At 35.1% G+C, this 142,714-nt stretch overlaps 12 protein-coding genes, 1 long non-coding RNA gene, 3 other non-coding genes and 2 pseudogenes across 25 annotated transcripts; 8 read left to right on the top strand and 10 right to left on the bottom strand.

Annotated features, from left to right (window-relative positions):
* Positions 1–12,258: 12,258 nt before the first annotated feature.
* Positions 12,259–17,472, bottom strand: LOC121255005 (urease-like). The gene is made up of 6 exons (XM_041155303.1): positions 17,072–17,472; positions 14,462–14,702; positions 14,225–14,383; positions 13,471–13,638; positions 12,951–13,085; positions 12,259–12,397 (listed from the first exon to the last, which is right to left on the bottom strand). The coding sequence occupies exons 1-6, from the start codon at positions 17,470–17,472 to the stop codon at positions 12,320–12,322; spliced, it is 1,182 nt and encodes a 393-aa protein (XP_041011237.1). The 3' UTR covers positions 12,259–12,319.
* Positions 17,473–18,323: 851 nt separating this feature from the next.
* Positions 18,324–21,662, top strand: LOC121254868. Its single transcript, XR_005938734.1, has 2 exons — positions 18,324–18,694; positions 21,435–21,662. It is a non-coding gene; the product is annotated as an uncharacterized LOC121254868 (long non-coding RNA).
* Positions 21,663–28,879: 7,217 nt separating this feature from the next.
* LOC121255004 lies at positions 28,880–31,117 on the bottom strand. Its single transcript, XM_041155302.1, has 2 exons — positions 30,694–31,117; positions 28,880–30,553 (listed from the first exon to the last, which is right to left on the bottom strand). Exon 2 carries the CDS (start codon positions 30,515–30,517, stop codon positions 28,880–28,882), a length of 1,638 nt encoding a protein of 545 aa, XP_041011236.1. The 5' UTR covers positions 30,518–30,553; positions 30,694–31,117.
* A 1,423-nt stretch (positions 31,118–32,540) lies between these two features.
* LOC121254864 (urease-like) lies at positions 32,541–42,045 on the bottom strand. Of its 2 annotated transcripts, none has more exons than XM_041155051.1 (19): positions 41,931–42,045; positions 41,568–41,761; positions 41,314–41,387; positions 40,984–41,029; positions 40,506–40,611; positions 39,860–40,002; positions 38,768–38,878; positions 38,295–38,458; positions 37,779–38,154; positions 37,581–37,689; positions 36,930–37,069; positions 36,569–36,706; positions 36,380–36,471; positions 35,097–35,226; positions 34,860–35,018; positions 34,110–34,277; positions 33,589–33,723; positions 32,987–33,058; positions 32,541–32,872 (listed from the first exon to the last, which is right to left on the bottom strand). In XM_041155051.1, exons 2-19 carry the CDS (start codon positions 41,691–41,693, stop codon positions 32,651–32,653), a joined length of 2,511 nt encoding a protein of 836 aa, XP_041010985.1. In that variant the 5' UTR covers positions 41,694–41,761; positions 41,931–42,045; the 3' UTR covers positions 32,541–32,650. The 2 variants fall into 2 exon arrangements, with proteins under 2 accessions (XP_041010985.1, XP_041010984.1); XM_041155050.1 differs by having other exon boundaries at positions 41,835–41,989.
* Positions 42,046–47,017: 4,972 nt separating this feature from the next.
* On the bottom strand, positions 47,018–53,918 carry LOC121254866 (adenylate kinase 4-like). 2 transcript variants are annotated; one of them, XM_041155054.1, is made up of 7 exons: positions 53,627–53,918; positions 50,333–50,546; positions 49,755–49,900; positions 49,553–49,672; positions 49,296–49,463; positions 48,799–48,888; positions 47,018–47,289 (listed from the first exon to the last, which is right to left on the bottom strand). In XM_041155054.1, exons 2-7 carry the CDS (start codon positions 50,442–50,444, stop codon positions 47,188–47,190), a joined length of 738 nt encoding a protein of 245 aa, XP_041010988.1. In that variant the 5' UTR covers positions 50,445–50,546; positions 53,627–53,918; the 3' UTR covers positions 47,018–47,187. The 2 variants fall into 2 exon arrangements, with proteins under 2 accessions (XP_041010988.1, XP_041010989.1); XM_041155055.1 differs by lacking the exon at positions 50,333–50,546.
* A 292-nt stretch (positions 53,919–54,210) lies between these two features.
* On the bottom strand, positions 54,211–70,848 carry LOC121254865 (probable pre-mRNA-splicing factor ATP-dependent RNA helicase DEAH4). 4 transcript variants are annotated; one of them, XR_005938732.1, is made up of 18 exons: positions 70,496–70,847; positions 69,792–69,884; positions 69,580–69,684; positions 69,193–69,410; positions 67,026–67,078; positions 66,774–66,890; positions 64,995–65,086; positions 64,420–64,506; positions 64,083–64,297; positions 63,903–63,995; positions 63,032–63,155; positions 61,814–61,961; positions 61,196–61,265; positions 59,269–59,429; positions 58,437–58,612; positions 58,017–58,327; positions 57,751–57,905; positions 54,211–54,234 (listed from the first exon to the last, which is right to left on the bottom strand). XR_005938732.1 is itself a non-coding variant. In XM_041155053.1 (16 exons), exons 1-16 carry the CDS (start codon positions 70,693–70,695, stop codon positions 58,177–58,179), a joined length of 2,103 nt encoding a protein of 700 aa, XP_041010987.1. In that variant the 5' UTR covers positions 70,696–70,847; the 3' UTR covers positions 58,016–58,176. The 4 variants fall into 4 exon arrangements, 1 of the variants encoding a protein (XP_041010987.1); XR_005938731.1 differs by lacking the exon at positions 54,211–54,234 and having other exon boundaries at positions 57,680–57,905; XR_005938733.1 differs by lacking the exons at positions 54,211–54,234; positions 64,420–64,506 and having other exon boundaries at positions 57,680–57,905; positions 70,496–70,848.
* Positions 70,849–72,282: 1,434 nt separating this feature from the next.
* LOC121254867 lies at positions 72,283–81,001 on the bottom strand (annotated as a pseudogene).
* Positions 81,002–85,470: 4,469 nt separating this feature from the next.
* Positions 85,471–88,195, top strand: LOC121255003 (NADH dehydrogenase [ubiquinone] flavoprotein 1, mitochondrial-like). Its single transcript, XM_041155301.1, is given in 4 exon segments — positions 85,471–85,503; positions 85,624–85,690; positions 85,693–87,093; positions 87,915–88,195. Coding segments are annotated over 3 exon segments (1,488 nt in total). The 3' UTR covers positions 87,081–87,093; positions 87,915–88,195.
* Positions 88,196–89,595: 1,400 nt separating this feature from the next.
* Positions 89,596–97,796, top strand: LOC121255593. Of its 3 annotated transcripts, none has more exons than XM_041155979.1 (9): positions 89,596–89,910; positions 90,679–91,428; positions 92,812–93,668; positions 93,962–94,247; positions 94,349–94,555; positions 95,392–95,565; positions 96,450–96,647; positions 96,738–96,851; positions 97,200–97,385. In XM_041155979.1, the coding sequence occupies exons 2-9, from the start codon at positions 90,733–90,735 to the stop codon at positions 97,236–97,238; spliced, it is 2,571 nt and encodes an 856-aa protein (XP_041011913.1). In that variant the 5' UTR covers positions 89,596–89,910; positions 90,679–90,732; the 3' UTR covers positions 97,239–97,385. The 3 variants fall into 3 exon arrangements, with proteins under 3 accessions (XP_041011913.1, XP_041011911.1, XP_041011912.1); XM_041155977.1 differs by having other exon boundaries at positions 89,597–89,910; positions 97,148–97,796; XM_041155978.1 differs by having other exon boundaries at positions 89,597–89,955; positions 97,148–97,796.
* A 3,210-nt stretch (positions 97,797–101,006) lies between these two features.
* On the top strand, positions 101,007–103,234 carry LOC121256171 (annotated as a pseudogene).
* A 152-nt stretch (positions 103,235–103,386) lies between these two features.
* Positions 103,387–106,390, bottom strand: LOC121256172 (OVARIAN TUMOR DOMAIN-containing deubiquitinating enzyme 4-like). 3 transcript variants are annotated; one of them, XM_041156841.1, is made up of 7 exons: positions 106,243–106,374; positions 105,939–106,004; positions 105,150–105,271; positions 104,740–104,780; positions 104,362–104,460; positions 103,996–104,159; positions 103,387–103,614 (listed from the first exon to the last, which is right to left on the bottom strand). In XM_041156841.1, the coding sequence occupies exons 2-7, from the start codon at positions 105,952–105,954 to the stop codon at positions 103,583–103,585; spliced, it is 474 nt and encodes a 157-aa protein (XP_041012775.1). In that variant the 5' UTR covers positions 105,955–106,004; positions 106,243–106,374; the 3' UTR covers positions 103,387–103,582. The 3 variants fall into 3 exon arrangements, with proteins under 3 accessions (XP_041012775.1, XP_041012776.1, XP_041012774.1); XM_041156842.1 differs by having other exon boundaries at positions 106,154–106,288; XM_041156840.1 differs by lacking the exon at positions 105,939–106,004 and having other exon boundaries at positions 106,243–106,390.
* A 1,103-nt stretch (positions 106,391–107,493) lies between these two features.
* On the bottom strand, positions 107,494–107,655 carry LOC121256818. The gene has a single exon (XR_005939108.1). It is a non-coding gene; the product is annotated as a U1 spliceosomal RNA (small nuclear RNA).
* A 1,406-nt stretch (positions 107,656–109,061) lies between these two features.
* Positions 109,062–110,849, top strand: LOC121254971 (AAA-ATPase At3g50940-like). Its single transcript, XM_041155230.1, has 2 exons — positions 109,062–110,135; positions 110,244–110,849. The coding sequence occupies exons 1-2, from the start codon at positions 109,125–109,127 to the stop codon at positions 110,721–110,723; spliced, it is 1,491 nt and encodes a 496-aa protein (XP_041011164.1). The 5' UTR covers positions 109,062–109,124; the 3' UTR covers positions 110,724–110,849.
* A 259-nt stretch (positions 110,850–111,108) lies between these two features.
* On the bottom strand, positions 111,109–111,271 carry LOC121256831. Its single transcript, XR_005939119.1, has one exon. It is a non-coding gene; the product is annotated as a U1 spliceosomal RNA (small nuclear RNA).
* A 1,332-nt stretch (positions 111,272–112,603) lies between these two features.
* On the bottom strand, positions 112,604–119,488 carry LOC121254970 (U-box domain-containing protein 6-like). Its single transcript, XM_041155229.1, has 6 exons — positions 119,144–119,488; positions 118,013–118,106; positions 117,180–117,365; positions 116,875–116,982; positions 115,420–116,588; positions 112,604–113,512 (listed from the first exon to the last, which is right to left on the bottom strand). Exons 2-6 carry the CDS (start codon positions 118,061–118,063, stop codon positions 112,726–112,728), a joined length of 2,301 nt encoding a protein of 766 aa, XP_041011163.1. The 5' UTR covers positions 118,064–118,106; positions 119,144–119,488; the 3' UTR covers positions 112,604–112,725.
* Positions 119,489–128,449: 8,961 nt separating this feature from the next.
* TRNAL-UAA lies at positions 128,450–128,532 on the top strand. The gene has a single exon. It is a non-coding gene; the product is annotated as a tRNA-Leu (tRNA).
* A 2,892-nt stretch (positions 128,533–131,424) lies between these two features.
* Positions 131,425–135,679, top strand: LOC121255742 (proteasome subunit beta type-5-like). Its single transcript, XM_041156233.1, has 8 exons — positions 131,425–131,580; positions 132,435–132,561; positions 132,671–132,800; positions 133,119–133,225; positions 133,807–133,941; positions 134,027–134,130; positions 135,044–135,144; positions 135,226–135,679. The coding sequence occupies exons 2-8, from the start codon at positions 132,448–132,450 to the stop codon at positions 135,351–135,353; spliced, it is 819 nt and encodes a 272-aa protein (XP_041012167.1). The 5' UTR covers positions 131,425–131,580; positions 132,435–132,447; the 3' UTR covers positions 135,354–135,679.
* A 2,747-nt stretch (positions 135,680–138,426) lies between these two features.
* LOC121255741 (receptor protein kinase-like protein ZAR1) lies at positions 138,427–142,491 on the top strand. Its single transcript, XM_041156232.1, has 2 exons — positions 138,427–140,207; positions 141,500–142,491. Exons 1-2 carry the CDS (start codon positions 138,671–138,673, stop codon positions 142,135–142,137), a joined length of 2,175 nt encoding a protein of 724 aa, XP_041012166.1. The 5' UTR covers positions 138,427–138,670; the 3' UTR covers positions 142,138–142,491.
* Positions 142,492–142,714: the final 223 nt, after the last annotated feature.

The raw sequence follows: 142,714 nt of genomic DNA, 5'->3' as shown, positions 1-142,714 counted from the left end.
TGGACAGAACAAAAGGGATTCACTTAAGAAATATTGAATCAACTCTCCTAGTATTCTTCATTGGAGGGTTAGTGATTTGCTATATTTTCTTTTTTTGCATCTCATATCTTGTGGTACACTCATTTAATTCTCTTTTTAAACTTGCTAATGATTTTAGGGATGAATTAGAAGAAGTTAACGTACAACAGAAGCATGATCGATTGTTGCGGAATGAAAGCTCCTCACAAGGTCAATAACTTAATTGAATATATATATATATATATATATATATATATATATATATATATCTCTATTTCTCTCTTTGCCTGAACTCTCTTGGTTATCGTATTCGAAGATAAAATTGTGCACTGGAGGTGAAGAAAAGTCCTGAAATGACTAAACGTGTGTATGTGAGTGAGGTCAAGATGAAAGTAAGTAAGAAATAATTATAAAGGTTAAAGACACAATTTGACAAATTCATTCATCTAATTTTGACAGATAGGTAAAAACTTTAATATTTCTTAAGCGAGATGATTTGAGGTGCTTCTTCAGATTTTTGTAAGGTATACATACGTATATACGTACATACAATGCATAATTACATACATACATAAACACATCCATGCATGCAAACATACAAACATACATGCATGCAAACTAACATACATACATCCATACATGCATGCATGCATGCAAACTAACAGACATACATACGTACATGCATACATACATAAATACATACATGGTTGAGGCAAAAGGTTGAGGCTTTTTGGTTCCTCAGTTTTCTTTATTTTGGTTCTTTTGGCTATCTCATGTCATCCTCTGTTATGGACTACTACTTCTGTAGGTATGTTTTTCATCCAAATCGAATTATTTACCATTTTCTTTTGATCTATTTTATTTAAAAGTTATCAGCATAGTTAAAAAAATGGAGTGTTTTATCTTTTTATTCGTTTACAATAACTAAAATATTTGTAACTATAATAAAATTTATAGTACTACCCTTGCTGTTAAAAATAAAAATATTTTAGTTATTTCACTTACAATAGAAATTATTTTTATATTTTATCTTATTACAAATATTTAGAATTTATTGATACTATCTTATACTGAACATTTTATATTAATAGATGCTATCAATTTCAAAGTGCTAGGAAATTCTTTTGCAGCAATCTTGGATGGACAAAAGTTAGAACAAAATGGGGTATGTATTTGTTTGGTTAAATATTGTAATATATATATATATATATATATATATCTATAAGAATCAACTCTCCTAGTCATATTCATTGTAGGGTTAGTGATTTGCTATATTTTCTTTTTTTCTTTTTTTGCATCTCATATCATGTGGTCTTCTCATTTAATTATTTTTTTAAACTTGTTAAAGATTTTAGGGATGAATTAGAAGAAATTAATGTACAACAGAAGCATGATTGATTGCTGCGGAATGGAAGCTCCACGCAAGGTCAATAATTTAATTGAATATCTCTCTCTCTCTCTCTCTCTCTCTCTCTCTCTCTCTCTCTCTATTTCTCTCTCTGTTTGAACTCTCTTGGTTGATAGTATTCTAGGGTAAAATTGTACACTAGAGGCGAATAAAAGTCATGAAATGACTAAAAGTATGTGTACGTGGATGAAGTTGAGATGAAAGTAAGTAAGAAATAATGATAAAGGTTAAACACACAATTTGACAAGTTCATTCCTCTAATTTTGACATATAGGTAAAAACTTCAATATTTCTTAAGCAAGATGATTTGAGGTGCTTGTTTGGATTTTTGTAAGGTACACATTTGTATATACGTACATACAATGGATAAATACATACATATATACATATACACATGCATGCTTGCAAACATACATACATACATCCATCTATCCATCTATGCATGCATGCAAACTAGCATACATACATCCATACATGCATGCACGCACGCATTCATACGTACATACGTACATTCATACATACATGCATGCAAACTACATACATTTGTAAATGCGTACATACATACATACATACATACATACATACATACGTGTATGTATGTATGTTGCATGCATGCTAACTAGCAGACACATACATAAATAAATACAAACATTTATGCATGCATGCTAACATACATGCATACAAACATAAATACAAACATGGTCGAGGCAAAAAGTCGAGGCTTTTTGGTTCTTTATTTTTGGTTATTTGGCCGTCTCATGTCATCATCTGCATTTACAATCTCCCCTATGGTGGATTGATGATAAAACTCTGTTTGATGAATGAAGTATGTACCTGAAACATAAACAACCAGTAGACCAAGATCTCGTGAAGCGTCATTAACTATTATTAAAAGTTCAGTTCAAAACATTCACTTGAAACCTTACATTGTTTGATTACAAGTTACTCCAAATATAAGAAAACATTGAAATTATACTTATCTTTGAATTAAACCAAATTTAACAAAATATGAAAATTAATCATTGGCCGCACAAAAAAAAAAAAAAAAAAAAAAATCAGCTGCAATACTTTACTGGTGATGCTCCCCTCTGTCTTCTACTATTGTTGTTGCTCTCCCCTTACTTCCTCCCCCTTTTTGTCAGCAATGTGTCAAAAAGCTGGTACTCAGCATCAGAATCCATAATGCACCCCATGACCTGCTACACATCTAGGGATAACTGCACTAATCTGTCACTAATCTGCATCCCATCCATGCGCAAAGCTATTATCTGCTGCTCCATCTTGGTCTGTCGGACTTTCCATTTCTCAGTAAACGAATCAATCTTTTGAGAGAGAAGATTGAGTTGTTCTAGCACACTAGAGAGAGGTATAATAGGCTCGGGTGGAAAAGAGGCTAACTTAGTATGTGGTCTTTTCTTATTCAGAATAGCTTCTGACTTGATCACAATGAGAGTTGAAATGGACTCATGCACTTTCATGGTGGGTTCATTTGGTCTCAATCGGACTTTGGCTATCATAGCCAGCTTGGTAATTAGACCACCAAAAGGGAGACTCAACTCTTTTTCCACATGTGAACGATGGATGATATCAATCACATGTTATGGGAAGTCCATGGATACACCCGTAGCCAAAGCAAACATAAATTGGGCCCTCTCTAAAGGAAGTTCAGTGTGACTGATTGGCCATAAGTTTGTCAGCACTATCTTGGCCAATACTCTATAGGGTGGGAGCATTACATGTAGGGGCAGCCTATGAACCCGAGGATTCCACTTTGGCCCTTGAGGCCCAGCAAATAGGTTACGCATGGCAACCTTTGTTGGGGCCCCCCTTGTAGGGATATATGGGCTCCACTACTTCAGGCAGTTCATACAAGTCTCTTACTATGACAGGAGTGATATCAATACTAACTCTCCTCACAGTGGAGGAGATGCTATGATCATCAATGTTAAAGTGTGCAAGGTTGGAGTAAAACTCACGCACTACCTCAACCCACGGCATGGGTAAGGGAAGTGTGTGTTTTTCCCAATGTCACTCAATAAACACGCGAATGATGATATCAAAAGATGGATCAGGGAAGTCGTGGATGCGTACCTCTCTCTCACCTAACACAAGTCAGTGAGAAAATATGTTTCTATATGACGCTTCTGCTTCAGTTGAAGCAAAGCGCTCGAAAGCACCAGGTGTGGAGGGTTCTGTTTGGGGTTTAACTGGTTCTGTCGTGTGCCCCAGGGTTTCCTCAGTATGAGGGGTCTCTGGAGGAGATTCCCTCTCACTCGTTGCACTAGCAGGTGAGCTGGGCTTAACTATCTTCTTTCTTTTAGCTTTTACTTTGAACCTCATCTGAAACACACAAGCACACATAATACTTCAGTAGAATCATGCAAATACACCCGTAAAGAGTACAAGTTACTTACTGGGCTCTCATGGAAACCTGTGTACTTGATGAAGATTAAGCACGTAATATAAATAATAAAATGACGTGCTTGATATGTGTTCCATGGAACTGAGAGACCCACAATTCATGTTTGATGTATAGAGAATGCAAGGCAATGAACTTAACATGAACAAAGTAAGAGTGACCGAATGTGGAAATATTGATGAACACAAGGAAGTAAATGGTTGAGGTAAAAACGCAAACACTTGGTCGGCACTACTAAAACATAGAGATGAGTAATGGCGTAACCCACCCAACAACCATCATTGGTACACACAAATCAGAGTATAGTCACTACTAGAGCAAAAGTACACAACTCAACTACTATCAAAACCCAATCCAAAACCTCAACAACACCAATCCACAATCCAAATCCAAATCTCCCATTTTCATGTGCGCCGAACCCTAGGACTAAAAGAAATAGGTAAGAGGAGGGAGATGAAGGAGTTACTGTGATAGAGAAGTGTCAATTAGGATGAATTGAGCTTGGTTGTTATCATTAGAAAACCGATTGTGATATGAGTGAGGTGAGATGCGGCTAGGGCTCCAAGAAACAATGCCGTGAGTGAGTGGGTACTGGAAAGTATCGGGGAGGGACAGTGACTTAAGTCACCTAAGTGGCCAATGTGCTAAGCACAGGCCTCCCTTTTATTTATTTTTATTTCTTTTAAAAAAACACAAAAAAAAAACAAAAAAATTGAAACACTAAATACTGTATTTGTTCTTTTTTTAAAAATTATTATTAACTTTATTTTTATAGATTTTTTGTTTTTTGTTTTTTTGTTTCAAAACAAAGCTTAACACACAAAGCCAAGTTTAGGCCTCAAATGTATAGCACAAGACCAAGCATCATTCTACTCACGCTATCCACTCATACAGGAGATGCACTTCCTCAGTTGTAGCCATCACCATGGTGTCTTATACCTCATTAGTTGAACAGACAAAGGTCATGTGAGTGTGTGAGTGAGGTTTTTATTTCTTCTCCCCTATATGTTTATTATTATTTTTTTCTCTTGAGATACTCCTCGAGGATGATCTTTTTCCTTAAAAATCAAATTTTATGCTAGGGCCTAAATACTTGAAAAAGTATCTTCTCCAAGCATAAGGTGTTTTGGGCTCTCGTCATGTCCATGGTTGGATTGCTCATCTTTTTCCACAATGATTAGCGCAATGATTTTTTTCTATAAGAACTTCATAAATCAAATCCGTTTTTAGTGTTTGTCTTTTTTCGCAATGATGAAACACTTGACATTTTCTATATGGATCCACCTTTATGCTTGGCAAAAGAATGATCTTTTTCTTTTAGTACAAGGTTTAACTAGTATTAGTTAATTCAACTAGTATTGAGCATCATAAACAATTTGGAGGTAGGGTTAGGTTCCTCACAGTGCATAGTCAGGTGCCTTTGAATGCTCTACCATGAGATTAACACCCCCACGATGAGATGCTTAACAGAGAAAAAATGCTTCACTCCAAACAAAGCTGATTTGGTGAGGTTTAGAATACTCAACCACTTGGCATATACCTTAAGCTTACACCTTGCTCAATGTTGATTCCATTAAATCTGTTGAAACAAAAACATGCTAAAAGAAATTTACTAAAAAACAAAATGTAAAAAAATATATAGTAATGCAGAAATTTAAATGCAAGAAAGTGGTGAAACTTTTAATGCATATCACACACACCAATGGTTTTCCTTAAATAATCAAACCTTAACCCATCTAAGGGTTTTGTAAATAAATTAGTCAATTGATGTTCAGTAGCCACATGCTCCAAGGACACGATTTTTACCAAGTCTCAAATAAAATTATGTCTAATGTCTATATGTTTGGTTCTAGAGTGTTGAACAAGATTTTTTGAGATACTAATTGCACTAGAATGATCATAATAGATTCTCATAGTATCTTGAGAGAAACCATAGTCCTCAAGCATCTTTTTCATCCAAAGAAGTTGTATACAACTTCCTGCTGCAATGTACTCAGCTTCAGGAGTAAATAAGGAGATGAGATTTTGCTTTTTCCATGCAACTAGATTTCCACTTATATAAAAGCAACCTCCAGATGTGCTTTTTCTGTCATTTGCATTCCCAGCCCAATCAACATCCGAATATCCAACTAGAGTCAAGTTAGAATCTTTAGAATACCAAATCCCATAATCTACAGTAGCACTTAGATATTTAAGAATTCTTTTTACTGCAGTGAGATGTGATTCCTTATTATTAGCTTGAAATCTAGCACATACACCAACACTAAAAGCAATATCTGGTCTACTTGTGTTAATATGCAGTAAACTCCTTATCATATTTCTATAAAATGTAGGATCAATGTTCTTACCTGTGAGATTTGTGCTGATTTTTACTGAAATGCTCATAGGAGTACGAGCATGAGTCTTCCTTCCATTCCAAACTTCTTAACAAGATCTTTAGCATAGAGAAATGAAAATCCCCTTTCTTGTTTGTTTAACTTGAATGCCCAAGAAGAAATTCAGTTCACCAATCATACTCATTTCAAATTCAAATTTCACTTCATTAGCAAACTCATAAGAAAGTGAGTCAAGAGTTGCTCCAAACACAATGTCATCAACATAGATTTGAGCAATAAGAAGTTGGTTACCAGATTTTCTTAAGAAAAGAGTTCTATCAACTTGTTCTCTAGTGAAACCATGCTTAAGTAGATAAGTTGTCAACTATTCATACCAAGCTCGTGGTGCTTGCTTTAACCCATAGAATGCCTTCTTCAACCTGTACACATATTAGGATAAAGATGATTAATGAATCCTTTAGGTTGCTCAACATATACTTCTTCTTGTAATAGTTCACTTAAAAATGCACTTCTTAACATCCATTTGATATAATTTAAACTTTAAATGACAAGTTATAGCAAGCAATATGCGGACAGATTCCAAACGTGCAACGGGAGCAAAAGTTTCATCAAAATCAATCCCTGCTACTTGTGTGTATCCTTGTGCAACAAGTCTTGCTTTATTTCTGACTATGGTGCCATGGTCATCGAACTTGTTCTTGAAGATCCACTTGGTTCCAATGATATTGTAATTTTCAGGTCTAGGAACCAACTCTCATACTTCATTTCTTGTGAATTGATGAAGTTCTCCATGCATGGCATTCACCCAACTTTTATCACTTAAGGCTTCTTCAACTTTCTTGGGTTCTATCTGCAACAAATAACACAAAAGAAACTTAATTTAGAACTCTTTTTCTAAATCTCATTCCTTCATCTAGCTGACCAAGAATGTTTTCTTTTGGATGATTATGACTAATTCTTGATGATGACTCTTTGTCATGTGAATGAGGAGAATTTGGAGGAGTTTCCTCTACACGGCCTACATCACTTTGTTTTTAAGACTTTTCTTATGTGCCTTGAGTTGACTCACTCATGCTCTTAAGTTCTCTTATTGTGGTCTCGGTTGAGTCATCATCTATAACCACATTGGTTGATTCCATCACAGTTTTTGTACGAAAGTTATAGACTCTATATGCTTTGCTATTTGAACAATAGCCAAGAAATATCCCTTCATCACTCTTGCTGTCAAATTTATGTGAATTTTCTCGATCATGCAAGATGAAGCATCGACTCCCGTAGACTCTAAAATGCATGACAGTGGGCTTTTCCAATTACAGTTGTTAACCTCATCTCTTGTCCATGCATCAATAACAGTCTCGGGCTTAGTCCATCCTTGCTCTACTGCATGCCAAACCCATTCATCCACTGATTTGAGGAAAGCCCTCATCCGAACTTTCCAATATGCATAGTTTTTCCAATCAAAGTGTGGTGAAGCTAATAATGAAGACATGATCAACAGAAGAACAAATCATACTCAAATGAGTGAACCACACTCTGATGCGAAATTACCCAAGTACCCCCGTAGTTAGATCTCACGCTTCACCACACAATTAATCAAATTGATTAGTCACTTGTTATATGATAATCTGATAAATAATCAAATACTAAAAATAATAAAAGTGCTTAAGATCAATTTTGGTTACAAAATAATCTGCCTAGTATTTGATCTGTAGTAAGACTCTGCTGATGGACTGTGTTTGTTAAGAATATCAGGTGCACTAGAATTAATAGATACTATTTTATACCAAACATTTTATATAGATGCTTTCTTTTTCAAGTTGTTGGGTCATTCATTTGCAGCAACACTGGATGGCAAAACAAAAGGGAGTATGTATTTTGTTTCGTTAACTATTGCAAAGTATCTGTAAGAATCAACTGCTTGTATTCTACATTGGAAGGTTAGTGACTTGGTATTTTTTCTTTTTTTCTTTTTTTGCACCTCATATCTTGGTACCCACATCTAATTCTTCTTTTAAGCTTTATGCTAACGTACAACAAAATGAGGATTGTTGCGGAAAGGCACGCAAGATTAATCTTTAATTGAAGATTTCTATCTCTCTATGGAGGGGATATTTTGGTCCTCTTGCTATCAGGCCCATGACTGATAAGCAGGCCCAACTTGTTATTTTGACCTACAAGGCCTGTGTTCCAAAGGCCCACGAGCATGATATCAACAAGGGGGCAACATTATTCGCAAGGTGATAACGCCCCAAGATGAAGGCAGTTATCCTGAGATAGATAACCCCTATAAATCAAAGCAGTTATCCCCTCCTCCTTTGCTAAGAGATAATTAGAGATAAATGCAGGGAATGGATGATTATGACTCCCTGGATGCCCTTGCATCTCTATAAATGATACATGAAGGTAACAAATGTTTTCCTGAGTATTATTAAGATATTAGATCTTAAGACCACTTCTCGAACTTAGGCATCAAAGTTTATCCTTAGACAACCAGTGTCGTCGGGTTTTTTTTGCAGGTCGTTCGAGTGGTTGGTAGTGTGAAACACGTCCTTTACACTGTAACACTCCGTATTTTAGTGTATTTCTATTGAAAGATTATTTTTATTAATTCAAAAATAATTCTCTTGTTTTAAGATTGTTAGATTTTTTTTTTTAGTGGATTTAATTTTATGATTTTTAATTTGTGAAAAATTAATTTGTTATGTTTTCCTAATATTTATTATTATTATGCATTTAAATTGTTCTTTATTTTAAATTAATTGATGGCTGGATTTAATTATTGTATTTTCATTTTATCATTACGTTTAAATTATTTTAATTGACTTGTTGTTTTAAAATATTTTTCGTTGGATCATTTTTGTGACCCAAGATGTGAGGATTGGACCTCATTTCTTTCCCTCCATTTTTCTTTTTCCCTTTTTCTTTTCTTTTTCTTCTTTTTTTTTTCTTTTCTTTCTTCCCTCCATCTCTCCTCTTCCCCGCGCGCTCACCCCTCCCCTCCGCCCGTTTTCTTCTCTTCCCGAGCACACCGCCGCCGCGCCGCCGTGGCCGGCACCACCCTTCCCGTTCGCTTCCCCTCCCTCCGGCGACCACCTCCTTCCAGTTGCAGCCTCCCTCGCGCCGCCATTAGCCACCACGAGCTCCTCAAAGCCGCCACACTCTTTGAGTCCTAGAGCTGTCATCGCACGACCTCCGGCCACCACCTCTTCATCACTTCATCATCGACCTCCTAGCAACCCAATGCACCCATCCTTAGCTCCAATCCGCCACCGGTGAAGCACATCCAACTCCATTTCCGTTTTGGACATTTTTTGCCTAAAACCGCCTCCTACGCTGCCACCCACAGCAAACCACCACCACCACTAACTTCATCAACATCCCTAAGCTATACCTTATCAATTTCGGGTCTTGGTTTGTCTCCATTCAAAAGTGGGTTTTAGAGACCCACGGCCACAGTGTATTTTACACTATTACGTTGCTGTGCCGCCACTTCTGCAGCTCCGTGATCCTTCGGAAATTATTATATAGCATTGTAAGTATTTTTTCAAAGAACTATCGTGATTTAAATATATTTTTGCACTAACCCATATTGTTGTGATCTGATTGGTTATATGTCGGACTGAGTCCGAGGAGTACGGGGGTCGGATGGATTGTGGACGGAGTTGTTGTGTGTTTGGTTTGCATTGTGAGTTGTTGGTTGTTGGTTATGGCTTTGTTCATATACATGACATATTTACACGCATGATCATGTTTGTAAAGGAAACTGGATTTTCGTGTAAATGCATTCATGTTCATGTGTTGATTGAAAACAGAGTTTTCATGTGTTAAAAGATTTTTGGGTGTGTATGTATCACGACCCCAAGCCGAGATGGGGTAATATCTCAGTGGAGCTCCTCTGGTCATTTGGGAGTAGAATATACTGAGTGACATCCCCTGGGTTGTCGCCAGGCGACAATGGGATCGGACGAGATGGTCTCGTGCTGACTCTGTGGCCCTCTGCTGGGGGGGCTAAAAGATGCTTGGCCACGAACGCACTGGGCATCGCTCGTTGCGTAGTGGGTGCTTGGCCACGAACGCGCTGGACGCGGAACTGGGCATCGCTATGAAGCCAGGACGTGCGGATGGTCCCTAGGGGAGATCATGGTGCATATGGTTAATGGATTGATGGGCTATTTTTCAGAAAATAACATGTGTTGAATAAAAGGATTTTATGTGATTTTGGTCATTTTCTGGAAAAATGACAGATTATTATTTTTGGGTCAAAATGAGATTTTGGCGTGTGTTGGAAAATATCCATTTTCGAAAAAAATGATATTTTGGATTTGATGCATATTTCATCATATACATGCATGTTGGTTGCATTAATATGTTTTTATCTCGTAGCTATTTGGTTATAATTACATGCGGTATCATTCTATAGTAACGCAGATTTGATGCAGAGGAAGATGAGGGTGAGCCTGAGGATTCGGCTCCGCCCGATGAGTGATTGAGATCACTCGTATTTGGTTTGAGACTTATATATATTTTATTTTGGATGACTGTATAACTTTTTAAAAATGCTTTGTTTTGAATATTTGTATTTAAAATTCTGGTACTTAGTTGACTTATTTATATCTATCCGCTGCGTTGTTTATTGTACACTGTTGCATGTACACACACGCTTGGCACTTTCGTTGAGATGCATGACCATATTGTCATCATTCCGACGTCACGATTTCTGTATTTTTTTTGTACGTGAGAGTCGGGGCGTCACATACGCTCTCTATTTATCTGTCTTTGCCTAAACTTCTGGGATGGACATCATATCCCTGCCTAAGTAGTATACGTGGAAGAGTTGCGCATCTAACACGCAAGTCGAATTTGCATTCAGTGCATACAAACAAGGGAAGGCCACGGTCGGGATTATAACAAGCATTGCCTGTTCCGTGACTATTTAAAGCAAGGAAGAGGGAGTGTTCGTGACCGTTATTGGTAAGGATTTCCGAAAGTGAAGAACATAGAACTTTAACATTGTACTCACATGTATGTACCGCACTGTAGCAGAAGCCATGTTGGAGATGGTAACAAGCATTACATCAAAATAGGCCGGCCACTTGGGGAAGTGCCTGCGGGAGGAGGATGAGTGGGTCTTTGTGAAGAAGGTTATCGCTTCTTGAGGGTAGATTAGTGCAGGTACGGCGCAGAAAAGAGTTGCATGGCTCACAACTGTACAATGGAGGCAAGATTAATTGCATACATCCATCACAAAACTTATCATCCTCAAGCTCATCATCTTCATTGATGTTTTAGGAGGAGTGATTGCCGAAGATGTATTGGATTGAAGAATTTAATGTATTTGATCTCACACAAGCAATAGTTATATTCGCTTGCACTTGTTGTGGCATGCGAGGGGCACGTAGAGTGATAGTTATCCCCACTTATATAGACTTTGCACAAAAGGGAAAGGCCATCCCTTGTAGTCTGTAGGGTGGGGCCTGGGCGGCACAGGGGAGAGGGAGATTGCCCCTCTGCATGGCCCACCGTGAAAATATATCCTCTTCCCCTCTTTCGGCATGCATAGGTACCTCCTATGGGGGGTTTGGGATTTGGGGGGAGCCTTCTCCCGCCTGCAACGCATCGAATGATGGTGTTGCGATAACCCTTTTTTTTTTTTTTTTTTTTGTCTTTTTGGTTCTTTAATTATAGAATAGGTAAAGGATTGAAGTTAAAAGTTAGAAAACGCTCTTACATACTATTTTATATTGGGATCTTATTAAATCCCGAAACAGGCTAGCCGTTAGGAGTTCGGGACATTTTTTAATTTCCTTCCAAGTTTTTACGTTAGTTTTAGCAAAATATTTAAAACCAAAATCATTTGTGGACCGTGGTTATCCACGTAAGCCCATTCAAGGAGAGATTTTGTATTCATTGATTTGTTACGCGGAAAAAAAAAGGAGAGTTACAAAATAAAAAGGACAAGAATTAAAATTAAAAGTCAAGGGAAGAGCGAGGAGTAGTTCAGGTGGAGTAGGGTAGGAGAGAAGCTTGGCAAAGGTAAAAAATAAAAAGGAGAGTTAAAAAATAAAAAGGGTAAACTTACTTACAAGAAAGAAAGAGAGGGAAAAAAGAGAGAGAGAGGGGAGAGGGCAAAGTAGAGATTCATGCCTTGCTGACAAAAGTAATGGAGTGAGCACTTCCAACCTTGCCAAATGCTCCAAACATGGGCCTCATCATTACCTGAAAACGTTATTACAGTAAGAAAGGAGCTTGATGCCATTTATCTTGAATTCTCTGTACTAATCTCAGCAGAACCACTGAGATTATTGTCAGAATCTGACAAGATTTTTCTTCATACAATCTATAACTTTCTTTTGAGCCCCCCCCCCCCCCCCCCCCCCCACACACACATCGAATGCAATTTTTCTAACCATCCAAAAGTATTTGAGACCTTTTAATGGTTGGAAGTTCTCTAAGTAGGTTCACTTATGTCTTAAGTTTTTTTTTTTTTTTTTTTCATGTATAACTTGTGTTTAATTAGTTCATGCATCAAAGTTGGGCACAACCGGCACCTCCAAGTCAGATTTATTATCAAGTTGCAGGTCAATGTTCCAACCCAACAATGAGACGATTTCAAACTGTGGGATGTAATTTCCATTGATGTAGTCAACATTTTGTAATATCATAAATTCAAAACAATTGCTCGATGTGGATAAACCATGCTCATCAATCTGTCGTATAACATTCTCCAGTATAACATTCTCCAGAATATAGAAGTCAAAAGAAACTTCACCGGTTCAGGTGTGGGAATGCTTGCGTTTGGATCGCCCATATTAGCCCACGCAACTACACCACCTTTTACTATCATTTCTGGTTTTGCACTAAAGAAGGATGGCTTCCAAAGAACAAGATCGGCCAACTTTCCCATCTGGAGAAACAAATGTTACTAAGAAAAGGGGAAAAATTGATACACTTCATATTAATATAAGAACAATGTTAGAACTTTTGATAGATCATCCAGAACCCACTGGATCCCATCTTCAAGTCAACTGCAATGTCACGATTTGACAGAATTACTGACCGCAGTCAACTATATCCATATTTTGTGATTAGGGTATTGGTATCAACTTACTGTGAATGGATTGGCTTCCTATATTGGATACATTTAGTGGGGGACCAACCAACCACTGATGAACTAATCAAAAACCGAACGAGACTGAATCCAAGTGAATGAGTGAACAAGATAAATGTGATACATATACTTTTATTTGGCCCGCATTTTATTGAGCTCTTAGATGTTAGAACTAGCATACCTCAACTGAGCCAACATATTCAAAAAGCCCATTAGCTATGGCAGGATTTATTGTGTATTTAGCAATGTAACGCTTGATACGAAGATTGTCATTGTCTGGTCCACTAGGGTCAATCGACCCTCTTTGTAACTTCATCTTGTGGGCAGTTTGCCAAGTTCTGCTAATCACCTGGTAACAAAAGATTTTGCAAGACCTCTTCAGATACGAAGACTATTAATGTTGTCATATATAAACATCTGGATAAACAAGACAAATGACCCACAATAATTATGGGAAGATTGACAGGACAAACGTTATGCAGAATTCATATGTTGGCGTGCACTCAAGAGAATGCTAACATCTCATTGTTAAGTTAAAAATTTAATATAAGATCATAACTTGTCAACATTAGAGTTTGGCAACAAGCACTTCATTTTATCATTAGGTGACCCTGTCCTACATCCTCAGTAGGATTTGTGTTGTACGTTTGCCAGAATCATGTTGAGTGGCTGTATCAGCAACACCCAGAGCCTGTCTCCATACAATGGAAGATGATTTTTCTTAGTTACCTTTAAAAATAGTGAATGTATCTTATCAATCAGAATAACTTGAAATCCACAGTATCAACTAAGCTACCAGGTCTCACGATGTTCTAATGTTTGGTTGACTGTTTTATCAGACAAGTTCTGAACATCATTGCAAATACTAACAGAATTATTCCAATAAAAACCGTTGCGAGGGAATGAAAAGAGTAAAAAGATAAGGAATTATTAACCTCTCCAATGCGACCCATAGTTTGTGCATCGGAAGCAATGATGCTAATTGCCCCCATATCATGCAAAATATCCTCTGCATCAATTGTTTCGGCCCTTATCCTTGATTCAGCAAATGCAACGTCTTCTGGAATATCTTTATCGAGGTGATGGCAAACCATCTGTATGTATTCAAACCCAATTGATAACTGGACATTCAGGCTGCACATTGTATCAATATTTCCATTATTTTTGCATACCTGCATGTCAAGATGCTCATCTATAGTGTTGAAAGTAAAAGGTCGTGTGGGGTTCGTAGATGATGGCAGGATATGTTTTGCACCACATACTTTAATGATATCTGGAGCATGACCACCACCAGCACCTTCACTGTCCCAAAGAAGGAAAATGCTAGGTTCACAGACATTTTTTACCGAAAACCTCCACCAAATGACTTGGTTGCTGCCAAGTGGATTTAAAAAAAAAAGAAAAGAAAAGAAACTAACTCATCTCCAGACTCTTCCTCCGAGCCCCCATCTCCCCCATCCCCCTCATCCCCAGCTACGAGCCCTCATCTCTCTCTGTCTCCCTCATCTCTATGAGCCCTCATCTCTCTTGTCTCCCTCATCTCCACCTACAAAGCCTCTCTCCCTGAAAATCTCCCTGAACCACACATATCTCCCTGAACCACACAATCCCTCATCTCCTGGAACCACACGAACCCATCTCAGCCTGTGGCCTCCATCTCCCCAAGCCATCTCATCTCCCTCTCGGCATCCTTGACGTACAGATTACATAATATATAGTAAGAGATAAAATGACGAGGTCGTGGATTCAAGACTGCAAACTTTCAAATTGAACCTTTGATATTGATACATATATATATATATATGGGTAGAAACCTTCTACAATTTTTTATTTTTTGTTCTCTCTAGGACCTGGCTGGAGTTTAATGCAGCAAATAGCTAACTCTGTAGGATCTAGATTTATCGCGAATAGTCAGAGAGGACAAGCGCTGCTTTGCATTTAGAAAATGTTTGGTCCTCAAGTTTCTAGAGTTTGCTTTTTCTCTAAACTGAGAGGAAAAACTACCGCTCTAAAAAAGGGGAAAGCAAGGCTAGCGGAAGGTGGACTTGGACTGGAACCAGAGGTTGGTGCTGAAAATAAAGGAAAAAGCTGCGAGTCGCACCTGTAAGTTTTAGCAATGCAGTGAGAGTGAGAGGAGAGGGACGATGGCAGGTACGATTAATTGGGTCTATTTTATTTTTGCTTTTGTTTTTTTTTCTTTTTTTTTTAAAATCACGTTACATGCCAGTCAAGAGGACATGTCATTCGATAAAAAGTTTTTGTAGCCAGCTTTAGTGACTATAGCAGCTTCCCCCAAAGAATCAAGGAAGTAGGACAACCATCAAAAGCTGGAAAGGTTGAAAATAAGGCAAAAAGCAAAAAGTTGATGAACTTCTCGACCCCTATCAACAAGAGAAAGAATTAAAATCACCTAAAATGATGCATGGTTGTACGAATTTTACACTCAACATGTTCGGTAAAATGTGTAGGCGCATTTTTTGTTCGGGGAGGGCAACGTGGAAGGGACTTATAAAAATTGGGGTTTTGTTTACCTTAAGAAAATTCGTGAATGATGCTGGTGTAATCCTAACTGCAATTAATTATTCAACCATACCTATCGTGATGTTTGTTGTATTTTGTTTTGTTGGGATTTAGACTTTAATGTCATCCATTGTTCTAGTTAAAAATTCGAATTTGATTTATCAGGAGGCCGTAAATCCAACGGTGACTGAAAATAGTTATAGGCAATTGAAGGACAGTTCTGGTTCTTTTCCAGAGGATTCTACAAATGGAGATGGCAATACCATAAATAATTAACACATAGTTGAAATGGAGTCTGGGAATATTCCCAAGATTAATCAGCACAAAGTGGTTATAATAGAGAACTTTGACGGTGAGCAGACAGAGTCAGAGGAGGGACTGGATGAGAATGAATCAGATTGGGTTAAGGGTGACAAGAAGCCGAAGATAGTGGAGAGTCAGGATGGAATAAGATAAAGTACTTAGTGAGACTATCAGGGATATGATTGATAAAAATCATGATAAGCATTTGGAAAATAATGCTTTTGAGAATAATATTGAAATCAAGGAAAAAGATCGAGGTTCAGAGCTTCTGCATGCTGGTGCTCGGTCGGAACTTTTGAATGATACTACCCCTCAAAATGGGGCTTGGTCGACCCAAGCAATAGAGTCAGAGAATGAGAAGGAATCACAACAATCTTCAATAACTATGGACCTCAGCTGCTACAATTGGAAACTTTGTAATGCAACCACTGGGCCAGACTACATCCCTTGCCTTGACAATTGGCAAGTTATTAGAATACGTGTCTATAATTGATGTGGTGGCAAGCCCACAAGGGAGGATGTCAAAGATGCTTTATGTTGGACTTTCACAAATTTGAATAACAACATAGGCGGGAATGTGAGGAACCCATACCACAGAATTGCTTCAATATCATAACTTTGAGAACAAGGTTCTTTAAAGAGGAGAATTTGTTATGAATTCAACTAAGATTGGGTCGGACTTGATGGGCCTCAAACTTAGTTGTTTAGTGGCCTATGGGCTTAGTTCATCTTGGTTAGCATTGGCCCATGGCCTTAGTTGGCTATTGCCAAATGAGTTCATCATCTTCCAATATATGAAGAGGAAAAATGGTACTTATTTGGGCATCTGGAAAATTTTACAGAAACAATTTGTATTTTCTTTGTGAAAAATTGGATACCTCGACTACTCCAAGGCGTAGTTTTATCATCATCTTTTTTGTTCTTAATTCTTCTTTTATTGTCAATATTACTGTTCTTACCACTGACCGATGTCAAGCTCTTCGCTTATAAGCTGAATGACGATGCCCTGGCCAAATCCGTTGACAAAGAACTCCCACTGGTCCTCTATTTTCTCTGTGATCGTCTCCTTCATTTTCTTCCTCACAGTCACCATCGCCCTTACTTCGATCCCTCCTCCCGAAGTCAACAAAGACCCATTACTCTCTTTGCTTTCCAGGGTACTAGCAGCCTCCAAAGTCTTGTCGTCACTGCTGATCACTGCCCGGATTAGCCCGTTCCTATTGACCTGAGAATCGAATACCAATAACTGAGTCCTCCGAATAAGGATTATGCTGCTTTCACCGAAGAAAGCCAGAGATGTCCTGAGTACCCCGCCGGAGATGTCAGACTGGGGAGGACCGGCCGGGTTGAGCATAAACATTTTGGTCTATGTATACGAAAAAAAAAAAAGCTCCTTGGTTCACTGTTGCTTAGGTCCAATATGAAAGAGAGGACATTGATTGATATTGCAGAGGATGTAACAAACGGCGTCGTGCGATTCTGTGGCATCGCTTATTGTTTGCCGTGAGTCTTGAAGGAGGTGGGCGGTTGCCTGTTGATTGAGATTCCCCGAGAATGGAACGCAAAACGATGGACAGAGGACAAGCTAAGTGGTGGTTTGATTTTGATATATTTATATTTATATCTTATATGTAATAAGCGTCAATAAGCAGTTGTCGTCCATTATTTCTTTCGAATTTGCCCCTGCATTTCAGTTCATTTCGCCCCTACATCTCTGCTTTTCGTCTATTATTTTTTCCAATTTTGTCCCTGAATTTCAGTTCATTTCAGTGATGTCTGCCGTCCTATGTTAGTTTTGTTTCTTCCTTTTTTGTCCTTCGCTTTCTATCTATTTTCCACATCCGTCCTTGGATTCTGCAGTGATGTATTTTAATTTTTATCTTGCTTTGGCATTTGACTTCTTTGACTTTTATATTTTACAATTGGGCCCTTGAATTAGTGGAGCCTATTTGTCAATTTTGGTGCTGCTGTTCTTATTAAATTACTGTTTAGTTCGGCTCCCCTTTGACAACCGTCTGCACCAAATAGGCTTTTATGTAAAATCACCTTTTCTTTAAATAACCCTGTAAAGTGGTGTCGGTTTTACAATATATTTTAATCTTATTTTCTTTTTCACTTCTTACAGACTTCTCGTAAGTTTTACTATTTTTCTCTAATTAATTTTTTAATCTGTTTTCTTTATTTACTGGATATACTTTCTTTTAATTTTGGATATACTTTTTTCGCATCCCTGACAAAGCGGTGACCGCTTGGATCATTTGGCATTTGTTAATCTCGGATTTGTAGAAATTGGATAGTCCTTCACGTCCTCTCCACGTCTACCACCGCTTCGACCATTTGCAGTATGGTATTATCAAAATAGTAAAAATTGTATAATTTGTACTTTTGTTCTTATCCTTTTATTCTGCCGGTTTCACCCCTTCTCGATTCATATAAAAGCAAAACTCATTCTTACTTTCTACTCCATTTCCTCTTAAGTTCAGCACTTTTAAAATCAAAATCCTCTCACTCACATCGTACAAACTTTCAGTGGCTCAGTGTTGATAGATTAGTTTCTCGTTTGAAGTTTCAAAAATAACTAGGTATGTAATTCTTTTTCTTCTCCAGTTAATTTTCCCTCTATTTTTAAGTATAATTATATGGGTCTGTTTGTTTTTCTTTCAATTATGCCATATACCATATCTGCTCTTATGGCATGTTTATTGACGTAAATTAGAAAAAAAATTCCAGACTGTAGACCATTTATCACATAGTTGGTACACACAAGTTCACAAACTGAAGACTAAATTGAGAACAAAATTACCATCTGAACAGATATGATATATAGTTTTTACTTTCAAAAAATACTGTATGTAATTGTTTGGCTTTTCTTATCAGCTAAATAAAAGGTGCAAAATAAAATTTTGATATAAACAAATGTGCTAAAATGCAAACTACAAACTACATATCAAATGGTTGTTACATATGCAAGTTAAAAAATTAGAAACTATAAACTGAAAAATTAAAACTATATATGCACATCGTTAAAAGCTGTAAAATAAGATTCTGACTTACACAAATTACACAAATACGCTTGATATTTTACAACTCCACACTTTCAGGCTTAATAATCACATACAGAAAAAAAAATAAACAAAATCACAAACATGTCATCTGCAAACATTTCTTACCTCCTCTGGAAAAGACAAATTGGAGAAGGAGAACTGCTCCACCAATAAGGAAAAAAATCAAATAAGAAGATAGACAAACTAAAAAAAAAAAAGAACTGTGTTACCCAACAAATTTGCATTAGAAATCAGATTTAGAGTTACAAGTACAAATCTGTTGAGAATTATAAAGATAAAAAAAGAAAATTATTAGAGGGAATCTGAGTTTAGACTTCTCGGATCTGGATTTTAATGTCAACATAAGTCCAGATTCTAAAAATAAGAACAAGATTATAGATTCTAAAAAAATATATTTGAAAAAGATCAAAGTTTGTAGAATAATATATCTTGGTCAGAGTTTACGAGATGTACAACAAATGTCTACATTCGATGAGTTCAGGATATAAACAAAAGAGGCCATGTGAAAAATAAAAGCAAATATTTAGTGCAATAAAACTTAAAACTTTTAAAATAAAGTTCTCATCTAAACATGTGTTAAAATCCAAACCACAAACTTCTAAATTAAAAAGTTACAAGCTGCAAACTACATAAAATACAAACCGTAAAATAAGCTTATCATCTAAACATATATGCTAAAATACAAACCATGAAACGTTTATCAGACAGTTGCTATGCGTGCAAGTTAAAAAATTATAGCCTAGAAACTAGAAGAATAAAACTACATATGGTGATCCCTAAAGGTTGTACAAGGAACAAATCCAATAAAGAGTTTCAACTCGACAAATAAATAAAAAATCAAAAAAATCAAAAGATTTGTTATATGTGTATTTACAGATTTGTTAAACTCAGAATGAAACTCATAGTAACAAAAAAGAGGAACAATATAGATCGAAAAGAAATAAACTTTTCAAAACCTACAAATTATAAATGTGTTAAGATCACATCCAAACAAATGTTATCCATACCGACTAAGAAAAAGGGTAGAAGAAAAGACATTTCCAAACAAGAAAAAGAAAAAAATTATTGCACAAATAGCAAAACATTTCCTCAAGATCTGAGAAATAAACTTTCAGATTTTTTAGAAAAAAATGATAATAGTAAAAAAAAAAAAAAAAAAAAAGATAGAAAATGAAAAAAAAAAAAGGAAACAAAAATTCAGATCTGAGAAAAAATCTCAGATCTGTGTGAGTTCAGAATAGAAAATGCTAAGAAATAAAGAAACCGATATAAAAAAAATATATGGAAACAAAATAAGGAAATATTAACATTTCCAAAGCAGCAGAACAGATCTACAGATATGTAGGAATACGAAATAAAAAGTTCCTTCAACGAAACAAATCGCCACTGCAACCCAAAAAAAAAACAAAATTGCAAAAAAAAAATGAAATGAAATCAATAAATTCTTATATCTATTGAGAAGAGAAATACCTGCCAGGGAAAAAAACAATAGCAAGAGAAGATCTAAAGAAAAGATCTAGAGATCTATATGCATTTGAGGAGAAATAAACATGCAACCAAAATTAAAAACAAAAAAAAACAAAAAACAAAATTTGAGAAAAAAAAATCTCATATATGAGTTCACAAAAAATTATTTATGCGAAATAAACAAGTGAGCAGAGAAAAAAGTAAAACACAGATCAATAAGAACAAACCAACAGATATCAGCCGAAGGAACGAAAAAAATAAAAAAAAAAACTTAGATCTGAAACATGAAGCTTCAGATTCGTAACATTTGGAAAAAAAAAACTTGTAAAATATCGTAAAACACAAATAAAGATAGAGCTATTGTTTTTTATTTCTCTGTTGAGAGAAGAGGCAGTGAGCGGCAAGAACAAGAAAGGATTTGTAAGAGAAAGATGGGACGCAAATGGAAGAGACGAGGGAAGGAGAAGAAGAAAGCTCAGAAAAAGAAGGAAAAAGAGAGAGGGTAAGACGGGAAGCTCAATGTCGAGTAGACGAAATGGAGGCGCATGCGGATAATGATGTATTTATAGTAGTGGGTGTAAAATTAGGTTTCTCTCTTGATGGGAACGGCGCCGTTTCTCCATTGGGTGTAATAGTTTGCGTCTTTTATGATGGTCTGCAACGCTGGCGTTTTAAATGACTGTGGGTTTAACAATAATAGTTTTATTAATATAATTACAAACTTTCATAACGTAAAAATATATATTTTATTAATATAGATCTAATATTTTTTAATGTATTTTTTTTACAGGTTTGTTGCTTTGGTTCTTACTTTACTGTTCCTTGTTGCGGTTGTTGTCAATTTCTTCTATTTCCATTGTACTTTCTGGTATGTTCCCTTCTACATCATTTAATCAAATGTTATTCAAATTTTTTTTTAAAATTTATATAAATGTACCTTTAGTCAAAATAAACTGTTCACATTGTATTTTTGTTGTATGAATATTTGTTTTTGTGATCATATTAATATCTTCTAATATATTTGTTCTATTTTAAAATATACTATGTCATTTGATTCATTTAATATAATCTGTATAAAATTATTTGTATATAATTAAATTAGTTAACGGTAGCCAATGTGGATGATTATTTGTATAAAATTATTCGTACATAGAGAATATTACAAATAGGATTCAAGATAAAAAGTGGATGATTGTTTTGAGTGTATCTATGAATGAATTTGAAAAACTGCGCCAAAACAAACTTAACGTATTATCTATCAATGACATACCTAGGACAGCAGAATAGCCATTTCAAAAATTTTCTTCTAGACTTCCAGTTATTATAATGTATAGCTATAAGAAATTCATATGTAATTATGAGATAACTCTTGCTTTTTATTTGTAATTATGATGATAACGCATTTGTTTCAATAGTTACTTTTTTATCTACAATAGAACATTGTATAATTATAAATATGTTCGTGTAAATTCCTATGTTATAATCATAAATATTCTACAAATTATATATATGATTATTTTTATAATCAATGAGAATCTTAAAATATAAACAAAACTATTACATTTTATAATTATATATATTAACTTTTATTTTATTATTACATATTTTTAGATTTCATAAATATTATTTTTTTAAATATTTTTTATATTTTTACAATTGGGCACACGTGCAATGCATGTGTTTGCCCTTTACTAGTGTGTGTATATATATATATATATATATATATATATATATATATATATATATATTATGACTAATCCATTATCCGTGCCGTCTGGATATTCATTAACGAGACTCTCAAACATGAGCGCTTGAAAGCACGGTCCAATGGTTCGTTAGAAAGGGACTCAAAAGATGATCCGAGAAAGAAAAATCAAATTTATGACCGTTTTAAGAGTTGTTTATATATAAGACTCCCATCTCATTTTAATATTTTAAATTTTATATATAAAATATAATAAATAATTTAATTTTTAAAATTTTAAAATAAAAATAATATTTTATTTAACTTTAATTTAATTTTTAAAATTTTAAAATAAAAATAATATTTTATTTAACTTTCAATTTTTATCTCATTTTATCTCAACTCTCAATCCAAACCTTCTCTTAATTATTATTTTTTAATTAAATCTAACCACGTTGCTTTCATTTTATTTTGTAAAGTCCCTTTGTGAATCTAACATTTATTTATTTTGTTGTTTGAAGTAATAATAAGTGATGAACCATTGAACAAGAATCTTGCAGAACTTTCTTGTCATAACTTCATAATAATATATCGACCATATAATATTTAGTTATGCCCATTAATCCTATTCATATGAATCTTTCAAACAATACCATTATTAGCTAAAAATTATAATTTTCATTTGTTTTTGTATATATTGATCTCAATATTTTAATTTTAAATGTATTACTCCTCATACTTATGATTTTAATCATTTTGATTTTTTGTTGGTATTGAGTCAGAAACCCTTTTAACTTTGCTACTCATCATCCTTACATACTACACATCATATTTATTTTAATTTTTTTACTTTATTCTTCTTAAACTAATTGAATTATTCTACTCATCATACATACACCACATATTTAGTAAGAGAAAAAAATAAAAATAAAAAATTATGAGTAGTATGTGGTGTGAAGATGATGAGTATAATTTTTCTGGATTGTTTGGATTGAGAGAGACTCTCAACTCATCTCATATAATCATTACAACTTTTCTAAATTTTCACGCAAAATACAATAAATAATTCAAAATTTTAAAATCTAAAAAAAATATTCTAACAATATTTTATTCAACTTTCTTCTTATCTAATCTCAACTCACTATCCAAATCTCCCTACTCCACCTAGACTTGTGCCTAGGTGAGGAGTCGGTGTAACCGGTCCGATCCAATCCGATTTGGTTTTAGACAAAATTTAGGATTGAACCGGTATGTACCGGTTTTGCATTTTTCAAAATCGATTACGCACCGGTTATCCTCTTAAATCAGTATCTCCAGTTTTACCGGTTTCTAATCTGGTCTGGTCCGATCCGATTTTTTAAATGTAAGTTTGTCATTAAAAATCTATCTGTTAATTTTTAAAAAAAAAAATGATTCAAAAAATATGCTATGATTAATAAAAATAATGTCTACTGCACTACAATTACAGATTACAAATTACACAGATTACAATTACACAAACACAATCACAAAAATCCTAATAAAACAAATACCACCTAACACACCTCTGATCTATGTGATCATTAGTCAAGTTGGCCCAAATCAAACACACATCTAATCTATATGCCATAATTCATCAATCAGCTCACGTACATGTCTCCCAGATACTTTCACTAACAGTCTAACATTGCAATTTCAGGTAATTTCAGTCACAATCACAAAACCCTAATAACACAAACACAATCACAACCACAATCACAAAATCCTGATGATTCATATTAGGTTTCAAACACAATCACAAACACCATCTACCAGATTTCAAAGTAATTTCACAAACACAATTATAAAATCCTAATAACACAGACACAATCACAAAATCCTAATGATTCATATCAGGTTTCAAATTAATTTCAAATAACTTAAATAAGTGAAATGAAAAAAAAATGGAGAAACATTACTATGAGGAATCGAAGGCAAAGAGACGTGAGGGGAGGTTCGACGATGAGAGTGAGGTGAGGCCATAAGTCCGTGAGGGGAGGTTTGACAACGAGAGTGAAGTGAGGCTGAGGGTTTGTGCGTAGCAGGCTGCGGGCTGCTGCTAAGAGGCAAGGCAAAGAGATAGCGACGAGAGGCAGAGACGAGAGTGAGGTTCGACAAGAGTGAGGTCGACAATGAGAGTGAGGTCAACGACAAGTGAGATTCGACGACGAGAGTGAGGTTCAGAGAGGCAGAGAGGCGTAGACGAGAGTGAGGAAGAGAGCCTTTAGTGTTTATGAGTCATGATTTTATTCAAATTTCGTATGTGTAAAGTTATAAACTAGAGACTTGGAAAGGAAACAACGCCGTTTCCTATAAGTATTAGTAATGGTTTATTTCATTTTTTTTATATTTTTTCAAATGATCATTAAAAAAAAAAATTCTGATAGTTTGGAAAAATTTATATATATTTTTAATCCATTTAATACATAGTTATAGACTATAGTGATTTAGTTATAGTGATTATTAGACTATATAATAGTATTAATATTAAACTATTAATATTAGTTATAATGATTTAGTATAACTATATTAGTATAAGTATAATCATAGTCTATATTAGACTATTAGTATTAGTTAAGACTATATAATAATATTAACATTAGACCATTAGTATAGCTATATATTAGTATAGCTATATAATATAATTATAGTCTATATTAGACTATAAGTATAACTATAGCTATAGTGAGTTTGTTAATTGTTATATTAGTATTTGTCAATTGTTATAATGAGTTTAATTTATTATAACTATATTATTGATAGTATTACAGTGATAGTATTAGTATAGTAATTTATTTTAGTGATAATATTAATATAGTAATTTAGTAGTAGTAATTAGTAATACTATATCATTAATTTATATGTAATTATTTAGTATAGTGATTATTTAGCTATATATAATATATCAGTATTAGTTATATATTAGTATAGTTATAAATAAAATGTTATTAATAATTTAAATATATATTTTATGTTTAAAGCATATGATAAATTAAATTTTTATTTTATAAATTATAATAATATTATCTTATATATAATTATATTAATAACATATAATCAAACAAATTACAAATATTCATATTTAGATTAACATTTTGTGTCATAATTTATAAATTATAATATGAAATTATTTCATATATAATTATAAATCATATATAAAACTTATATATATAAAATTATATAATTATATAAATATATATTATATATAACACTTATATATATAAATTATATATAAAAAATATTTTGTATAAAACTTATATATATATATAAAATATTAATTTTTAAATTTTTTTTCTCAACCGGTCCAGTTCCGGTTCCTGAAACCTCGGAATCGGGACCGGACCGGGTCCAGCCGGTTTTACGGTTACAAGAACTGGTCCGGTCTGGTTTTCCGGTTCAAATTTACACCCCTAGGTGAGGTGATCTTACCTTGTTCTATTTGACAACAAAACCATTTTCAAGTATTTTTAGGTATTCTCATATATTTCATTCCTAAACATCACTCAAATACAATACATTTTTCAATTTTTAATTTTTAATTTTTTCATCTAATCATTACTTAATCAATATAATTTCTCAAACTCTAAAACAAAACATAAAAAACAATACTACTTTTTCAAGTTTTAAAACAAAAATTATATTAAAAAAATTATATTCACTTTATAATATTTTTTTTCTTACACTTCCTAAAACTTAATAAAATATCTTAACTTCAATAATTTCATTATTATTTACAGATATATTGAAATATTCTAAATATATAAATGGACCCTTAAGGCTTCTTTATCATTTTAATTTTTATTTATTGTTTGATTATTAGTTTCTAAAATGATGTTATTATTTTTTTCACACGTGTTATTTTATCAATGAAGCTACGTGATATATTTAATGGAAGTTTAACGGTATGATATAGTTTGATATAATATAATTTGTAAAATTTAAAATTTAGAATTTACTTTTTAAAATTAAATTATGTCACATAAATAAATAATATGTAGTATAAAAATTTTTAAATAAAATTATTATTGACCTTTCACATCACTGGAATGTTAGGAAGTGATTTATTTTTTTTACAAAAATCAACTTTTAATTTTTTTATAAATTAAAATCTTATATTCTAAATAAATAAATAAATAAATAAAGGCGTGTGAGATGTGAAAATAGTAATAGCTTTTGTTGCAAGTTGGAAGAAGGTGAAAGTCAACTACCATATATAAAAGAGAAAAAGAAATATATAACGAAGGACCCTCTACAGCCCTGCTCCCACTCCCGCTTCCCAGTCCCGTTTATGTAAAATTTTGTATTTTTGTATTTTATTTTTTTATATATGTATTTTTTTAATACTGTAAAATATTTTTTTAAAAAATAAAAAAATTATAATATTATTAAAAAACACTTACTTAATTACTAAATAAAAAGAAAAAAATTAAAAAAATATATAGAGGAACTGGGAGCGGAAAACTTTATCCTATAATGAAATGAAATGAAAACCAATTGGATGGCGAAACCTGTGCAAATGACAAAAATCCATCACGTGGGATATCTGACATCCACACATTATCCTATTCCTACCACCTACGACTCTGCTACTGATTTCTCTTGTCTGGCGAGAGCAGTGATTTCAGGCTTTGTTAAAGATTCATTATTTAACGAGAAAACATATTTATAATTTTATCTGAATTTAATTAAATTTCTCTGAATTTAGTTTAATTGCAATGTCCAAAAAATGGAATCAACATGGTTTATTTAATGTAAAAAATTAATCTTTCAATCCAAATGCAAATAGGCTGTACATTTTCTGAACTTAGAGATGTTTTACACTTTACAATTGGAATATAAAGTTTAAAATATCTATTAATTAATTAAAGGGTAACAAATTACAATTGTTTTTATTTGTATTTTGTCGTTTTCTCCCTGTTTTTGTTACCAAACTTCATCTTTTTCAAAAATTCTACTATTTCATTACCTCACAACTCAAATTCTATAAAAAAAAACACTTTATGACAAATTCTAGTATTCATTACCCAAATTAGAAAAGAAAAAAAGAAAATAATTATCAACCATCTTATATAATTAAATTTTGCTAGGTACAAGCGAGTTCATGCATCATATCGCGTATCGATAATTTTTTTAATTTAAAAAAAAATGAAAAAAAAAATTTTGAGAGAAAAAAAAAATCTCCTATATCATAAAAATTATTTTTATTTTTAATTCACATCATTTTATTAAATATATATATTATATATCAATATTAATATATAAATTAGTATACGAACTTATTTGCAATAAAATTTTTCCTATATAATTAGATGATGATGCAAGATGGTAAATCTAGCGGTACGTGCGCATGGGTACTATACGTAGTGGCAGATGGAATAATATGGCACTTTTCTTTGTAGTCAACGTTTATTTATTGCGTTCTTCCGGTGATGATCAGCTGATAAGCTAATTTTAGTATTTGCAATTATTATTGTAATTTTTTAATCTTATTCTTATCATTTTCACGTTGAAAAAAAACCTATCTTTCATTCTGGAAAATCCAAAATCCGAAAAAAATATGTCACTACGATCATCTCTTATCGATCCATGCATTCTCTCACTAGAGTAAAAAAGTACCTTATATACTGTAGGCGATTCATTCATCCACACAACACGTGTATATAAATATATAGCAAAACTCTATTCAAATATATAGGTTCAGAGCTTATAACTTATACTTTAAGTAAAAAGTATTAATATTAAAAATCTATTTACTTATTAGTAACCATGTCTTTCAAACACGATACATTTGTTTGTAAACAAATTAAAAAAAGTATCTTTTAATATTGAAAAGACAATTATTTAATTTTTTAAAGATTATGATCATATTGTTGAAAGTTTAAAAATTATAATTTCTTAAAATTATATGAGTATTTTTACAGCCTATTGACTGTCTTTTTAAAACTCCAATTACGTTCCGTATTATTCGGAAAAATACGTTAAAAAAAAATACAAAAATGATGTTTTTCTTCCAATGTATTTTTTAACTTATTTGAGATTAAAAAGCATTTTAATATATAAAATTCAAATAATCTAATTTCTCACTCTAAAGTTTTTAAGGTTATTTAAATATTTTTTAAACTCCTAACGCAATTCCAAACAGGCCTTAAGTATTTCACATCAACTAATAACTATTCTAAAAAATTATTGATATTTGGACTTTTTTTTTAAAACAACTGAGTCCCATAATAATAAGTAGCGTGTTAATATAAATAGGCCAAAACTCAAATATATATAAAATACAACTTATACAATGAAACTCTTCCAATTACAGATTGTCCCTACAAGTACAGCCACCTAGTGCAACCTCAATTTTCTGCCTCTCCTTGACCATTATATAATTTCCTTTTTTAGTTGGGTAGTGTTTCCAATCGCAGTTCTCATCAACTATATATTTATTTTCACGTTTAACTAAATGCTTCAATTCAAAGAGATATAAACAGCGATAAATGCTCATGTGCAGTCTACAATACATAAAAATACCGTCTATTTCTTTATAATGTTATAATCTTGCGGGGGGCACAAATACCCTCTGGGAGCCACCATTGGACAAATAAGTGGGAATTGAATTTGCATTGAGTACATGCTACAGCCAAGCCATGAAAAGTGGTGCCACAAGTATCACACGGAGCAGAGTACTCGTTCTTCTGGACAATAGTGACAGGATGTTCATGTTGACGACATGTGAAGGTTCTTCCAAACTTTATGCGCGAATACTTGCCAATAACACAATCGGGATGTGCAGCAAAGTCGCATTCCTTACAATAGTAGAACCACTTCCTTGAGTCTCTACTTTCCTCGCAAATAAAACAATAGTATTCTCCAGAATCGTCTTCAACACTATACGTGAGTGTCAAGTAATCATGTAAATCATATTCATACCTAACTCTATATGGAAGAGTTGCACATCTAAAACACAAGCCGAACGTCTCGCATTTTTTGCATACAAATAAGTGAGAAGGACGATACTCATCATAACAGCCATTGCATACTATTCGATCACGATTCAAACCTATGAAGAGGGAGTGTTGGTGACCTTCATGCTTTAGAGTTTCCGGAAGAGAAGCGCATTGAATATCGACTTTGTACTTGCATAAGTCACATTTATAACAGAAGCCATGTTGAAAACGGCTACAAGCAAAACATCTGAATATGCCACTTGGGGAAGGTGCCTGTGAGAGGAGGGTGAGTGGGTGTCCGTGAAAAAGGGACTGTTGCTTCTTGGGAAGAAGTTTGGTACAGCTACGGTGTAGAAAGAAGTTACATTGCTCACAGCTGTAAAACGGGGGGGAGATTGAAAGCATACATCCCTCGCAAATCTTATCATCCTCGAGCTCCTTTTTACTGATGATTAATTTGTGTTCATGACTAAAATGTTTGATCTCCGAGACCAAATCAGATTCGCAAGGTACCGACTCTGTGGTTGGGTCCATCCACTCACCTTCATACTTTTGTGCGCATTGCAAGTGGGCAGCATAACTGCAATCTTGACAGTAATAAACTCCGTACTTTGTTTTTACCTTTCTATGGCAAAGTTTACAGAATATGTCGTCCTTCTCCTCTACCATTTGATGAAGAGAACATGTGAGAGTGAGAGAGTGATTATGTACAGTTGTACTGATGGTGCGTGGATATCGAGTACATTTTCCGTGAACCAAGAATCGACAGAGGCTACAGAGGTAAGCAACGTCTTTGGTTTCCTCACCACACGCATCGCAAGTGAATTGGATCTGCTTCAAGATGGGGACGAAGTCATGTCGGTGACATTCATCGATGCTATTTCGCCAGCGGGAAACGCATCTAATGTCGATGTCAAATTTGCATTGCTTACAACTGTAAAATAAGCGTATGCTGCAATTCTCGTAGCAACCATCACAAGCAACATATGTTGATGGCGCACAGAGAATAAGGGTGTGGTTTTGGTGCAAAGGGTGGTGTATTTCGAGGGGCGGTTCATTGCATGATTTATGAAGTAGGAAGTTGCATTCGGAGAATTTGTAGCCGGAACCCAACACTGGTTCCTGGCACCTCGAGCAAACAGCTTCCTTGTTCCCATCATTTTCCAGATCTTCTTTGAAGACCAACGGATGCTCATGGATGAAATCAATATAATTTACTCTTGTCTCCTCCATCTCCTCTCTCTCTCACACGCACACATGCAAGAACATCTGCATTCGTGATGGTTGGACAAAGGCATAAAGCCACGGTCAAATCCAAGACATAGCCCCAGTGACAATAAGCAATTAAATTTAAAATTAGCAATTGATATAATCTTACATCGAAAGCTTTTTTGGAGTAAGAGCCTGACCTGGAGGAATTGCGGATGTTTAGGACGCTGATTGCCGATGACGTTAAGGATTGGAGTCCAAATGGGGCAAATGAAGATCGATCTCAAGGTGTAGGCTAGAGAAGAAGAGTTCAATACACGTCTGACCAAAAAATCAGAGTTTAACGTTGAGAAAAATATACTGTTCACACCAAGCTTCTTCTGGTGTCGTCAGTATATCAAACCATCACAAAACAGGTCTATCCTCGATTTTACTGTCACTATGTATATAGAGTAACCCGCTTTAGCCTTTTGATGATGAAAAGTTTGAAAAAAGCAATAGACATCAGATCTAAGATCGGGAAGTTACAATAGATGGGGAAAAACTGGCAAAGAGATAACAGGTCTAAGGAAAGAGAAAATACAACTATTGTAGATGGATTGCAACAAAACTACTTAGAACTAGAACTGCAAGCAAGTTATGTGAACTGAAGCTGGGAAAATACTTGATAAAAAAAGTACCTGCTCGTTGTGCTTTGAGAGAGATACTAAAGGTAGTGAAAATATTACTTCATCCTTGTCATCGTGTTTAAATGGATCACAGATCCAGTATCTTGCTGAAAAAAAAAAACAAAAAAGGTCAGTACTTTAGTGCTTTTCCTTTTTTGGTTTTTTTGCATGATTCATTGACTTCAACTCATCCTTTTGTCGTTTCATCCTCAAAAGATAAGCACCGGTTTAATATATAAAATTATTTTATTTCATTTCAATTTATTATTATAATTTTTTTAAATTTTTATATAAAATATAATAAATTTTTTAATTTTTTAATTTTTTAAATTTTAAAATAAAAATTATATTTTAATAATAAAATATTTCATCTCATTTTATCTCATTTTAAAATATTAAAAATTATATTTTAATAATAAAATATTTCAAGATCACTATTGAAATTACCTGTACAGCCTCTAATTACAGAAATAGTAATGGTTGGAAAAATAATCAGGTACCTAGATTATTAAATTGGGATGTTAAATCTTTGAACTGTCAAACTAAACGGAGTACTTGATTACATATTCTTCCTATGCAAGTTTTTACACAAGCTTAAGGACGTCTGTCATGTCTCTTAAGTTGATGGCAATCCATTCCTCCCAATTTTTGAGTGATGAAAAATATAGATTCCGAGGGTAATGGAGGGATAGAGAGTTTACTTTCTTCCGTTTCACATTTCACACCAATATTGTCCGTAAGATTTATTTTGCACAATTCACACCAATAATCTGTTTGGTCACCGAGAAACTGCAGGAAAAGAAGTTTTCCTCTTCTACTTGCTCATGTATATTTCTTCAGTTTTGAAGAACTTTAATCCTCTACTTTTTATGCATATTTTTTGGGTTTAGAGCAGCGTAACGCTCTAACTTTTTCAGTACCCGAGAGAAAGAGAGGTGTTGCCATAGGTTACCTCCTATGGGTGGGTTTGGGATTTGGGGGAGCCTTCTCCCGCCTGCAACGCATCGAATAATGGTTGTTTCGATAACTTTTTCTTTGTCTTTTTGATTTTTTAATTATAGAATAGGTAAAGATTGAAGTTAAAAGTTAGAAAACGATGTTCTTACATACTATTTTATATTGGGATCTTATTAAATCCCGAAGCAGTCTAGCCATAAGAAGTTCATGACATTTTTTAACTTGGCAAAACTTTTAAACCCAAAATCATTTGTATCCACGTAAGTCCATTCAAGGAGAGATTTTGTGTTAATTGATTTGTTACGAGGAAAAAAAAAAAAAAACAAAGAGTTACAAAATAAAAAGGGTAAGAATTAAAATTAAAGGTCAAGGGAAGAGCGAGGAGTAGTTCAGGTGGAGTAGACATCCAGTCAAAGAGTCCATTAGGAAAGTGCTATTTCGGTTCATTTTGGCAGCATCGTCATTTATTTCAGTTTGGAAAGTCTACTTCAAAACATGAACTGGTAGAGGCTCTGACATATTACCAATATGCCTAAAAGAGGAAGTAATTCCGAGAAAGAGGAACGGTGGTGGCTGCAGCACAGGTAAGAACCTCACCATCGGCTGTGACCGTGTATGTCTCTGGGTCCACCGTGATGTTTGGAAGAGCATTGTTGAGTTTCATGTCAGCTTTGGTTAGCTGCCTAACCTTGCTCACAGCTTCTACTCTCTTGTTGAGTCCGTATGCGGCTTTAACTCCAATATTCAAAGCTGCCTGTTTGTAGGGGAGATAAAAGAAAGGAAAACAAACACAAACTTAATTACAAGAAAGAAAGCGAGGGAAAAAAAAAGAGAGAGGGAGGGGAGAGGGCAAAGTAGAGATTCATGCCTTGCTGACAAAAGCAATGGAGTGAGCACTTCCAGCCTTCCCAAATGCTCCAAACATGGGCCTCATCATTACCTGAAAACGTTATCGCAGTAAGAAATGAGCTTGATGCCATTTATCCTGAATTCTCTGTTCTAATCTCAGCAGAACCACTGAGATTACTGTCAGAATCTGAACAAGATTTTTCTTCATTCATGCAATCTATAACTTTCTTTTGAGTCACCGCCCCCCCCCCCCCCCCCCCCCCCCCCCCCCCCCCCCAAAAAAAAATCGAATGCAATTTTTCTAACCATCCAAAAGTATGTGAGACCTTTTAATGGTTGGAAGTTCTCTAAGTAGGTTCACTTATGTCTTTAAGTTTTAATTAGTTCATGCATCAAAGTTGGGCACAACCGGCACCTCTGAGTCAGATTTATTATCAAGTTGCAGGTCAATGTTCCAACCCAACAATGAGACGATTTCAAACTGTGGGATGTAATTTCCATTGATGTAGTCAACATTTTATAATATCATAAATTCAAAACAATTGCTCGATGTGGATAAACCATGCTCATCAATCTGTCGTATAACATGCTCCAGAATATAGAAGTCAAAGGAAACTTTACCGGTTCAGGTGTGGGAATGCTTGCGTTTGGATCGCCCATATTAGCCCACGCAACTGCACCACCTTTTACTATCATTTCTGGTTTTGCACCAAAGAAGGATGGCTTCCACAGAACAAGATCGGCCAACTTTCCCACCTGGAGAAACAAATGTTACTAGGAAAAGGGGAAAAATTGATACACTTCATATTAATATAAGAACAATGTTAGAACTTTTGATAGATCATCCAGAACCCACTGGATCCCATCTTCAAGTCAACTGCAATGTCACGATTTGACAGAATTACTGACTGCAGTCAACTATATCCAGATTTTGTGATTAGGGTATTGGTATCAACTTACTGCGAATGGGTTGGCTTCCTATATTGGATACGTTTAGGGGGGGAACCAACCAACCACTGATGAATTAATCAAAAACCGAACGAGACTGAATCCAAGTGTATGAGTGAACAAGATAAATGTGATACATATACTTTTATTTGGCCCACATTGTATTGAGCTCTTAGATACTAGAACTAGCATACCTCAACTGAGCCAACATATTCAGAAAGCCCATTAGCTATGGCAGGATTTATTGTGTATTTAGCAATGTAACGCTTGATACGAAGATTGTCATTGTCTGGTCCACTAGGGTCAATCGACCCTCTTTGTAACTTCATCTTGTGGGCAGTTTGCCAAGTTCTGCTTATCACCTGGTAACAAAAGATTTTGCAAGACCTCTTCAGATACGAAGACTATTAATGCTGTCATATATAAACATCTGGATAAAAAAGACAATATGAGCCACAATAATTAAGGGAAGATTGATAGGACAAACGTTAAGCAGAATTCATCTGTTGGAGTGCACTCAAGAGAATGCTAACATCCCATTGTTAAGTTGCAAACTTAATATAAGATCATAACTTGTCAACACTAGAGCTTAGCAACAAGCACTTCATTTTATCATGAGGTAACCCTGTCCTACATCCTCAGTAGGATTTGTGTTGTACGTTTGCCAGTCATGTTGAGTGGCTGTATCAGCACCCAGAGCCTGTCTCCATACATTGGAAGATGATTTTTCTTAGTTACCTTTAAAAACAGTGAATGTATCTTATCAATCAGAATAACTTGAAATCCACAGTATCAACTAAGCTACCAGGTCTCACGATGTTCTAATGTTTGGTTGACTGTTTTATCAGACAAGTTCAGACCATCATTGCAAATACTAACAGAATTATTCCAACAAAAACCTCTGCGAGGGAACGAAAAGAGTAAAAAGAAAAGGAATTATTAACCTCTCCAATGCGACCCATAGCTTGTGCATCGGAAGCAATGATGCTAATTGCCCCCATATCATGCAAAATATCCTCTGCAGCAATTGTTTCAGCCCTTATCCTTGATTCAGCAAAAGCCACGTCTTCTGGAATATCTTTATCGAGGTGATGGCAGACCATCTGTATGTATTAAAACCCAATTGATAACTGGAGATTCAGGTTGCACACTGTATCATTATTTCCATTATTTTTGCATACCAGCATGTCAAGATGCTCATCTATAGTGTTGAAAGTAAAAGGCCGTGTGGGGTTCGTAGATGATGGCAGGACATGTTTTACACCACATACTTTAATGATATCTGGAGCATGACCACCACCAGCACCTTCACTGTCCCAAAGAATCAAGGAAGTAGGACAACCATCAAAAGCTGGAAAGGTTGAAAATAAGGCAAAAAGTAAAAAGTAGATGAACTTCTTGACTCCTATCAACAAGAGAAAGAATTAAAATCACCTAAAATGCTGCAATCAGTCATAGTTATCAGTCATGACAACCTGAAGCTTAGGAAGGATAGGCAGCAATATGTGAAAATCTGAACTATGGAAAGGGTGAGAAAGTACTCCCCGTATGACCAAAAATGGCAAGACGTCAAAGCCACTTTTAAGTAAAATTCCCATCAAGGGGTATCACGGAACATAATTCCTCAATAAACAAATACAAAACATTGATGGCTTTGATATCACTGTGTTATGCAAAAGTAACATTTTAGTTGGCTAACAATAAAGAAGAGGGAGGACGAAAAAAGTCAATAACATATAAGGACATAGAGTAAGTCCACATTGAAGACAGTCAGGAAACCATTTTTCTTACAAAGACAGAGTATAAAAGGCAGTGGCAAACACCAAATCCAAGACCCAATACACAACAACTCAGTCACTCATAAAGAGAGCTATCTGTTAACACTAATTAACTTAGTCCAGCTATTTTCTTCTCTCTATGTTTAGAAAGTGCCGACACGTATATATAGACCAGGCGAAACTTTACCCATGGTGTGAAGAAAAGGAGCCTCAGTCATGTTGCTCCTGTAGAACTAAATTACTGTATGCAACAGCCAAAAAAAAAGACGAGATTGACCGAAAAATGCATTTAATGCCTTGCATAAAGAGCTATAATGCTATAACACCGTGGTGGTAAACTAGCCCACTAATGTCAAGAAACCAACAATGTCTTCTAAGGCAAAAGATTGTCATGAGGCAAAAAGGTGGCAAAGAAAATTCCACAAATCCAGCTAGCTTGAACTCCAAGAACGACTTGGAGAGGCTGCAGAACCATCTGAGTAGCGGCTTCTTAGCCCAAATAAATGGTCGGCTATGTTGCTGTGGCTTTCGGGCATAATAATTTTATAAACCTATTCTTATTCTTATTTATCATCATTTTTTACACGAAATCTAACTTAGAAGACTGAAAACAAATGCCACAAGTATGCACATGCAGTTTTTTTTTTTTTTTCTGGTTGATATTGCAAGCAGCATGCAAATTGTACCTGTGATAGGTATGAATAGTTCTTCCTTTAAATGCAGCAATAGAATGTTCAACAAATCCCGATTCATTCAAGGTGTCCGTGTGGATATTAACCTGTCCAAAAAACAGATGAAAAAAATTTGGGGAGTGATGTTGAAACTCAAAATGGTTTACATAAATGCAAAAGAAATATTCAAAACATAAAAAGTGCCTGGATGTCATAATGTTCTGCAACATTCAAAGCATTGTCTATTGCGGCAGGAGTAGTTCCCCAGTCCTCATGCAGCTTCAGTCCCATTGCCCCGGCTCTAATTATTTCATGCAGTTCATCAGGTTTTGCACTGTTCCCCTGAAAAACAAAGATAATAACAGAAGAAAAGTAGAAGAAATCGATAGGGATAGAAGAAAAAAGAAGAAACCCCGGGGGAAGCACTAAGCAGGAAAAGATTTTAGAATTCAATGTTTGCGCTGCCCATTCATATACATAATGACTAGTAAAAGGTCTTCCTTAAATGTGTAAAGGGGGAAAAAGCAGAGACAAATTTATGAAACCTATAACAAATTGAGCATACTTTTCCCGTAAAACCAAAATTTAGAGGCATCTCGTCAGTTGATTGCAGCATTAACTTCATTTGTGATATTGCTGGAGTACAAGTTGTCGCACGCGTTCCATCAGCAGGTCCCGTTCCTCCTCCAACTAATGTTGTGGTTCCTACATATAATTATGTTTCAGAAAAATGAAGTAAAAATTACGGAGAGATGATTGTTTCAGTAATTTTCGTTTACATCCAGAGGTTACTCAGATTGCTAAGGGACAGACACCTGAACTCTAGGCACCAAAAAAAATGTACTTCATACAAGCATGTCAAGCAGTAATGAATGATAACGTGCAACCGGCCCAAAAATATTTGAGTCTGATTCGCTTCAAGTTATTAATTAAGTTTGATACTATGGAATCGAAAAAGCATCTATGCTGTCCAGATATAACATAAGCATAACAAGATGATTGAGCTTCAATACTTTTGTCATCTATATTTAACATGCCACCAATTTTATGAAAGTACAGACACATACCAGTAGTTAAATATTGATGTTTGCAAGTTTCCAGTATAGACACATATCATCTATATTTAACATGCCACCAATTTTATGAAAGTATAGACACATATCAGTAGTTAAATATTGATGTTTCACAAAAAAGTATTTCCAGTTGGGTAGCTCACCACTTGATATAGCTTCATATGCCAATTGAGGGCATATGAAGTGGACATGACAGTCTATGGCTCCCGCAGTTACAATCATTCCTTCTCCCGCAATAACCTCAGTGTTAACCTTATTATTGAAAAGGGATGAGTATGTGCAATTAAAATGGTGGGTAATTGAACCATCAATACTATCTGCACTGTGAGTATGGCATTTACCCCTATAATATTTGAAAATACACCATCCATGATGTCTGGATTGCCTGCTTTCCCAAGGGAAACAATAAGACCATCCTTGATCCCAATATCGGCCTTAAAAATTCCACTATAATCAATTATCACAGCATTTGTAATAACTGTATCCAAAGAAACAGCAGGTGGATGCCCACATGACTGGCCCATTCCATCTCTTATAACCTTCCCACCTCCAAAGACACATTCATCACCATAAATGGCAACATCTCTTTCAATTTCAGCATACAGGTTTGTATCACCAAGCTTAATTTTGTCACCAGTGGTAGGGCCATACTTGTTGACATATTCCTCATGAGAGATTATTTTGCTGAAAGCGGAATGTTCTCCAGTAAAGCCTTCACTGCAAATTCAGTTTGAGGTAAGGCTTTTGCATTTATCCTTATCATTAAATGGAACAATTTACTTATTCAACCAATCCAATTGATATCACAAAATAAAGTGAAACAAGCAGGCACACAATTGGCCAACAGAACGCCTAACCTAGCATTATTTTCTTCCAGATTCCCAAAGTCTCTCAAGTTTACAGCTCCCATGACTTCTCTAAATTTAGCATGATCAACTGGACCATCAGCAATGCCATGTCCCCCTCTGATCACTTTCTTACCTCCAATGCTTACAAGTATGACACTTTTAGTTTCCCCAGGCTGGCCAAACAAAACATTTGTAGTACTAAGAATGCATAGAGTCAAATAGTCAAATAGCAGAACATGTCTGAACACGTTGATGTAATAAGGGAAAAATAAAACAGTATTCAATTACAATATGATTTAAAAAAACAAGAAATATTTTGCTAGGGAAAAAATTTATTACATATGAAAGTCATAAAAAGCCAAAAATATAGGCAGAATATTAATGTACAGAAGATAAACCACCCCAGAAGTTTTTGCTGTATTTTCTTGGATAATAGCAAATACTTAAAAAACAAAAATATCAATGAAGGCTGCAAGTTCAACCTCGAATCGTGTAGCTGTCCCTGCTGGTATGTTTAGGCGCATGCCATATGCTTTCTGTCGATCAAAAATCAAGTAGGGATTCACCTCAATAAAGTGATAGTGGCTGCCAACCTGAAACATCGTGGATTCGGTTTTCCATATATTTACTCAGATAAAGAAAATATATATGAGATGTTTACATGCTCAACCTGTCATATAAATTGGATGATTCAATATTTTGACACAAATCACTATGCAAAACAAAGTATGTCCATACAACAAGAATCTTAAATTTTTCATTCCTGACTGATGCTGTGTGAAATCACCACTTGTCTCAAAAACTTAAACTGATGGAAAGAGGTAGATTTTATTATTTTATATCTTAGCACTCCCCCTCACTTGTGAGCCAGACTTTCCCTCAATGAGTAGGCCCAACAAGTGGAATATTTAATTAAATAGGGTAAAGTGTAGGGTCAAGGTTCGAACTCAGACCTCTGCTCTAATACCATGTAAAATCATCACTTGTCACAAAAACTTAAGCTGATGGGAAGAGGTAGATTTTATTATTTTATATCTTAACATGCTGCAAGTAAGAACTACCCAAGAAAAACAATTATGTATGGTATTTGGCGTCTAATTGGTGAGAGGTCTTTGCTATGGTGTGTACCCAATCTCATTGACACCCGCTGTATGCCAGCAACGCCCTATCCTAGACCCATGTTTGATGTGAGGATCTCCAAAACTGTCTACGCCCCAACATAAAATAGACTCGCAACTGACTGTCAACCACGTAAGCTATACAAACCAATTCAGACTACAGAAAGGGTTTCAACTCTCCAAATAACATAGAAAGCTGAAAAAGTAGCAGCCTGCCAGTCAAAATATCTTCGAATGATTTTTTGCTTCAAATAAATATCACAATGCAGTATTATAACTCAGAAAACATTCCGAGTTCCATCACCAAATTCTGAAGCTGCAACGGAATATAATAGGAAGATGATTGCAGTTAAGTAGATAATTTCCAACTAAATAACCATGGATAAATGCAAATGAGGGAAAAAGGAAAAGACGAGGATCCCGCAAATATAAGGATTAATAGGTTAAATGAAACACCTGAACTGGCCTGTCTCCAGTGTTGACAACTCTGAGGATTACTGCTTTTTTTCCATGATTAAGTGTAATATTTCCACCTCCAAAGATAATCTCACCAGGAATTTTATTATCTTCTACCCAAGGAAACTTTTCTAGAGAAGGAACTGCAGAAACAAAATGCTATTTCAGCCATGCAGATTCAACTCTAAACGTGGTGCATACTCTAAAAAGTTTCTCACAATTAATTGAAAAATGAGAACACGACGAATTTTATTTTATACATGCACGTAAAGGAAGGGAACAACACCTAGAAAGTGTTTATCAATCACCACAAAAAGCTCATGGATTACTAGAAAATTTAACTTCCCAATTGAGGATCTTCATGTATGGAAAATATTGGTTTAATTCTGATTATGTCCTCAAGCTTTTTTTAAGTTAAATCCCAAGGATGCAAAGTGCCACATCCAGAGACAACAGATGGAGAGTAAGATTTAAATTCTCCATAGGATGCTTCTGCTGACAATAACCTTTTTCCTTCCAAAAACCATATTATTACTAGGCATGATGCTGATGCTGTATTATAGTACTATTACCGCTACACAATCAAGGATAAATTGCTTGTGAAAGAAAGTAGTTCCAAACTTTAAAATACAGGGCATGCCCTTACCTGGAAGAAAAGAACCATGTAGAGCTAGCTCCAGATTTCCATGTTCACTAGCAATTGCATCATGAACGGTGATTAACTTAGTGCCATCAGGAAAGGTCCCTTCAACCTACAATTAAATTAACTTGATAATGCAGTTCAAAGCAAGTTTCTTCCTTTTTTTCTCTTTTGATGTTCTCTCTTTTTTGCAGGGGAAGAGGAGGGCAGAGTTTCAGGGTATAACAAGGTGGAAGTTTGATACATGTTTATCATCACGTAATATGTTTTAAGCTTTTCAAGCCTCAAATCAACAAGTAAACAGAACAAAATCCAATCAACTTTCATACCCTAAAGGAAAATGTACCAGTAAATATTAACTTTCTCAGGTAAATCGCTAGCTCGAATTATTGAAAAAATAAAAAGGAAACTAAAAACTCAGCATCCCTAATTGATGAGTTCACAGGAAGGTTCAATAGTAATTTGGAACATAATCACTTTATACCTGTACAGAATCCAAAAGATATGGTACAGCAGGAAGAACTTGTCTCCTGTTAACACACAAGGCAACATTTAGTTTCTATACGTCGGAACCTCTGATGATTCACAATGGAATCAATACTTAAAACAAGCTACTATGAACCAACTCTGTGCCTTGTACAACCAACATTAGAGAAAACCAAATTATACATACAATTGACAATACTACCTGGAAAATTATTCGTATATATGTATGTATGGATTTGTTTGTGTATCTAAGTCTGTACCAAAGCTGTGTACAAACAAGTGAACAACGTCATAACAAACATGTAACATACAGAATTCACAATAATACCTTCCTAAAAGTTGTTTCCCAACGTCCATCAACTCCGCCACCGATTTATCACCATCGCGTACGAACTCCAGAATCTTCAAAAATAAAAATAAATAAAAGAAATGAAATTAGTGGTAAATCACCAAATTCTTATTCTCCATGTTCCAAAATACACAGCAAAGATGCAGCTCACTCAGTATCTACACAAGGTTTATACAGCGCATATATTTATTTCTACTTCACGTTTGGTACAGTGCCTCAGAATTATACAGCACCTGCGTAGCAATGAGAGCCACAGCTTCAGTGTAATTGAGTCTTAGACCACGAGCGAGACGCTTCTGTGCTAGGTACCCGGCATTGTGAAGACACAGTTTCTCCACCTCTCTCGGTGTGAGTTTCATATTCCAGCACTCACTCTCGAGTCAATGCCTTCACTATCGCGTTTCTTCCTACGGGAAGCAAAGAATTCCTGATCGACCAAGCAACTAAATCAGCAATTTATCTCATCTTAATCGAAAATCTAAAAGAAGACGTAATCGTACGAGGAAATCGAAGATATAGATATAAGTCCAGGTAAATGACAGGAGAATTTGGACCAAGATTCCTGTGGGAAAATTGGGGAAGATATGGGAGTGTACAGTTGAACTTTGAAGTTTGAAATAGTGCGGTCCGATGTTGCACATGGAGAGAGAAGAAACGTGAGTGCTTCGAACTTGTACGGTCCGACGTTGGCCTGACAGGAGAAAAAAACAGAAAAACTTTACTGCAAGCAACTTGTATCAATATCGATATATAATATATACGTTTAATAAAATGATGTGAATTAAAGATAAAAATAATTTTTATAATATAAAAGATTTTTTTCTTCTTTTAATTTTTTTTTATTTTTTTTAAATTAAAAAAATTATCGGTGTGATATGATATACGAACTAGCTTGTATCTAACAAAATTCGAAGAAAAAAAGCAGGATGCTTTCTACCGATGTCAATGGTTATGAGGTAATTTTGCAGTTACATTATTTTATTAATGGAAAATGTTAATTATATTTTAAAAAATTCTTATAAAAAAATTTACTTCACGCTAATAATTATGAAATTTAAATTTTAAATTAAAAAAAAAAATGATAAAATAAATCTATTTTATACATAAATTATAAGTACACTTAGCATTATTTTTATTTAATTCTCTTGAACTTAAGATTATCAAAATTTAAAATTTGAGTTAAAAATGTGATGTAATATTCTTCAAAAATGGTAAACAAAGTGAAGTTTTCGAGTCTTGAATGATTATCTTTTTCGTTTTTGAATTTTAGACATTACCTTTTTTCTTTTTAATGTTTACAATCTTTCAAAATATGTCATTTAGTTAAAATAAGATAAAAATAAAAGAATTCTTATAAAAACCTCAGAAGTTCGTTCAAAATTTTGCAAAATCTGTTGGTCACTCAGCAAAAATAAGAGTCAAATTTATTTCTTATAAGTAACTTATATTTTCTAGACAAGTAATAATTTAAAATATATCAAGATTTTGAAAAAAGTGATAATGTAATGAGTCGTGCTACACAGAAATTCTACATTTTGTATATTATTTAAAAATATGTAATTTTATTTTTTTATCTTCATATTTCATATTTTTATAAAAATAAAATTATAAACTTTTAAGTGGTATACATGTAAAACTTATGTTCAAAATTTTTCTAATTTAATATTTCTATACGAAAATGAAATGAAATAATCAGTAGATATGTTTGTAAAGAGTCACGCTGTTCAAGGTACCGACCCATTAAAGAAATAGAAAGTCTATTTTATCTTTTCAAGTTGACATTTCTATTTAATCGTTAGTCAAAATTTTTTTTATTTAATGATTAAAGAAATAATTTTAAATATATTAATATATTTTTTTATTTTTTAAATATATTTAAATATATTAAAAAAATATGAAAAAAAAAAATTTACACTAGACATACCATCCAACAGTTAAAATAGAGCAGCATAGTAGCCGCACTAAATGCCAGTTTTACTTTAAAGAAAGCAAAACGACAAGGAGAATCTAATCAAATCTACATTGTATATATAGGATCTATATTGCATATCTTGATTCAAGACATCGTGCTGTCGTCTAACTCGTATATTTTTACAAATGAGATAAAATTAAAATTAAAAATTAAATAAAATATTATTAAAATATATTATTTTAATATTATTTTATTTTAAAATTTAAAATAATTAATAATTATATGAGATAAAATAAAATAAATTAAAATGAATTGTTAAAACCAACGAGGGCAGACGGGCACGCGCATGCTCTGCCCTCAACTGCCGTTTCCAAGAGTCTTTATTATTAATTTTTTAAGGGTCATGATCTGAGATCTCTTCTTTTTTTAATAATTTTTTTGTTTCATTGGTTTTAATTTTGTAATATTTTTTGACGAATATTTCTTCAGATATTCATCAAATGATTTAAGGAAAATTTCAACTTGTTAAAAACTAATCTCAAAAGCTAAGAAATTCATTTAAAAAAAAAAAAGTAAACAGAAACCAAGACCTAAAGAATGAAAAATTTAAAAACTATGAAAATATATTTAAAAAGGAAAAATCAGAGAAAACAAACAATTACAAAATCCTTAAACGAGATTTGTAGCGATCGAGAATGGTTGTGCTATCATCTGACCGAACCCAAAATTACTTAGGAAAAAATCTATTTATTATCTATTTTTTTATCATTCTCTCGTCATCTTATAATGTAGTATTAGATGATAAGTTCACAAGTAAAATATGATAAATAATTTTTAATTATTTAATAATACGTTATGGAATGATGAAAATTTAAATGATGAGTAACATTATTCAATTACTTAGATAACCAAGACAGTGTTTGAATTATGTGCAGTCTAGTAGTAATTAATTATTAGATGATTTCAAAATACAGACCTGTTATATTATAAACTTATCATAAAATGTCGTGTTAAATAAATAAATATTTATATAAATAATTGTTAACATCATAATATGTTGTAATAGTTGAGAGTACCACGTCATCTATACTCTAAACACATCTTAAACATCTACCAACAATATAATTATAATAGAGAAAATATATTTGTAATCGTGAATTGTGCAACCACCACGTAATCGTTTTGAAAAAAGTGAATAAAATATGAGATCTATATAGGAAAAAATTAATTTTTTAATAGTAAACTTCATTTTTTTTTAAATTAATTACGCGATATTTACATACTTCACGGTTATATATAGAATTACTTATTACAATATAATTACAATCCAAATAATATGTTTGGGATATAGGCAAGGGTAAGATAAGATTTGAATAGTTAGATGAGATAAGATGATTTTAGATAAAAATTAAAAATTAAATAAAATACTGTTAGAATATTATTTTTTTAATATTATTATTGTTTTGAAATTAAAAAAAATTGAATTGTTTATTATATTTAAAATAAAAATTTAAAAAAATTATAATAATGAGATAAATTAAAATAAATTTGAGTGATTCTTGAATCCAATCCCCGCGGATGATGCTTGAGTTGCGCCATGCATCAAGATTAGTACAATTTTATAATTATTTCGCATTTATTCTCCACCCAATTTTATGAATATCCCAAGAATCGATTTCACTTTTTTCTTTTAATTCTTATGAGAAATATTTCCGCTATTTTTCGATGAATAAATCTTTACAACTTTTTTATACTCTATATTTCATATTTTTTTAATTTTTTTTCTTTTATCAAATATTTATTATATGAATAATGAGTAGAAAATTTGAAATAATTTTAAAAAAATAAACTCAAAAAAAATTTAAAAAAATATTAAAAATTTAAAAAATTTAAAAAAATATGAAGTATGAAATATGGTGGAGATTGTGTAGTAAAATTTTTTCTCAATTGGATAATAATACCTTGAAAAGCGTGACACATTAAAATACTATTGATTATTTTATAAAATACTAGTTATGCTTTGAACTCTCTTGTTGTGAGTGACCCATAAATTTTGGTGTATCTACCATTCAATAGTATGTGACAGTGGACAATACCAAACACTTCCCGTTTATATTCTTAGGTCGTACGATGTGCTCCTATACATCGTGATCAGTGACGATTGTTAATCTCAAATCAATAAAAATATAATAATGATATTATGTGGTCTCATTTTATTTATATATTTTGATCATTTATGTATTAAATTTGTTAAAAATTTTTTTATTTATTGATTAAAGAAGTGACTATTAAGATATTGATGTGTTTTTTTTTAAATATTTAAATATGTTAAAAAAATGTAAAAAAATAAAAAGTAAAATTTGTATTAGTAAACACGGCCAGCAGTCAAAGTGGGCACTACCCATAAAAATATGTTACCTTCTCTTATATTTACATGAGAAAAGTGTTGCGTTCATAAAAATAATTATACAATTTTTTTTTTACAAATTGCGTATAAATTATATTTACTTTTGTTGTAAAATATCATATTAAAATACATCATTTTCTAAAATAGTCTTTTTTATAATTCATTTTATTTATGATTAAAGGACTTTCCTTTGCACCAAATTGTAAGCCAATAATTAAGAATGAACTTGATTGTGCATGATCAATATCGGTCATGCTTGATTTTGTTTTTGTTTTTGAAAATTTTAAATGATCTTTTTTTTTTTTCTTTTTGCTTTTTCATGCTTAATTATTGGCTTACAGGTGACCTATCAATGACACGACAAAATTCTAATAGATAGAACAATTTGATATTAAAAAATTTCTGTATTGTCACTTTTGTATACTTTTTGTACAATCTTGTAATTGGCTGTGTCATTTTTTTTTAATATAAAATAATTATTTTGATCAATCATATCAATAGAGTGTACAAAGAATACGTAAAAATAACTTGATTTAATATTTCGTTAAACCACTTGTAATTTGAGTTCAAGGCAAACCACAACCACCATTTTGTGTTTAAACTTTAAAACATTAAAACCCTTTTAAAAGAGACAGAATGTTGTCCATCTTTGCAGTATATGAAAATGTAATAACAAATAGCCTGAAACATTGGACTCTGTTTCTTTAGCGGTCTTATCGGATCAGACAAATAACATGGGCTTACCTTTCAAAAAAAATAATTAAAACATGGGCTTAGGTCTAATTTATTGGAAACAGTGCCACTTTACTTGTTTTGTATTGTTGCTCAGCACCTTTTATAATTGTGATTTTTATTGGGTCCCTCCCTCTGAATCTGTCTTTAATTTAATGAAATTTTGCTTTAAAAAAAATAAAATAAAAAAGGCAACCTCAGTCTAATTTTCTATGCTTCTGCAAACACCAATTTTCAAAGGACTCTACTACATGACTAGCTGGGTCTGCTATGTGAAGAGTGCACTAAATTTTTTTGATGGGTATATCAAGAGTGCACTAAATAAACAGGATAACAATCTCTGTTATAGAGTATATAGAAAACAACATGGTAAAGGAGGAAAGATGGTGTCCAGATTACCAAATGTTGTGCATGAACAATAATAAATATCATCCAGACTACTCGCAGTTTTAGCATCATTTTTCCCTTCTGGGCGGGCATGCAACTGAATATGAAAGCTGCAAAGCATTTTGCCCAGTGATAAACTACCTGGAAATGTGAGTTGGACGGCGTGTTGCCCTGCTATAGCCATTGCCTTGATGGACGGTTTTTGAAGAGTTCTCATTTCCAAATAGTGTCACAAATTTCAGAAATTTCACTGTCAACTTTTTTTATTATGCAGCCAAGTCAAATGCATCTATGAAAACTCTTAAAAACAACTGCAACTGCCTCGAAGTCAAGGCACATAAAACTTGAAAGAAAGGGGAAAATCAGCCGATCTGAGAATGTCTCAGGTTACAATAGAGTAGATGACAAAAAAAGTTTACTGCGAGAGAACCTTCTGAACCTCAGTAGTGACCACATTTGGGGGTTTCTCCGCATGCAGCTGTGCAAGAACACCCTTCTTGCCATAATAATCGATAACCTGCAGATTAAACATATTTAACTTGTTCAGAATGTAGACAAGTACAAGAAAAAAAAAAAAAAAAAACAATACACATAATAAATCAAGAGCAAAGAGTAAACAGGTGGACTTTCAAGGATATGAGAATTTTGGTCATGAACTGCTCTAGTTTAAAAGATTGGCAGCCTCTTGAATTAAGATACCTGAGGTACTGGATTTTAAAATCACCATGGAATCCTAAGTGTAGCAAGAGCCATAAAAAATACAAATGTGGTTTATGCCTAAAAAAGAGGACACCTCTTTGTGAAAGACAGCCCCTATTCGTCTATTGTGGTGTAATTAGAGGGAAAGGAGTAATAAAATTTTTAAGGACGATGGGAGAGTTTAAAACCACCTTCTGCAATACTCTGTTCCTTCAGGCAGCTGTTATAAATTTTAGTATCTGAGTTTTCATGACTTCCTTGTATCTATTTCTACTCTTAATTAGATGTTTCTCTTGTATGCCTTCTATGTACATGGGCTATGCTTTTTGTGCTATTCAATAAAGTTTTCGGTTACTTAATAAAAAATACAAATGTCTAACAATATAGACAGAAGATCATGTTATGAGAGGCATGTTGACACAACATAAATTAGGTAAGAAAAGACCACAACTGACTCTCCTAAATGAATGATGTGATACATAAAATTCAAATGGACATCCCTTGAGAATTCCGACAAACAAGGGCAAGAATTTCTTCATGGTGCTCACAAAGTAATCCAATATTGTGTCATTGCCTCGTTGCATGTCTCAGAATTGTTCTTGGCCCCTATGCATTATAATGGGAACCAAAATTACTGAAATAGATGAACAGTTGCACATACTTTCATGCCAAATTCTGACACACCATAGTCTCTACTCGCTACACCCCCTTGCTTCCACTTGGGAGAAAGGCGGATTCATCAATCCAAAAAACCACCATTGAGTAATGTTTGATACAGGTTTAAGGCGTGCAAGTCTTTTGAAACAAAATTATGACTCACCATAAAAGTGGGTTTTTTTCAGGTGGGTCCCATCTTTTTTCCAGACTTTGCACAGAACTTGCACATCCTAGGCTTGCACAAATCATTTTCCAAAAGGTAAATTTATCCTTTCGGAGTTGGGCCAAAATGTGCTTTCATTTCCATATCTATGGCAAAATAAAATGTCTCCCCCTTCCAAATACAACGAGTTCCTTCAAACTACATTACTAGAATAGCTGCAAATAAGAGTAGTATTTCTCAACATTGACTCTGCAATATACATGCAAAGAAAATTGCAATGCTGTATTTTGATGTCAATTGCATAAACTTAAAAAATAACTCCACAATTCAGCAGATTCAAGTACACAAAAATAACTGAATGCAAACTATTTGATCTTAAAGAGATGCAACATATAAATAAGAAGAAAAGAGTTCAGACTTCACCAGGGCAACAATATCAATACATCATTCATATCAACCAACAAGACACTTTTAAAGAAATTTTCATTATAGATTGTAAAAGTGTACCGGTTTGGTTTGTGTATGGAAGGCTGCTAGCCTTGACTTGAGAACTTCCGGATTATCATCTTTCCGTTGCATCAAAGGTTCTCCTGTGACCTTCAGTGAGAAAAGTAGAAGATCAAAACTTATCATTCAGAGAAGTAAGAAACACCCCAAATTCAGAAGGTTGGCTGCACCTCATAAAAATTTGGAAAATGAAATTGTTAAGCTGATCGATCCATTCAAATTCCAACCTCAACACAATATGAAAATGCATTTAAATATGCATACAAAACTCAGAACATGAAGTCCAGATTTCTTTATCGTGTATATACAAAGTATTGCTTGGGTTATCAAGCATCTGTTTAGACTATCATGACAGGATGTACCAAACACAGAAAAACAAAAAACAAAACAATAACCCAAATCATAGCATCTCAAATTAATGTAGCAAGTTGACACTGGCAAATATGTCAATTGTCATCAATACAGAAGTTGTCAGAAAACAAATGGCATCAACTTACATCATCAACACCAGGAACCTTGGGAGGTGCAAATTTTGTGTGGTAGGTTCGACCACTCGAAGGGTGTATCCAACGACCAGTGATCCTCTCCTCCAATATGGAATCATCAATTGCAAAGTCGAGAACCTTGTCAATTTTAACCCCCTGCTTCTGAAGCATCTCATCAAGCTGCATTAATTAATGAGATCAATATATCAGAAATCTACAACAAGAAGAACATTAGATAAAAATAAATAAAAAGGAAATCTGAACGCAACCTTTTGTGCTTGAACCACGGTCCTCGGAAAACCATCCAGGATGAAACCTTTTTGACATGACGGCTTCTTCATAGCTTCGTCAATGATCCCAACCACCAAATCATCAGATACAAGTTCTCCCTATGAAACAAAACCAGATTCAACGACTGAACCAATCACAAACAAGAATGCCCACAAAAAATCAAAAGGCATATTATATTACCTTTTCCATGGCTTCTTTAGCCTTGATTCCAAGAGGAGTTTTAGCAGACACTGCAGCTCTCAGCATATCACCGGTTGCCAAATGACACAAGCAGTACTCATCCTTGATAATTGGCGACTGTGTGCCTTTTCCACATCCCGGTGGTCCTGCCATGTTCATACAAATTAACCGAGATGATTATTCACAATCACACATCAGCCACATACCGAAAAATTATCATGCACAATGCTATAGATAAGCCTCCAACTTACATCAATCTCGAATAACAAGGCTAAGTGCAATACAAGAAAACTTTCCCATTCAAAATCGCACGTGAATAAAAAGGTCTGCCATGTGTGCGACAATTAAAGTCAAACGCATCAAGCACTTCAAACGAAAGTCTAAATAACTAGGCAATTTGAACAGATCCAGACCAACCGAACAAATTGTTATGTCATCGAAGCAAAATCCCTAGGGAAAAAAAAGGTCTCCGTTTAACAAATATGAGAATTGATGATAAAAACAACCGTTCAGAAAAATAAAAAACTAAAAAGACAACAAACTACATGTGTGAAAAGATGTGTGTGTGTGTGTATTACCGACGAGAATTAGACGCTTGTCAGGCTTGGAGGAGCACTTGAAGCGGCGGAGGAGTTCGGTCATGATATCAACAGAAGGTATGTCGTCCAATGCTACTCCAGAACTCGCCATTCTTGGTCTCGCTCTGTGTCTGTGCGGCTCTTTCACGGTCCAAACTGGTTGGTTGGTTGGTTGGATATATGAGTACTTGTGTTTGTGTTGGTGTCGTTATTGCTGTTGCAAATATTACAAAAGGAAGTCTTTAAAAGGAAGAGGGCGTATCGTGACGGAGTTTTCAGAGCTTTTCAAATATGGTGGGAGGTAGGTGTTCTCATCTTTGTCATTTGGGTAAAAGTGGTGGTTGCATGTCGTACCTTTTGTGGTTGGTGATCCTTTTTTTCTTAATCTTTTTTTTTTTCCTGGCTCGTGGGTTGGTGATTTGCTTCTTGACTATGTTACTTCTGGATACTGAGCTTTGAATCTTCCCTACTTTTTTTTTGAAATTTTGAATCTTCCCTACTAGATTAGTATATAAAGGCTGTGCTCTTCATACTTCTAGTTCAAAGCTGCGACTTCAAGCCAGCCTACACTCTCCTTTTTATTTTAAATAACACTGGCACAAAAGAATGTGGTTGGTGATTTTCTCTTCATTTTTTTAATTTTTATCTTATGTATAAATGCATGTAAAGTTTTTAATCATGTTAGAAATGATATTTACAGTTACAGAATGTACAAGTATCATGTATCTTTTTTGAAAAATATATATATATATTAGACTTACATAAAAAAATTAATTTTTTAAGAGTGAACTCCACTCTTTTTCAAAAGAAGTGTGCATCACTTACACAACTCATGAATCTATAATTGTATCCAACATTACCATGACTTTCTCATCCTCACCACTTTCATTAAAAAAGTAGAACATAAGAAAAGAAAAAAATTGTGAAAAGCCACTAGATATATAAATTTTTTGTGAATACATAACATTTTCTTTAAATTTTTGGTGGAACAACCTAAAACTCTAACCATACTGTGGTAATATTGAGAGAACTAAGTGGCATTGTCCTTTTGTATAATCCATTCGTGGCTAAAGTTGTTTAATTCTTTAATAATCTTTTTGTATAATTCATTTGTGAGAAAAAAAATTGTGATAAGCCTATGAATATATATATTGTTTACAATTATGCTATATTTAGTCATTTTTGTGTATTTATTACGCACTCTACCAATATGATTGGTCAAAGTAATTATTTTATATTAAAAAAAGTGATGCAATCAATCACATTAGTAGAGTACACAAAGAGTACACAAAACTGACTGCACATAAAATTTTTGCTAAAATAAATTCATTTAATTTTCACATAACACTAACACAAGATAAGAGTGAATTGATGTGACTTTAGAACACTACTTACCGATGGGCATACTGCTGGCACAAATTTATTTATTTATTTTATCATTTTATTTTAAATATTTTTTTAACATTTTTAATTATTAAGAAAAAAAGTATATACAACTCCACTAATAGTCATTTTCTTAACCATCAAGTACAAAGAAAATTAAAAAAAATAAAATACTCAAACAATAACTTTGAGTAGTAACATTGAAAGGATAAGTAACATTTTTCTTTAATAATAATATAGTAAATGTATCGATAGATAAGGTTTTTTTTAAGCAGTGGTTCAGTATCATTTAATAATTATATACTAATTACAATCTTGCTGCTTTTATTTTTTTGGCCATCCATTTTTCCATTCCAGACTCCACTTTCTTTACATATATTCACGCACACGCATATTGGTCGGTAGGCCATAATATTCGTTGCTACTAATACGAAAGATGATTTCATCACCAATTCAAATACTCTTCGCCGTGCGCTTCCCAAGTAAACGATCTCATTAGTGATGAAATCATTTCATGCCCATTAGAGCATAGAAATCCGAGATGCCCAAGAAAATTTAAAAATAGATTTGAAATTCGAGAGGATTGAGAAAACTTCAATCCTGATTCCTCTATATCCAATCTTTAGGGTGTGTTTGGATGTTGAAGTGAGTTAAGTTGAATTGAGTTGTGATGATAAAATATTGTTAGAATATTATTTTTTAATATTATTATTATTTTAAAATTTAAAAAAGTTGAATTGTTTATTATATTTTGTATTGAGATTTGAAAAAATTATAATAATAAATTAAGATGAGTTGAGATGAATTTGATAACCAAACGCACCCTTAATCAAGGCTCTTACGGCTCCTTTGGTAGGTGGGATATAAATTTGAGAGTAATGACAAACAAAATGAAATAAAAGTAATATTTTTTTCTAGGGAATAATACATTTTTGTGCCATCCAGCTACCCTTATTTTACACTTTCCCTTCATCAACTACAAATTCTTGCTACACCTTTAGAATATTAATAGTGGACTCAACAAAATTTAGCCAAAATTTAACTAGAAAATTTATTTTTATAAATTTAAATAGTCACTTTTCAACAATATCAAATAACAAACTCTCCAAATCTATCAATACTCTATTAAAATATTGATTTTGACATTTTTATTTAACAAGATTTTTATGCCCTTGTGCGGGACGAAAAGCAAGCAGGAGAGTAATTTTTATGCTCAAAATAATATTTGACTAGCAACTTGGGCTGACCAAATTTGGCCAATGAAGAAATCTTTGGCTAAAAGTACTGTAGTTACATGTAGTCACTTTTTATGCAATCTAACTAAAAATATCGTTTGTAGAAAAATTGGAAAGGAACGAAAATAACCATTATTTTTCTGTTTGGTAGTTTTTTTTTTTTTTTTAAATAATAATAAATTTGGCGATTTCAATTATTTTTCCATACAAAATAATATACCCATACGAACATGACTTCATCTTTTATCTATTTTATATGAAAACTGAAAATTTAAATAACGAGGTTTGGCTGAAATTAATTTATGTTTTTTTAAAAAAATACTAATCCCACTTTCATTCTCCTCTCAATTCTACCAGAGGAAAACATCAACCGACTCCCTCTTTTCTATTCTTCCTAATTTCCCTCCTACCATATGAATTGTAGGGATTAGTCAAAAATTTGTTTTGTACCAATAAAAAATAAATATGCATTGCCACAGCGATGTACAGATCATGGACAAACTTTTTTCTTCCGGGGTGAAATCTAAGAATGGTTCGGAAATAATTTTATGTTTAATACTCCGATTCAAGTCATCTATGGCAAGAGATTTTTCTTCTCACCAGAGAACTGGATCTTGTATTTTCCAATGAGCATCACAACTTTGGTACCGCAAATTCAGGTTGTTGGAGTGCGTACCTGTATCTCTGCTTCTCATCGTCGATATCTGAAACTGCTTTAACGCACCCTATCGGCCTATCCACGTCTGCAAACCAGAGACGTAGTGTGACACTTCTTCCACATCCTCTTGTAAACAGATCAGGCAACTCTACCAAAGGGCAAGAAACCCCTCATCTTGTAGTATCTCCTTTTAGTTCCAGACCAGTTTTTGTAATAATATCACTGAGGCACAGCCACGTCATTCAAATTATTTTGCTTTATTTCTCTTCCGTATGAAGGATAACATTCTCAATATGTGATTTTTGTAATAATGTACCGCAGGTACATTCCTCACGAAGTGTGGTTTTCACGGTTTATACATGCTTTAAACATGTTTTAAACAAACATCTACCAAACCAACAGTAGTTCAATTTTTGGAAAAATCTCGTCTTGTTTCCGAATTCCAAAAACGACAAATGGATGTAGTTGAAAAACGAAGTGTGGTTTTCAACAACAAAAAGGGATCTTACTTCTTACTTGCTAAAAAAAAAAAACATACCTTTCTGAAGAGAGTTACATTTAAAGAACGGGTGGTTGCCAAATGGATGTAATTTAATGTGCTTTTCAACAACCGAAAAGACATACACCTTACCAGGAAAAGAAAACGCCAAGTTTAAAGGACAGGTGGTTCACACGGAACAATGTAGTTCACACGGACAGATTTTTAATCTCACCGGAGTGGGAGGTGCACTATCCGGAGGTGTCCCAAAAACGACTGCCACGTCTTTGCTCGGATCATTTTCCTATCTTGTTGGATTGTGATGGCATTCGATGTGGCCGCCGTTATTTCAAGTTTGAAAACATGTGGCTGAAAAGTGAAGGTTTTGTGGATAAGGTTAGGCAATGGTGGTCTTCTTACCAGTTTTTCGGCAACCCCTCATACATCCTAGCCTGTAAGTTAAAAGCTTTGAAAAATGACCTTAAGCTTTAGAATTCACAATCCTTTGGAGATATAGGGGAGAGAAAGAAGCTTATGGTGGAGGAGTTGCATCAGTTTGAGCGGATTCTTGAGGCTAGATCCCTGTTACCAGAAGAATTATTACACAAGATAGAGTTGGTTACAGAACTAGAAAAAATACTATCCTTAGAGGAGATTTCTTAGAGCCAAAAGTCGAGAGCATTGTGGCTAAAAGAAGGCGATCGGAGCACAAAGTTCTTTGACAGAATTGCTAACTCTCATAAAAGAACTAATACTATTGAAATGTTGAATATTAATGGTATAGAGTGCACGGAGGCCCTTGTCATTAGTGATCATGTGGTGGATTTCTATGAAAAATTGCTTACAGAATATGAGGAATGGAGACCAAAGTTGGATGGTCTCGTCTTTGACACTATTAAGCCTCAAGAAGCCTCTTGGTTGGAAAGGCCTTTTGAAGACGAGGAAGTGTATGAGGTAGTGAGACGTATGGATAATGATAAAGCCCCAGGTCCAAATGGTTTCTCGATGGGCTTCTTCCAAGCTTGTTGGGAGATGGTGAAAGTGGACATAATGAATGTGTTTAGGGAAGTATCCTCAATTGGAAAGTTTGAGAAATGCTTAAATGCTACTTTTATTGCGTTGATCCCGAAGAAGATTGGAGCGTTGGAGGTTAAGGATTTTCGATCCATTAGCCTTGTGAATGGGGTGTATAAAATTATTTCAAAGGTTCTTGCTAACAGATTGGGGGTGGTTTTGGGCAAGATCATCACGAAGCCACAAAATGCATTTGTTAAGGGGCGACAAATTTTGGACTCAGTCCTCATAGCGAACGAGGGTTTGGATAGCAGATTAAAGGTTGGCTCCACAAGGATTATTTGCAAACTAGATATGGAGAAGGCATATGATCATGTAAATTGGAATTTCCTCTTGTACTTGTTGGGGAGGTGCGGTTTTGCTAGGTGGCGCTCCTGGATGAGTTGGTGCATTTACTACAGCTAGATTTTCAATATTGATAAATGGCTATCCTACAGGTTTTTTCAGTAGCTCTTGCGGCTTAAGGCAAGGAGATCCTTTGTCCCCACTTCTCTTTGTTATCATTATGGAGGCCTTGAGTAGGATGATATCGGCGGCTGTTACGCATGGGCTTATGGCTGGATTTCCGATTGGTGATCCCAACAGGGGCATTATTACTTTATCTCATTTACTTTTTGCAGATGATACGCTCCTATTCTGTGAGGCAGATCGTGACCAGTTGAGGGCATTGAAGGCTTTGTTATTATGTTTTGAACCAGCATCCGACCTTAAAGTTAACTTTGACAAGTCAAAGTTAGTGCCAATGGAGAATGTGAGCAATACAAGGCAGCTAGCTAGTATTCTTCAGTGCAAGGTAGCTTCTCTTCCCAAGACCTACTTAGGATTGCTGTTGGGGGCTGCTGCAAGGGTCTCATCCATATGGAATTCAGTCATAGAGAAGATAGAACGGAAACTGGCAGGATAGAAAATATTGTACTTGTCAAAAGGTGGCCGGTTGACTCTCATCAAGAGTACCCTTTCTAACTTATCTACATACTTCTTATCTTTGTTTCAATTGCCAGCAAGGGTAGCTGCTCGGATTGATAAACTGTATCGTGATTTCTAATTCATTTGGCTAGTTGGGATAAGGTGTGTAGACCAATCTCATTAGGTGGTTTGGGTATAAAAAATCTAAGAAAATTCAATCGGACCCTACTTGGGAAGTGGCTATAGAGGTATAATACGGAGATAGAAACCTTATGAAAACTTGTAATTGATTGTAAATATGTAAGCTTATGGGGGGCTAGTGCACTGAAGAGGTAAATGGGGCCAGCAGTGTTGGAGTTTGGAAACACATTAGGCGTGGGTGGGGGGATTTCAGTAGATATGCTAAATTGGTGTTGAGAAAGGGTTCTCGTATTAAGTTTTGGAGGGATATATGGTGTGGGGATGAGGCTCTAAAGGATGCATTTCCAGCAGTTTTCAAAGTGGCATGCAACCGGGAAGCCTCAATAGAGGATCTTATGCTTCTATTAGGGGACCAAGTGTAGTGGAACGTCAATTTAGTAGAGCGGCACAAGACTGGGAAGTGGACATCTTTGAGGCTTTTTTCAATCTGGTTTATTCTGTGAAGACAGATAGACAACAAGCTGATAAGATGTGGTGAACTCCTGCGGGTAAGGGCATTTTCTCAGTTCAATCATACTATAAGTCCCTTTCCCAAGCTGTTAATATTTCGTTCCCATGAAGGAGACTTTGGCGAAATAAGGCACCCCCGAAAGCAATTTTCTTTAATGGACAGCAGCGTTGGGGAAGATTCTGACTACCGACAATTTGAGGAAGCGCCAGATAGTTATAGTAGACTGGTGTTGCATGTGCAAAAAATCTGGCGAGTCAATGGAACACCTCTTGCTACATTGCAAGACAGATAGAGCCTTGTGGATGGAAGTCTTTAGCCAAATAGAGTTATCTTTTGTTATGCCTGCAACTGTGGTAGATCTACTGGCCAGCTGGACACTTCCAAGAGGAGTTCAACAAATCAAGATGGTGTGGAAAATGATCCCGATCTGTATTATGTGGTGTATATGGCAAGAGCACAATGATCGGACTTTTGAAACAAGGAGCGGTCTTTAGAGGAACTTAGAACCCTATTTTTCTGTACTTTATGCTTATGAGCCATTGCTCTAGATTTTAATGACCTGAATTTTCATGACTTTCTAGTTTCTCTTACTTCGACCTAGATGGGTCTTTTCTCTTGTATATCATCTTGTGTACTTGGGTTTTGCCTATCTCCATTATAATATCGATTACTTATAAAAAAAAGAATATGCAGTTAAAACCCAAAAATTGGCATGAAGAACAAGAGAATGCTAGAGCATCTTGTTTGTCCGAGAGGTATGCAGTTAAAAAAATGTCAAAGCAGTTTGATAAATGTCGTGCAATTTTATAATCAACGTGAGAATTGTTTGTAGTTCAAGTTAGATTAAAAAATATGTAGCATCAAATGGTACAGAAATATAGCATGACATTTGATTCAATTGATACATAGCTAAACATCATTTTTTGGAGAGAGATTTCATTCGAATGGAATTCGTTAAATGTGAAGTGTGCAAGTCAGGAACCTGCCCTTCCAGCCAAATAGGGGAAAGAAAACGGGGAACTGCTAGCATACCTTAACAGTTGTACAGAATAGGCCAAGCCTGCAAGGACACCAAAGTAAATATGCTCCTTGGAGTAAAAGACAACTTTATTTCAGCACAAAACTAGTGAAAACTGTAGCTGTGCTGGATCACACCCTTCAAGGCATACACGTCACAAATGCATATCCTGGGTAAGATTAAAACAATATTGACTTGAATAAAAAGGTATCAACAGGGTTAACAATCATAGTTTGCACTTTGCAGGACTTCTGTTAGTATCAAAGTCGGCAGTACTTACCAGGATATCCCTCCTTTTTAGAAGTCTTTACCGCCAAACTTGTCCCCTATAAAGGAATCCTTAATTCAGAAGCCATGGCCCCTGATCCCATCGTTCTATCATCATACCAACTACTAACTAGGCTCACTTACTTTCAGATCATCAAGAGCAAAAATGAAGCTCATTTATTTGCCTTACGAGAAAGAAAACGTTCTCTAGCTGCCTGAATTCTATTTTCATGGTCACCAGGGACCCCATCAATGTTAATCTCTTTCTTCGGCAAGTCTGAGAGTTTTTCGTCAGTTTCTTCTCTAATAGGACCAGTCCCGCCACTGTTCCACAAGCAAAAAGCCTCAAGGTCAACAATGTTCATGTGCGGCCTTAAATTAGATACAAAACCAGTTTTCACCTGTAATATGCTTTAGGACAAAACTGACTTACCTCAGTTTGTTTATATTTATTTTCTTAACCTTGTTTAGAATGGGCATGACCCAATTCATCTCTACAGCACATACATTGCGTAAGTATGGGCGTGAGGTTGCAATGAGTTCATGGTACACAACATACTCTGGGAACTTTCCCTCTGCATCTGGTTTCAGCACTGAAGACGGATGCACCTAAAATGAAACACATTTTACCGTCAGGTTTCTTGAATCCATGGGTAACGAAGACCACAAAAATGAGCCACTGGTTCTAGACTTCAATAATCTCATTGCTAACTGCTTTCATTAACTTAAACAAACTAGACCTCACCACAATCTCTTTCCTAGTTAAATCAAGCTTTTCAAATATGAAACTGAAGTAAAGTTCAACAATCCAAAAGTTGAGTAAAATCAACAAATTTGTAGATCGTTTCTTTGTAACTATGTTTGAAGAAGATAAAGGGGATGCTTGGGGAATGAGATAAGATGAGAATTGTGAATTGTAGTAAGATGGTTTGTGAATAGTAGTGAGATAGTTTGAGTTAAGTATTTATTGGGTTTTGGAAAATGAGAGAGAAAAGGTTGAATAAAAAATATTATAAAGTTAAAATATTGTTAGAATATAATTTTTTAATATAATTTTTGTTTTGGGATTTGAAAAAAGTTGAATTGTTTTTTGTTTAGAAGTTTGGGAAAGTTGTAATAATTAGTTTCAAAAAATTGTAATGATTAGTTTGAAAGTGTTTGTGTTTTAATAATGTTTGAAAATGAAATAAGATGGGATAAGATGAAAATTGTTTCCAAACATCCCCTTAGTATAAGCAACATGGAGTAGATTCCAAACTAATTACCTGAACTACTTGGGGCTTAAAACCTAGAGTTCGATAGCCATTGTGATGAATCATTCTCTCAGCCAGCTGATTTGCAAAACCTATGCACAAAGCTTTCCTCAAATTCCGGTAATCAAGCTCACTCTCTTTCCACCTTCCATTTCCCTGTACATCTAGGGATCCTGTTTTCCAGATACCAAATACCACATAAACCATAAAGAGAGTGAAGAAGAATAACATCCATAAAAGGTACTAAGTGGAAAGAAAACCAGAACCAGATCAATCACAGAATACTGCAATAAGTAAACTGAAAAACACCAAATAATGGGAAATTTGTTACATCTTCCTCTTCCATACTGGCAGTTTCATCTTTAGTCCAATTCCCATAACAAATGCAACCATGTTTATCCTGCTAATGTTAAAACAGGGTGATCCCAAAGGTTCTCTGAATGGAGTGAGGGGTAACCCTAAATATTATTTCTAAACCATATAACTGGCTCTCATTGCATTCTAATTGCTCAAACTCTTCTTAACCCGCTGAAACAAGAGCTTTGCTTCCAAGCATTACACGCTCATACTAATGGTGACTTCTTTTTTTTTTTTTTTTTTTTTGTCTTTGAATGTGAAGGGTTTCTGTTATAGATCATCAAAATTGTAGTTTACCAGTTCATTAACTGCTGGTGTTTCATGTTCTACATAATTAGCATCTTTATATGTACAATCTCTAGATCCTAACAAGGTGTTCTCTTGTATACATCATGTGTACTTGGGATACTCCTATTTCTAGTATTATAAAAAATCTGTTTTATGTATCATATTAAAAAGCATCCTTATATGTACTGCTCCCTTGCCCTTTTTTCAAATTAACGACCTTTAGCCTTTCAAGAATTATTTTTCATTACCATTTCTAAGTTTCATAAGAGATGGTAAAATCAGAGCTCCTTCACAAGAAACAACTATCAGTTTGTACAGAGAGACAAAGAACACCATGAGCTCGATGGGGGAGCCTAGAAGCCAGCCAGCAAATTCAGGATCCCAATCTCATCGACCCAATCTTGCATTCGAGAGAAGCAAGAAGAAGAAACACAAAGACAGATTTCAAACCAAACTAATATTTGTTTCTTCCGTACAACTGAAAGTTGCCAATGACACTTTCACCCAAAATAAGTATGCACTGGTGTAGGTCTGAAGGGCCCTGCCTTGGAGAGGTTCCCCAACATAAAAAAAATAAATAAATAAAGTATGCGCTGGTGGATGGGTCTCAGGTTCAAATCCTATGGAATGCGCAATTTAATTAACAATAAGTGTCCAACTACAAATAGATCTTCACACTTTGACGAGCGATAGAATATGGATAGGAAAGTGTCAAAGTCCATAGATTTTGACCAGCAGGAAAAGATTGTTTAAATGATCTTTTTACCAAATCAACGGATTTGTAACATCAACAGTGTTCATCTCAGTGAATCAATAATCATATAAATCATAGCTTATAGTCATTATAATATTGGAATCTATTATGAGAGCTTCACATATTGTACACACAGAATAAGTCATTGTTCTGTTAAAGAATATGGTTTTACCATGTTAACAAAAAGTAAGCTCAAAATTGAGCATGCCAATGATCTTTGGACCAAATGTATCAACTAATAAAAGCTTATATTGAAACGTAATGTACGTTTAAACCATCTCGTTAGATAAAGACCATGGATGGGCAAATGACAGAGCAAAAGAAAGATCAACAAATTTATGCCTCAAAGAGATTAATAATTTCACACTTGTCAGCACTCTGCAGGTGACCAGAACATGAGATTCCAATATGTGGAGTAACACCAAGTGGAAAATCTCAAGATGACCTTCTCTTTTTTGTAAGTAAAATCTTAATACTACAACGATAATATATGATCAATCTGCTTCAAATATATTCTCTTCAATAATGTAGAATACTAACCCTTTGTTATTTTCTGCATTATCTGAGATAATTGTTTCCGAACATCTTTGACAAACAACATCCCCCGCACCTACAATCAGAAAGTTTGAAAAGCATCATATATCGGGCCAATTGCAGATACCCTATGGCCCCGTTTGGATACTCATCTCATCACTATAACTTTTCCAAATTCTCACACAAAATATAATAAACAATTCAACTTTTTCAAATCCCAAAACAATAATAATTAAAAAAAATAATATTCTAACAATATTTTATTCAACTTTCAACTTTTATCTATAATCATCTCATCGCATCTCACTATCCGGGCCTAAGTCTAATTCAGCTATACAATTTGGTGGCACTCCCTTCTCACAACAAAAGGCCCAAATGCATGCTGGAAAAAGAATGACAAACTAGTGTACTCATCAAGTACCCATAGCAGACTTCTTTGCCCCATGGCTCAAGAAAAGTAACAATCTGAGCAATGCATGTCATACTGGGCCCTACTTCATAGATTTGCAGTATTGTTACTTGCATGACTTTATCCAAAGACCTTGGCATTAAATAATTGACATGGAAATGTCTTACAGCAGGTTTGTAAATACAGCATGCCTTCTGAACAGAATAATATATTACCTGCAAGTCATTGTCTTTACACCAACCAATATTATAATTAGTTCTATCCCAATGCTCATAGATCTGAAGCAGTTGGATGTGATCACCCCAGCCAGACCCATCAGGAAGGTTCGAGGAAGTGTGTTTCCTCTTTTTTTCAGTATTCTTGCTGCAAATGGAGCCATGGAGGTAAAGCTATTATCAAACAGAGCTTTACCGGACCACCTAAAAATTAGCAGAGAAATGAAAACTTGTTTACACAGTCACTGTGATGCACTCATAAAACTGCTTCTTAATCCATGACGACTAAGGGCTGTTTGGTGGGGCTTTTTGTAGCTTTACAACTTCTCCATGGATGATTTAACTTTTAAAAGCAAATTCAGCATGCAGCCTATTTTGATAAGGGGCATTTGGTCGTTTCTAGATGGCTTTTGCAAAGCAGTCCAAGGGTTGTTTCTCAAAACCTACAGCAGCTTTTTATCTATAACATATAAAATTTCTTTTTTTTTTATCTACAACATATACAATTTCTAAAGTAAGAGCTCTGCTTTTATTTTTCCATGTCATCTGATTTATCCAATAAATTTTGATATTAAGATTTTTTAAAAGAAGAATTTGAAGATAAAAGGTTTCATACCATTTATGATTACTTATTCGATAGAGACGAAAAAAAAAGATTTTTCATCTTATTGTAGTTATTGATTTCCCATTACTTGCCACTTTGCCTTCCCCACCACTTACTCTTCTACCAAATTATTATTACTTCTCAAATAAAGAAAAAAAGACTTCCTATTGCAGTGATTGAGTCTTCGTTAATTACCCATTTGGTTTCCTCACCTCCTAACTAATCTATTTTGAACTCTTTGAATTCTCACTGGTTAATTTTAATGTTTATTGATATCTAAAAATTGCCCTCCCTCAAGATTATAGTAATGTTCCCGAATTTTAAAATCTTTGAAAAAGATTTCAAAGATTTTAGACAATTAATGCATAACAGTCATGTAATTATTCACATATAACGAAGCGATCAGTTTTCTGAAAAGCCGCACCTCAACCAAACTAGCCCCAAGTATCCTTTTTTTTTTGGGGGGGGGGGGGGGGGGGGGGGGGGGGGGGGGGGGGGGGGGGGGGGGGGGGGCAACACAGTATTGACCAACCACAGTAAAATCTTGAATATAGCAAAACAAAACTTTTATTGCATCCACAAGAAGAAGACCTATAATAATTCCATAAGTTCACCTTCGACCGGGAAGCAATGAGGTTTCCGCTGATAACATGGCAGCAACACTCAAAGCCTGGAATAAGCAACCACACTTATTTGCCTCCATTAAGGTTCTGGAGAGTGAAGGTTCTAGTGGGAGCTCTGGATAAAATCAGATGAAAATACTAAGTGAACACAAAGTTCTAATCCGCAAATAGAAATAAAGGAAACATACACTATCCACCCAAATTACCAAAACTAGCATATTACACACTTTTTTTGATAAGTAGCAAATTACATACAAACTTCCAAAAGCTGACAAATAGCTCCCTTGTCTAATTTCCACAAGTAAAATAGATGAAAAATAGGGAATGTGTCATGCTGTCAAATCTTAATAGATGATTCACATTGCAGCTTTTTAGTAGTCTGAGGATACAATGTATAGTGTTGGCAGTTTGAGTGCTAAGTGTAAAATGCCTGGTAGTGCAAAGTGTATTTTTCCATAGAAATAATGTCCAATATAGAGAATTATCAAATAAAAAAGATTGCTTATGAAACAATGCTAAGCAAAGAAGTCACAATCATATGATACTAGTAAGGGCATAAGTGATACATAAAAGATAATGTATTGAAGCAAAATAAAAATTATGATGTTCAAATGTAAGTGCGTAAAAGAAATATAAATAAGACTTGGTTTCGTCATCTATCAACCATTTGTAACCTATTCATCAATAAGAAACTCAGCTAAAGTACTATTAACAAATCCCAAACAACCACATTAGGACTTTACGAAAATGATGTTGAAAATTCCAAGTTACTAGAAAACACGCATGGCACAAGATGATGGCTACACATTAGTATTATTCACCATCATCAAAACACTTCATACTTAGGATGAGAATCTTGTACCAGCCATTGTTCGTCCAACACTTGTGATAGAGCCATTTTCATCAATAGCATCAATGAGATATAACTGCTTCAAAGCATCTTCTAAAGACTCAACTGCAGCAAAGCCAACAAGATCTAAAGAGTAAAATCATAATTTTATGCATGAACAGTGAAGAAAACAAAGAAACTATGCCTTCTTACATGAAGGCGGATCAAGAAAATCAAAGTTGAGAATATCCATATCAGAGAGGTCCAGTGATTTCAAATAGAGAACACTCCCAGTGAGGGAAGATCGCTGTATTTCAGGAACTGTTACATCCAGAAATTCATCATGATAAACTGTGGAAGGGTATAACCGATAGCACTTCCCAGGGCGAGTTCTTCCCGCTCGGCCTGCCCGTTGATTAGCTTGCACTCTGCAAAATGCAATAAATGCAACTGGATTGCTCATCAGCCAGCACAGAAAATCATTCAGGCTACCAAAATCATTTACATATGCTGCAAGCGACATTAAAACATGATATCATCAGCTGCATACTTGCTAATTTGAACAACATCGAGGGAATACATGCCAGTTGATGGGTTGTACTGCCGTTGCTTGACATAACCAGAGTCAATAACATACCTATCATTATATTATTCAAAATATAAGTGAACTGTTTAACATGAACCTACTATAACAATATCAATGTTCAAGATCACAATAAGTAACCCCTAATTATAAGAAGGAAAAAATCAATTCAATTACACAAAAAATAAAAAATAGATGGGAAACATAAAGAGCAGTGTATCTAGCCGCAGCAGCCTGCACAGGGGGAGGGTTACACAAGAGAGGGTTTGGGTGTCTTCCAACTGTTTTTTTTTTTATAGGTAATCAAGAATTTTTATTCATAAGAAGAGAAGGCATAACCCAAGTATACAAGAAGTATACATGAGAAGTACCTAACTCGGGTTTACAGCCGAAAGTAGAAAATCATGGACATTAAGTCCATTAAAATCAAGAGTTTCCAACTCTTAAACAGATGGAATGCACATTAAATAAATATAGACTAAAATACAACAGATGAACATAAGGCAATTGATAAATTCGACACCAAGTATCAAGTCTCTTACACAACACCATCGACCGTCAACGAAGTTTCAGCAATATTTGTGGCAACTATAAATCGTCGGCAATTCGGAGGTGGAGGGCTAAATACACGCACCTGCAGGATCATAGAAAATCCAATAACTTTATCATTTTATATAATTTTACTGAATCAGCTCAAGGCAGTTAACAATTTTATTTGAAATAGGATGCAATGAAGTAAAAGATTACAAGCTATATTTCCAATCAAACCCAAAGACAGCTCATTTAAAAATAAAAAATCAACCAGACTCGTGTGCTTTATGAAGTTGTGGCACCAAATATGTTAGATCAGGATTTCAATTAGTCAAGGCAAAAAGTGATTTGTTACAAACAAAAAACCAAAAACTCTTTTGACTGCTCATACAAAATACTTTAGCCATATCTGATGACCTAACTAAATGGTTTGCTCAATACACAATTACCACATTATTTATTTATTTATTTATTTATTTATTTGATAAGTAAGAAGTTTTATTAATCCACGTAAAAAGGCAATGCCCAAGTACACAGGAAGTATACAAGAAAAAGCCTAGTTACGAACTACACGCTACGGAAAGTAGCATAAAAGTAATTAAAACTCACTCCATTCAATACAATAGAAGAAGCCCAAAGCAACAAAGTGTGATAGAAAAAGGCCCTAAAACTATCCGGAGAGTGTTCCCTATTTTCAAAACATCAACCATTTCATTCAATCCATGTGCACCACATTAAGCATAGAGGCACCATCTTCCAAACAGCTGCAATGTGACGGTTGCCCTTAGTCTCTCTCCAGCACGACAATAAATCCAATACCCTCCTGGGCATAACCCATGCAATACCAAGCCAAGTGAAGATGTTGTCCCATAAAGCCTTGACTACTTCGCAGTGGAGAAGTAGATGGTTTGCTAATTCGCTGCTGTGTTTACACATGAAGCACTAATCGGTTAAGTAGAGGCCTCGCTTTTTCAGCTTATCAATAGTCAATATCTTCACATGGGATGCCAACCAGCCAAAAAAGGCAACTTTGAGGGGAGCATTGCTCCTCCAAATGCTCTTCCAAGGAAGGGCATTGGAGGGATGAACCATTAAAAACTTGTAATAAGAGTGGACTGAAAAATTTCTTGTTTACCGGTGTGTGTCCATAGTAATCTGTCTTCCCTATCTGCTTACACTTTCAGTGAGTATAAAACATTGTAGAAATCAACAATGTCGTTCACCTCCCAATCCTGTACAGCTCTAGAAAAACTCAAGGACCAATGAAGAGAATTAGTGGAAATGCTCATATTATCAGCCACAGAAGCATCCTTGTCTGACGCAATCCTATAAAGAGAGGGGAAAGCATTTTTCAAGGTCACATCGCCACACCAAATATCATGCCAAAACCTGATTCGCATGCCCCTTCCCACCTCAAGTCTGAAATTACCGAGTATATGTCTTCCCATCCATTCCGAATGAATTTCCAAAGACCCACCCCGATATACCAATAACTAAGATAAACCATTGCACATAAAGAAAAAAGGTTCTTATACACATGATTTTGTAGGAATAAAATGGGACCAAATGTTCTTTTGGAAGAACTAGAGTGTTTAGTATCATGCTACAGACTCTAAAACCTAACAGGTAGCCAGTAGGAATAACATTAAAGAATCGAACACCTTAAGAGAAAGAAATATTTAAATCTTCTTCAAGTTCCATCCAGAAATTCATTTCAATAATATTATCTCTTACTTATCAAAAAAAAGTTCCATCCAGAAATTCAAAATATATAAGATGAAAAAACCAACCTGCATTTCAGGTGGCAAAGAACCATGAAGGGGAAGGATGATGGCATCCATACAGGAACCCTCATCTAGACTTTGAACTCGATCCTCCAACTTTGATACCAACTTCTCTATGTCATCCTACATAAGATGTAACTTCTTCAATCAATAGAACCATTGCACAAGAAGCATTAAAAAAATAATTATACTTCAGAAGCATAAATCACACGTATAACATGCACCCCCAGAAAATAAAATATACAAATAAAAGCCCACCTGTCCAGTCATGAATATTAGGACGTCACCCTCTGGTTGCCGAACGTGTATGTCTACAAGAAAAAATTGGTCAGCAAGACTCATACACGAGTGAAAACTTCAGTCCATAGCATACAGGAATAAGAACCTAGAGAACAAACATAAAACTTCAAACATGAAATGCAGTGGACCATGTTCTAAGAGTAGAACATAATCAAGCTAACCAATATCTGATTAACATGGCTACTACTAGGGAAGGGTGTGCTGCCCGATTGTGAATGGAGGCCTGGGGATGCAAAACTTGAGTAATTTTAATAAGGCATGTTAGGGAAGTGGCTATGGAGGTATCAAATGGAAGGGGACTCATTGTGGAGAGAGGTTATTGATCGAAAGTACGAAAGTGATTGGGGGAGATAGTGCTCTAAGGAGGGTAAGGGATCTTATGGTGTGTGTTTATGGAAATTTATTCGAACGGGGTGGGACAATTTCGTAAAACATACTAAATTTGAGGTTGGAGAGGGTGCAGGAATTCATTTTTGGTTCGATGAATGGTGTGGCGAGAGAGCCCTTCATTCTATTTCCCGGTTGTTTTCAGCTTGGCTAGAAATCAGCAGGCTGCTGTTTCAGAGATGTTGAGTCGTGCTAATGGGACTATGCATTGGAATGTTACTTTCATCAGAAATGTACAGGATTGGGAACTTAATGAGATTGCAATATTTTCAATTTCTTGTATTCTTTGAATATAGGAGGAAATGAGAGGGATCGAATGTTGTGGAAACACATGGGGAGTAAAAAAATTTCTGTTAGATCTTATTCCAAAGCTGTTGTCTGGTCAGCAGCAATTCTCTTTTCCATGGAAGAGTATTCGGAGGGCGTTTGTGCTGTCTAAAGTTGCTTTTTTCACTTGGACAGCTAAGAAGATTTTGAAGAATGACAATTTGAGGAAACGTGGCATGGTTATTATTAGGGGTGAAAACTGACCCATTCGGCGCGGTTTTTGGGCAAAACCGAAGCCGACCGATGCTTAATTTTTGGGTGAGAAAACTAGCCGAAACCGGTCAATAGGGAGGAGAAACACCAGCCAAAACCGATGCGTCATTTCTCTGGCAGTTCACAGTCGGTTCTCAGACCGAGCTTTGTCTAAGAGAGTAGAGAGAGAGTGTGTTGCAGAAGAGGGAGAGAGAGAGAGAGAGAGGATGAGAACTGAGAATCTAAGATCGGGGAAGAAGACGCGAGGAAGAAGACAACTTTATTTCGAAACCAAACGTCATCGTTCTACTTCAATTTTTTTTAATACGTTATGAATTAAATGACACCACCAAACGACATCGTTTCAGTTGTGTTTAAAACACAACTACATACTTAAAACAATGTCGTTCCACTTAAACTTAAGTAGAACGGCATCGTTTTGAGTATAGAATATATAAAAAATAATAATTTCTTTAGTCGGCCAGTTCAACAGTTTGAACTAGGTTTGAACCAACGCCGAACTGGCCGATATTGGTTTATGGAATGGTGTTTCGTGTGTAAGAACAATGGTAAATCGATTGATCATTTACTCTTACATTGTGAGGTGGCTAGGGAGTTATGGGTTGCAGTTCTTAGTAGAGCTGGGTTAAGTTGGGTTATGCCAATGAGAGTGGTGGATCTACAAGCATGTTGGAATAGGCAGCACAGAAGCTCTCAGTTGACAGCGGAGTGGAGAATGATTCATTCGTGTATTATGTGGTGTTTGTAGATAGAAATGAATGAGTGGTGCTTCAACAACAAGGAGCGAACTGTTGAGGATATCTGGAAATTGTTTGTCTTCTTTGTTGCAGTGGTTCTCGGCTATTGTCCTTAAGGGAGGAAATGCTCGTGAGTTTTTGTTTTCTTTTCAAGTTTCTAGAATGTAATTAGGTGCTTCTTTTGTATACTTCCTGTGTACATGGGGTTTTGCCTAGTTTCATTAAATAAAGTTTTTCTTACTTATAAAAAAAAAAAACGTGGCTACTGCTACCTATATATCCTAAAAACTAGGGATCTTGGTCACCCTATAAAAAGCATATATACCCTCTACATTACCATTGCATAAATATTCCATAAGTGCATGACAACAAAACAAAAAAATCTACAAAACAACAAAAACAAGCTATGGTATAGAATCTATTATCGTGGCATTAGGAATAGACTAATAGCTTAATCATACCAAGAGCTGTTTTTAAAGACGACTCAAGATAGCTTTTAGGGCGCTCGTTGCTGTACAATATCTCAACAGGGTATAACTTCCCTGGGACAGTTAGTATGGGGCAATTTGAAAAGAATTTTGATACTTTTTCACCATCAAGAGTTGCTGAAGTGATAAGAACCTTTAAATTGGAGGCACGCACTCCAACCAAGCGTTTCATTAGTCCCAGCAATATATCCCTGACAAAATAATGTGTCCATAGTTAAAGTGCATACTCAAAATGCACATAGAGTTGCAAGAATAGAAAATCTACATCTTTAAAAAAACAGGGAACAACACATGATGTAGACTAATAACCTCAATCCAAACCGAAACTGACATAGAATAGGCACACAGAGTAAATCTTACGTGTTCAGACTCCTCTCATGAGCTTCATCCAATATGATTACCGAATACTGATTAAGCTCAGGGTTAGATAGGCTCTCGCGAAGTAGGACTCCATCAGTAAGATATCTGAGCAGTTCACCGGATCAAAATTAATGACATTGGCTCAACAAAACTCAAGTGACAATTATGAATCTATGATTGAAGTCTCAGTTAACATATGGTAAATCTTTTACTTGATCCGAGTCCTCTCTGAGGTTCTATCTTCAAATCGGATAGCATATCCCACTTCATCCCCAAGCGGAACACCAAGCTCCTGGGCAACCCGCCTGTGAACATTAAATCATCAAATGAGAAACCAGCAGAAAATTCTGGTCAAAGATATTAGCAATTGAATTTTCTCTTATGAACTGTTTTTCACTTGCCAAAAACAATACACATTTTGATGTCACTTAAAAAACTAAAACAGAAAAAATACATTATTATGAGTGAATCAGCCGCACAAATACTTCCAGAAAAGAGAATTTGCACAACAAGCTAGCGCAACAGCCAACTGACAATTCAAGATCGCATGTCCCTCTTTAGCAACATAACCGATATCCACTGTTTAGTTGCCAGTGAATTGAAGCAAATATTAAAAGGGGCACCATTTTCAATAAAGTTTTCCATAATCTTTTATTAGAATAATCTTAAACTTGAGTTAACGAGGCCAAATAACGGTATGAGGATGAATTCAGTGGAATTTGATTCTTTCAACGGTTTCCTAAATTGGAAAAAGTAACATTCCTCTCCTCAATTTTCTCAGGAACAATAAAAGCATACATGATTTTTCGTAGGAACCTTTAACAAACAACACTATCATAAACAAATTCGTTCTTGCTTTCAAATCACACCGTCGTCCCACAAACCCAAGTCTATCGTCGAAACATTGGAACTCTACCTAGCCACGGAGACTGCGGCAACTCGGCGAGGCTGAGTGACGCCGACGATTCCAGACTTGGTGTAGCCTCTCCGGTGTAGCATCTGAGAGAGCTGGGTGCTCTTTCCCGAGCCAGTCTCTCCGATTATCACCACCACTGGGTTCCGCTCCACCGTCTCTATGATTTGATCTTCGAACTGAATGATCGGAAGGTTCGCCATGGATGATCCAAACAAATCTCCAAGTAGCAGAGTTCAAATACTAAAACGGGTTTTTAGAGATTCTGTTGGAATAAAAAGGAGAATTAGGGTTTTAGAACCCAATTTTTGGCTGCCCGCGCTTTAGAACGACCGTTTGATTCTCCCTTTTTTTTTTTTCTATTTAAATGGTACACTCGCCTAATTCTAACGGCTAAAATTTATAGAAAATATATATATATTTTTTTTTTTTAAAAATACATGTCATAATATTGATATTTTTTTGGACAAAAATTGTTATGTAAAGTCATTTTTGTATATTTTTTATCCATTCAATTAATGTATTTGACTGTATTATTTTTTTAATATAAAATAATTGAAATTAATTAATCATATTAATGAAGTACACAAAACCGATTATATACAGTAGAACTTTTTTTTAAAAGTAAGTATATTTAGTATAATATTAATATTTTTTTCTAAAAGAAAGTACTAATATTATTAAAAGGGATATCTTGAACAATTGTTGCAAAAAGTTTCAAAAATAAAATTATGAAAACAAGCCAGTAGAGTTCAATCCATTGATCTATTGCCCAAAACTCAACAAAGGGACTGTCGTCGTGACTCGTGGGTGGTTGCATGAAACTCACACACGTATCCGTTTTCAACATCGTTCATCATAATTTGAAGATCAAAAGCTTTTGGTTCCACCAGCAACATGCAGGCCAAAGGTGTTCTAGGCACATTAGATCAAGCTTCAATCATCAGTGTACTACAAAAACAAGGAAAAAAATTAAGAAGTTTTGAGAATTTTAAAAATTTCATGTCTACCTCTGCATTCAATTATCCTCTAGATATAAGAATTGTTTCATCTCATCTCATTATTACAATTTTTTCAAATTTTGACACAAAATATAATAAATAATTCAATTTTTTTAAATTCTAAAACAATAATAATATTAAAAAATAATATTTTAACAATATTTTATTCAACTTTCATATCAATTCATCTCACTCGTCTCAACTCACTATCCAAACTGTACCTTAGGTCTCGTTTGTTTTCGCAGATAAGATGAGATAAATTGATATTAAAGTTAAAAGTTAAAAAAAATATTATTAAAAAATAAATTTTTAATATTATTTTTATTTTGATATTTGAAAAAGTTGAATTTTTTATTTTATTTTGTGTAAAAATTTGAAAAAATTATAATGATTAGATGATATGAGATGAGTTAAGAAGAGTTGTGAAAACAAACTAGACGCACCTTAGTCTCTTTGAGGTGATGCCATTAATCTTAAAACTTTTGTTTTGTAGGTATTAATGAACTACGTTATTGAATCGTAATTTAAAAGTATAATGATTTATACAAGTAGAATTTACTACAAAACAGTAAAGAAAAACATTTTATTTTATAATGTGACCTAATTTTTTTATGAGTAATTCTATATACAACCGTGAAGTACGAAAATGTCACGTAATCGCTTTGAAAAAAAGCGGGGTGCGTTAATAAAAAATTAATTTTTTTCATGTAAATTTAATATTTTATTCACTTTTTTCAAAGTGATTACGTAGAAATTATACAATTCACAGTTGCAAATATATATATATTTATATATATATAAAAGATCCTTGCGTACGTCGTGCTTATCGTTACTCTATTTCGCATAAAAAACTTCCATTTACGTGCTACTCTCTTCCCTTTCAAAAATAGCTACTCGTGTCACAAGTTTGATTCCCCTCACCCAAAACTCAGCCATTTCAACCCCACCATCACATACAAAATGCACCACCTTATTGTCTGTAGTCACCACGTGGAACATTTCGGGTTCATCGGCATCAAATTTCCTCTTCCTCCGATTCCATCGGAATGCATCACTTGGTCCAACCTCAGCACCCTTACAAATCACATTTCTCTTGTTTGATTTTATTAAAGCAGCATGTTCATCACAGCTCCTCTACTGTAATTCATCAAGATAATCAAGATCAAGTTGATAGTACTACTATAAAGACATCTAACCTGCAGCCTCATGCACTCGCAGTTTATGATAACGCTCCCTTCAAACTACCAGAAAAAGTCCTCTTGTAATTAAGTCTTTGTGTCCTTTTATGTAATTGTACAGTTTGTTACGTAGTTGTAGCACTCAGATGAATATTCTTTTTTATCTCTGACTTGTCAGAGTTTGTTATTCTTTGATGTACATAAACCAGCACCTATTTCCTCTTGTGAGCAATCGATATAGTGAATGAATTGAATTCAGAAAAGTTCTCTCTCTTTCTTTCCTTTTCCAGTTAGTTGTTCTGCAATTTAGTTTTATCTACTATTCTTACATGGTATCAAGAGACAGGTTTTTCTGAGAATTTTCAATGGAAACACCTATTTCAACAGATACATCCATTTCAAAAGATGCACCCAAACCCAACACATCCATTTTTCTTAATTTCACTAACATTATCAATCCTTATAGACTTGACCATGGAGATAACCCCTCCCTTCCTTTGGTTCCAGATCTTCTTACTACATAAAACTATACTATTTGGTCTAGAGCCATGTGCAGGGCTCTGTGTGCCAAGAATAAACTTGGGTTTATAAATGGCACTTTGTCCAAACAAATAGACCCAAAAGACCCTTTACATGAAGCCTGGGAAAGATGTAATGACCTCATTGTGTCTTGGCTTCACAACTCTATCAACCCAGCCCTCAAATCTAGCATCATCTTGGTGGATGATGCTCAGCAAATCTAGACTGAACTCAGAGATAGATTCACTCAACAAAATGGCCATCGCATCTTCCAGCTGAAGAAATCCTTGACAAGTTTGCAACAAGACAGTGACTATGTCATTGTCTACTTTGGTAAGCTTAAAACCTTATGGGATGAACTTATCATATATGAACCCATGCCTAATTGTACCTGTGGTAAGCTTGCTGTCTTATATGATAGATATAAGAGAGATTGTGTTATACAATTTTTCATGGGTTTTACTGATACTTATAATGTGACCCGAGATCAAATCATGCTCATGGACCCATTACCTCCCATCAATAAGATCTTTTCCATGATTCAACAGCAAGAAATGCAACATTTGATTCTCTCTGGAATACCATCCCCTGAATCCATGGCTCTTACTGTCAAACAACCTCAATTCTCCTACAAACCTTTTTTCCAAATCATCTCAACCACCAAAGAGTGAGAAACCTTATTGTACCTATTGCAAAATTTCTGGCCACTTGCTTGAAAATTGTTTTAAGGCTGGAAATGCTCAGCCACCAACCTGCACACACTGTCATATGACAGGACATATAGCAGATAAATGCTATAAACTACATGGCTATCCCCCTGGCCATAAGTTACATGAAAAATGTAAGCAACCTGACCTTCCCTATGCCAACATGACATCCCTTGAGCCAGAATCACCATCAGATACTCAGCCTACTTTTACCAAGGATCAGTACCAACAGATTTTGTCTCTATTGCAGTCAAGAGAAGCTTCCATTGCCACTCATTCAGTCAACACTTCCATGAATGGTACTTCCCTTTCCTTCACTTCCTTCACTCACACACACCAATCAACAACCCATTTACCATGGATCATAGACACAGGTGCTACAGATCACATGATCTGTAGCATCTCCCTCTTTTCCTCCATTTCCTCTTGTGTCTCTTTTGTTGTTAAATTACCAGATGGAACCACAGCACCTGTCACACATATTGGCACTGTGCACATCACTAATACATTAACTCTTCACAATGTATTATATGTTCCATCTTTTCATTTCAATTTAATCTCAGCAACCAAACTGACTACCTCTATTTCTTGCTGTTTTGTTTTTCTTTCACAATCATGTTTTATTCAGGACCTTTTGTCATGAACCACGATTGCATGAGTGAGATGAAGGATGGACTCTACAATTTGCTTACTGCTTCAGTGTCTCCTACTGCCCTCATTGATTATTTCTCTACTTTTCTACACAAACATATTTCTGTTTCTGCTATTTCCAAAAGTGTAGATTATATTTCAGATATTTGGCATTGTAGATTGGGTCATACACCCATTTCCAAGCTAAATGTAATTCAAGATACTTCAATTCAGAATCACACCTTTACTATTTCTCATAATAATCCTTATCATGTGTGCCTCATTGCTAAACATCATAAGCTTCCTTTTCCAATAAGCAATCATCAAAGTAAAACCATGTTTGAACTCATACATTGTCACATATGGGGTCCCAATTCCCTTGAATCATATGATGGTCACAGATTCTTTTTAACTATAGTAGATGACTTCTCTCGGACCACTTGGATTTATCTGCTCAAGGCTAAATTAGACACTAGACAATGCATCAAGTCCTTTTGCAATCTAGTTAATACACAGTTTCACACAAAGGTTCAAATACTCGGAAGTGACAATGGCCTTGAATTTCAAATGAAAGAATTTTTCCATAAAAGGGGAATCATCCATCATAGAACTTGTGTAGAAACACTCCAACAAAATGGGGTTGTTGAAAGAAAACACTAACATCTTTTAAATATAGCTCGAGCTCTGAAAATACAATACAATCTTCCCAATAAATACTAGATTGATTTTGTTCTCATTGCAGCATATATTATTAATCGAGTTCCAAGTTCAATTCTGTCCAATAAGACCCCCTTTGAAATTCTTTTCAACATTCCCCCCACATATTCTCATATGAAAGTGTTAAGGTGTCTTTGTTTTGCTTCCACCCTTTCACAAAATAGGAAGAAATTAGACCTTCGAGGCAGGATATGTGTTTTTCTTGGTTATCCTTTTGGGGTAAAAGGATACAAGTTACTTGACCTTAACACTCAAGCAGTTTTTCTCTCTCGAGATGTCACATTCTATGAGCATATATTCCCCTTTCATCATTCCCTTCCACCTCTACATACCACCATTCCATTACCAAATAATTTCTTACCCAGCCCAACTTCCAAACCCACTTCCTCTTCACCCCCATCATTTTCTTCTTCTGCTCCTTTACCTATCCCATCCCTTTCCCCACCCTTACAGACTCCTAATCCTACAACCTCTCCCTTTTTGCCTCTTGAACCTCCACACTCCTGTCTTTCTCCTAATCCTAATTCTAGTTTTGCTTCTCCATCACCACTCAGAAGGTCAACCAAAACAAGGACAACTCCTCAATACCTTCAAGATTTTCATTGCAAGCAAGCATCCTTCATTTCACCTTCACCATCCAAAGCCATGACATCAGGTACCTTTTTCCCTCTATCTCATTTTATTTCTTATGATCGTTTGTCACCAAAGTTTTCCTTATTTTCCAATTCCATTTCATCTACTCAAGACCCACAAACCTATAGACAAGCTGTCAAAGACCCTGATTGGTGTAAGGCAATGAAAGCAGAAATTGATGCACTAGAATTCAATAAGACCTGGGTTCTCACTGACCTGCCTCATGGTAAAATCCCAATTAACTGCAAATATGTATTCAAAACAGAGTACAATTCCAATGGTACTATTGAAAGAAAGAAGGCAAGACTAGTTGCCAACAGATTCACTCAACAAGAAGGAGTGGATTACCATGAAACATTTTCTCTAGTGGTTAAAATTGTCACAGTCAGAACTATTCTTACTTTGGCTGCCATTAATGGATGGCATCTTCATCAATTTGATGTCAACAATGCATTCCTCAATGGAGAACTTTAAAAGGAAATTTATATGAAAAGACCTCCTGGCTATCAAAAGGGCAACCCAGGACAAGTTTGCAAGCTGCTTCGAAGTCTCTATGGACTTAAGCAAGCTTCAAGACAATGGTATAACAAATTCTCTACATCCATCATTTAGTTTGGTTTTAAACAGTCAAATGCTGATTATAGTCTTTTCACTTGCATCAATGGTGCTACTTTCACAGCTTTGCTTGTTTATGCAGACGACATAGTGGTTGCAAGCAACTCACTTGAATCTATTTCCACCTTAAAATCCTTCTTGAATCACCATTTCAAAATAAAAGACCTTGGCCATTTAAGGTACTTTTTAGGCATAGAAGTTGCTAGGTCCCCTCTTGGCGTTCATCTCTGCCAAAAAAAGTATACCCTTAATATACTTGCTAATTCAGGACAATTAGCATCCAAGCCACTTAAAATTCCCATGGACCAAACCACAGATTAAGCAAAACCACTGGCTCTCCATTATCTGACCCAACTCCATACAGACAACTTATTGGCAGGCTCCTCTATCTTACCATAACTAGACCAAACATCAATTATCCCACTCAAATTCTCAGCCAGTTCATGGAAAAACCCACTAATGTTCACCTTGTTACAGCTCATAAAGTTTTAAGGTACCTCAAAAATGCCCCTAGCCAAGGTATCTTGCTATCCTCCCATTCCTCCATTCACTTAAGAGGATACTGTGACTCAGATTGGGCATCATGCCCTGACACCCGCAAGTTTGTTACTGGTTATTGTGTTTTCATGGGTAATTCCCTCATCTCATGGCGCTCAAAGAAACAAACCGTGGTCTCCAAATCCTCTGCTAAAGCAGAGTATCGTGCAATGGCTTCCCTCTCCATTGAGATCACCTGGCTGAGGCATCTCCTATCTGACCTTGCCATTTCTCATCCTCAACCTGCTGACATGTACTGTGATAATCAGGCTGCTCTTCACATAGCAGTTAATCCCGTCTTGCATGAGAGGACAAAACACATAGAGGTGGATTGCCATCTCATTCGAGATCAAATTCTTGCAAAACAAATCAGAACAACACATGTCTCTACAAATTCATAGCTAGCTGATATTTTTACTAAATCTCTTCCTTCATACATTCTTTGCGCTCACTTATCCAAGATGGGAATAGCTAATATCTATTCTCTATCTTGTGGGGGGATATTAGAGCATCATGTTCATCACAGCTCCTCTACTGTAATTCATCAAGATGATCAAGATCAAGTTGATAGTACTACCATGAAGACATTTGACCTACAGCCTCATGCACTCGCAGCTTATGATAACGCTCCTCTCAAACTACCAGAAAATGGTCCTCTTGTAATTAAGTCTTTGTGTCCTTTTATGTAATTGTACAGTTTGTTACGTAGCTGTAGCACTCAGATGAATATTCTTTTTTACCTCTGACTTGTCAGAATTTGTTTTTCTTTGTTGTATATAAACCAGCACCTATTTCCTCTTGTGAGCAATCGATATAGTAAATGAATTAAATTCATAAAAGTTCTCTCTCTTTCTTTCCTTTTCCAGTTAGTTGTTATGCAATTTAGATTTATCTGCTATTCTTACAGATTTCCCCCACCTTAAAATCCCAACATTCCCTACCATACTCAGTTTTTTTTACCATGAGGAGCTCCTTTACCACACTTCATGTGCTTCATTACATGAGTCCCGCCCAGCACTAACGTCCGCACAAGCTCATCCATTATCACACGCTCTACTGCTGTGTCTTTTCCTGATCCATTTTTCCTTGCCAACGACAGCGCAGTCTCATGTCTCTCGTTCTCAACGTCGCATCTTGCTCCACAAGAGATCAAGAGCTCGCACACCTTGCCATGGCCTCCCATGGCTGCCAACATCAGTAGGGTATATCCATCGTCGTTTAACTCATTAAGATCGTAGCCCCTAGTCGTTAGTTTCTCAGCAGAATTTATGTCTCCGTGGTGAGCCGCATGATGTAGAGCATAAAATCCAGAAGAACTATTGCAGACTTTTTCTAGTTCATTTTCATTCTTATTAAGCTTTCGAAAGATTCCGCTATTTTGGTTTACTTCAAATTGGCTGGCTGCCATCTCGTCTTGTTTACCATGTAGCTTTTCATCGGCCTCTGTATAAACACGTAACTGGAAAGCCTCCACATGATTCCTTACTGCAACCACTATGTTAGCTTAGAGTCCATTTGCATCATTTTCATCTAAATTAATATATTTACCCTTGATGATTTTCTTCAGAGCTTCCATATCGTTAGCTTGAATATAAACAACGGTGGAGAAAATATTGATGTGTTGCTTGATTGAACAACCTTTCCTGCTCGAATTACTTTTGCAACTCCTTGCTAGAAGCCAAGGGTCCATCCAGTTGAGTTTGCAATTGAGCTTGCACACTGACCAGATGCATTGACCAAACCAAAATCAGCACCTGTTGAGGCCAGAATCTTAAGGCACTCTGCGTTCTTATGTCTTGCACATATCATTAATGTAGTGTCTTGGAATTCGGTTCGAGAGTTAATATCACAGCCAGAACTTACCAAGCATTCAAGAACTTCTGAACGTCCAAGTAGCGTAGCCAAATGAATGGGGCGCAACTCGGATTCTGAAGTTGTTTTCACCAAAAATTCTACATCTGCCCCACAGTGTAACAGAATATTTACTGCTCTTGCATTGTTACATAGGATGGCATGGTGGATGAGAGTCCTCCCACATTGAAGTGTGTTTGGGGAGAGATGTTGGAGAAGCGTACGCAAGATTGCACCACTCGCTTCAAAATACTCCACAGCACACTAGGTTACTGGGTAAGGCTTAGCTAGCCCTGCACTCACCCGGAATTCTTCTCCTATATCCATGTCCCAGGACTAGGCACCTACTTGCACCTTGATATCTGTCCTGACGCCCATCTGTTTGCCAGTAGAAAACCATAATAGACTGGTCATACACAATCTTGATACAATTAAGTTGCTTGTGTAAATAAAATTATCCAAAAACTAAGAGTAGTGGTAAGCTAAATAACAATTTCTTTTCCTTTTTGTTTTTGGCAAGCTATCAAAATAAACATCGTGCACTAGTAATTTCAAACATATACATACTTTAGAGGGAGATTGAGCTATTGTGTGAAGAGCTTACCTGCAGCAGCAATCCTACAACAGAAACTTGCCTGCTAGCAATGGCAGCAACAAGTGCATTGCAGTCAAAATTAGTGTGCAGGAAAGGCTTCGAAGATTGAAGCAGCAGCCTGTCGGATGTATTGGCATCCAGCCCACACTGCCAATAGCAAAAAACAAATTTACTGAGCAATTTCAACTTCTCAAACATCAAGATGGACCACCATCCTCGACTCATGGAATTTCAACGTGACCCTATCTAGCTCAAGAGATGCCTTATACCGCCACAAAATCAGGATATTTTTGTTTGAATGATAGGTTGCACGAGAATTTAATATATTTGTTATCAAATCTCTCAGAAAAACAAGTGTGAATCTAATATCTGTCTTCATAAATGAAAAAGAAAAAAAGACGTTTTATTTGCAAAATTAAGTGTTCTACATGCCAACATGATAAATTTACCTTAATGAGTGCATCAATAACATTAACAAACCCTCTGCAGCACGCAGAGACAAGCTCATGCAAAGCAACTTGTGGGCGGACCATGTCAGACCGCATAAGCAGCTCTACTGTGCTGGCTACCCCTAGGTAGCTTGCCTCCAACAAAGACTTCTCGCATGCCTGCTGAGATGCCCTTACATTTATCAGCACTTCCAGAATTTCCGTATGACCCTCCCTCACTGCGACTGTGGTCGCATAGCCCCGGAACACTTTTTGGTTTACGTAAGCTCCAGTACTCTGTCAAAGCACATAAAAAATAAGCCTTTTTTAGTTCTTAATAATTGGTTTAAAGCACTGGAGCAGATCATATCGTTTACTATTTTCATTTAAAAATATCAAATTCATACGTCTAAATAACAAATACATAGAAAATTCATACATTACCAGTAGCATCCTGACAAGTTTCAAATTTTCGGAATGAGCAGTGAGGAACAGCGCGGTGACCTCAGTCTTGAACTCCTCGTACTCGACGCGAACCCCGTGAGCCGACTCATCGTGCAACACAATCTCTGCCTTCCTCGTCTTCAAGCTCACTGTTCCCATGAAGTTCACGTCCACGAGAGGATTGATGATACATTCACATGCCAGCTTTAAATCGTTGTTGCACGAAGCATCCACTAGGCGTTGCGAAACCTGATCTGCATCATAGTCAGGGGGTAAAACATGATTTTCGGCAATAAATCCGGTGCCTGAGCTAATGAACACCGTCATAGCCGGCTGACAGAGCTTTCTCCACGTAACGTATGTACGTGCATTGTTAGTCTCTGCCTCAGTGAATGGCTTCAAGACTTTTGGCTTGTAAAAGAAGCTATGACGTTGAAAAGCTATCTATCGAGGAGAGGGGGAAAGCGAAAGTGGGTGCAGCTAACCTCTCCAGCCTCTTCTCATGTATCCTACTTGTTTCTTCAGCTCGTCTTGCGGAAAAGAATCGCATCAGTTTGATACGATGTTGAATCACTTGTCCCATGCATGGATTTCTGGTTAGGTATTGCCGTATTTGGCCTGAATTTTACGCTCGGATTTATAGAACTATACATAAGTGATTTGCGTTAAGAATGATGATATTGTTCCTAAATGAGTACCAATTAGAAAGCTAGAAAAAGACATAACAAAAGCTATATATATGTGAATTGTGTAAGGTGGCTTCTGACTCGTTATTTTTCTCGGGGATCTCGCCATTCTACAAAGCCAGTTATAAAAAAGTGATTTTGCAGCCTCCACTTTATACGTTCATGAGTGGGGCTACTCTGCCACCCCACTCTTACCGTTGGGCTTACCGCCCAGCGTTAATTTTTTTTTCCTTTTTTTTTTTCACATTTTTTTAATACATTTAAATATTTTTAAAAAATAAAAAAAAATATACCAATACACTTAAAAACACTTCCTTAATCACTAAGTAAAAAATAAAAAAAAAATTTTGCCAAGCGGTCAAGTTGGGGCGGCAGACTAGTGTTTTCCATACGTTCATTGGAAGAGTAATGCACTCGTGTATTATATAAGTGTCGTGCAGTTATTTTAAAAAAAGATTAAATTTATTATTAAAAAATTAATTTTTTCATGTAAATCCTATATTTATCAAATTGATTGTACGGCAGTTATACACTCACGACTGTAACTATCATTTCTTTAATTAAAATGGGAAATGATATTGATAGAAAAATAGCTAGTAAATATTAAAAAAATATTAATTTTTTAATAATAAATTTTACTTTTTTTTAAAATAATTATGCAACACTTAAACACTCTACGATTATATATAACATTATTTATTAAAAATTTGCGCTTAAGATATGTAGGGGTCAAAACAAGACCTAGAAGTTAGTCTCGAAATAAAATCGAAAGTCAAGCTAAGAAATAAAGTTAAAAAGAGATAAGGAAAGACACTCATGCTCCTAAAATGAAATAGATTTAGACTTCTAAAAAGAAAAGGCTTCACAAGGCAAGTTTGACTTAATCATTCCAATGAAATATACCTCTATATAAGGTGGAGATCCCACAAATCCGACAATCTCTCCATAGGCTCTCCAAAGAAGCTTCATACGCCTAAACTCCACCACACACATCGACTCCAAAGGATATTCCATAAATTCTTTTATTGTATTGTGAGATATGTAAGACTATAAGAGATTGTAAAATTGAATAAATTCACGGGACAATGTGAGATTATTCCTTAACACTAGTTTATGAGATGAGTGAGATTATGCTCATGTTTATAAAGAATGAGCAATCATCTCTTGTTGAACCGGTTTTGTGGGATGAATTAAATCCATAAATTTTTTCATGGTATCGGAGCTTACCACAGAACGAATGGGACCCACTCTACATGCCCCATGACAATGATCAGAAAAAATACTAGTTTGCACGTGAGATAGAGTGTTGAGGAATAATTACGCATTGCCTGTAGATAAGGTCTTAGACATATTTATAAGAAATGAACAATCATCACTTGTAGAATCGGTTTCATGAGATGAGTTAAGCCCATTAATTTATTCATGGAATTAGAATCTGCCACAGAATGAATGAGGACCTACACTACTTACCCCATGACAAGGACCAGGACAAATACTAGCATGCACATGAGAAAGGGTATTGATGAATAATCTCACATTGTCTGTAGACAATGTCTTGGGTATGTTTATAAAGAATGAATAATCTTCTTTTGTTGAACATGTTTTATGAGATGAGTTAGGCATATGAATTTCTTAAAAAATCACCTATCATAATAAATTTCGTCTCTAAATAACTATTTGATGTAGGCATTATACCGAATCATATAAATTTCAGTGTCTCTTTTTTATTTTTTTTTATTCACTTATTTATTATTTATTTTATAAATAAACACGAAGATTACCGTATAAACGCCCGAATCATCATCACGAGCAAGAAATGATTATTTTCTCCCTTCGATTTGTTGTATCAACAAGATATTTCTCCAAAGTTGATCTAACAAATTAAAGAACTCTTGATCATGCTGTCTTGTTTGATGTCTCCACTTCATTGCAATCCTTCCTCATGTCAAGCTGAACACGTTGGTTTTATTTTAAAAAAAAAATATGAATATATTGGTTTTATTTTAAAAGAACTATATTCGCAAGTCTGTTCATTCACATAACCATATAGTAGTGGTATATATACTTATAGAGTAATTTGAATTTTTTAAATTGAGAAGTGCTATAATTATAATTTTTTTTATAAAAATAAATTAATAAATTAGTGTGATTTCATGTGGTAGGTAATATTTATTTTATAATAAAAATAATTTTATAATCTAACGAAATACATGATGTTGTATTAATTTGTAAATTTATTTTTATGAAATCTCTTAATAGTCAAAGTATTTATTTTTTAAATTATAGTCTGATAACTTGTAAGTGGTGAGACTATTATTTAAAGAAAAATATTTTAACTACAACGAGATCTTATAAAAATAAATCTGTAAACTGACGTGATTTGATTTGCATATTAAATTATAAAATTATTTTTACTGTAAAATCTATTTAATATATCATTTAAAACTATATCAATTTATGAATTTATTAAATCTCTCTCGACCTATAACACTTATATTATTCAATAGACATGCAAAAAGGGAGTTTTATTCAAACCAAACACCAAGCAACACCACTTCACCGCCACATACCACGTCATCGGAGTCTCCAAAATCTACAAGCATCCTAGTTCAAAAAGAAATAAAAATCTCCTACATCGATCAATGCAATGCAACAACTTGGAATCAATATGATTCCAAAGAGTAATGCATCTAGTTTGTTTTTACGTTAAAATTAAAATTAAAAATTAAATAAAATATTATTAAAATATATATTTTTAATATTATTTTTATTTAAAAATTTTAAAAAATAAAATTATTTACTTTATTTTATTTAAAAATTTTAAAAAATTATAATAATAAGATAAAATAAATTAAAATTGTGAAAATAACGAAACTCATAGGCTAACAGCAGAGACTGCGCATGAATAGGTTGGGTTCGGACTCTTCAGAGAGTGTCAGAAAGCCCAACTCAAAAGCTTGCTACGTGTGATCTATTGTCAAGAATCTCAACCATTAGATCTACTAGTGTCCGCGAGTGTAGGGAATCATTTCCCACCTCCAAATCTTCTTCTTTCCGTTTAGTCCCTCTTCCAGAAGTCCTTCTTGTCAATCACCTGAGAACCGCCTACGAATTAGAGCTCATCGGCAACTTCTCTCCATATGGTACCCATTTTTCTTCTCTCGGCTCTCCATTTCTCATCCTTATTTTAATTTTATGCCCCTTTTTACCTTTACTTTGAGGTTCTCTCTCTTGCCGTAGGGTTTTACTTAGTTAACTCATTTTCGTGTTTTAATCAATCTGAGTGTTTTCGCGGCCTATGAATTTTTATTTTATCCCGAATTGATCTAGTAGATCCGATTTATTGCTCTATCAATTTGAGAAAATTTTCTCAAGGTTAGGAATCTCTGAGTCAGGTTCGATTGAACTTCCCCAACGATTGAAAATTTGCGAGCTGAGCTAAGATTTTCTATTTATTTTCCTTCCCCTACAATGGTTCAGCTGGTAAGTGCAGAGTATTAGGGGGTTCTAAGAGGAAATAACATTTGCTTGCTTAATTAATTAAGTTTTGTTGCGACTTCTAGACGCACTTAGCAAGTTCTCTCTCAAAGTTTTCGTTGCGTGAGATTGTAGACAGATGTTTACTCGGCCTTCTGAAATCCATCTTCAGTTTGTATAGAAATTTGTATTTTGATAGAAATATGTGCTGCTCTTGGGAAGCTAAGTTTGATCGAGATTTCATTGGTTATTATTTTATTGTTATTTCAATGCACCCATTGGGGAGGCCATAAAGATCGGGTATAGTAATCCTGCCAACTCATATGAGTTTTGGGCATCATCACCTTGCAGTCTGCACCTGCTATTGGAGATCATAGAATCAGATTCTGCTGATGTTGTCCACCTTAGTAAGGAAGGCGCATGTTATCTGACCAAATATATTTCTCCAAGAGTTTTTTAAGAAAAAATTTACCTATGGAAATATTTTCCATGCGACTAACATCAGTCTAAACAAATGGAGCCTAGAGCTAATGCTCAGATCAGATGACACCCACCCCCAAAAGGGAAAAAGAAGAAACAAAAAGGAATTGTTCACAATACAGATACATACACACACACACACACACACACACACACACACACACACACACACACACATATATATATATATATTTTATAGGTAAAAAGAGTTTTATTGATCCACATAAATAGGCAAAGTCCGAGTACACAGGAAGTATACAAGAAAGAGCCTAATTACAAGCTACGTGCTACTAATAGTAGCGTACAAAACATTAAGACTCGCTCCATCCCATACAATAGAAGAGGCCCATAACAACAAAGTATGAAAGAAGAAGTCCCTACACACACACGCACGCACACACACACACACATATTTCTGAGACCAGTTTCCATTGTTGATGTTTTTCACCCCTTGGGTATTCGTTTTCCAGTTATACTTGTATGTGTGGATCAGGTCATGTAGGTATATCGAAGGTAGGTAGTATTGGTTTTTTATTCTTGAAATGGGCTTAAATTATACACAGAAGAATTAATTCAAATGAGGTAACTTCTGAATTTATTTTGACTGCAATATTCACATGTAATATTTGACAGGCACCCATCAAGGGTATTCCTTATTTGCGAAGGACAGCTTTGGCTTGGCACCACAGTGATGTGAGGGCCTTGGCTTTAGAACATTCAGCACTCAGGGTGCCACAACCGCTAATACTCCACAGCCTCCACCACCTCCCCCACCGCCAGAGAAAACCCATTTTGGTGGTTTGAAAGATGAAGATCGAATTTTTACCAACTTATATGGATTGCATGACCCTTTTCTCAAAGGTGCCATGAAACGAGGCGACTGGTACAGAACCAAAGACTTAGTACTCAAGGGTGCTGATTGGATTGTCAATGAAATGAAGAAGTCCGGCCTCCGTGGACGTGGTGGCGCTGGTTTTCCATCCGGCCTAAAGTGGTCTTTCATGCCAAAAGTATCTGATGGTCGTCCTTCATATCTTGTTGTCAACGCTGATGAAAGTGAACCTGGGACCTGTAAGGACAGGGAAATTATGCGGCACGATCCACACAAACTATTGGAGGGTTGTCTAATTGCTGGGGTAGGGATGAGGGCTAGTGCAGCGTATATCTACATAAGAGGTGAGTATGTGAATGAACGAATAAACCTTGAAAGGGCCAGAAAGGAAGCCTATGAATCTGGATTATTGGGCAAGAATGCATGTGGATCCGGTTATGATTTTGATGTTCATATCCATTATGGAGCTGGGGCTTATATTTGTGGTGAAGAAACGGCACTTTTGGAGAGTCTTGAAGGGAAACAAGGGAAACCAAGACTGAAGCCTCCTTTCCCTGCTAATGCAGGGTTATACGGCTGCCCCACCACTGTGACAAATGTGGAAACAGTGGCTGTTTCTCCAACCATTTTAAGGCGTGGACCTGAGTGGTTTGCCAGCTTTGGTAGGAAGAATAATTCGGGGACAAAATTGTATTGCGTATCTGGACACGTGAACAAGCCTTGCACCGTTGAAGAGGAGATGAGTATACCATTGAAAGAATTGATAGAAAGGCACTGTGGAGGTGTTAGAGGTGGATGGGACAATTTACTTGCTATAATTCCAGGTGGTTCATCTGTGCCACTTCTTCCCAAGCACATATGTGACGATGTGCTGATGGATTATGATGCACTCAAGGCTGTCCAGTCTGGATTGGGGACTGCAGCTGTGATTGTGATGGATAAATCGACAGATGTTGTAGATGCAATTGCAAGGCTCTCTTACTTCTACAAGCATGAGAGCTGTGGGCAATGCACACCTTGTCGGGAGGGAACAGGATGGCTTTGGATGATTATGGAAAGATTGAAAGTTGGGAATGCAAAGCTGGAAGAAATTGACATGCTTCAGGAGGTAACCAAACAGATTGAAGGGCACACAATCTGTGCATTGGGGGATGCAGCTGCTTGGCCTGTGCAGGGTCTTATTAGGCACTTTAGGCCAGAGCTTGAGAGAAGGATCAAGGAGCGTGCCGAGAAGGAGTTACTGGAGGCTGCTGCTTAAGCTTTCTGCTCAGGTTATTATTCTTTCATTTTGTATTTATTAAATGATGAGAAAGAAAGAATATAGCTGCTTAACTTGGGGGATTTGGTCGGTAATGTTACTAGATAGAAGACAGTTTGTGTTTCCTTTGTTTAGTGTCATGTAGAGAGGACTGTAGTGGCTGAATGGCCTTGGCTACTACTTCTCACTTACTGGAGGGCATGTAGTTTTAGTAATGTTGCTGCTTTCATCATGGAATCCGACTAAATTTTTCTGCTTCTTGGAGGAATATAAATGGTTACAGAACATTACTTGTCCAGTTGGGCTATGCATTCTTTCATGTCGTCATGGTTCTTTACTCTCTGGGGAATCATGCGAAAACACATAAGAAAACATTTTGATGATTGCTCACGGCCACTTAGGCATAAAAAAGAGGCTACTTCACCTCATTGCATGACCCCACATCATGTTTTGAGTCATTTGACTGAGGAAAAATCAACTGTATTGGTATGTAAGACATGCTGGACGAGCAACTCTATTAACAAAGTTCAGTTAATGATATGAGACCTTAATATATATATATATATATATATGAAAGTAATTCTTATGCATGCTTTTTCTCAGAATACCGAAAAAAGAGAAAGAAATAGACTCCAAAATAGGCTCGCCATTGCTGTGCTAGTTCAACAGGAAAAAATGTTTAACATTAGTCCAAGTAGATTTAGAAATCACCTTGAGATCTTCCACCGTATGGAGGGTAGGATATGTTTGTTCGTTGCTGGTTGCACTATTGGTAATAAATGTCTTGACAAATCTTTGCTGTGGGCTAAGGATGAATTTGTTTCTGTTTTGTAGGCTAAATGCTTTACTAGTGAATATCATTGAATAAAATGAAGACAGTGTCCCCAGATTTTGGGAAGATGGGTTACTCAGGCTTCTGGTGGTCCATTTGATATTCTGTTTGTTGCTAAGCTTGATCAAATCTGACTTCATTCACTGCCCCAGAGAAACCATGATTCGTTCTGGATATGCTGGGAAGGGATTAATTCATGTTTAAACGTTTCATTAAAACATCTTTTATGTCACATCACATGTTGAGGAATTTTGTCAATAATATCTGCAATTTTTCTGTTGTGTGACATAGAATGATCATATTCAACGGCTTATCAGCAAAAAACGAATGGTACTGCGTGCTATAATTCTCATCGATTCAGGCCTGAAATACAAACAACTGCAAAAAACACAAGGGTGTCTCTGGAAATCATATGTTACGATTCCACATCGACTAAGTATGAGATTGGTTGATGGTTTATAAGCCCTTAGGCACCCTTTCCTTGTAAGTTAGTTAACAAGAGAGTTCTATTTAGTGGGTTTATAACAAATGGTATTAGAGTCACTCCACATGTAAGGCCATGTTGCGATGGTTGCAATTGTGCGACACGGGAGGTGATGTCGGCATGATAGTATTCGCCCGGAGCTAGGAAAAAGATCTAGTACATAGCCAACTTGTGTGAGCACCAGGACCGCCGTGGACGTCGGTTGCGGAGCGTGGTGGTTGTTATGATTCCACATCGATTAAGTATGAAATTAGTTGATGGTTTATAAATCCTTAGACACCCTTTTCTTATAAATTAGTTTTCAATAATGAGTTTTACTTAACGGGTTCATAAACATCGTATGAATTGGGCAGTGTGATCTCGAGCTACTTAGATAGTTGGAACTTGCATAGACGATTGAGCCGATCGAGGTCAACGCAAGCTCAACGTGCACCCGTGAAGCGTGTGGTTCGTGTTTACGAGATTGGAAACTTAAGCCATTAGAAATTAGAATGGGACTTCCGTCTTTGTTGCGAAACACCCTTGCTTCTTAGTAGGCACATCTATTTTTCAGTTATCAGCAGGTGCCGTCTTCGGAGGGACACATGCAACTCCAACTTTTCGTTGCTGTCCAAAGGATATAGAACTTGAATACCATGGAAGTCCACTGATATTTCCCATACATTATATTTGTCAAAGGCAAGCACCTTCATTGCGAACTTTTCATAAAAATCTACCATTTTCATCAGCAAAAGGCTCCAGCATCGTCAAAATAGCAATGCGACATACAGTCATGAAGGGTACAAATATCGTATAATCATTTTAAAAAAGAGTGAAATTTATTATTAAAAAATTAAATTTTTTTCATAAAAATTTAATATTTATTTATTTTTTTAAAAATAATTACAAGACACTTACGTATTTTATGACTGTAAATCTAATTTTTTATTGTAAAAAATTAGAAATGAATAGAATTATGGATCTATTTTGACTTTCGATAAATGGGTTGAAAAAGTCAATCTGGTTTTGCTACTTATTATTCTCACACACCATACATTATACAGTTTATACTTATTTTTATTTTTTAAAATTTTTCTTTTAATTTTATTATTTTTAAATTTATTAAATTTATTATTTATTATTTATATACTACATATTTGATAAGAATAAAAAAATATATATATATTGTACGGTTTGTGAAGATGATAATAGAATTTTTCAGGCCGAAAACCCAACCCAATAACGTCTTTGCCTCGGCCTCTCTCCTCCAGGCCAATGCTTTCGTCTCTCTTTATCATTCCTTTCCTCCCCACCTTTTTCTAGGCCTTTCAGTTTACCTGAATATTATATTCATTAAAGTACGCTTTTCACACTCGACCTCGAAAGAAAATGAGAGCTCAACTCTGACAAGCACTGCACCAACAGAGAATCCCAACGTCTCTGCGTTCTCTTCTGCATTCATCAGTCTGAATTCGCGGCCAATTCTCTCTGTCGCTCTCTCTTGCTCCCCCTCCGGGGACTTAATTTTACCGCACGTGCGTTCTCTCTCAGAGCTGTGTCCTCAACCTTCCATTTTCGTAGTTATTGCCTTTTCCCTTATAACACCCGCTTCGACAATCTTACTACTCGTGTTTGATTCTTTTATCTAGATCTGCTGCTTTTTTTCAGCCTTACTATGCATTACTGTTTCCGTCTTTTTCCTCTTTCGTCCTTGATTCATTGCTCTGAATGTCATGCTGATCTTCTGTTTTTCTCTTCTTTTTCAAGTAATTGTATTGACTGCGACTGGAACTTTTTAAATAGAATTTTTCATCTTCATTTTCATTTTCTTCTCTTCCCAACTGTTACAATTTTCATATATATATATATATAACTGCTTCTACAGGAGTTGGGATTGTTTTTGCTATTTTGCTCTATCCCAGAGACTATGAAGCGTATGCATTTAGAAATGATTGTTTACTCTGCTATTATTTTGTTTTGGTTCGGTATACTCTAATATTATTTTCTTCATTGACTAATCATTTGTGAGACTCTTCTCATATAAAATAATGTTTACTGTAGTTGAATGAGTGGAGTGGGTTATATGTACGCAAGCAAGACTGTTAGAAAATTTTAGATTTGTTTCGTTCTCTTTCTTATTCTCAGAATCGAGGATCCTTTTTTTTTTTTTTTTTTTTTTTTTTTTTATATAGGCACCTTAATCCTTATATTAGAAATCGGTGGACTTCTCCGCTAGTTTTATGGTTCTTGTAGAGTTCGCGATTCTGATTTTGTTTAATTGTGTTATGGTTTCATATACGTAGATGCATTGTGACTGATCGTACCCGCTAAGGGCCCACCGGCAATATTCAATCACAATGGTGCTTGGGCTGAGATCAAAGAGTCGGAAAAGTGTTTCAGTTCAGGTTGATTACTTTATCCTTGTACAGGAGGTGAAGCCATGGCCACCATCAGAATCTTTGAAATCTTCTCGGTCACTGTTGATTCAGTGGGAAAATGGTGATCAGAACTCTGGGTCCTTTACTTGTGGTGTTGGGGATGGAAAAATTGGAATCGGCGAGTCTTTCAGGCTTCCGGTTACTTTATGTAGGGAAGTATCCAGAAAAGGCACAACCCGTGAAAGTTTTTTGAAGAACAACTTAGAGTTTTACGTGTATGATGCTCGAAAGGAGAAGGCTGTCAAAGGTCAACTCTTGGCGACGGCTACGATAAACCTTGCAGATTATGGAGTTATCAAAGAAACCATAACCATAAGTGCTCTGGTGAACTGCAAGCGGAGCTTCAAACACTCGACGCTACCAGTTCTTTACGTGACCATTCAACCTCTTGATAGAGATAGCTCTAGCCCGTCACCAATGGGCAGCTTGTCGAAGGAAGTGTCGCTGGACAAAAGCGAATCGTATTCGGAACTTACTAATGAAGGGAATGCTGAGGAAACTGAGATTGCTTCATTTACTGACGATGATAATGATGATCGTTCACCTCATTTATCACAAACCATCACCTCTTTTGCTTCCGAGGCTAGAGGATGGTCACCGCCTAAAAGAAATCAGGTGCACAATATCATTGCTTTCTTATGCGTTCTCAATGAGTGCATTAAAACAAGAGTAATGCCCTAAAGTGAGCGAGCGTCGTGCAGTTACTTTAAAAAAGAATGAGGTCTACTATTAAAAAATTAATTTTTTTTCCTGTTAGTCCCATATTTATTTAATTTTTTTAAAGAAATTGCGCGGTAGTTACGGACTCCACGATTGCAAATATCATTTCTGTAAAAACCATATCCCCTTTTTGTTTGGATTGATTTGTTTCCGTTCCTTTCATTCGGAATACATATTAGCTTTGCTTCGTTGCTTGAAGTTGAATTGGAAATAGGAATTTCATTTCTATGTGATTCGAGATTCCGGATGTTGTATAATTCTTGGATCTAATATTTGTGTCATCTAATATAATTACCTGGGTTTAGTGTGGGAGGGTAGTGAATGAGTCTCACATTGTTTAGAAAGAAGAAGTTATGATGAGTCAAATTGGCTCCAATTGTAACATTGAAGAGTATATGCCAAGATGTGGCTTCGGGGTTGTTGAAATCAATTCCAAACTAGGCCTTGTTTGGATAATGAAAGTGTCTAGTCTCATCTCATAATTACAACTTTTTCAAATTTCCACACAAAATATAATAAACAATTCAATTTTTTCAAATTTCAAAACAATAATAATATTAAAAAATAATATTCTAACAATATTTTATTCAACTTTAAACTTTCATCTCATCTCAACTTAACTTATTATCCAAACGGCACCTAAGTGAATTGTCAAACTGGAATTGGGCTAGTAATCAAAACCAATGTCTGGAGTCCAGTTCCATGCAATAGAACATTGAAATCAAACTTTCATATGCCTGCATGTAATTATGGTCTTATTGGGTGAAGATGCTTGAGGCTGTCGAAAGATGCTCGAGGATTCAGTATAGCAACATGGGATGGCTAGTTGGATGCATAAGTCGATACGGAATTGTATATATCTGTTCCAACTTGATGAATTTATTCAAGTTGTACTCTATTGAAGTTCTTTATAAGATGATAAAAAAAATAATGTATGTTTTGCTAGCTTATGGTATATTTATTCTTAAGCCACACTAACCACCTATCTGGAAATTATTTATTGATTTTGTCCACCTAGTTGATAACTCCAACCAATGTATCTATTCTTATTTTGAATGAATAATGGATATATTTGCAAAAGGCTCATAGTGAAGTGTGTAGACATTATGGTCCTGAACCTTGCAAATGGGGGAGTTAAATGAACTGTAGCTGTGACCTGCCTGTCTACTATGCTCATATTGGAAGAGGGACGATCTGATTCGTTGCCTTTATATTTTCCTAGCAGATTTCTTTGTGCAGTTTTGGGTTCATTAACAGTCACTTGTCTTTAAATTGCAGATCAAATCAGAATCAGCTAAGGATAGCACAGAAAGGGTTAATATTGGAATTTTGGAAGATGAAGAGAAAAAGGAGCTGCAGGAAAATGGACAGGGAGAATATGGCTTACAAGTGGAGCCATACAATCTAGAAGAAAAACTAGTTGGTAAATTATCAGAACATTCTGCCCTAAATCAAGTCAAATTCAGGAATGATACTCTTTCATTCAGGAGGAATTCACTTGGATTTGCGGAAAGTGTTCATAGAATTAATGAGCTAAAACAAATGAAGTCTGCCAAGAGCAGTGTCATGATCAGCACTAGTCAGCTCAGGGAACAGGGTGACAACATTATTGCTCCTGAAGCTGCTTGTACCACAAGTTTTTCAACTAATGAAAATGAAGCTACATTGAGTAGCTTGTCTGATGGAAAAGTCAAGTTAGAATCTAAAATTGAAATGATTGAGGAAGAGTTCCCTTTCAACTCTGCCAATAGCAATGGGATGTTCAGCACCAGTCAGCTCAGGGAACAGGGAGTAAACATTAATGTTCCAGAAGCTGCTAGTGCCACGAGCTATTCACCTAATGAAAGTGAAGCAACAGTACGTGGCTTCTCTGACGGAAAAGCCGAATTAGAATCTAAAATTGAAATGCTTGAGGAAGAGTTGCAGGAAGCTGCTGCTGTTGAGGTTGCCCTTTATTCAGTGGTTGCTGAGCATGGGAGTTCTGCAACCAAGGTCCATGCTCCAGCTCGGCGCCTTTCTAGGTTCTATCTCCATGCTTGTAAAGCAAGGTCCCCAGCTAACAGGGCAAGTGCAGCTAGAACTGCTGTTTCGGGATTAGTTCCGGTTGCTAAAGCATGTGGAAATGATGTTCCGAGGTATGTACAAAACGCCCTTCGTAGAATGTTTAAAGCATGCGCAAATGATGTTGCATATAAAAATTTGGCTGTGTATCATAGACAAAGTTAATCTTGTTTTGCAAATTGTCAAAACCTGAAGCCCCACTAAGCTGAAGCTAAGATGCTTGACTGTTATTTTAGTGATACATATTACTCATGCTGGGTTCCTAATTCAACTCGGAAACCTTCAGGAGAAATCATCATCTTCCAGGCTTCCAAGATTCTATGTTTGTTTTTAAGTTAATTTTTTAATTTTTGCCTTCTTTAAACAGGTTGACTTTCTGGTTGTCAAATTCAATTTTGTTGAGAGCCATTGTCAGCCAGGCAGTTGATAAATTACAACTTTGCGCTGGACCAAACACCAGCCGTAGTGGTGATGGAAATGGGTTGGGTGAGAAGTCCTCCCCGAACTGCCAAGAGTCATCTCTTCACCTGGAACAGAAAAATAATACGGCGGAATATTTTGATGACTGGGAGGACCCACAAACATTTATAGTTGCATTGGAAAACGTTGAAGCGTGGATCTTCAGCCGAATCATTGAGTCTGTGTGGTGGCAGGTCAAATTCTCTCTCTTTTTCTGCTGCTCTAAGTTCTCTCACAAAGAAGATTCTGACTTACATTTGATGACTAATTTATTTTGTTATTTGACTGTGTTCAGACTCTGACTCCACATATGCAACCTTCTGCTGCTAAGGGCTCAGGCTTAAGGAAATCCCATGGAAGGAAATATGGTTTAGGTGATCAGGAGCAGGTGAACTTCTCAATAGATCTTTGGAAGAAAGCTTTCAAGGATGCTTGTGAAAGACTTTGTCCTCTTCGAGCTGGAGGGCATCAGTGTGGCTGCTTGCCTGTGCTGGCTAGATTGGTACATTAACACATTCAAAATTCCTACCTCAAATATGTGCCATAAGTATGAGATTTCTGGTTTGTAAATCGGAATGACAACTTCAAGTTGTGTTTTGTCCAATCGTGTCACGGTTGAAAATCAAATATGAGGAGATAAATTTCCTAGCAAGCCACTTATAAAAAAAATATATTCATATAAAAAATTTGATGAATTCATTATGGTCAATGATGTATGCTTGACCTCATACATTAACGATAATAGCAACCTATTGGAGAGTATGTTGATGGCAATCTCTGTAGTTGTGTCTTTTGCTGTGTGAGCATTGTGGTATCTATATCGTTTGTGCTCTATTGTACTGTGGTGCAAATGCAATGTGTGGCCTGTTACCAGCACTCTAGTTTGGTGGAATAGTTGTTGTTTCCAAGCTCTCATCAATGGAATTCTTTTTGTACTTATGACCATCCAAATTAAGAATCTTAGCCATAGTTCGCTTGATCGAGTTGTATTTGAGACGGGGATGTTTTCTAATGAATGTAAGTAATAAAAGAACCTAATCTTACATGTATTTTTAGGGTTTTTGGAATGGCTACCTGCTCTAAATCACCTCAGCAGCCCATATTTTTTTTTCTTGTAACTTACACCTACGGATGTGTAGTGCTTTACTTATATAACTACAAGGTCATGTCCCATATTATAAATAGCTGGCTAGATCAAGTGCCTCAAAAGGAGGCAAATCCTGTACTTCATGTTTTCTGAAATTTGTTAGCATGTTTTTGTGTTTGAGATTTGTATAATTATTACCATTCTGGAATGCAGTCGGATAGAAAACTTGTGCTTTTGTGTTGTATTTGTAGGTAATGGAGCAGTTGGTGGGTAGATTAGACGTGGCAATGTTCAATGCTATTCTTCGCGAATCAGCTGAAGAGATTCCAACAGATCCTGTTTCTGATCCCATTAGTGATTCAAAAGTTCTGCCTGTTCCTGCTGGAAAATCAAGCTTTGGGTCTGGTGCCCAGCTAAAAAATGCTGTGAGTTCTCCCTTTCTTATCAGTAGGCCAATTTTATATCATTATCAATCAACCATTTTCATTATTTACTCACCTTCTCATTTCATCTCCCAGGAGTTACTGTTCTAATCCTCTTTAGTGACATTCTTGAATATTTTGTTTACTACTTTTGTCTCCATATCACAAAATTTACACCCTTTTGATCAGTCGGCAGTATATTATTCAAAATCAACTACACTGGGGGGTGTTTGCATTTCTCTCGATTTTTTGTGGGCCCTGAGAAATACAATGCTTAACGACATTATATCTCGCACACTAACTTGTCAGAATATGGTGGCAAAGAATCGACTAAGTTCATTGGCCAAAGAAATAAAAATAAGTAGCTTAATTAATTGATAGACGTGACTTGATGATTACATCTTTTGGATGCTTTATACCATCTTTGTGAAGTTGTGTTCATGTTACTTCTGTAGATGAATGTTAGGTATCAGAAATGAATAGTCATCGCATAACATCACCAGAGAGAACCCTTTAAGTTGTAAATTACAAAATTGATTAATTTGCTGGTCCTTGCTTCTCGAGAGTATGCAAGATGAGTCCAGTTTGATAACACTGTTTGGAGCCTTAGTTTGAGGACAAGTCTGATTATCTTAACAGCGGTCTTCTGTCAAATTCTTACAAGCAAAAAATTTCTTCTTTAAAGTTTGCTCCTTTTCAGCGTCAGTTGGGAGTTAGTTTGATCTGCATTCTGTTGAGTTATAACAACCCATCTGGATTCGTTTGAAGTTTCTTGTTCTGTCTTTGGACTTCTCTGAAAGTATGAAAGCAAATGATAGTCTCAAGTCCCATCATTGTGAAGGAATTCTTGATTAAAGTTCTTTGCTCTTCTTTCTTTGTGCTTGCAGATAGGAAACTGGTCAAGATGGCTCACAGATCTATTTGGAATTGATGATGACAATGCCTCTGAAGATGGGGTTGAACTTGATGATGACAAGAAACTGGAATGTGAGACACCCTTCACGCCTTTCCATCTCCTTCATGCATTGAGTGATCTCATGATGCTTCCTTTTGAAATTCTTGCTGATAGGTCCACAAGAAAAGAGGTAAAATCCTGTAACTTCAATGCTTTCGGTTGATTTTCCCTCTTCCTGTTCTTTTGCTTTGCATCACTGTTTGAAAGTTAATGTTTGTAGGTCTGCCCCAAATTTGGCGGGTCATTAATCAAGAGGGTACTTATTAATTTTGTCCCCGATGAATTTTGCCCAGACCCAATTCCAGAGGCTGTTCTTAAGGCCTTGGATTCTGAGGTTAGTCCATACCTAGCAGTGACTTGTATTCTCTGCAAAATTTTGCTTCCCACATGCTTGTTAAGATTTCAAAGGTTTCATTTGCTTCCCCTCATGGTTTTTATACGATTTGTTGATTTGCAATGATTCCTTTACTGGTAAATAAAAGAAGAGAATAATAATTTTCATCTGATGTAACCGATCAAAAAATAAATAATTTTCATCTGATGTAGAATCTAACTAACAACATCATTTTCCATAGAACTCACTGAATTAGCCTTGATATTCCTTTTCTGTTCGGCTTTATCTTGATTTAGGACCACCTTGAGGCCGATGAATTTTCCATTACAAGCTTTCCATGCACTGCTGCTCCTACAGTCTATCAACCACCTCCAGCAGCTTCACTAATAAGCATCATAGGAGAAATTGGAAATCAATCTATGACAAGTGGCTCATCAGTGCTTCGAAAATCATATACTAGTGATGATGAACTTGATGAGTTGGATTCACCCATGACTTCAATTGTCATAGACAACTTCCGGGTTTCTCCTACTTCGGAAAAACCCAACCTGATGCCAAAGAGAGGCGGAGGTCGAAAGGTTGTCAGATACAAACTTCTGCGGGAGGTATGGAGATCAGATGGCAAATAGTAATGTTTCATTTATTTCTCTCACGGATGTATGTATGTATGCATATAGAGATAGAGTGCTTTGGCTAAATAGTGAGTCTGGGACATAAAATTTGTACTAAAATTGAAGAGAAGGTGAGGTAACGTTAGGAGATATAGCTGGCTTATCCTCGAAATCTTAATTTGATCGTTGCCAGAATCATGTTGCATATTAGTTGATTATTGGCACTTAACAGAGATGTTTTGATCAGCTACAGGCTGCAACACAATAACTAAAGGTGAACTTTCATGATAATTTTCTGTTCAAGTTCATTTCAACTATAGTTACATTTGTTCAACTTCTCATTTTTATTAATCACCCCCTCTCCATCCTGTATCTTCGGAATTTGGCTATCAAGACGACTCGAGAGCTTGTTATGGCTTTACCAGCAACCCGAGTAAAATCGCACTCGCAACGTTCAATGCATGCAATTCCTTGCGATAACGACTTATTAAGGCGGAGTATGGTTAAGGAGGCGGCCAAACTGATGGCATCGACAAGCCTTCGAATGATATCCAATTTCGAGCCAGATTTCCGTGCATCGCCAACAAGTGCTATAGCAGCTCAGGTAGCTAGGAGTCAAATATTTGGGGAGCAAATCATGATCGGGGACGATTCCATTAAAAAATAATTCATCTTTTTAATTTCTCTTAAAATATTATATTATTCAACTGTTTAATTATTAATTCCTCAATAAAATTCTATATTATATCTGATTTTTTCAATATTCTTATTACGAAGAATTCATCACAGTTCTTGATAACAGTTCTAATTAATGAGGTAAAAACTTAAAAGGCAATTAAATCAAAGAATAATCAATAGTCATTCTATTCATAAGTTGGTGTAAGAATACACTATATATATCATTGACGTGTCACGATTTGATTGGCAAGACTTGAATTTTTTATTTTTTTTTACAAATCAAATCTTGCTAGCTAGCTACCTCAGTGATATGAAATGTGTATCCAACACTCTAGCTTATAAATAGAATGAGTCTTATCCAAGAACTCATAAATTAATTGGGTTCAATGACATGATTATATGATATATATATATATATATATATAGAGAGAGAGAGAGAGAGAGAGAGAGGGGGGGGGGGGGATCAGATGGTGCCTGAAAAGTCAAGTTTGGTTCATATACTTGTATCCACGTCTCTCTACATGATCTGCATGCTTGTCTGTACGCTAAATATAATGTACGCATGCTATAATAAATTTTACGCAATCTTCTCTTCTTCATCATGTGCTATATATACATACGTTGTTGATGGATCCTGATTCCGTAAGAGCACAGAGTACGTACTAAAAACATAAACAAAACGTGAACGGCATGATTGCCAGCTCTCGATCGATTTCTCTTCTACGATGCATGCATATATGGTATCTACAAACACATGACTCATTAACACGAGTGATTGATAATATATTGCGTTCAATTAAATTACCTCAAGAGCTAGCTTTAAGCCAATTTTAGAGTGAAATTTATATTATATAACCTGCGATCTCGTAATTATGATGATCATGAGTATTAGCCATTATTCGACTAAAGAGACAAATTTCATGTACTTGTGACACCTCTCCTCGTTTTTCCATTTAGTTGTCTATTTTCTTCGTGGATTAGGTTCAGTTTCGTTGCCATGCTGCGTGGTGACGAGACACTTGACCTATTTTTTTTCCATAAATACTTATCTGTACTCCTCTTCATGGATTTGGTTCAATTTCGTTAGGAGCTGACGTGGTGAAATATATCTATAATATAATATTAGTTGCAAATGATCCGCAGTCCGCACGATCATGTCTGGCCTCGATCTCTGTTTCTATGTCATGAGTGATGAAAAGCCTTACATATTTTAACTGAGCTAATCTTTTCAATCATATGATGTGAGACAAGATTTCCCTTTGTAATTTTGTCAAAGGAAAAGGACAAAACCGTGTTAGCGGTTACAAATCGATCACCTGCATGTGTAGACGTTAAATTGAGTTTGAGTTAAATTAAAATAAAAATTAAATATTAAATAAAATATTATTTTTTAATATTATTATTATTTTTAAATTTAAAAAAATTAAATTATTTATTATATTTTGTGTTAAAATTTAAGAAAGTTGTAATGATGAGTTGAGATTAGTTGAGATGGGTTTGGAATCCAAATATACATATCTAGCAACGTGTTAGAGCTGACTCATTTGTTTTAGTAATTAATAAAATCTGGAAGAAGTTACGCTCGACAACTCAAGTGAGGTTTGTACAGTGATAAAATGAGATGGGATCAGAATTTAAATTTAAATAAAATATTACTATAATATTATTTTTGTTTTAGAATTTAGACAAAGTTAAATTGTTTATTATATTTTATATGAAAATTTGAAAAAATTGTAACGATTAGATGAGATAAGATGAAATAAATTGAGATGGTTTCAAGACTATCCTTAGATTTGTTAATATTTTTACTCTATATACTATTGCATGTTCTAAAGTTAGTCTTTAGGTTTATATTTTGGTGTATATGTACATGCAAATGTGCGCATGTTTATGAGAACTACTTAGCCTACTCATAATTCTTACGAAAGTAAACTTATAAATATATATGACTTGATGTGATATATCAGATTATAAAATTGATTTTTTTAAAATAATTTAAACTTATCATATTGAGTAGTCAATTTATAAATTTGTGTAGGTCTAATAATTTTCTACGTCTATAGAGTCGGGATGCCTTGAATATGGCACCCACGGCACTGGGCATCAAAGCTCGGAATGGGGATAACTTAGTCAAAGATTATGTGGTTGAGATTCATCATGAACGGTCAAATTAAATAAGTGTTACAAATGAGTAATCAATACTCATGAGCCTTAACTTACTCTCATTAACTGCTTTTCAGGCAATCAAAAGCTATCCAATAATCATTAACTGCCATTAAATTTCTTAACGGTAATAAACTGTCTAACCTTGCTCATTTTGAGTGCAAACATACCTAATTTGCCTTTGCTATAAAGTCTATACACACTATCCGAATTTCATTTTATTTCAGAACTTTGTATTAATTCTATAAAAATAGTGGTAATTAAGAACAATCAAGCTAGTTAATCATTTGTTAGAACTGTCATTCTTTAGGTTATTTTATTTTATTTTATTAGATATATTTTTTAGACTGCATTACATCCTCAAAACTTATTTGCATCAAGAAAATAGTTTATGCGGTTCTGTAATGTGTAAGTTAAGTGCATCTTTTTAAAAAATGTAGATAAATCTAGGAATCATATGAAAAAATTAATTTTTTAATGATAAACGATGTTTTTTTAAAAAGGGAATGTGTCACATGCATACTCTAAACTGTATCTAATATTACTCTTTGAAATAATCGATCAAGAAGATATATACCAGTTGATGAGAATTGGTCGGGGCGTAAATATTATCTATAAAAAAAAGTTGTTTAGTTACGCAACTTGAAGCAATTCTCGTGACACAACTTAAGTTTATATAATATTTCAAAAAAAAAAGAGAGAAAGAGAGAGAAACATAAGTCTATATAAAGACAAGAGAGAAGTTAGACGTAATATCATGAGTTTTGACCTACAATATATTATTGCAGTATGCGCTCCTATCCTTGATCACATACGTACGGCTTAATTTAATAATGCAGGCTGCCAAAATCTGGAGTTGCATGATCAGTCGTTGATAATTTGCACTTACAGCAAGGGAGATTCTTTCAGCTAGCTGCTGCATGCACAATTGATGATCGAGGTTGCTAGGCTCTTTATAACATCTTACTCAAATTTTATTTTTATCTAATATCTATATATTCTTTATTTTCTCGTTTTAAGCAACCAAAGTCATCTTTTCCTGAAACCTTCAATGGCAGCACCTCATGTATTTAATCTGTTAGAAATTATTTCTTTCTTCCACTCAGTGCCCATCTTTTCTTTCAATTATTTCTTAGCTTTGCTCTGGTTGGAATGAAATGGTGATATGCAATTTCCTTTTTTCTTTGATAAATGAACTTCACCTGATCTCCTTTTCTCCTCACTCTTCTCTTTGAGGAGGCAAGTTTGTGATGCAATCACTGGGTGGCAAGCTTTTGCCAGATTCTGTCAGTGATTTCTTGAGGGCTGGTATAGCCAAAGAGATTACACAAAAATAATCTCACAAACTGACATGGTTTCATGTGATCCTTTTGAATTAAATATTGTGGTTTTCTGCTAGCATATAACTGGACAAGATTATTGATTTTTATTTGTAATTTGCTTTCTTGCTCTCCTGATAGCTTTTGGTGGGCTTGGAAAGTTGTTTGAGAGAATATGATGGGAGAGACAGATAGAACTGCGCAGGTTTCAATTGAAATGTCTGACTTGAATAGAATGTTAGCCTCATCCATCAGTGAAAAGCTGCGAGATAACTCACCTACCTTGCTAGTGAGCAGCATTTTCAGAGTCCCTCAGAAACTTCGTCGGCGTAATGAGAATGTTTATGATCCTAACATAGTCTCAATCGGTCCCTATCACCGTGGCACTAAAAGACTAGGTCCCATGGAGAAAATAAAAATGTGGTATCTGGGTTCCCTCCTCAAAAGGTTTCCACTGCCTCCAGATGAAGCTTTGGAGCACATTGTTGAGAGCATCAGAGAGTTGCAGAGGCGTGCACGTGATTGTTATGCAAATCCATTCAAGCTCAACGAAGAAAAGTTCATTGGGATTTTAGTTGTTGATGGCTGCTTTCTCCTTGAGCTCTTTCGGAAAGATGCATACATAGCCCCAAGACACAGAGATGATCCTATATTTAACACGTCCTGGATGTTTGAAAACCTTTATCATGACTTGATTTTGATGGAGAACCAAATTCCCTGGTTTGTTCTCCATCGTTTATCTGAGCTAACAGCATCTACCAGCGAACAGGAACCCGATTTTCTAGTCAAACTTGTTCTCAAGTTCTTCGAGATGATGATGCTGATGACAGTGCCAGCCGAATACAGATTAAATGGCCGCGAAGTCAAGCATATTCTTGACTTGCTGCACAGTTGCTTGCTTTCCTCATCCGGGGGTAGAATTCCTCAAAACACAAACTTGGAGCTGTTTCCTCCAGTGATGGATCTCTTGCAGGCTGGAGTCAAATTCAAGAAGGGAACTCCTGATGACATCTTGAACATCAAGTTCAGTAGGGGATCATTTGAAATCCCTCCCATTAAAATCCGGGGAATTCGGAATCTTTGTTCAGAAATCTTATAGCATATGAGCAGTGTGACCGCCATTGCATGGATCAATTCACGTCTTATGCAGTATTCTTGGACTGCCTCATCAACACCAGCAAGGATGCGGACTTGCTCTGTGATGAAGATATTGTTGTGCATGCCTTGAGCACAGAAGACATTTCCCTTCTCTTCAACAGGCTGTACAATGACACACTCATCTCCGAATTCTATTATGGTGGGATAGCTCGTAATATTAACGAGTATTATAGATCTCAATGGCCTAGATGGAGAGCAACCTTGATGCGTGATTATTTCAGGAATCCATGGTCGATTTCTTCATTCATAGCTGCAATTTTCATACTTATTTTCACCTTTACACAGACTTTGTTTACCATTCTCTCTTATTAATCTGGCCCTTATCCTAGTAATTATTTTTCTGTACAAAGTACAACATTCCAAAGTGATTGAATTTTGTATTGCTTTTTCTCCTAGTTGGTGCGATGATGTTCCATTTGTTAAATGATTTATGCTTTATCCAGTGAATTATTAAGACTTTGAAGGATCATATCTTGAAAACCATCCTAATTAGGTCATTGTTACTGTGATCATATATAATAGACCGTCCTCCAATTCAACAGAATTTCATGTTCCCTACCAAATTGAACAAAAAAAAAAAAATAGAATGCACTGGTGGCCTTGACCAATTCGTTATCCACACCTGGAAATGGCATGTTTGCAATTTAATTTGCAGAACAAAGTTCAGAGTTTTATTGGAGATGATTTTAAATCCATTAAGAATGACACTGTTTCCAACATCAAATAGAGAACCGTTCTCTTTTAGCATTTTGCAGGCACCACAGGGTACAACACTTCAAGATTCCTAAGATGATCCCATATTCTACTTCCATATCACTTTATTTTTTCTTGTACCTGCCAATACCCCACAAGAAAACTCATGAGATTCATCACTACTATTTAATCAATATGCTCTATCTGTACTTGTAATAAAGTGTTGCGTAAATTAAATCATAAACACCCCTGTAAAAGACCCTATATATGAGACATGTATACATTAATCAACCTGGTGAAATGGAGTAGAGATGAACGACAGATACAAGACAATCTATGAGCATAAAAAACAATATAATATCCATGTTATTGAGGCAACTTTAACAGTGATCTCAAACTAGCTTTAAAAATAATTCATATCTGCAGGCTAGAAAGAAACCACAAAACTGGAATCATGTAAATATTTCCAATGCATGCAGTTAAGCTGTGAAAAATAATTAACATGAAGGCAAGAGATCTCACCACTTGGATTCTGCGCCACCAATCGGGTGCGCAATGCATCATAGTGTCCATATCCATGATAAAGAACACGGATAGGGTTATCCTTGCCATACTCCTGACCATACTCAGCTATGATTTTGAGGATACCAGATTTCTTGTCCTTCATGTAAACAGTGATTGGCATCCTACAAATGTAAAATTTTATAAGATAATGCAATGCCAAAAACCCATAAACACTGGGCAATCTGGTACAGATCATTTTCTACCGGCCTCTATGAGAACACCCCTGGCCACACTCTAGTTATTGGAATTTTAGTAAGTAGCAAGCAAGCATGAGCGAACTATATAATTGAGGAAGAGTTTTAGAGATAAGAAAAAAGGACTTACTGTAGGACATGGGAGGCCATCAGCAACTCAGGCTCTCCTCCCCAAATGTGAGGCTGTCGCATCTCTCCAACATAGTTGTCAAAATCACCTTCAAGAAACCTGCCAGTGAATTGAAGACTTGAAAACTTGCATGAGGGTTGAAGTTTATTTCAATTGCTACAACAGGAAGTAAATCATCAGGTTTGGTGGATTCCATGATGTAAAAGTCTCCAATTATAATAGTATGGTATAAACATGGGAGTCCTCTTCTTAAAACAAAAGGGCTGTCCACTTAAACCGCCTCCAACAGTCAAATCTCCCTACTGTATTTTGGGGCCAATTGAAAATGAAGCAACAGTGTAATCCCACCAGGCACCAAGTGTTCTCAAGAAAACTTACCATTCGGTTTCTGCTCTCCTCTTAACGAACTCATCTGCAACCTGTCCAAACCATTTAATGTTATGAGTCACATAAAAATTTGATTTGGGGGCATGAGCACCGAAGAAAGTGATTAGGCAGGAAACACAGAAAGGTACTAAAAGCAGAGAAAAAAAAAAAAGGAATCTAATTTTAGCTTCTGCTCTCTTCAAAACTGGGCGTGCCGGTTTGCAAGCAGTCTCTGTCCAAAAGATATGCTTGGTAATCGGAACAATTCAACCAAGTTTACAGTAGTTTTTATGTGAAATAGATGTTGCTCAGACACCATATTAAACAGTTCAACAATGAAGCAAAAGCAGTAAAAGTCGAAACATGAATATAAAGCATCAGTCTCCTTGTAAAATTAAGAAAAACTTGAGTTTATTTTGTACTTTAGCTCTGAGCTCATCTGCAAGTTCTTTCTGACGGCTATCATTTGAAGTTGGCTTCCCTGATCTCAGGCAAGCACCATGAACTACAGACCGGAACAAACATCTTCCATCTCCAGGTATGCCTTGACCAATCAAACACATAACATGTTAATATATTCTTTAAATCAAGCAATAAATTTCACAGCTAGCTAACATTGATTCAACGTTCGCAGTGCAAACAAATTGATTTCATTCCATTGATAAGTTTAGCAAATGAACAAAAGGGAGGATTCTTATTGAGATGCCACCTTTCAAATCCTACGCTAACAACGCATGTCTTCTTATTTTGAGTTGGCAATTGCATACCCAATCTATGCAATTGCATTCATTTTCCATGATTTACACTTTCACCATGTTCTTAGCACCTCAATGAAGATTACAATTAATTTTTTTTTTATAAGTTACAATTAATTAATGCTCACTTGTTTCAATATAAAATGAAATAAGAAAAATTAGTATGGCAAATGGGTGAGGCAGCTCATAAAAAAAAGAGTACGTAGTATGACTACCGAGTTATAGGCATCATATCCAAGTACCAATAATATGAATCTCCAAAAGTACATAACAAAAGGAAATAATAAAAAAATTTATTTCCTATAATTCTAAAGAACTGCAGAATTGTTGCAAAAAGATAATTCTATTCGGAACTAAAAGGAGAATCATTAATTACGAACACATTTGCTGAGAGTCTTGAAATTAAGAAAGGAAAATTTTGAAAACACGGAGAGAGAGAGAGAGAGAGAGACAAACCTAGGCCATAATCCATGGTAATGATCACAACAACTTCTCAAACGTCAAAAAAAGAAATCACACTCCCTAACCAGAAAACAAAGATCATTAACTAAATAACAAAACTTGAACTTGCACGGAAAGCATCAAAACAAAGCCAACCGTAAGAAGAAAAGCACAGAAACTACTTGTCCACCAAGTAGTTTAAACTCCTTTTGTTTCTTTTTCGTTCTTACCTAAGCGAAGGGTTTTAACATAAGATCACGAACACGAAACAGGAACAGACAACACACACAAATCATTAGAAATACAGGCGGGTCGTTACCGAGAGAAGTTTCTGGTTTCGGCTTCTTTCGGGCATATGATAAGGAGAAAACCATGCCCAATCAGAAGAATAAGCACGAGCCCTTGTAAAATGATGTGAAGCTGCAAAGTTAGCTGTGAGCGAGACTGATGGGTCATTCTAGGGGTGATAGGAGTGCCACCCGTCCATAGCTTTCTGGGTTGTGGTCCTAAAGCTACCATCGAAGAATCGAATTCCATTCTTTTGACAGAGAAGCTTGGGTTGGACATTTTGGGTGGAATAATTATTTTCAAATGCATCGAAAAAATATTATTTATATATTGGATTTTGCACGACGATTCATGTATCTTTGTATATGTTCGTAAATGCTTTTTCTTTTTTTTTTACTTTTTAGAGCATCTTTGTTGACTTGATCAAATTCATTTTTAAAATTTAGTAAATATCATATTTTTTTATATTTATCTATTTCATTTAAATTTAATCCCACATTGAATTATCTATTCACTTTCTATATAATAATAAAATATTATTAATTTAATTATTTTTTTATTTAATTTATTTTTATCACATTTTGTATATCTACCAATTAAATGTTAATAATAATTATATTTTAATTAAATTAATATTAAAAAAATTATATTTTCAAAAGTCATTTAATGCTAATAACAAAAAATATTTAATTAAACTTATTTAAAATTCTATCTAAATTTCTTAATTACAAACCAAATAGTATTTTTGCTTAGAATGAGAAATTAATATTTTAATATTTGTTTGGAGTGAGAAATTAATATTTTAATATTTGGTGAATTAATTGTGATTCTCTATATTTGGCCAACTAGTGTAGCAAAAAGTCTAAATTATTTTAAATTTATCCAATTCAATGTGCCCAATAAAAGTTATATAACTGATCATTTAGTGTTCGAATAATATAGTTCATTAAATTCACGAATTCTTATCAATTGCACTTTTCCAGTTTCCTTGCTAATAGAAAGAAAAGCATGCACTATGATCATTTACGTTTTATGCGATTATTTGAAAAGCGTCTTTTGACGCAGAAGCTTGCAGTTCGAATCTTCCTTAATCCTTTCCCTTCTCTTTTTTGGGACCAACTTTCTCATCGGAAAAGGGAAAAAAATAATCGGTATCAACTCGTGTTATAATAGTAGATAAACCTCATTCAATTAAACACACAGACGGCATGGCATTTTATCAAGCACCTCACTTGCGAAGGAAAGAGAGACCCACAAGAAAAATTTGCGAATGGAATTTGGAACGGGGGCCGCGCGAACGCAGGCCCCCACTACCACAAATTATGACGTAGGCTCTGCCACTTTGGGCAGACCTTAGGGCAGCACCCTCCGAGAGTGCAATGGAGGTCACTGACCTAGGCCATGGGCCTTCTTGATCACCCATTGACCCCGTCCAGGTAAGTATGTTCTATAGGACCCGTGCTTTCCCTTATATATGAGTGCCTTGGCGTGCTCCTTCTTGCTCCTTTTTAATGTGGGATAATTATATCGGCAGTGCTACTCCCACCGGGAGGAGCCATCCAACGTCCAAAAAACTTTTTTTTTTGTTTTTTTTTTTTAAATATTTTTTTAAACTCCTTAACATTTGCCAGAAAAAAATAAATTACAAACTCAATAAAAAATATTTCCTTAATTATTAAATAAAAAATAAAATTAAAACGATGAGTTTTATAGGCGAGAGTAGTTTTTATTAAAAAATTCTACTCATCATCTCAATACCACACACCATATATGATTTTTTTTATTTTTTATTTTTTTTTATTTTTGTTAGCATGAATAGAAGAACTTAGTTAGTTTAGCAAGAATAAAATCAAAATAAAATAAAATAAAATAAAAATAAATATAATATATGGTGCGTGAGACGATAGTAGCAAAGCTATTACTTATTATATAAATGACTTCTTTGGCTAAGCTTTTTTTTTTTCATTGCCTTTTCAGAGAGGAGGAAAGTAAAGTACCCAGGTCTCAAAGTCAAAGGTCAATTAGCTTGTTGTCTACGAGAATTGCTAAGGAAGTTTTTCTCTCTCTCTCTTTTTTTTTTTTTTTTTGAGTAAAGATATTCATATAATATATTTTATAATATATGTTGTAAAATAAGAGTATTTTTATAAAATGATATTAATTTTATAAGGTAGTTTGCAAAAATACTCCTCCTTTTAAAATGTTATTATATAAAGTGTTGTGAAAAATGATACATATTCATTTTTTTTCAATTGTAACTAGCCTCTGATGCTACTGTTAGTTATGTTAGTTACACGTTATTTTATGTTAATATGAATTCGTCCTACATCAATTAAGGGATTATGAAATGATAATTGCTGTTTTATTTATGAAAAAATGACAATCAACATTCTATTGTGAAATTAAATAATTAGTAAATAAAAAAAATATGACAAATAGTTTTTAAATTATTTAAGGTCACATCCAAAGATAAAAAGAAGACGATAGAATAGAAGGATTATGATCAGTTTCAATATAGAAACAATTTCATTTCATCTCATCTCATCATTACAATTTTTTTAAATTTTTATACAAAATATAATAAACAATTCAACTTTTTTAAATCTTAAATCAATAATAATATAAAAAAATAATATTTTATTTAACTTTCAATTTTCAACTAAATTCATTATCTCACTGTCCAAAACGGGGCCTATCTCAGCTCACGTGTATTTGACTTGGCTTGAAAATTTTGGTGTAAGCTTTCTAAATGCTAACATTTGAAGCTTCAAATGGAAGGCTCATCCCCTTGTTTTCTTTCTATAAAGCCCTCTACCCAGAATTGTTAACTCACCAAGCAAGTGAGGAAGTCCACAAGCAAAAAAAAAAGCATTCCCTGATTCAAACAGTTTCCCAACATATCTTTACATCACCATGTCGTTTCTAACAAGCATGCCTTCAACAACATCTATTCTATCAACATATGCCTCCTTCTCTGCATTCGCAATGCTGGTCCGGAGTATGATCGGCGAGGTCAAGACCATGAGCAGCCAACTCATACCCCAACAACTCCAAGAGAAACTCTACTCCAGGCTTGGACGCCTTTTCGGTACTCTCTCTCCTCAAATGATTCTCATCATCGATGAATATAATGGGCTTTCCGTAAATGAAGTATACCAGAATTCTGAAGTCTATTTAAGCACAAGAATCACCCCCACGATCGAAAAGCTGAAAGTTTCTAAGGCCCCGCGTGAGAAGTGCCTCTCCATCACCCTCAACAGAGGAGAGCAGATTCAAGACATATTCGAGGGAATCCATTTCACATGGGAATTCGTTTGTACTGAATCCCAGAAATCTTATTATGATTGTGAAAGCTATACCGAATCAACAGAAAAGTCTGAACGCAGGTCACTTCATCTCAGTTTCCCCAAGAAATACAAGGAGAAGGCACTCAGCACTTACCTGCCATATGTAGTGGACAGAGCAAAAGATATAAAGGAAGAAAACAAGGTGGTGAAACTCTATTCACTGGGAAGCTTCAATGGAGAATATGATGGGGGCCCATGGGGATCAGTCAATCTTGACCACCCATCCACTTTTGACACACTGGCTATGGATCCAAAGCTGAAGAAGGAGCTAATGGATGACTTGGACAGGTTTGTGAAGAGGAAGGAATTCTACAGGAGAGTGGGAAAGGCATGGAAACGTGGGTATCTGCTATATGGCCCTCCTGGTACAGGCAAGTCAAGCTTGATAGCTGCCATGGCTAATTACCTGAAATTTGACATCTATGATTTGGAGCTTACAAATCTAGGTAGCAATTCAGAGCTCAGGAGACTTTTAGTCTCTACTGCAAATCGATCTATTCTTGTCATTGAGGATATTGACTGTAGCATTGAGTTACAGGACCGACAGTATGGAGAATTCAATCAAACCGACAGCAAGGTGAGTTTATATATTTGTAACTCCTCTTTCATCACTTCAAAATACCCAGCAAAACATCTAGGATCAACCATGGTAGTAATTTATTGAACTATTCACTCTAATTGACAGCTAACACTATCCGGGCTGCTAAATTTTATTGATGGACTGTGGTCAAGCTGTGGAGATGAGAGAATAATAGTGTTCACAACCAACCACAAAGACAGACTAGACCCTGCATTGTTGAGACCAGGCCGCATGGACATGCACATCCACATGTCCTATTGCACTCCATGCGGGTTCGAGATCCTTGCTTCCAACTACCTCAGGATCCAAAGTCACTGCCTTTTCAATGAAATTCAAGGGCTAATAGAGGAGGTGGAGGTCACCCCAGCAGAGGTTGCAGAAGAGCTGATGAAGAATGAAGACCCTGATCTTTCCCTTGCAGGACTGGTTGCATCCCTCCATCAGAAGCAGCAGATGAAATGTGTTGAAGAATCCAAATTCGAAGGAGGAGGAGCAGTAAATGAAGAAGACAAACGAAGCCCGAAAATGGAGGAAGCAGGTAAGAAGAAGTCGAGGAAAGCGAGGAGAGGTAAAGGCAAGCGATGAAAGGCATATTATATAAATATATATATACATACGGAAAACTGTTCGTACGATTTGAGCTGTCTCTCACTCGTCTTTGTTACAGATTGCCTTATGATGAGTGATATACTATGCTTTTTATAAAATAAATCCGTCTTTGCATATGGAACATGTCTCTCATACTGATCCACATAGCAAGCACTCCATAATTCTTGAAATTTTCGTTAGTAGCCCATGAACATCAGTCTCAGAGACTGATATTCTAGACGTGACCGAACCCAGCAATCAACAATGTGTCCCAAGACATTTTATCAAACAGAATACCTGCAAATTTAAAAAAGGCTACATCTGACACTCCGTAATGGCTAAGCGTCCACTAGCAAGAGATAAGTTTTGAACTAGAAATGCAACAGGGGCCGCGCGAACGCAGGCCCCCGCTATCACAAATTATGACGTAGGCTCTGCCACTTTGGGCAGACCTTAGGGCAGCACCCCTCCGACAGTGCAATGGAGGTCACTGACCTAGGCCATGGGCCTTCTTGATCACCCATCGACCCCGTCCAGGTAAGTATGTTGCAATGTGCGCCGTGTTGTTCTATAAATATAGCGTCTCGGCATATTCCTTCTTGCTCCATTTCGATGTGGGACTAAGTCGGCAATTTATGCATATAACCAGTTGTCGAAGGACATGATAATACGTGTCTTATATTCTACGTAAGGCTTCGTTTGAAAGTTAAACTCATCTCAATTTATCATTATAATTTTTTAAAATTTTAACACAAAATATAATAAACAATTTAACTTTTTCAAATTCTAAAATAATAATAATATTAAAAAATAATATTCTAACAATATTTTATCATCTCAACTCAACTCAGTTCAACATCCAAACGCAAATGTACGCCGTTATACAAATGGTGGTCGGTTGAATCTTTGAACAACCAGCGAAGAAAAAAAAACAATAATATCGACCCACCAAAAACTCATGGACACGAGGGTTCTAAGATTATGAAATTAATAAAATGTCTTCATTATAATGGAACATCTTACTGCAAAAGTATTTTTTGGACCTATATTCTAAGCATGACGAAAAGAACTTGAAGCCCTCTTACGGTGATGGAAAAGGATCTGAACCGGAACATGGAGATCAACCTGTGATGAGCTTTATGATGGTAAGCTTGACAAGAGAGTTTATTTATTGGAATTTGTGATTGATTTGGAATGGTTATTGCCAAGTATTAAGAGCGGTATCCCGGCCCTCTCGTAGTGGTAGGGAGCAAAGCGTTGGGACGGACACTTGAGGACCCAAAAATCAAAATACAATAAGAACAATTTATCAATTCAAAGGTGGTTGAATTTATCACTGAACAGTTGAGGTAATTGGGAGATTTTAGTTCAAAGAAATATATCACTTCAACTTTGAAAGGAAAAAACATATTACTTATTCCATTTTGAAATAATGGGTCCTTTTATTGTTTTCTCTTAGTTTACTTATGAAAAAAAAAAATCTACTCATTCTTCCTACACTATACACTACATGATTTTTTTATTTTTTATTTTTTTTTCTTTCCAAATGTGTGGTGTATAGATTATGAGCAGAAGAATTCTTTTAGTTTAAAAAAAAGTGTTGTGTGTGGTAATGGTATAGGGATGATGAATAAAATGGCTCAAAGATAAAAGGTGACTCTCAAACCGCATCCATCCCAACCAAGAGATTGTGAACACAATGAACCTCAATGTAGAAAAGGGGTCTGTGTGATGTTCGGTTTAACACCCCCTCCCCACAATGTTCCTACGTTTGGTAATGACAGTCCTACATTCGAGACTTTCACATCCAGACACTCTAGATTCTTTTCAACCAACCCATAATCATTTCCCAAAAGTGGCAAGAGAGAGGACCAAAATTAAAAGAGGCAAAAATTCCATAAATTACAGGGGCCTGTACATCTCTTCTCTATGAAAACAAAAGGTGATGCCCATGGGAACAGGACAGAAGAAATGAAAAGAAATTTACAACAGATACAGCCTAACATTGATAAACTGAATAGCTCTTGCTTTTCCGGAAGAAGCTAAATGCTTTACCCATCCTTCTTCTTGAGATTGATTTACAGAGTGGATTTGATTCCAGGGCAGGCATGGGCTTTTCACTATTTTCAGCCAGCTGATGCATCTCAGTTGTTGGCTGGTCTCGTTGTCGCTGCTCCCTAAACACCATCAAAAGTTTCTGAGCCTTCTCTCTCCCCCTCGAGGTTCCATTCACTGAGATTGACACCAGTGCAGGTATTACCCCTTCTTGTAAAACCATTTGACTGCATTTCTCATTTCCTTTGCACAAAATAAAGAGACATGAGGTTGCTTGCTCCTGTTCGATAGGTTCACCAATGTCCAGCATTGCTGCTAGTCCACTAATAAGGCCAGGTGCGGATACAATTTCATTCTTTCCCGACTGACATGAAGCCAGGTTTATAAGGACAGCAATGACTTTTTCCGCCCACGTGTGATCACGAGAGGCTGCAAGAAGGGATTGGAGACCACTGACGATGCCAGCTGAAAGGAGATTCGGAATATTGGAGGGAAGAGTTGAGAGATTATAGAGGGCATAGAGGGCATCAAGCTTGCACTGGGATTCAGGATTTGTTAGAAGGATCTGGGTTAAGAAAGGGACAGCCCGACTTGAACCAATGACAGGCTTTGCTCCTTCAAGGAAGGACAGATTCAGGTACAGTGCTGTGGCAGATTCATGGGAATTGGGGTTGGAGATCATCCCCTCCAACAATGAAATTACTCCTGCCGCAAACATCATTTCCTTATTTCTGAAAAAGAAAAATTCAAAAATAGCAATTACATCAAAATTTTTAAAAGATCTTAATAGTTTAATTTGTAAACGAATGAAAATGTATCCTAAACTACCAAATCTTGGCAATGTACACCCTCACTTAAGATCTGACTGTTTAGTTGTGCAAAATGTAGCTCCCAAAAAAAAAAAAAAACACACACACACAGAGGCAAGAAGTTTAATATGCCAAACAAGTTAACAGACCAAACCCATACAAGGGTTTCAAATTATTATAAATAAAACACTAGCTTCTAACAATTGATTTTTTATAATTAATCAGAGAATTTTATTTTAAGAGGCATAGCCCAAGTACATAGGAAGTATACAAGAGAGTACGCCTAAACTTAGAGCAAAACACGACAAAAACCAAACATGAAATTGATAAAAATAATGATATAGCAAATGTAATGTAATTAGCCTCGTTTAGATTCAAAAACCATCTCAACTCATCTCATCTAATCTAATCATTACAACTTTCCCAAGCTTTCAAACAAAATATAATAACCAATTCAACTTTTTCAAATCTCAAAATAAAAATAATATTAAAAAAATATATTCTAACAATATTTTATTCAACTTTAAACTCTCATCTCAACTCAACTCAACTCACTATCCAAACCTAAGTCCTTCTAAGGATGCATGAAGATTATAACGAATGCTTTGACATACAAAGCCACCTGCACCCATGGTGTTTTCTTATTTTCAAAATAAAAAAAGGGCGAGACATTCTTTTGAAAGAAATTGAAAAGAACAAAATCGAGAAACTTATGATTCATAGCTCATACGGTCAAAATTCTGAAAACGTAGTACGTCAGCACAAGTGAAAATTCAAACTAATGCCAGCTTTTAAAAATTACAATCTCCATGTCTTTCCTGGTAAGAATTGACATTAAACCAAAAAGGAAAATAAAACTTAGCCTTGACAGCCAAACTGCCATTAAGGAGCACAAGAAGACAATTGAGGGGAAATTACATCCACATAACACACTAGTTTATATACGCCAGATCACCCAAAAGCATTAGCAAGTTGACTCTTTTGCAGTTCACACAATAAACAGGAAGAAAATTATATGATGATAAATAGTATTTGCCATAGTAATAAAGAAGGTAAGGAAAGTTCAAGTACAAGATTTCATTATAACCAGATCATCGTAATTTTGATCAATTTATGACACTGATTTTTTTTTAGGTGATCAGTTTATGACACTGATAATAGAATAAAGAAAAATTCTATGCATCAGCCACTATTCACTACCCCACACCCTATGAAAAACACCTCCACACCCATTGAAAAAAAAAAAAAAAAGAAGGGGCTATAGGTGTGGTGTGTGAAAGTGAATAGTGACTAATACATAGAACTCCTCTAGAATAAATATATGAATCAAGGGAAACAAAGATGAAGATGAGATCATGTCTATAATTTTTTGATCGGTAAATTAATTCAATTAAAGTAACTTTTTTTTTTTTTTTGATAAGTAATCGATAATTAAAGTAACTATTGGGAGATTCGAACAGATCATGTCTATAATTATGGTTTAATTCTTTGCAGGAGTATCTTAGGACTCGTTTGTTTTCGCAGATGAGATGAGATGAGATGAGTTGAGACAAAGTTGAAAGTTGAATAAAATATTATTAGAATATTTTTTTAATATTTTTTTTTGTTTTTAGATTTGAAAAAGTTGAATTGTTTATTTTATTTTGTGTGGGAATTTGCGAAAGTTGTAATGATTAGATGAGATGAAAAATTTTGTGAAAGTGAATGAGGCCTTAATGTTTTAGTACTGTCATAACTCCCATAAATTCTGCCATGCTTCCATAAAATATATGGCCAATGGTCATGCTTGATATTGTAAAACTCCAGAAACATTGAACAAGAATACATACCTGCTATTGTTGACAGATAGGTTGAAAAGAGCCATGGCTCCACTTTCCTGAGCCATTGCATTCCCTTCATGCACAGCCGACCCTAGAAATCGCAAAAGAGATTCCACAAACCCATTGGCTCCCATAAAAATCCTAGCCTCCTCATCATCCTTCAGCAACAACCTTATTTGCTCCACCACCACACATTTTTCCCTCAGGTCTTCCCCCTCATCCAAGATAGACAGAAAATTCTGGTAACTTTCCAACACACCAAGCTCACACCCTTCCAGCTTAGGAGACAAACTATCTGTTTCATTTCCTTCAGCCTCCTCTATGACACCACTCTCCTCTAAAGGAACAACCTTAACCCCCTTCGACTTGCAAGACCCAACACTGTCCATAGCTCTTGAATTTGTAGATTCTGACTCGGACAACACCAGCCTCCAATAGTTGAGGTCAAGAGACTCGGGGGGACCATCAGGAATAGAAACTCCATTCTGTTCACACCAACTAGCAATGAGACCTTTAACACAGTAATTAGGGGTCAATGAGAGATGTGAGAGGTTCTGTTGAGTCTTTGGGCAGGTGTTATGCCCATCACCAAACCATTTCTCAATGCAGATCCTTTCATATGTTTGCCCAGAAGCAATGATCACTGGATCATGCATAAGCTGTAACGATATTGGACACCTCAATTCTTCAGGCGGCATCTGCCCTGATCTCCTGTTGTTTGGCTTGAAATTAAAAGAACCAACTTTTGACAGGTGTCGTTCAAAGGCATGACCATTGCCACCAGGTCCACCATCATCAAGAGAGCCCTGAATAGTGGGAGAACAAGGTGTAGAACCTTGTGAATCATTATCATCAAAGATCTCACTTCTAAATAATTTGGAGTACTTTCTCATTAGATGTAAAAGATAAGCCACAATTGATTCCTTCCTCTTGTCTTCCTCCGCACGAGCTCTTTCTACGAGTTTCTTGAGAGCTCTTCTCTCTGAAAGAGCTGCTCTAGAAGAAGTTATTCCAAGCCTAGTAGCAGCCTGGTGAAAGCATTCTAGCTCATTACTGTCATTACTGTTGTTGAATTTTTTCCCCTGTTGGAGCAGTGCAATAATCTCATCACCAACTTGCTTCTCTAATGGATCGAGCGAGAACACAGTACCCTCAAGTTCACTCACAATCTCCTGAATCTAAATGGAAATTCAATTACAAAAGGTGTCAAAATACCACAAAATACCACAATATCATCAAAAGCATAATTTATAGTTATTTATATAAATTTAATCAAAATCGAATAGCTCTACTGGAAATATGACCCCTAAAGAAAAGAGTAGTCTTATTAGTATGAAGCCAAAACCCATTAACTACAAATATGCACCAGAATCATTTAGAGGAGCATAAAGCATGTGAGCAACGTCTGAAGTATTTGAAAAAAGAAGCTTAAATCCAGAACATGAGAACTTGAATTATAATTACCTGGGATCCAATTGATTGCGGGACAATATCGTCAACGCGCCTGAGGCTATCTTCAAGTGCACATCTTGCCCTCTCAAACTTTAAAAGAACAGAATCCCCAGTTATAGCCTGCATGATAAGAAAGATTATATCACTAAAAGATCCCCAGCAAAAAAATAAATTTACGGAAATAAGAACAAAGAAATAATGCATAGTTATTCCTCTACCTGATATAATAGATTGAATATAAAAAGAAAATTAGCTCACTGTATTATAGTTGAACACATTCCCACTATAAAAAATGTTAATCCAATAAATAATCATACCAGATATAGTTTACTGCATTCTGAGCAGTGTTGAAGAACATTCCTCGCCTTCTCAAGTGCTACATGCAATGCACACAATGCCTGAATGCCAGATTTGCTCCTTGGGCGTGCTGCTTCCAAAGAAGGGAAAATTGATATTACTCTGTAATATATCGCAGAGAGTGTCTTGCACATTTCTCCATGTAACTGCATAAGAAAAATAATGTGAGCTAATTACCCAGTGTTATGGAACTGTATTCAAAGTATGAACTTCAAAAAGTTAATAGCAAATCCAACAATTCTATACGACTGCAGTCCAAAATACGGAAACCCTTGTAGGAGAAAAACCAACTTATAGTACAAACTAGATGACCAAATTCTCACCAAACTCATAGATCCAGTATAACGTCTACTTGTTAGTCATTTTTTTCTAGAAAGTAGAATTAATTATCTATGAAGGAAACCAAGTACAAAATTGTAGATACAATTTTCACCAGCTAAATAAAAGTAATTCTGAAAATGCCTTCTACATGACTTCATCTAGAATCCCACTCCAGATGCCAATCACCATGACAAAGGAAAAACTGAAGCGCCAAAGTATCAACTATATAGTTTCCTTAAACAACCATAATAGGGCATGCACACACATATATCCGCAAAAAGGGGGCATACACACATAGGCACAACAGATATATTTAGAATTATACAAATACATTAACCAGCCCCACGTATATAGGATCGTGTCTCCACTGACTAAAAACATAAAAGAGAATAAATAAAGAATTGCTCAGATAACATTTTTCACAGTAAAAGCTACCGGTAATTTGAATTCAATCCAAACATTGCACCAATACCTTGGCATCAGTAGCTGCAAACAAATTTTCTTCTATCTCTGTAACGTCCATTATTGAAGATCACCGTGGAAAATTATAGAAAACCTTAGTTCATCTGCGTTAGAAAAAGAACAAAATAAATTAACAATTGCATAGGACTCAATTAGCTCAATGAGAAAAGCAGTGACCAGGCCAAACAGCTACAGCTAAAGACCCTTCGTTGCATCAGCTACTTTACGTGCTAACGAATCCACATGCAAATTATTTTGATAGAATACACTGGAATCAACAATATACATGCAAAACCAACAAAAGCACGATCACACCGTTTGGTACCTTGAAAAACTGTTGAAAAGGAAATAAAAACGAAGTTTAACATTACGATTCCGTCATTTGAGATTAAGAAAAACGATTAATTGAGGTGAATTTGGTGAAGAGCGCACCCCAACTACGCCAATCATTGTGTTGGGCTATGTTGGTGAAAAAGGAAAAAAAATCGTCCTACATTCTTTCAGTAACCAAACAAGGCTCTAAAAGAAAAACAGGGTCTTCAGCACGGAGTACTACTTCGTTTTTTCTATCAAACGCAATGGATCCAGACATGACAGTACGAAAGGAATGAAGAGAAAATTAATTAAATAACGATCTGAATCTGACATTTCATCAAACACGTAAAATTTAAAATTTGAAAGAGAAAAAAATCACAAACAAAGAGAACAAATGAAGCAGGAATGATGGTAGGGAAAAAAAAAACACAAATTGATTTGAACATTTACTCAAATACCGATGATTCAAGATTCCAAAAAAGCGGAATTCGAAATGACTTCCTAGATAAAGCTTTTTAGCTGGGACGAGACGAAGAAATCACCCAGAGATAATGAAATTCCAAATACAGCGAAAAAAGCAGTGCATCCACATTTATAGGAATTGGTTAGACAAATAAAGCAACTCCTAACCATAATACGCGAATTAGCTACGGAATGTGATTTACACCCAAGCAGGGAAAAAAAGACGCGGAAAGAAGATCACAAAAAACAACAGAAAAAAATTGAACACTTCCGTAAACCAAACCACAGCTCAAGCGAAAAAAAAGAAATCCAGAAGTGAACTATTGGGCTTGAGGGAAGCTAGGGTTTGGAGCCCAAAACGTACCAGAAAAAATACGGAATCAAGCCAAGGAGGCTTCATACAATAGCATGTAAAATGAATCCCAGAAACCAAACAGGAAATTAGGGTTGCAGTGATCTGCTAACTTCCATCTCATTGCAGTTTGTTAGGTATTGGAGGGTTCGAACCAGGGAGAGAGATGGACCGAGGGAGATTAGAGGCTTTCGATTGTTGAGAGAAGTTGTAGGTGGTGAAGGATATTGGGAATCGGAAATAGATTTTTCAAAGATTCGAAGGTGTTATTTAAGGGAAAATAAAATAACTGTGAAAAATAAAATGATTGTTTATTCGCAAGTCTTTTTTTTTTTCCGGAAAAATAATATAATAACAATAATAAGAGGGGATTGGGAATTATTTCGCCGCTATTGTCTCCCCGGTACACCGGCCGACAGTTGCCGACCTCGTCCTTTGTCGGTTAGTAGATCTGTCATAAATGTACCCAATTGACTAAATTATCCTCCTCATTGGTTATTTCTGTTTTTTTCTTTTTTTCTTTTTTTCTTTTAAGCAAGTTGATGGGAGAAGATTGTAAATTTTAGGGCAGGAGCCCTCCACTTGATTTCAATTTCCATCCCTTATAATCCTGAGAATTTGGGATGCTCTTATTTCACTTTTATCGTATTATATAAAATGTAATATTTGGAGGCTTAGTTTGGATAGAAAGATATTTTCATCTTATATCATCACATATTGTCTCATTTTATTATATTTCATTTTAATATCTAAATATTACAAATACAAACATAAACACTTTTCAATTTTAAATTTTTAAATTTTTCATCTAATCATTACCGAATTATTATAATTTTTTCAAACTTTAAAATAAAATATAAAAAATAATTCAACTTTTTTAAATCTAAAAACAAAATTATATTAAAAGATTATATTCTAACGATATTTAAATTTATAATATTTTCATTCTCCTTTTTCAAAACTCTATAAAACATTTTAACTTAAATCATTTTTAACTCATCTCATCATAATTTAAATATCTCACTAATATTCACAAATCATGTTAATTCATCTCATCTCATTTCAACTTACTATCCAAATCAAGCCTTATGACTATTAGATTATCCTTTTATTACAAAAAACCAAAGGTTGATGGGCAGTATCACCTAATTATAATGAGATAAAAGTAGAATAAGAGTGTGGCATGTAAAATTCTAATTTTTTTTTATAAGCACGTATTTAATTAATTGTTTACAACCGAAGACATTGTATCAAAATAAATAGGATAATATAGCATTTTTGTAAAATATAATCATTCTCTAAGACTCAATTGAGTAGGGTTAGATTCCATTTCACTGAAAAGACAAACAATTTAATTGGGTTTTTAAGTTTATTTTATGAAAATTCTTCTCATTAGTTACTATTCACGACCCTACACCCCACAACTTATAAAAAACATATCCATATTTTATGAAAAAAAAAATTGTAGGTATGAGATGTGAAAGTGAATAGTAACTGATGTATAACATTTCTCTTATGTTATAAGCCTTTTGAATTGTAACATGGTTAATAAATAAGATACTTCTTCCTCATTTTACTTCTCAATTTATATATTAAATCCTAGCTCTTTTTTCCAATTTAAAACAATCTTTTTTTAATCATAGTACCATCCATTGTACTTGATGTATAAAGATCTACATTAATAAAGGATATTTTTCTTGGTATAAAATAAATTTATATGGAGTATATTCCATTGTACTTGATCTACAAATATCTACATTAACAAGCATGTTTAAGTTACATCATCATGCACTTATTGTATGTAAGCATTATGAAGAAATTACCTTTAGCTTCTAACGCTAGTATCAAATGCCACTTTTAGAAAATTAATGATTATTCATATCAACTCATCATTTCCCATATCCTACATGGTGTGTGTATATATGTATCTACAATATTTAAATATTTTTTTGTTATTTAAAGAGCAAATTTATTAAATTACTCAAAGCCTTTCGAAATGAAGAACTTGAAAATATAGCAATCAATCAATGAATTATTAAAGCATTGTAAAACATTGCAAGCCGATTATTAGAGGGAGTAATGTGGCCAAAAGCTCTATAAACTTGCATACTTTTCTATATTCATTAATCATGCTACTAAACAATAAAACATGATGAGTTGTAAGTGGGAATGGCCACACGTGATACGACTCGTGAACCTAACACAAACATGATATGAAAATAATAGATTTGAATTCGAAGTTAACGGGTTGAGGTTAAAATGGGTTAACCCGTTAATACACAATTTATAAAATGGGTCAACCAGCTTAACCCAAAATCAACCCATTTTGACCCATTTTTATTTTATTACAAAATTACAACTTTATTATTGTTAAGTTGTAATATTGATATTGCACAATATACTTATATTTTTATTGTTGTCATTGTAATTTTGGACTTATGCTCATATTTGTTATTGTAAAATCTGTAATGTTGGTTTTACTGCATGTTAAAATTTGAAAAATGTTGACATTTTTTGTTAGTCGGTAGTCTTATTTATTTAAAATATATTGTGACTATTAATAAATATAAATTTTAACTTTTATGTAAAATTATATTAATCAATTCAATATGGTTCATGTGTGTTAATTCAATTCATTTATATGAAACAAATTCAAATTAGTTGTGTTGTGTTAACTTATTTATAAAGAATTATTAAACAAGTCGAAACGGGTGACACGACACAATTCATTATCTAAATGGATTGGGTTAGATTTTAGAAGTTTGACACATTTAGTTTAACGGATTAAATTTTAATTGACACATATAGTAGAATATTCATAATTTGACATGACACAAATACAATCACAGGAATTGTTATCCTAATGGGAGGTCTATCATCCTTAACCATCGTGTAGGTTTGGAGAGAGATGATAATTTTTTGTTTTAGATAAAAATTTAAAATATTATTATTATTTTGAGATTTAAAAAAGTTTGAATTGAGATTTGAAAAAATTGAGTTGAGATTTGAAAAAGTTGAATTGTTTATTATATTTTATACAAAAATTTGAAAAAATTATAATGATGAGATAAGATGAGATAAAATTTAATCTCATATTATTTTTACCTCCAAACTTGTACATGATTTGATATGAAAGTTGAAAATTAAATAAAATATTATTAAAATATTATTTTTAAATATTATAATTATTTTTAAATTTTTAAAAAATTAAATTATTTATTATATTTTATATAAATTTAAAAAAATTATAACAATTAAATAAGATAATAATTATTTTACAAAAGTCTCGCGAGGGTACACTCGTCAACCTGAATAAAAATGATTTCAATGGCAGCGGATGTCTCCACGCAGGAGTACGGGAAAAGGAATCCCCAACTCTGTCTGATTATAAAAATGCGGGTCCGGTTCGAGTCCACGTGTTGTGTTTTTAACCACAAATTTTAACAGACCTCTTTTAACGGACAGAATAGTAAAATCACCACCTAGATCCGAAACTCACGGAGTTAGCTTCTGTAGCTTTCCCTCCAATCAGGGGTGAAAAAAAGGGTGTCTTATCTCGTTAACAGGTTGCAAATCTCACACGCGCTTTCACCACGCGAGACCAAACTCAAATAGCTTTTTTTTGTTTTTAATAAATTTATTTGCAATTTTTCTTATTATTTGGTGCGGAGCAGTTAGATTTGCAAGTTTTAAATTTTAAATTTTGCTTTTAAATCAAACTATGTCATATTACCAGTATTGTAAATATGGAAGACTTAAATCTCTACACCGATTTATAAATATAATTTTTTTACGAACATATTGTGTCTTATAATAAATAATAAGTTATACATCACGAAGTAAATAGTTAGCATAACTCATTTTCTTTAAAATTTTGTTAAGGTTATCTTAATCCTACTCAGTACATCCGTACAATTCGAACTATATACGTAAATCTTAATTGATAAACTTTTTCAAAACTCTTAATTCTACATAAATCTTACATAAAATTAATGAAACAGGCTAAAGTATTACCAATTTTAATTATATATTCATGACTCATGAATATATAATTAAAACTGGTAATTAGGGGTGCAAATCGGTCGGTCCAGTCCGGTTCGATTTCGCGGTGGACTGAACATTTTCAATCCATCATTTTTCTCAATCAGACTGGACCGAACACTCATAGGGAAGTTATCGGTCCGATCCAGTCCGGTGGGTCTGGCCTATTTTTTTTTTTAAATCAATTAATAAAAAAAATTATTTAAAATATTAAATTAAACTAAGTGACTTATTAATATGAATTATATAACAAAATCAATAAAAAAATATTTTATATGGTTAATGATAATAAATTAGATGAAAATTATATTATTAATTACTATATAATTAACTAATTGATATTATATATTAGTTAATTCATAGAATATTAATAAGTGTTACTAACATATTTGAAATTTTATATTGTTAATAGTGATAGGTTATATGAAGATATATATATATATATAATATTGTTAATTTATAGAATATTAACAAGTATTTATAACATTTTTAAAATTTTATATTGCTAATTGTACAATTATTATATAAATAATATATATAAAGTATTTTTTTATTTTTATTTCTCATTTGGTCCGGTCTGGTTCGAAACGGTCGGTCTGTTTGGTCCAACCAGACCGTTTATCACCCCTATTCATGACTTTCAGCTTAAAAAAGTTCTTAAATATTTATTTATTTATTTATTTGCATATTTTAATTGTGTATTAAAGGTATCAACAGTGCAAAAGTAATATTAAAAATCTATTTCTAATATTATGTAAAATTACTACTTATTTTAAAATTTTAAATTAATAAAAAGAAATAAATTTAAATATTTGTATCATATTCTTCAAATAACTTATGTTGCTATTAGAATGTCTAAAAACAACCGACCGTCGGTTCTCCAAATATTTGTAGATCTGAGTGGATCAATTACTTTTTAAAAAAAAAAAAAACTTTATTCCAATATAATAGATAACAGCCAACAGGTAGATGGCCAACTGTTTATACGCGTTGGGTGCGCGTGTGTAATCAATGGGAAGTCCAAACGGTGCTTACAGTTACAGGTACATGTGGACGTCTTCTGAAACGAAACACGTGGACTTTGTTTGTTAAGACATTCCAATTGTTTACTTTAAGAGTGATTGTAGGAAAAGGCGGGATTTTTATTTTTCTAGTTTAGTTGCATCCCTACATTTGGCACGTTACCGGCAGCTACATATGATTTTGTTCCAAATAATTCCGATTTTCTATATATGTGGTCGGTTAATTGACCCGACCCCTCTCGATGAAGCCACTATTATATTTCAAAGTCCCATGAATTAATTATTATTATTATTATTATTATTATTATTGTTATTATTGTGATTGTGTATATATATACTAAGAACATAAAAATGTCGGCGACAAGGCAGGTCTGATCCTGTTAACCAATTCCAAACCCTTTACATGATTTCCAATATTAAACATTGTTATTGTCTTCATGGTATGCTATATAAGTTGTTATAAGTTAATTATTATTGTACGTGACGGATTTAAATAATACCATTAAATATCTTATATTAAAGAATTGGAGATATATATTTATATTAACGGACACAATTTCAATAGACATGATTGGGATGGGAAAATGTAGAGAAGATTACTGTTATTTTAAAATTTCAATAGTAAAATTTGACTTCTAAAATTTAAATTTTATTTTTTAAATAAAATTATTCCGCGTAAGTAATATTAAATATTTTTTTTTTGTCTTTTGATCAAAAGTACCCCAAGTTCAAAAATTCAGACGGATCGGATTTTAACTATAGTAAGAATTAAGAGCATTAACTGCACAGAGCTAAGAAACGAGGATTTTTAATTTATTTTCCCAAGCGTAATGATGTGGGCCAAGATTAGTCCAAGACTACACCTGGTCCTATATGCCAGAAAGCTGAAACCGTGGCATCGGTTCCAGCAAGCACAAAAGTTTGTTTATTTTTATAGATGAAGTGAGTTGAAATTAAAGTTAAAAAATTGAATAAAATATTTTTAGAATATATTTTTTAATATTATTTTTATTTTGAAATTTAAAAAAATTAAATTTTTTATTTTATTTTATATAAAAATTTAAAAAAATTATAATAATAAAATAAAATAAGATGCGTCTTAAAAATAACTAGGCCTAAGAAACAAGAGGTGTCACGTCCCCGAGTCAGAGTCAAAATTTGGGATTATGCACCTAACAACATGCGGATCCATTCTCAAAGCTTCACTTTTTTTTTTAGAACACAGCTTTCATCGACCCTTGACCGGAGACTCACGTAACTTTCAGTATTAATATTTTGTATAAGAATAATGCTAGAGGTACCGTTGGGAGTTATTGTTGGTTTTAATATGTGTTTTTTTAATTTTTTTTATATAAATTTTTTTAATAATTTTAAATATTTAAAAAAATAAAAAAATTTACAATATCATTAAAAAATATCTTTTTGAACATGAAGTAAAATTAAAAACACATAAAAATAATTTTTTATTTTACTTCCTAGCAGCACTCTTTTGTACAAACGACGAGTGCTGATCATCTCTCTCTATAACTCAGCGTCGTTTTCTCTCTTAATGATATAGGTACCCACAGTGCTGTCAATTTGGCAGCTCATTTTATCTGAAAAAAGGCTGTAACTGTGTCGTCTGCGGCGAAGAACGTGTCGAGTCTTTGACATTAACATAGATCAAGATTTGGATAATTATATCATTTGTATGATGGGTTACTTTCAAGATTGTGCTGTATTTGTGGAGCCTTATTTATTATTGCGGCACTCTGATTTGATGATCTAATCTGACAATAATTCATTATAGTTTTTGAATGAATTTTTAATAAAGCATGTGCCATGGAACATGGGCTCGGATTGAAAGTGGGCTTGAGTGAAATCCGGACATAGAGTTCACTCGATAATCGTTTGACTTGGTGCTTGAGCGAAAATCAAACAAAGAGTTCGCTTGATGCGTGCTCGATATTATGCTCGAACGATTGTTGCAAAAAAAGTAAAAATTAAGGTTTACGCTATGTAACCCTATAATATATTTATTTTATATAATACAGTAAAAAATTGTCCCAAAATATTGTGATTCTTCAACATAAAATTATCTGCAGTTTTGTGGACGTGAGCCCGTTGCCAAACTACATAAATCCATGTATTAATTGTTTGATTTTATATTATTTACTTTCACATTATTTGTTTGGCTTGTTTTGATAATTATGTTTAAAATAAAAGAAATTGAAGAGAACTATACATCGGAGATGGAAGCTCCTTGTTGCTATTTAACTACCACTCGGATCTTTGCCAGGTGGTTTTTTCTTTTTCTTTTGGGCTGCTCGGAATTTCACCATGATCATCACTTCTGGTTACTTGGTAAAAAAAAAAAAAGCAATGTGTCGGTGAATGTTTTTGAAACGCACGCAGCCCAAGGCCGAAATTTGCCACATTGGTCTACTTTTGAGCTTCAATTTCTGTTTGTCATCATTAGTGTTGATGCCTAATCCAACTTCTCGTGGTTCAGACCCAGAAATTAAAAAGGAAATAGTCACATATATACACCTTAAGCTTATTATTTCCATGATTATTGGACATTTTTATTTGAAGAATTATGAGTAATTGGTACTTATATTTGAATAACTATCCGTTTGATCTTGCTTAAAGTTCTTTGATCAGGACCTCGGCAAGATATCCCATTATCATTTGAATTTACAGCTTTTACCACTTAGTGTTGATCTTATGATTGATTTTACAAGCTTTAAGAGAGTAATCATGAAGGCATGTAAATCATCACAAACACCTTCCATCACAGCCACCAATACAATATTTTGGGTACATCATCATTTGGGTGGTGGTGGGGGGTCCAACCTAAATCGGACGTCCTGAGTTGACCATGTTCACTTTATTTTTGAAACAAGTGGCCGTCGTTTGGTCTTACTTGAATGTTCATGTCGGGTGCATTATTATATTTTTACAGTGCAAAAAGAAAGGGACTCGTGGATTGATTGTTGTTAGTTAATTAATTTTCATGCAAAATGTGATTAAAAAAAAAAAGGGACTGTAATGGCGGCGATTTACCAGTGAATTATAATTTAATCTTTTAATGCCGCTGACTTTTGCATAATTATATCCTACCACGTTTGTGAATGAAAGACTGTTATAATAAAGAGTAAATATAGATAGAAGTTACTGTTAAGAATAATTATTTTGCACACATGATGTGGTATCATCTAAACTATAAATCTCTCAAGTCTAAAATAAAAAAGGAGAGAACTAAAAGCAGTCATGTAGTGAGTATAAAGTATGCACTGTTACAGTGACTTCTCTCTAACATTACTCTATAATAAATATCTCACCTTAATTTCTTCGTCTCCAGATTTTAGTTGGCACCAAATTAAAGAATAATGATATATATAATTTTAAGACTTGTAAGTTTTGTATATACATATTTTTTAAATGAATAAATTTGAGATTTATATGAAAAAATTATTTTTTTTATGATAGATTTTTTTTTATAGGTTGCACTCTTCTTTTAAAAAAATAATAAATCTGAGACTCAAATAAATAAAATTAATTTTTTTAATAATATTTTTTTATTTTTTATTTACAACAAAGATGCAAAACTTACCAATCATAAGACTACATGTATAATTTCTTGAGTACGTAGAATCTGGGTTGGGAACCCGAACTTGATGATTAGGTTGTGGCATCAATACTAGGATAGGAGGCCTGTAGGCAGCAGGACCAACTGGCAACTGGGGTGTGATATGTATGGTTGGAGTGTTAGGGGGGGCTCATGGATTGCATGTGATAATCAAAGTTGGTGGTAGTAAAGTCCACGTTCTTTGCATGAATCTTTTTATATATTATTAAGGAGTGATTTAGATTTAGAGATGGGTTGAAATAGGTTGAGATGACTTGTAAATAGTAAAATAAAAGTTGAATTATTTATTATATTTTGCGTGGAGATTTAGAAAAACTGTTTTGAGATTTGAAAAAATTAAATTGTTTATTACATTTCGTGTAAAAATTTTAAAAAATTATAATAATAAGATGAGATGAATTAAAATGAATTATGAATACAAACGAGCCAATGCATGCTAATGATTTGACACAAAAAGAAAAAAAAGAAAAAAAGAAAAAAAGTCCCATGGGCTGTATCCTCTGTCATGGGCAAACGTTTATTGAGGGACCCCGTACACATCATTAATTTTCAAACCCACCTCTTTTCTTTTACTAATTGGGGGGTAAAAGTAGATACTGCATTTCAGAATATGCCCATGTGCGTGCTGGTTTGCCCGAGAGGTTAAGGGGGAAGACTTAAGATCTTCTGCACATAAGTGCGCATGGGTTCGAACCCCATAGCCAGCACTCTCTAATCCCTTATTTTTGGAAGTTGCGGACTCTAATAAAAGGTTCTATCTAATATATGAAAAGGATCCAATTTTAAAGGATAATAATCAATCCAGTGAATCCACCATATTTTAATTTTGAAGTAAATCGGGTAGAGTCATCACCCTGCCTTGTAATTTGAACCATTTTGTGTGCTAAAAGCATAAGCCTTCCCTTTGAACAATCTCATTCATGGTGTACATAGGATTTAAACCAAATCATTTTCTAGTTTCTTATCCTAAACTCGGGTTGAGAAATTGAATCGTCGTCATTATTTTTTTTTTTCTAAATAAACAAATATATCATTCAGATAAGGAGAACGAGATACATGAGAAGGGGGTGAGGTTCTCCAACAAACACCCCATTATAACAACCATAACGTAGAAGTAAAAAGAAATAATAATAAAATAACGTTTTGAGACCAAATACTTGGTCCCCACCCATACCCTACAAATATGGTGCCGTCTCAAATGATGGTTTTTTTGCAGTTCGCATAATTGTGCGAACTATGAAGCCATCGTTGGAGGCTGTGAAAATTGAAGGTGCATTGCTGTTTATTATCTTGAGATGTTTCCTAAAGAGACATGTATTCCCTCCCTCAAGATCATTGGTTAGGGAAAGTGAAAACACAGTAGGAAAATCGGCATCAGATGAATTGGACTGCGACGGGCCAAGTTTCCTCACGTGCACCTGCAGTGGCGCGTGGAGACCACATGCACGGTGATTGTATGGGGTGAGGCAGATTTGGAAGATCTTTGAGGTGGATAATCTATTAGTACAGTGCATGTAGTTGACAGACGCATTATGGCGCGGCGATGCGTGACGGCCATGCACAAAACAAGTCACACGTGAGCTTCATGCGCTGCGGTTCCACTTCGTCCAGATAGATTGGCGACTAGAGAGTTACATGGTACGGCGAGCGTCAAAATTGATTGTAGGAATGCGATTGATTTAACCAAAATCAAACCGATTGAAAGGAAATATAAAAAGCACTAGCAAGAAAATATATACACATATCGGTATTGAAAAAGAAACAGAGAGGAGGATGAGAGCCAAGGTCCGCCCTTCTCTCCTGCAGAAATACTCGCAAAAGATAAAATAATTTCTTTTAGAGAAAATGAGTAGCTTCCCTTTTTAGAAATGAAAACGCGGACAAATTAAAACCCTTAAATAATTCCAAAGTAATAACCCAAAAGAGTCATCGACTGATGTTGACTGCCTATGAATCTATATCGGTTCATTTAATAAGCTTTTCGATAGGTTACGTCGATTGCTACCTATATATTTGAATCATTTGTGAACTAAGTTTATGGTTGTTTTTTTAATAAGCTTTTTCTTTTTTAATTATAGGTCCAATAAAAAGGCCAATTCTAATATGATTATACTTCTAAAAATCATATAGCAACACGGACTACGGAGACGATCAAGGCAATATAGGGTATTGTGACAACCGAGACGACCACAAAGAGAAGAAGACAACAATAAGGAGGGAGAATAAAGCAACGACAAAACAAAATTAACGAGAAAATCGCAAGAGATTGCTCGGTTTGGTCTCAATCAATCCGTCTCATTTTATTTTATCACATTATTATAATTTTTATAAATTTTTACACAAAATATAATAAACAATTAAATTCTTTTAAATTTCAAAACAATCAAAATATTAAAAAATAATATTATAACAATATTTTATTCAATTTTTAATTTTTATTCTAACTTATCTCATCTCAACTCATTATTCAAATCTAAGAGACGAGTGATATTAAGGTTTTTAACAGCAAAATGATGTCGTTTGAACCATATTAAGTTAAACATCATGTTTCATGTAAAGATTTTTTCCGAAGAAAAACAATAAAATATTAAAAATTATATATGATATATATTTGGTCAGTTGAATTCAACATATTTTTTCAATGTGAGCTATTCGCCTCATATTAAATGAATTATAGTAATGCTATCTATTATATTTTCATTTTACTTTTACTTTTATCTCGTTATATAAAATGTGACATTTTTATTATTTTTAATTTATTCCTTAATTTTATATAATGAGACGGGAGTGTAACGTGTAAAATATGTTTTAACGAAAAAACACAACTAACTCAGAAAATTCAGAGCACAGCCAAGTTTCAGACAAAAATATCGGACATCCAAACAGATTGGGCTGCTTGATGCCCAGAACCCATTAAAATATAAGTTTTGCTATGTACAAGTAAGTTTGCGTATCAATCTGCGTATTAATATTGTTATCTTCATATTCTAAATTTAAATTAGCACTGTTTTTAAAAAAATTTACTTTCTGACCAATCATATTGAATGGGTGCACGTATTAGTGCACAGAATTACTTACAATTAAATTTTTCTTTAAAATATTTTTGAGTCATGCTACGGCCACCAAAAAGTGACCCGAATAACTTTATCGAATAGTATTTTTTTAATCATCATAAACATTTAAAAAAAAAAATAAAAAATTTATAGTATTATTAAAAAATATTTTCTTAATTACTAAATAAAAAAAAAACAAAATAAAACTCATTCCGGACATTTTGGGTGTGTGTGGATGTTGAAGTGAGTTGAGTTGAGTTGAGTTGTGATGATAAAATATTGTTAGAATATTATTTTTTAATATTATTATTATTTTGAAATTTGAAAAAGTTGAATTGTTTATTATATTTTGTATTGGAATTTGAAAAAGTTGTAATGATGAGTTGAGATGAGTTGAGGTGAGTTTGATAACCAAACACACCCTAAGTCTCAGATTCGAAACTCAAAGCATTTCTGAATAGTTTTTGCATGAACGTGTACTTGTTAAAAAAAAAGACGATGAGCCCAATTTTGAACCCATTTCTCAGTGCAATATATTCCTGGCCTGGAAAAATACTTTACAGACAAAACCAAGTCCGGCCCAGTCATCACACTTAACCTGAAGAGCAAGAAACCCACGTCATCTTCTGCAGTCTTGCATTCGATCTCCCAGCCTGTTATTCGTCTTCGTTTCCGTTTTTTCGTTGCCTGTCTATCACAAAGGTAATTTGAAAATTATCTTACATCCCAATGAATTTCGGTTTCTCAGTTACTTTGTAAATATAGAGGCGATTTGGATCGGGTTTACTTCCAGGGCTTACGAATTGCCCCTCCCTCTTCCTTTTCTTTAGTCTTACGATTGTGTAATTAGGTTTTCTGTCCAGAAAATGTAAGAAAGAAATCAGGCATTGAACATTAGTTTTTTTTCTGGGTCTGCGAAAATTAAAATAGTTATTCGACTGAGTCTATTATGTCCTTAAAGGTGTACCTAATCTGATATTTTACACTATATTCTGGTAAAGAAAAAACACAACAAGCAATTGCTTTTTTCTAATTTGGGGCGACTTTTTTCTTTTGATAATTGAATTAGGTCGAAATTTGATCGGATATCTTGCTAGAAAGTTATGCTTTAGGGTTTTTCTCCCAACGCTATGGAACTAGCTCAAGTTCTGAGTTTATGCATAGTGTCTTGCCCTTATGTGTTGATAGTCCAAACGGATCCAGAATGCGGTGGAACTAGCTCAGGCTCTGATTCTACGCGCATTGTGATTTTTCTTTATGTATTTATATTTCAAATGGATCCAGAATGCTGTGGAACGAGCTCAAGCTATGATTTTATGTGCATTGTGATTTATTTATATACCGTTCAATTCTGTTCAAATGGATCCAGAATGCTGTGGAACGAGCTCAAGCTCTGAATTTATGTGCATTATGATTTATTTCTTTATTTATGTACTGTTCAATGGATCCAGCGATGATATATTTATTTTGGTCGCCATTGTTAGTTGTGCAATTCAAATTTCATATTAGTTTTGCAAGGACTCATTGTTCAGGTCAAACTCAATTCCTTGTCACAGTTTATAGAAAAGAATGAAGCTCGATACTAGTGGTCTTGAACCAACTGCACCATTCTTTGGGTCGAGCAATGAACTTAATGATGGGTTTTCAGCTGCCCCATCCTTCGAGATTCCTGATACAATTGACGTGAGTTCTAATCGGTGCTTCTTATATTATATCATTTCCAAATCATATTAGAGACATCAGGAGTTGTATCTGCTTATTTGAAGCGTTTTTCTTTCTGCTTCTGTTTCAGTTTGATGGCTTTCAGAAAGAGGCTGTACAGATGGTGAAGCCAGCAAAGGGAACCACCACGCTTGCTTTCATATTCAAGGAGGGTGTTATGGTTGCTGCTGATTCTCGAGCTAGCATGGGAGGCTATATCTGTATGTTGACTCTGTTCCTTTTTTATACTTTGCCGGTAATTTTAGGTTTTTGGATACTGATTTTCCAGTTTTGCTTGATAAAATGGCCTTGTTGATGAAATGCTCATGTATTCACGGTCACATGCACAAACATGCTCACCCTTGTCCCGGCCTTAAACATTCTCTTTTGTTAGTTTATGTGGCAGAGCTTATAATTGTTTCTTCCACGAATAGTTGACCATTTTCATGTTGGAAGTAACATTAGTGATGGTATTTGTTTGTGTTGCCTTTGGAATGAAAAAGATTTTGTATTTATTCTCTCTGGCTTCATCTTATCAGCATCTCAGTCTGTGAAGAAAATTATTGAAATTAATCCTTACATGCTTGGCACTATGGCTGGAGGAGCTGCTGACTGTCAATTTTGGCACAGAAATCTTGGCATTAAGGTAATGTATTTATGTTACTTTTCTCATGTTTTTAATACCGTTTTCAGGAATGTTAGATGCAATTAATCTTGAGTGGATGGTTTTATAGCTGGTATGATAGGTTAGTGCTGTTTGCTCTGTACTGTGAAGTTTGTGCTGCAGATGTTGTCATTAATCTTCAATGTCTTAAACTAAGGGCTTGTTTGTTTTTAGAGATGAGATGAGATGAGATGAGATGAGTTGAGATTAAAGTTAAAAAGTTGAATAAAATATTGTTAGAATATATTTTTTAATATTATTTTTGTTTTGGGATTTGAAAAAGTTGAATTGTTTATTTTATTTTGTGTGGGGATTTGAGAAAGTTGTAATGATGAGGTGAGATGAGATAAGATGAGATGAGATGTTTCCTGAAAACAAACGAGGCCTAAAGCTTTCGTAAGTGAGATTTTAATGCGAGGCATTATAACATAATGCATGTGAGTATTCGTTTTCTGGATGAGATTATGGTGGGTAATTCAACTAGAATGCGGTCTAGTGGTGGTGCTTTTTATATACTGGGTTACCTTCTTACATCATTTGATGGATAGTTTTGTCTTATTTAGTGCCGACTGCATGAATTAGCAAACAAGCGCAGAATTTCAGTTACAGGGGCATCAAAGTTGCTGGCAAACATTCTCTTCTCTTACCGTGGAATGGGTTTGTCTGTTGGGACGATGATTGCTGGATGGGATGAAACGGTATCAACTTATGAATGTCACACATCATTTATTTACATTTTCTTTTAATGAGACTTTTTTAACGTATTTTTTTCATGGGCTGTAGGGTCCCGGGCTATATTATGTGGACAGTGAAGGAGGAAGGCTCAAGGGAACAAGATTTTCAGTTGGATCTGGTTCACCCTATGCTTATGGTGTGCTGGATAATGGGTGGGTGACCTTTCAATAATTTTTACATTTTCTTGTGTCCTATTGATGACTGAGCCCTTGTTTATCGAAAATGAATGTCCAAGTATCCACTTGAATTTGTTGAAGGAAACACTATGTGGCATTACTGTGAAAATGATAATAAGTAGGTAGTTTTATTTTTTGAAACGCGAGAACAATAAGCTAAAATATATAAGAAAAGAGAATGAACAAAAAAAAGAAAAAAAAAAGAAAAGATCAAGCAGGTGGATAGTGTTAAAGAACCGGATGCATGAAAAAGCTGTGTGCAGTATGGGAGACTTGATTGTGGGCCTTTTTTATTGAAGGGTTGCAATTGCAGCAGATAGATGATGGAACTTTGTTTTTAATAACTCCACAGTTGATCAATTTTAAACGGACTTCATGGGACTTCATGGGAATGCGCAGGATTCCTGAGAATGTTGTGGTATATAGGGGATGCAACTGTAGAGGAACTTGGCTGAACATGGCAGCCTTATCCATATTTTTTGTTCAAAATTTCAATGATTTCTGCTACATACAATCATTTTTGTGTACGTTTTGCGCACTCCACTAATGTGATTGGCCAAAAAAGTTATTTTATATTAAAAAAAATGACGCAGCCAATCATATTAATGGAGTGCGCAACAATGACTGTACATAGACTTTTTGTTTTTCAATATGTAAAACTTGTATGACTTCCATTGGAGGATGCTGCCTTGCACTTCTTTTCTGATTCCATGGCCCCTTGAGTTGAAGGGAGCCCTGCTTTTCTTTTCTTTCATATTTTCTTTGGCAATATGATTGATCCTTTTTCTTTTTTTGTTTGATCATCTTTTCTTTTGTGCCTGATTTTTCCTGGAGTTAAAATGTATTCTTATATGTAAAATTTCCACTGTTTATGTGGTACGTGCACCAGTTACCGGTATGATATGTCAATTGAAGAAGCTGCAGAGTTGGCTAGAAGGGCTATTTATCATGCAACATTCCGTGATGCAGCCAGCGGTGGAGTTGCTAGCGGTACTCTCTCTCTCTCTCTCTCTCTCCCTCCCCGGCAATGTTAATGATTTAAATATAATTTGACCTTCTGCTTTTTATCAGTTTATTATGTGGGACCCAATGGTTGGAAGAAGCTATCAGGTGATGATGTTGGGGAACTACATTACGAATACTATCCAGTTTTGCCGAGTACAGTGGAACAGGAAATGGTTGAAGTAGCTGCGGCATAAGGTTCATACTGCACTTAGACCATGCTCGAGATGTTCTCCCCTTGAGAGATGAATTCCAACATGCTTAAAGGCAGAAAATCATTCAAGTGCACCTGTATTTGCGTTTGATCTTTGAAACACTTCATAAGTTCATAGACAGACTAATCTTCAAGCCAATGTCACGAGAACCCAAGCATTCATGGCCGTTTATTGTTATCTAGCAGTTTGTTGTTGCTGATGTTTTTAAGTGTTAACCAAACCCTATTTTGGGTATGGTAGATTTTCCTCTCTCTGAACGATCATACTTGATTTAAATTAAACCTAGGCTTTAGGATTTATGTTTGCAATGGTGGGATTGACTTACTGCTTCGGTGATGCGAGACAGTTTCCGGGAAGATCCAAATGAGAGAGGTAACTAAAAACTAAAGACAAGAGTCGGATGACGAAATTGGTTGAAAGTGATGCCCAAGCAAGTGCAAGCGTCAGGATTTCTAAGGTTGGTTGGTTTTAATTTTTTTCATAAGCAATTTTTTTCATAAGCTCGATAGATCTGAAAAAAACGCCCGAGTAAGGGCATCAAGATGTGAACATCCCAAAAAAGAATGCCCTAACATTTATATGATGAGTCGCTCCACTTGACCGATAGTGCATTTTACAAGTTTTTTTTTTTTTTTTTTTCATTTTTCTATTCACATTTTTTTAATATATTTAAAAAATAAAAAAAAAATATGTAAATACACTTAAAATTATTTTCTTAATCATTAAATAAAAATAAATAATTTTTTTTTTTTCCTCGAGCAGTCAAGTTGAACTGTCGCATTTAGTGGGTAAAGTGAGGAACTCAGATATCATGATGAACTCTGCTGCGCAGGCACATTGGACATATCTACAGCTCTATTAAAAGACAAAGACCAGACCAAGGGGCCGCTGAAATTAGACACAGACTCACCGAGGGATAGATATATATATATATAGAAGGAAAAGTGGCAGAGAGAAGGTTTCCGACTCTGGGAGGTGTTTTAAGAGTGTAGATAGTCAGCTAATTAGTGAGAGCGAGAGCAACCAATCATACGGCTGGCTTAGTAGTGTGAGATCAGTGAGAACCTATTTGAGCTGCAAGGGACCCACGGACGGGTTCATGATTAAACTGAACCACCAGAGGCTGATTTTGCGTTAGAATTCAAACCATGTACACCGTTTAGATCCCTTAAATAGAAAGCAAAGGGTTCTTTTCTCCTCCCTACTCTTTTTCAATCCTTTTGTCCGTGAATACTCTGCTTCTGCTTCCGCCAAAGGAATATATATTTTCATGGCTTGTTAGGAAACTTAAAGTGATCATTTTGTTTTGGTACTTGCAACTTAAAAATTGGAGAACTAGTCGGGGGCATGGTTTTGATATTACCATAATTTAAAAATCATACGAAGTTTGAACTGTTTTTTTTTTTTTTAAGAAAAAGAGTTGTCAGAGTAGCCGTTCAACTTTATCGCCTTTACTTTTTGGGTTTTTATTTTTTTATTTTTTTTCATTTTTCTAATGTATTTAAATGCTTTAAAAAATTAAAAAAAATTTTAATACACTTAAAATCACTTCCTTAATCACTAAATAAATAAAAAAAAATTTTGTCAAGCAGTCAAATGGAGCGGTACAAATGGGAAGATAAAGTAATGTTTTTTTTAAGAAAAATTCTTCTCATCAGTCACTATTTACTATTTCACACTCCATACTCTATGAAAAAATTCCTACATCCTATGAAAAATACTATCATATCTTATGAAAAAAAATTATAGACGTGAGATGTGAAAGTAAATAATGACTGATGTATAAAATTTTTCTTTTTGTAAATACGTACTGGATCACCCTACTCTTTCCCATCTAATAGGAAACATCAAAACAAAAGTAAGGATTAATGGATTCCAAAACATACTCACTGCTTAGAAACAAGACATAAAAGGATAACCAAATTGATTTAAAAAAAAAAAAAAAAAGAATAACCAAACGCTAGTACAAGGTGGAAAATCTGAAAGGACAAGCTTTACGTCATTCTCTCTCTACGTGCTTGTGTTAGCTTCTAAGTATGTTTTCATGATTAAGAATAAGATATAATCATCAACCAGAGTTCCACTCAACAATTAAATATTTATTACTTTAGTTTACATCAGTTGTACGTAGTAAAACAAAAATAATTGATAACGAAAAAGAACTCGAACCTTGAATTGAAAAATATGAATGAGACACCAAAGGAATCCATTCAAAACTAATACTAGTGCCCAAAAAAAAATTGGTCCTCATTCGGACGCAGAAGGTGGTGTTGGTTGCGTGAAAGGGATGGGATGGATGGCTCTTACAGGCAATTTCAAGCCCGTGTTAACATAACGAAACTTTCTTTTGGGGGGTTGTTTCCTCCTCATTATGAAGATGTATTTAGTGTACTTTCCATTCAAGATACAATAATGTTGTTTCCATTTTATTAGTGGTCCTAAAGAACAAAAAAAGACTGTTAGGTACTGGTCATTAGCACAAAAAGGGCAAAAAAAAAAAAAAAAAAAAAAGCAGCCTTGAAGCATTTCCTAGAATCCCAATAACAACATAGCAAAAAGTTGATGATGTCTCAAGTTCAGCCTCCACTTTGCAACACATTTTCACTTACGCCCAGTTTAAATTGTGAATTGATCTCAACTCATCTTATTATTATAATTTTATTAAATTTCTACACAAAATATAATAAACAATTTAACTTCTTCAAATTCTAAAATAATAATAATATTAAAAAATTATATTATAATAATATTTTATTCAACTTATTTAAAACTATTTCATCTTATCTCATCTCTCAATCTAAACGAGAGAATAAAAAATCTTCTCAACATTACATTTTACAATATTTATATTCATTTTATATTATCTAAAATGGTTACATTGAGAATAAAAATTACTGTAAAATCTACTTCGTATGTCATTCACTTTGAGACTCTAAAATTTCGACAATAACTCGTGCATGATCGATTAACATCGCCATCATAAGTTAATAAGACAATAACACGGCCAAACGCACGTACACGCGAGACACTGTGCAATTGCTTTTCTTCTACTTCCCCTCTTCCCGTTTCCGTTAGCTGGTCATCTTCTCTCTTTCCTTTTGGCGGGAGGTGGCCCCTCATGCCAATCTCTTTCTCATAAATACTACACCTACCATACCCAAGACACCATCCCATCCTCCTTCAACCTCCACGCCTTAACCCTCAGTACTGTACTAATTTCTTGCTCGCTCCTTTTCTCCCCGCAATAGCCTTACCGTACCAAAACCAGTCAACCCAATCGTCCAATCACGTCGATCGGAATGAAAGACAATAAGAGTGTGCCGTTCTCTGTCGTAATCTCCTTCTACTTCTTCGTCCTTCATTTTGGAATCTTGGTAAAACTCGCTCTCTCTCTATCCCCAGACGGCCTGTCGTTGCTGTCTCTTAAATCTGCCGTGGATCAACCACCGGATGGTTTGACTTTCTCCGACTGGAACGAGAATGACACTACGCCTTGCCGTTGGAGTGGCATTTCCTGCATGAACATCACGGGGTTCCCCGACCCCCGTGTCGTCGGGATCGCCCTTGCCGGGAGGAATCTTCGGGGTTATATTCCTTCCGAGCTAGGGACCCTGGTTTTTCTCCGGCGACTCAACATACACAGCAACAACTTCTACGGTTCATTACCTTCCCAGCTCTTCAACGCTACCTCGCTGCACAGCCTCTTCCTCTACGGTAATAATCTCTCCGGTTCTCTTCCTCCTTCGATTTGCAACCTCCCAAGGCTCCAAAACCTCGATCTCTCAAACAATTCTCTCTCCGGACCAATTCCGAAAGCCCTAAAGAATTGCAAGCAGTTGCAGCGGCTGATTCTCGCGAGAAACCAGTTCTCCGGCAGTATTCCGACGGGATTTTGGCCGGACATGGAGAACCTGGTCCAACTCGATCTCTCGGCGAATAACCTCAACGGATCGATTCCGGAAGATATTGGCGAGCTCAGCTCTCTCTCTGGCACTCTGAATCTCTCGTTCAATCATTTATCAGGTAAACTCCCGAAATCGCTGGGGAATTTACAGGTGACAGTGAGCTTCGATCTCCGAAACAATAATCTGAGCGGCGAAATACCTCAAACGGGGTCGTTTGCGAACCAGGGACCCACCGCGTTCCTCAACAATCCTATGCTTTGTGGTTTTCCTCTGCAAAAAACGTGCCGCAATTCCGACCAAGCATCGGCGTATAGTCCAAATTCGGCTCCAAACATTGAGAATGGTACAAGAAAAGGTCTAAGCCCCGGTTTGATCATACTGATCTCAGTAGCTGACGCAGCTGGAGTTGCATTCATTGGCCTCGTAATAGTTTACGTATACTGGAAAAAGAAAGACAATTCAAATGGCTGTAGCTGCACTGGGAAAAGCAAATTCGGAGGAAACCACAAAATGCAGCTCTGTGCTTGTTGCATGTGCGCCAATGGCTTCAAAAACGAGGACTCTGAATTGGAGGACCGTGAGAAGTCAGAGGCAGTGAAAGGAGGGGAAGGAGGAGAGCTAGTGGCTATTGATAAAGGGTTTACGTTCGAGCTGGACGAGCTGCTGAGGGCATCGGCGTACGTGCTGGGGAAGAGTGGGTTTGGGATAGTGTACAAGGTGGTCCTGGGGAACGGGATTCCGGTGGCGGTGCGGAGATTGGGAGAGGGAGGCGATCAGCAGAGGTACAAGGAATTCGTTGCGGAGGTGCAGGCCATTGGGAGGGTCAAGCACCCCAATGTCGTGAGGCTGAGAGCTTACTATTGGGCTCCCGATGAGAAGCTTCTGATCAGCGATTTCATCTCCAATGGCAACCTGGCTTCCGCTCTCCGAGGTGAGTGTACTTTTGAAATCTTTAATCCTACGCCTTTTTGGACCTGTGTTTGTTTGTCTGTTGGTTTGCTTGTGGTTGCCTGTAGTTTCTGGATTTGGGATGCGGTCAAAAGTTGCTTCGGTGCCTTGGACTGGGTTGTGGTTACCATGTTAGGATTCGTGGATTAGAGTATCCTACGATAATTTAATTATGTTCCGAATTTACTAGTGAGAATTGGATCTTACCTAATTATCCATGCCACCATTAAGTCCACGTGGTTTTGTTTAACGTTGATGGTCTGACACGCGTCGTGAGCTGGCCGACCATTCATCATATTGGACACCAAATGATGAGTAGTTCACCCTTTGCACATGGTGCATGCGTTATCGTGAATTCGGTGGTATTGAAGCAGAATTAATGTTAGAATTGAGGCCTGCAATTATATGCAAATATAGCCCATTATTAGTAGTACTTGGTACTTGGTACTTGGTTGGCTGCTGAGCACGATTTGTTGCCGTATGTGAGATGCAACTTATGTTTATGTTTGGTCCCGCATCGCACGCTGTGGACCATGTTGATGAAGTGCTCGTAAAGGTAATGAAGTGGCTGTGACGTAGGTTTTCAGAAATTTACGGGCTCTTGTAAAGCATTGTTTGGCTGATCAGAATAATATAAAAACCAACGAGTTTTTACCACGCTCGATTCCGGGAAAAGAAAAAAGGCAGGCGGCTTTTCCATAATCCGACATTTCCTGATCTTGAACCGTGATGGAAACTTGGACTCTGATCAACAATGTCTGTCGATGATCGTGTTCTATTATGGTACAGTTGATGATTAAAGTGGCCCTTTTCTGCAGGTTCAGAAAGAAAGAGAGGCACTTTTGTAGCGGAAAAACATGGCTTTGTTTGTTTAGTTAAAATTAAAATAGTGCGTCTTTCTTTATTCAAAGCTCAGTCATTCCTTTCACTACGTGGGTCCCCACATACAGTGTCCTCTTCTTGTTACTTCTCTATTCTTTGCCCAAGCGTGACGGACCTACACCTCAACAGCTCAACTAACTTTCTGGAGAAAAAAAAAAAAATAGATTAGAATTTTTTTTTCACCTGGAATTGCATTTTGCACTTTGAAACTTACCGATTGGTTGATGATACGTCGGTCTATAAAGTATTAAGAGATTTATATGTCATATTTGTCGTTGATATTTTTCACACGTGATCTGACGATCGATTGTACTATTGAAATTTATGATGTTACTTAAATATTTCAACCGCAATGTTCTACATTTAATGCTATAATTGGTTCTATTGTTATAGGGAGAAGTGGTCAGCCGTCCACGAGTCTCTCATGGTCAACCAGGCTGAAAATTGCAAAGGGAGCAGCAAGGGGCTTGGCCTACCTCCACGAATGCAGTCCAAGAAAGTTTGTGCACGGTGACATCAAACCATCTAACATCCTCATTGACAATGAATTCCAATCGTACATCTCTGATTTTGGCCTCCACCGATTGATTAGCATCACTGGGAACAACCCCTCCTCCTCTGGCGGCTTCATGGGCGGAGCTCTCCCTTACCTGAAGTCAGTCCAAACCGAGCGAACCAACAACTACAAGGCCCCTGAGGCTCGTGCACCGGTTAGTAGACCCGCCCAAAAATGGGATGTCTATTCGTTTGGAGTTGTGCTACTTGAAATGCTTACCGGGAAGTCCCCGGAGCTTTCTCCGACCACTTCTACATCGGTGGAAGTCCCAGACCTAGTAAGGTGGGTGAGAAAGGGATTTGAGGAAGAAAAGCCCCTCTCGGAGATGGTCGATCCAATGTTGCTACAAGAGGTGCATGCCAAGAAAGAGGTGCTGGCAGTGTTCCATGTAGCCCTTGCGTGCACTGAGGCAGACCCCGAGATTCGGCCTCGGATGAAAAATGTTTCCGAGAATCTTGAAAGGATTGGAACGTAGAGAAAGTGGTGGCCTACCCTTATGCATGGTGTTGGTGCTGAGATTTTGCTCATGTGCACAAGGCACTTCATTGTCCCCACGGTGTTTTTGGCTGAAAGGTTGTGGTAGGATTCAGAATTTTGCTTCGGGCCGCCAGATAATATTGAAAAGGCTAACGTTTTGCGGACAAGTGGAACAACAGTTCTGGAGATGATCTGGTTATACATTTGCTTTCCCTTTTCTTTTCTTTTATTGTGACAATTGTAAGGAAGTAGCTATATTTTGTAATTCGAAATTTTACCCTTGTCTCTTTAGCAAGTGATTGTAACAATAATGTTTTTCATGTCCTTTATATTTAAGTATTTTTCCCCCACAGAGCAAATACATCTTGTAAAAATTATGTGTTTGCAGACTCGTTTGCATTCAATTGATATCCAAATTGTCAATCACCGAAATAGTTTAAATTTTTCATTTTTCATTTCTTTTTTTCATGTATTTTTTAATCATTATAAACATTTAAAAAAATTAAAAAATTCACAACATCATTAAAAAATATTTATTTAATCATTAAGTAAAAAAAAAAAAAAAAATCATTTCA

The sequence above is a fragment of the Juglans microcarpa x Juglans regia genome, chromosome 3D (assembly GCF_004785595.1).
Source record: "Juglans microcarpa x Juglans regia isolate MS1-56 chromosome 3D, Jm3101_v1.0, whole genome shotgun sequence".
Lineage (NCBI taxonomy): Eukaryota > Viridiplantae > Streptophyta > Magnoliopsida > Fagales > Juglandaceae > Juglans > Juglans microcarpa x Juglans regia.
The sequence above is the reverse complement of the archived record's forward strand: the minus strand, read 5'-3'. Positions and strand labels throughout refer to the sequence as shown.

Excerpts from the sequence above, each read along its gene's own strand:
- LOC121255742 (XM_041156233.1), top strand. The coding sequence starts at position 132,448 with ATGAAGCTCGATACTAGTGGTCTTGAACCAACTGCACCATTCTTTGGG. Across the intron at positions 133,226-133,806 it reads ACAGAAATCTTGGCATTAAG|TGCCGACTGCATGAATTAGC; the intron begins GTAATGTATTTA and ends TGTCTTATTTAG. Across the intron at positions 133,942-134,026 it reads TTGCTGGATGGGATGAAACG|GGTCCCGGGCTATATTATGT; the intron begins GTATCAACTTAT and ends CATGGGCTGTAG.
- LOC121255593 (XM_041155977.1), top strand. The coding sequence starts at position 90,733 with ATGGTGCTTGGGCTGAGATCAAAGAGTCGGAAAAGTGTTTCAGTTCAG. Across the intron at positions 91,429-92,811 it reads CACCGCCTAAAAGAAATCAG|ATCAAATCAGAATCAGCTAA; the intron begins GTGCACAATATC and ends TTTAAATTGCAG. Across the intron at positions 94,248-94,348 it reads TTGAGTCTGTGTGGTGGCAG|ACTCTGACTCCACATATGCA; the intron begins GTCAAATTCTCT and ends GACTGTGTTCAG.
- LOC121254866 (XM_041155054.1), bottom strand. The coding sequence starts at position 50,444 with ATGGCGAGTTCTGGAGTAGCATTGGACGACATACCTTCTGTTGATATC. Across the intron at positions 49,901-50,332 it reads CAAGCGTCTAATTCTCGTCG|GACCACCGGGATGTGGAAAA; the intron begins GTAATACACACA and ends TGAACATGGCAG. Across the intron at positions 49,673-49,754 it reads CTAAAGAAGCCATGGAAAAG|GGAGAACTTGTATCTGATGA; the intron begins GTAATATAATAT and ends TTTGTTTCATAG.
- LOC121254864 (XM_041155051.1), bottom strand. The coding sequence starts at position 41,693 with ATGAAACTCACACCGAGAGAGGTGGAGAAACTGTGTCTTCACAATGCC. Across the intron at positions 40,612-40,983 it reads ATCTTTTGGATTCTGTACAG|GTTGAAGGGACCTTTCCTGA; the intron begins GTATAAAGTGAT and ends ATTTAATTGTAG. Across the intron at positions 34,278-34,859 it reads CTATGGGTCGCATTGGAGAG|GTGATAAGCAGAACTTGGCA; the intron begins GTTAATAATTCC and ends TTTTGTTACCAG.
- LOC121254970 (XM_041155229.1), bottom strand. The coding sequence starts at position 118,063 with ATGGACGTTACAGAGATAGAAGAAAATTTGTTTGCAGCTACTGATGCC. Across the intron at positions 117,366-118,012 it reads TTGCAGCTACTGATGCCAAG|TTACATGGAGAAATGTGCAA; the intron begins GTATTGGTGCAA and ends TTTCTTATGCAG. Across the intron at positions 116,589-116,874 it reads CGCAATCAATTGGATCCCAG|ATTCAGGAGATTGTGAGTGA; the intron begins GTAATTATAATT and ends ATTTCCATTTAG.
- LOC121255005 (XM_041155303.1), bottom strand. The coding sequence starts at position 17,472 with ATGTTTATGCTCAACCCGGCCGGTCCTCCCCAGTCTGACATCTCCGGC. Across the intron at positions 13,086-13,470 it reads AATATGTTGGCTCAGTTGAG|ATGGGAAAGTTGGCCGATCT; the intron begins GTATGCTAGTTC and ends TTGTTTCTCCAG. Across the intron at positions 12,398-12,950 it reads GCATTCCCACACCTGAACCG|GTAATGATGAGGCCCATGTT; the intron begins GTGAAGTTTCTT and ends TAACGTTTTCAG.
- LOC121256172 (XM_041156840.1), bottom strand. The coding sequence starts at position 106,297 with ATGGTTTTCTCCTTATCATATGCCCGAAAGAAGCCGAAACCAGAAACT. Across the intron at positions 104,781-105,149 it reads CAGATGAGCTCAGAGCTAAA|GTTGCAGATGAGTTCGTTAA; the intron begins GTACAAAATAAA and ends TGGTTTGGACAG. Across the intron at positions 103,615-103,995 it reads GGTGGCGCAGAATCCAAGTG|GTACAAGAAAAAATAAAGTG; the intron begins GTGAGATCTCTT and ends GGGTATTGGCAG.
- LOC121255004 (XM_041155302.1), bottom strand. The coding sequence starts at position 30,517 with ATGGAGGAGACAAGAGTAAATTATATTGATTTCATCCATGAGCATCCG.
- LOC121254865 (XM_041155053.1), bottom strand. The coding sequence starts at position 70,695 with ATGGCGAACCTTCCGATCATTCAGTTCGAAGATCAAATCATAGAGACG. Across the intron at positions 67,079-69,192 it reads GTCTTTAAAAACAGCTCTTG|ACATACACGTTCGGCAACCA; the intron begins GTATGATTAAGC and ends TTTTTCTTGTAG. Across the intron at positions 64,507-64,994 it reads TTGACGGTCGATGGTGTTGT|GTATGTTATTGACTCTGGTT; the intron begins GTAAGAGACTTG and ends ATATAATGATAG.
- LOC121254971 (XM_041155230.1), top strand. The coding sequence starts at position 109,125 with ATGTCGTTTCTAACAAGCATGCCTTCAACAACATCTATTCTATCAACA. Across the intron at positions 110,136-110,243 it reads TCAATCAAACCGACAGCAAG|CTAACACTATCCGGGCTGCT; the intron begins GTGAGTTTATAT and ends TCTAATTGACAG.
- LOC121255741 (XM_041156232.1), top strand. The coding sequence starts at position 138,671 with ATGAAAGACAATAAGAGTGTGCCGTTCTCTGTCGTAATCTCCTTCTAC. Across the intron at positions 140,208-141,499 it reads CCTGGCTTCCGCTCTCCGAG|GGAGAAGTGGTCAGCCGTCC; the intron begins GTGAGTGTACTT and ends CTATTGTTATAG.